General features: G+C 48.4%; 6 protein-coding genes, 1 long non-coding RNA gene, 1 other non-coding gene and 2 pseudogenes across 16 annotated transcripts; 5 read left to right on the top strand and 5 right to left on the bottom strand.

Annotated features, from left to right (window-relative positions):
* Positions 1-14122: 14122 nt before the first annotated feature.
* LOC107131588 (myeloid-associated differentiation marker-like) lies at positions 14123-14976 on the bottom strand. Its single transcript, XM_015459154.1, has 2 exons — positions 14372-14976; positions 14123-14285 (listed from the first exon to the last, which is right to left on the bottom strand). The coding sequence occupies exons 1-2, from the start codon at positions 14974-14976 to the stop codon at positions 14123-14125; spliced, it is 768 nt and encodes a 255-aa protein (XP_015314640.1).
* A 716-nt stretch (positions 14977-15692) lies between these two features.
* On the top strand, positions 15693-35306 carry LOC522763 (uncharacterized). Of its 2 annotated transcripts, NM_001102069.1 has the most exon segments (3): positions 15693-15738; positions 26451-26529; positions 30792-33084. In NM_001102069.1, a coding segment is annotated over 1 exon segment (987 nt). In that variant the 5' UTR covers positions 15693-15738; positions 26451-26529; positions 30792-30938; the 3' UTR covers positions 31926-33084.
* Positions 16962-21750, top strand: LOC781745 (myeloid-associated differentiation marker-like; annotated as a pseudogene).
* Positions 35307-48372: 13066 nt separating the features above from the next.
* Positions 48373-50431, top strand: LOC781624 (myeloid-associated differentiation marker-like; annotated as a pseudogene).
* An 11041-nt stretch (positions 50432-61472) lies between these two features.
* Positions 61473-83910, top strand: LOC616063 (myeloid-associated differentiation marker). The gene is given in 3 exon segments (XM_005221783.5): positions 61473-61866; positions 62129-76561; positions 76564-83910. Coding segments are annotated over 2 exon segments (906 nt in total). The 5' UTR covers positions 61473-61866; positions 62129-76314; the 3' UTR covers positions 77223-83910.
* LOC132342106 (myeloid-associated differentiation marker) lies at positions 61741-62733 on the top strand. Its single transcript, XM_059879420.1, has one exon. The coding sequence runs from the start codon at positions 61741-61743 to the stop codon at positions 62731-62733; it is 993 nt and encodes a 330-aa protein (XP_059735403.1).
* ISG20 (interferon stimulated exonuclease gene 20) lies at positions 71106-107300 on the bottom strand. Of its 2 annotated transcripts, none has more exons than XM_059879269.1 (4): positions 104138-107300; positions 103591-103842; positions 88557-88757; positions 71106-71191 (listed from the first exon to the last, which is right to left on the bottom strand). In XM_059879269.1, exons 2-4 carry the CDS (start codon positions 103816-103818, stop codon positions 71168-71170), a joined length of 453 nt encoding a protein of 150 aa, XP_059735252.1. In that variant the 5' UTR covers positions 103819-103842; positions 104138-107300; the 3' UTR covers positions 71106-71167. The 2 variants fall into 2 exon arrangements, with proteins under 2 accessions (XP_059735252.1, XP_002696560.1); XM_002696514.6 differs by lacking the exon at positions 71106-71191 and adding an exon at positions 87147-87361 and having other exon boundaries at positions 104138-104997.
* A 926-nt stretch (positions 107301-108226) lies between these two features.
* Positions 108227-119750, bottom strand: AEN (apoptosis enhancing nuclease). Of its 2 annotated transcripts, XM_059879268.1 has the most exons (5): positions 119701-119750; positions 118084-118190; positions 114682-115285; positions 111656-111856; positions 108227-110832 (listed from the first exon to the last, which is right to left on the bottom strand). In XM_059879268.1, the coding sequence occupies exons 2-5, from the start codon at positions 118176-118178 to the stop codon at positions 110596-110598; spliced, it is 1137 nt and encodes a 378-aa protein (XP_059735251.1). In that variant the 5' UTR covers positions 118179-118190; positions 119701-119750; the 3' UTR covers positions 108227-110595. The 2 variants fall into 2 exon arrangements, with proteins under 2 accessions (XP_059735251.1, XP_003587594.2); XM_003587546.6 differs by lacking the exon at positions 118084-118190.
* A 3689-nt stretch (positions 119751-123439) lies between these two features.
* Positions 123440-137043, bottom strand: LOC107131596 (uncharacterized). Of its 6 annotated transcripts, none has more exons than XR_009492099.1 (4): positions 132025-137043; positions 131613-131753; positions 128414-130317; positions 123440-123870 (listed from the first exon to the last, which is right to left on the bottom strand). It is a non-coding gene; the product is annotated as an uncharacterized lncRNA (long non-coding RNA). The 6 variants fall into 6 exon arrangements; XR_009492101.1 differs by lacking the exon at positions 123440-123870 and having other exon boundaries at positions 125071-130317; positions 132025-134827; positions 135155-137018; XR_009492100.1 differs by lacking the exon at positions 123440-123870 and having other exon boundaries at positions 125071-130317; positions 132025-135294; positions 135488-137018.
* On the bottom strand, positions 132924-133013 carry MIR1179 (microRNA mir-1179). The gene has a single exon (NR_030818.3). It is a non-coding gene; the product is annotated as a microRNA mir-1179 (primary transcript).
* Positions 137044-140900: the final 3857 nt, after the last annotated feature.

Genomic DNA, 140900 nt, shown 5'->3' with positions numbered 1-140900 from the left:
TCTGGTCTCCATTCAGGGTTTGGGTATGTGTAGACATGTAGCAGGAAAGGCCCTGAGTAGACCAAGAGGAACTGGAAGTAATTCTCCGTGACTGGAGGGAGGGAGGCAATGAAGCTGGAGAGGTAGAAAGGGGTGCGAACCTACAGGGCTTTGGAGGTGACATTGTGCGGTTTGAGGGAGCAAAGAAAAGCGGTTAAAGTAACTTAGTTTGACTTCAGCCCAAGCTGACTTTGAGGCAAAGAATGGAAATAGAGGAAGCAGTGAGAAGCTTATGAGGGGAGCACAGGTGAGAAGGCTGGATGGATCTGGACCAAGATCAAGTGGATGCTCTAGAGAGGAGGAAGAGTGTGTGTGTATGTGTGTGTGTGTGTGTGGTGTGGATTCACAGTATTTTGTGAAGCGCATCTGTGAAGGTGGTGCCATCAACTGAGATGGGAAAGACAAGGAAGGATCTGTGTGTGTTGGCATTAGGGGGATTCAGGAGATGGGACCAGACATGGTGAGTGTGAGGAGTCTTGAGACATCCAGAGGGAGTGATCCGGAGGCAGTTGCATATGACTCAGGGTCTCTGTAGAGATCAGCTCTGGAGGCCAGAATTGGGGAGTTATCATCATACTGCCAATTCACTTCACTCAGCTCCAAAGAATCAGAATCTCTTGGTGAGGGGTGGGTCACATCCATAGAGTGGCCTGACCTCCAACCACCTAAAATAGCAGCCTTGCCCATCCCTGCATTCCAATAACTCTCTTTTTCACCTGTTTTCCCTTTATCATAGTATTTATCACCCACTGACCTGATATTCCATTCTGAAGGAGATCAGCCTGGAATTTCTTTGGAATGAATGATGCTAAAGCTGAAACTCAAGTACTATGGCCACCTCATGCGAAGAGTTGACTCATTGGAAAAGACTCTGATGCTGGGAGGGATTGGGGGCAGGAGGAGAAGGGGCTCATAGAGGATGAGGTGGGTGGATGGCATCCCTGACTCGATGGACTTGAGTCTGAGTGAACTCCAGGAGTTGGTGATGGACAGAGAAGCCTGTCATGCTGCGATGATAATCCAGTCAGCATAGTTCTCCGCAAAGAGTTGGACACGACTGAGCGACTGAACTGAACTGAAATGACCTGATATTACACATTAGTTCTCAGATTTTCCATCTTGTGTCCTAGAGGATAAGCTCCATGAGGGGGGGAACTACTGGTTATCTTCTCTGCTCTCTGTCCAGTGTCTAGAAAACTGCTGGGCAGACACTTGGTGCACAGGCGGATTTGTCAACTGAGTGGAATCTTAAACCCATTGGATTGGATGAGGACGAGAAGGAGTGAGAGTAGGTAGCTAGGCATCAGGCCTCCTTTCTCCCAATAGAAGGGAGTGTATAGTGCACCTTCCCTTTAAGTAAAAAAAAAAAAAAAATTCTGGAGGTCACTGATTCCCAATGGGCAAGAGTCCTGAAGCAGAGATTTTGGATCCCTGGACCCCACAGATGCTCAGCCTCACACTGGCTGCCTAGAGGGCATCTTAAAGGAATTTGGGATAAGTTCCACCCCCAACCAATCTCTGGAGAATCAAAAAAGGAGCTGGTGAAGAACCCCAGGGACTTGCAAACACCTGTCTGCAGTGTTGATGAGGGGCAGCGATGTGGCCCTCCTGCCTCAGTGCAGGTCCTGCCTCTGCAGGGAGAAGAGCATGGCCACTGCAGCCTTAAGGTGATGTTAGCCTGGGATTTTTTTTTTCTTTGTTTTTGTATCTTCTGGTCAGGATGCCAAAAATTATTGGGTGACTTGTTCTTAAAGAGAAAGTTTCTTTTTAAAATTTCTTGGGCAGGTGGTTTGGGGGTTGGGGGTGGGAGTGGTTGTTGCTGCTTCCATTATCAAGGGAATTGCCTTGTTTGAGTGTGAGGTGACACGTGTGTGTGTTTCTGTGTACCTGTTGCTTTCTGCTGCTGCTTCCTGATTTTCTGGAATCAGGTAAAATAAGTAGATAATTAAAATTTTTTTCTAGATCTTTTTGTTTCCAACAGCCCCTGCTGTCAATCATCAGGAAAAGCCTTGTTGTTTTTTTTTTAATTTTATTTTATTTAACTTTACAATATTGTATTGGTTTTGCCATATATCAAAATGAATCTGTCACAGGTATACATGTGTTCCCTATCCTGAACCCTCCTCCGTCCTCCCTCCCCATACCATCCCTCTGGGTCGTCCCAGTGCACCAGCCCCAAGCATCCAGTATTGTGCATCAAACCTGGACTGGCGACTCGTTTCATACATAATATTACACATATTTCTATGCCATTGTCCCAAATCATCCCACCCTCTCCCTCTCCCACAGAGTCCAAAAGACTGTTCTATACATCAGTGTCTCTTTTGCTGTCTTGTATACAGGGTTATTGTTAGCATCTTTCTAAATTCTATATATATGCGTTAGTATACTGTATTGGTGTTTTTCTTTCTGGCTTACTTCACTCTGTATAATAGGCTCCTGTTTCATCTACCTCATTAGAACTGATTCAAATGTATTCTTTTTAATGGCTGAGTAATACTCCATTGTGTATATGTACCATTGCTTTCTTATCCATTCATCTGCTGATGGACATCTAGATTGCTTCCATGTCCTGACTATTATAAACAGTGCTGCAATGAACATTGGGGTACATGTGTCTCTTTCAATTCTGGTTTCCTCAGTGTGTATGCCCAGCAGTGTATGCCCATTGCTGGATCATAAGGCAGTTCTATTTCCAGTTTTTTAAGGAATCTCCACACTATTCTTCATAGTGGCTGTACTAGTTTGCATGCCCACCAACAGTCTAAGAGGGTTCCCTTTTCTCCACACCCGCTCCAGCATTTATTGCTTGTAGACTTTTGGATCACAGCCATTCTGACTGGCGTGAAATGGTACCTCATTGTGGTTTTGATTTGCATTTCTCTGAAAATGAGTGATGTTGAGCATCTTTTCATGTGTTTGTTAGCCATCTGTAGGTCTTCTTTGGAGAAATGTCTATTTAGTTCTTTGGCCCATTTTTTGATTGGGTCATTTATGTTTCTGGAATTGAGCTGTAGAAGTTGCTTGTATATTTTTGAGATTAGTTGTTTGTCAGTTGCTTCATTTGCTATTATTTTCTCCCATTCTGAAGGCTGTCTTTTCACCTTGCTTATAGTTTCCTTTGTTGTGCAGAAGCTTTTAAGTTTAATTAGGTCCCATTTGTTTATTTTTGCTTTTATTTCCAATATTCTGGGAGGTGGGTCATAGAGGAGCCTACTGTGATGTATGTCGGAGAGTGTTTTGCCTATGTTCTCCTCTAGGAGTTTTATAGTTTCCGGTCTTACATTTAAATCTTTAATCCATTTTGAGTTTACTTTTGTGTATGGTGTTAGAAAGTGCTCTAGTTTCATTCTTTTACAAGTGGTTGACCAGTTTTCCCAGCACCACTTGTTAAAGAGTTTGTCTTTTCTCCATTGTATATTCTTGCCTCCTTTGTCAAAGATAAGGTGTCCATATGTGCATGGATTTATCTCTGGGCTTTCTATTTTGTTCCATTGATCTATATTTCTGTCTTTGTGCCAGTACCATACTGTCTTGATGACTGTGGCTTTATAGTAGAGCCTGAAGTCAGGTAGGTTTATTCCTCCAGTTTCATTCTTCTTTCTCAAGATAGCTTTGGCTATTCAAGGTTTTTTGTGTTTCCATACAAATTGTGAAATTATTTGTTCTAGCTCTGTGAAGAATACCGTTGGTAGCTTGATAGGGATTGCATTGAATCTATAAATTGCTTTGGGTAGTATACTCATTTTCACTATATTGATTCTTCCAATCCATGAACATAGTATATTTCTCCATCTATTAGTGTCCTCTTTGATTTCTTTCACCAGTGTTTTATAGTTTTCTATAGATAGGTCTTTAGTTTCTTTAGGTAGATATATTCCTAAGTATTTTATTCTTTCTGTTGCAATGGTGAATGGAATTGTTTCCTTAATTTCTCTTTCTGTTTTCTCATTATTAGTGTATAGGAATGCAAGGGATTTCTGTGTGTTGATTTTATATCCTGCAACTTTACTATAATCATTGATTAGTTCTAGTAATGTTCTGGTGGAGTCTTTAGGGTTTTCTATGTAGAGGATCATGTCATCTGCAAACAGTGAGAGTTTTACTTCTTTTCCAAATTGGATTCCTTTTATTTCTTTTTCTGCTCTGATTGCTGTGGCCAAAACTTCCAAAACTATGTTGAATAGTAATGGTGAAAGTGGGCACCCTTGTCTTGTTCCTGACTTTAGAGGAAATGCTTTCAATTTTTCACCATTGAGGATAATGTTTGCTGTGGGTTTGTCCCACTCCAGTACTTTTGCCTAGAATATCCCATGAATGGAGGAGCCTAGTAGGCTGCAGTCCATGGGGTCGCTGGAGTCGGACACGACTAAGTGATTTCACTTTCACTTTTCACTTTTATGCATTGGAGAAGGAAATGGCAACCCACTCCAGTGTTTTTGCCTGGAGAATCCCACGAACGGGGAAGCCTGGCGGACTGCTGTCTATGTGGTCGCACAGAGTCGGACACAACTGAAGTGACTTAGCAGCAGTGGATTTGTCATATATAGCTTTTATTATGTTGAGGTATGTTCCTTCTATTCTTGCTTTCTGGAGAGTTTTTATCATAAATGGATGTTGAATTTTCTCAAAGGCTTTCTCTGCATCTATTGAGATAATTATATGGTTTTTATTTTTCAACTTGTTAATATGGTGTATTACATTGACTGATTTGTGGATATTGAAGAATCCTTACATCCCTGGGATAAAGCCCACTTGGTCATGGTGTATGATCTTTTTAATGTGTTGTTGGATTCTGATTGCTAGAATTTTGTTAAGGATTTTTGCATCTATGTTCATCAGTGATATTGGCCTGTAGTTTTCTTTTTTTGTGGGATCTTTGTCAGGTTTTGGTATTAGGGTGATGGTGGCCTCATAGAATGAGTTTGGAGGTTTACCTTCCTCTGAAATTTTCTGGAAGAGTTTGAATAGGATAGGTGTTAGCTCTTCTCTAAATTTTTGGTAGAATTCAGCTGTGAAGCCGTCTGGACCTGGGCTTTTGTTTGCTGGAAGATTTCTGATTACAGTTTCAATTTCTGTGCTTGTGATGGGTCCGTTAAGATTTTCTATTTCTTCCTGGTCCAGTTTTCGAAAGTTGTACTTTTCTAAGAATTTGTCCATTTCTTCCACGTTGTCCATTTTATTGGCATATAATTGCTGATAGTAGTTTCTTATGATTCTTTGTATTTCTGTGTTGTCTGTTGTGATCGCTCCATTTTCATTTCTAATTTTATTGATTTGATTTTTCTCCCTTTGTTTCTTGATGAGTCTGGCTAATGGTTGGTCAGTTTTATTTATCCTTTCAAAGAACCAGCTTTTGGCTTTGTTGATTTTTGCTATGGTCTCTTTTGTTTCTTTTGCATTTATTTCTGCCCTAATTTTTAACCCTGGGGTTCTTCATTTCTTCCTTTTCTAGTTGCTTTAGGTGTAGAGTTAGGTTATTTATTTGACTTTTTTCTTGTTTCTTGAGGTATGCCTGTATTGCTATGAACTTTCCCCTCAGGACTGCTTTTACAGTGTCCCACAGGTTTTGGGTTGTTGTGTTTTCATTTTCATTCGTTTCTATGCAAATTTTGATTTCTTTTTTGAATTCTTCTGTGATTTGTTGGTTATTCAGCAGCGTGTTGTTCAGCCTCCATATGTTGGAATTTTTAACAGTTTTTCTCCTGTAACTGAGATCTAATCTTACTGCATTGTGGTCAGAAAAGATGCTTGGAATGATTTCAATTTTTTTGAATTTACCAAGGCTAGATTTATGGCCCAGGATATGATCTATCCTGGAGAAGGTTCTGTGTGCGCTTGAGAAAAAGGTGAAATTCATTGTTTTGGGATGAAATGTCCTTTAGATATCAATTAGGTCTAACTGGTCTATTGTATCATTTAAAGTTTGTGTTTCCTTGTTAATTTTCTGTTTAGTTGATCTATCCATAGGTGTGAGTGGGGTATTAAAATCTCCCACTATTATTATGTTATTGTTAATTTCTCCTTTCATACTTGTTAGCATTTGTCTTACATACTATGGTGCTCCCGTGTTGGGTGCATATATATTTATAATTGTTATATCTTCTTCTTTGATTGATCCTTTGATCATTATGTAGTGACCATCTTTGTCTCTTTTCACAGCCTTTGTTTTGAAGTCTATTTTATCTGATATGTGTATTGCTACTCCTGCTTTCTTTTGGTCCCGATTTGCATGGAAAATCTTTTTCCAGCCCTTCACTTTCAGTCTGTATGTGTCCCCTGTTTTGAGGTGGGTCTCTTGTAGATAACACATGTAGGGGTCTTGTTTTTGTATCCATTCAGCCAGTCTTTGTCTTTTGGTTGGGGCATTCAACCCATTTACGTTTAAGGTAATTATTGATAAGTATGATCCCGTTGCCATTTACTTTATTGTTTTGGTTTCGAATTTATACACCCTTTTTGTGTTTACTGTCTCGAGAATATCCTTTGGTATTTGTTGGAGAGCTGGTTTGGTGGTGCTGAATTCTCTCAGCTTTTGCTTGTCTGTAAAGCTTTTGATTTCTCCTTCATATTTGAATGAGATCCTTGCTGAGTACAATAATCTGGGCTGTAGGTTATTTTCTTTCATCACTTTAAGTATGTCTTGCCATTCCCTCATGGCTTGAACAGTTTCTATTGAAAGATCAGCTGTTACCCTTATGGGAATTCCCTTGTGTGTTATTTGTTGTTTTTCCCTTGCTGCTTTTAATATTTGTTCTTTGTGTTTGATCTTTGTTAATTTGATTAATATGTGTCTTGGGGTGTTTCGCCTTGGGTTTATCCTGTTTGGGACCCTCTGGGTTTCCTGGACTTGGGTGATTATTTCCTTCCCCATTTTAGGGAAGTTTTCAACTATTATCTCCTCAAGTATTTTCTCATGGTCTTTGTTTTTGTCTTCTTCTTCTGGAACCCCTATGATTCGAATGTTGTAGCGTTTAATACTGTCCTGGAGGTCTCTGAGATTGTCCTCATTTCTTTTAATTCATTTTTCTTTTTTCCTCTCTGATTCATTTATTTCTACCATTCTATCTTCTAATTCACTAATCCTATCTTCTGCCTCTGTTATTCTATTATTTGTTGCCTCCATAGTGTTTTTAATTTCATTTATTGCATTATTCATTATATATTGACTCTCTTTTATTTCTTCTAGGTCCCTGTTAAACCTTTCTTGCATCTTCTCAATCCTTGTCTCCAGGATATTTATCTGTGATTCCATTTTGATTTCAAGATTTTGGATCAGTTTCACTATCAGTATTCGGAATTCTTTATCAGGTAGATTCCCTATCTCTTCTTCTTTTGTTTGGTTTGGTGGGCATTTATCCTGTTCCTTTATCTGCTGGGTATTCCTCTGTCTCTTCATCTTGTTTAAATTGCTGATTTTGGGGTGTCCTTTCTGTATTCTGGCAGTTTGTGGAGTTCTCTTTATTGTGGCGTTTCCTCGCTGTGTGTGGGTTTATACAGGTGGCTTGTCAAGGTTTCCTGGTTAGGGAAGCTTGTGTTGGTGTTCTGGTGGGTGGAGCTGGATTTCTTCTCTCTGGAGTGCAATGAAGTGTCCAGTAATGAGTTATGAGATGTCTATGGTTTTGGGGTGACTTTGGGCAGCCTGTATCTTGAAGCTCAGGGCTGTGTTCCTGTGTTGCTGGAGAATTTGCTTGTTATGTCTTGCCCTGGAACTTGTTGGCCCTTGTGTGGTGCTTGGTTTCAGTGTCGGTATGGAGGCGTTTGATGAACTCCTGTCAATTAATGTTCCTTGGAGTCAGGAGTTCCCTGGAGTCAGGGTTTAGATTTAAGCCCCCTGCTTCCAGTTATTGGTCTTATTTTTACAGTAGTTTCAAAACTTCTCCTTCTATAGAGCACCATTGATAAAACATCTATGTTAAAGATGAAAAGTTTCTCTACCATGAGGGTCACCCAGAGAGGTTCACAGCGTTACATGGAGAAGAGAAGAGGGAGGAGGGAGTTAGAGGTGACCCGAATGAGATGAGATGGGGTCAATAATGGAGAAAGTGGGCTAGCCAATAATCACTTCCTTATGTGCACTCCACAACTGGACCACTCAGAGATGTTCACGGAGTTATACAGGGAAGAGAAGATGGAGGAAGGAAACAGAGGTGGCCAGAAGGATAAAAGGGGGGAATGAAAAGGAGGGAGACAGATCCAGCCAGTAATCAGTCCCCAGTCAGTTGGGTAGAGTAGAGAGGGGTTAGGGAGGAGACACAGGTGACCTGGTGGAGAAAGAGGAGAGTCCAAAGCGGGAGAGAGCAGTAAAGCCAGTAATCTCGTTCCCTAGTGAAAAATGGGTACTGAAGATTGGGTTCTTAAAGGTACAAAATTGGTAACAAATACATAAAAGCAAAAATTAAAAATCTAGAGCAGAGTTTGGAATTTTAAAAATACGATGTTAAAGAAAAGAAGAAGGAAAAGAAAGAGAGAAAAAACGAACAAACAAAAACAAACAAGGTCGCAAAAACTATAAAGAAAATATAGGTACAAAATTGATAACTAATACCAAAAAGCAAAAGTTAAAAATCTAGAGTAGAGTTTGGCATTTCAAAAATACAATGTTAAAAAAAAAGAAGAAGAAAAAGAAAGAGAAAAAACAAACAAACAAACAAAAACAAACAATGTCACAAAAATTATAAAGAAAATACAGGTACAAAATTGATATCAAATATCAAGAGGATAAATTAAAAATCTAGAGTAGAGTTTGGAATTTCAGATATACAATGTTATATAAAAGAAGAAGAGAAATAAACAGAGAGAAAAAAAAGTCACAGAAATTATAAAAAAACTATAGGTACAAAATTAATAACAAATACCAAAAAGCTAAAATTAAAAATCTAGAGTAGAGTTTGGAATTTCAAAACTACAATGTTAAAGAAAAGAAGAAAAAAAAAAAAACAAGGTCAAAAAATTATAAATATATATATATGAAGTTTGCTGAAGAAAAAAAAATAGGGTCTTTTTTTTTTGCAAAGTAATAGGTTATAAAAGTGAAAATTAAAGGAATAATAGAGGACTTAAAATTTTTTTTCTGAATTTTAAAAAAAGAATGAATGAATGATCATAAAAATAGTAAAAATATATCGAAGACGTTTCTCTGGTTTTGTTGTGAGTATTGTGGGTTCAGCTCATTTTTGGCTAGTTCCTTGGTCCGACTTTTATTTCTCAAGACCTATAGGCCCCTTCCTATGTAGTCGGTAGTAACCACAGGGTTTTAATCTATTGCCTGTAGCTTCCAAGGCGGTTCCCTCTGTTATAGCTTCTTCTGTTTGCTGGACTCTTCAGTGTCTGGTTTCCGCCCTGACACAAAGGGGATGGTGGAGGACACTTTTTTTTTTTCTTTTTAGGCTCACTTGTTCAGTCGCACTGTGGGGAGGGAGGGAGGGATGCTGCAAACAAGTAACACTGGCGTGTGCTCCCAGTGCCTCAGCCACACTGGGTCTGCCCCCACTCACGGTGCATGTAGCCTCCCTGCCCACACTGCTCAGGCTTTAGGTTGCTCCACTGGGAACCATCCGTGGCCAGCCCTGGGCTGCCTGCACCTCCCAGGTCCAAGCCACTCAGGTCCAGGCACTTGGGTAGTCCTCAGAGGCACAGACTCGGTTGGGCCTGCGTTTTGTGCCCTTCCCAGGTCCGAGCAGCTCAGGTGATGAGATGTTTAGCGAGCGCCATTGCTGCAACTTATCGCCTCCCCGACGCTGGGTTATCTAGGTGTACAACCGGCGCACCTTCTCAGGGAGATGTTGACCGTCCAGACCCCCAAGAAGTTTTAGTTAGCAAAGAAGCCTGCTTACAGTTTTATAGATAATGTCTCTCTGGGGCTGCAATTGCCCGCTTCTGGCTCTGGCTGCATGTCACCAGAGGGGGAAGGTCTGCAGCCGGCTATCTCTGTTCAGTCCTTTGTTCCGTGCGTGGGTTGGTGGTGTCTTAGGTTAGGGCTGGCTTTTCGCGTGATAGATATCCCACAGTCTGGTTTGCTAGCCCAGATTATTTCGCTCAGATAGCGCTCAGGGTATTCAGGCCAGATCCTTACTCTAAGCGATGCAGCCCATGCCGCGCCTCCCTGCCCAGCCCCCGATGCTAATGGCGTGTGCAGGCATCTGCGCTGCTTCTCCGCTGGGGGAGTTATTGTAGGGCACGCAATCTGAGAGTTTTTATTGTTTATTTATTTTTTCTCCCTGTTATGTTGCCCTCTGTGCTTCCAAAGCTTGGCACAGATTCAGCAGTGAGAAGGTTTCCTGATGGTTGGAAACTTCTCTCTTTTTAAGACTCCCTTCCCGGGACGGAACTCCATCCCTCCCTCTTTTGTCTCTTTTTTTGTCTTTTATATTTTTTCCTACCTCCTTTTGAAGACTTGGGTTGCTTTTCTGGGTGCCTGATGTCCTCTGCCGGCATTCAGAAGTTGTTTTGTGGAATTTACTCGGCTTTTAAATGCTCTTTTGATGAATTTGTGGGGGAGAAAGTGTTCTCCCCATCCTACTCCTCCGCCATCTTGGCTCCTCCCTACCAGGATCTTCTTCACTTTTGGCCATAAGGGTGTTGTCATCTGCATATCTGAGGTTATTTATATTTCTCCCAGCAATCTTGATTCTAGCTTGTGTGTCATCCAGCCCAGCATTTCGCATGATCTACTCTGCAATAAAGTTAAATTAGCACGGTGACAGTATACAACCTTGATGTACTTCTTTCCTGATTTGGAAATCTTTTCCCAATTTCTCAACAGGAGGAATTGAGCAGCCATCCCATGAACCATGAGGCTTGGACAGCGAGCCCCTCAGGTGAGCCCACCCCAGACAATTCTTTTCCTGAAGCACAGAGACATTTCCATCCTCCTGGGAAGTGAGGTCCCAGGGTTGTGTTCAATTTGGTTTAGAAAAATATAAGAATCTGAGGTTCCTGCACTGAGACTTGTGGAGGTCAACGCGTACTTGCTTTTGTGGATAATATATTAGCCAATAGTCAGAGAACCTAAGAAAGAATTGGAAATTTTATTGGAACCAACCTGAGAAGTTTAACTGGGGAGACAGTCTCTCAAGAAGCTCCAAGAGCTGTTTTGAGGAGATCAGGGCTGGAGGTCAGTGTTTGTGTTACTTGGGGAAGGACATGAAACCAGCCCACGCCTTGGTAGAAGGTTGCTTCACTCAGGAAGAACAGATATCATGGTTCATGCTTTTAGAGCTTCCTAAGCATGGACATATGCAGGAAACTGACTTCATAGAAAAGTCTCCTGAAATATCCAAGTATGTGAGGGCAGGTTCTGCCAGTTTTCTCAGAGTACAAAGTGCAATCCTGACATTTTTCACGACTTCTTTCCAGAGTGGATTGCAGGTCAGTGAATTGCAGCAGCCAGTGACTTGATTTTGGAAGACCTCAGTGGTGGGCAACATTCTTTATCACACAATCTATTTGTTTCCATCTTAATTCCAATCAAGGTTTGGGAGGAATTTTCCCAGGTCAGGGGAGGATTCCATTGATGGGCCACTGGGTGTGCAATTCTTCTTCTAGTTCTGGTAACAGTAGCCAAACTCCTCTGGAACAATTGTCTCACTTGTCTGTCAGGCTCTCAGAAATGGTTCCCTCCTGTTGCTTCTTCCCATATTTCGAGTCATGGATCTTATAAAACTGTATGTAAGGTCACCTGGTCATCACCGTGTTTATCAGAGGCTCAATGACACATTTGTTAATGCGAGAAACAACACTCTTGTAAAGTGCTAGACTACGAGTAATATGGCGAGTGACATTAATAAGGTCATAGGGAGGAGTGTCATGTAAAGTCACAAGGCCTGGGTTAGAAGAACAAAAATGGATCTTTATATTGGGTCAGGTATTTCTGCCCTTCGGAAGATCTGGTTAACACGTACTGCAGATGCACACTGCACTCTTCAGGGCAGCTGCTGCTGCTGCTGCTGCTAAGTCGTTTCAGTCATGTCCGACTCTGTGACCCTATAGACGGCAGCCCACCAGGCTCCCCTATTCCCGGGGATGCTCCAGGGAGGAGGTCAAAAAAGGAAGAGATGAATTTTGTTTAAATTTTTCTTGTCTTGCCTTAAAATATGAATTCTATTTGATTGCTTCTTAAGATTTGCCTGCCACGGGAACCACGTCCTGGAGCCCTCCCCATCCACCCAACCTGCCCCCGGGTGAAGAACTCATGCTTCATCCCAGTACAGGAGCGAAGGGCAGCAGGGGGGGCCTTCCCTTGTCCCACCCCCTCCCCTGCCCACCACAGCTCTGATGCCTGACTCCTCCAGCCCTGGTGACTCCAGGATGCTGGGCTCTGGGGTTTGTGGCTGAGAAAGGAGACTAAACACAATAATGGTGGCTTCCTGGCCACCAGTTTTTATAAAGGCTGCTGGTCCCAATATACGTGTGAGCACAGACATACAGGCACATACACAGGCAAACACGCACTGGGCATGCACGCAGGCACACACCTTTAAATACAGTTCTCCGGGGTCTGGTCCTTTAAGAGCTAAGGGGACAGAAAGTCTAGTGCTGGGGACACAACTGCTAGTTGTCTTGGGCTGGGCCATGCCCCCAGGGCCCAGGGAAGGTGCGAGTGGGGAGACATTGGGAAGGGCTCCCGGAGATGGGGGCTTTCATGAGAATAAACATCTGCTCCATCCTTCCGAGCTCTGAGAAAATTTGGGGCAATTAGTGTATGTCAAGGTTGTGGGTTTTTTCTTTTATCTTTGTATTGAGGTTAAAAAAGAGCATTACAGTTGTAGGAGAAAGGGCAAGGCTTCATCTATGATTGATAGCAGGGTTGATGGTATCCAGAAATTTCAGAATATTAAGAAATCCAAGTATATTTACATTTATTTAAATCATACTATGTGTGGGTCCTGGAGAAGCAGGAGGCAGCATGAGAAAACAACTGACACATAGAAACACATGTTTGTGCAGCACAAACTCAAGCAACACAGTTTCCTCGACTGTGGCATCAGCAATACCCACCCATCCAACACCACCCATCAACAAAGTTTTGAAAAGAAACTTTCCATGCAAAAATAGAGTCAACCAGCAATTTTTGCCCTTGAGACAATAAAAATTAAGAAAAATATGACACCCAGGCTAACATCACCTTTAATGCTGGCAATGGCGATGTCCTTCTCCCTTCAGAGGCAGAACCTGCTGTTTTGATCTTTGAGGCAGGAGGCTACATCGCTGCCCCTCACCAACTCTGCAGCCAGGTGTCTTCAAGACTCTGGGGTTCATTCACCAGGTCCGACTTTGATTCCCCAGAGAGTAGTTGGGATGGGGAGGCATTCAGCCTTTGCTTCCTTTAAGATGGCCTCTGCTGGCAGTGGGTTTTCAGTAAGCTTGGAAAAATTCTGGAGCCAATGTCAGATGGGGCCCATCACCAGTTTGGGCCTAGGGACCAGGGTCTCTGCTTCAAGACTCCTCCCACTGGAAATTACTGACCTGCACAGACGTTTGTTTAACATAAAGGAGTGGTGGACAGTATACCCCATCCTCTGGGAAAAAGTGGGCCATATCCCTTGGTACTCAACCCCAACCCCAACCTCCTTCCAACACACACAAACGCACCAAATAAGGCACCGTCAGTGGCACAGACTTGCTTGGCAACGAGGCCCCTCCAGAGGCCCAGGCTGTGAACAGCTGCACAGAGGGTTGTATGATGTGGAGTCAGCAGCTTAGGAGGCAGTGGGCAGAGAAGGAAGGGGTCTCAGGTCCTGATGGATCAGAAGAAGGAAAATGGGGAGAGGTGGTCAGGACACAGGAGATGGGAAAGCCAAGGATGACCAGAAAAGGGGAAAAAAGCAGAAAGTGTAGATTAGATGAGGGCAGCAAGAGAAAGAGGCAAAATAGAATGTGAGCAAACACAAAACAGGACAAAGACAGAGCAGAAGGCGGGAAGGACCAGAAAGACAGTGAGATGCATGGGGAAGGATGTGAGGATGGAGAGGGGGGCCAGGATGAGGGCATCAGAGGATGTCAGAGCTCTATAAAGAACACCTCTCATTTAGAAAGTGCAGTCTTAGTCCCTACAATAGCCTCACAGGCCAGGTACTCAGTGTCAGCCACACAAGCAGCAGCTGGATAGGACGGCCACAGCCAGCCACTGGTCCCAGCCACACACTGAGCAGGTGCATCTGTTGCTGCAGCTCACATCACTGGACCACTGGGGCTGCCCATCCAGCTTCTTGTTGAACTGGTGGAGCTGACAGAGGACCAGAGCACTAGGGCAGAGGAACACAGAGAGCACCTTCAGTTCAGACAGGATACAGGTAGGGAACAGAGCTTTTTGTCTTTGACTCGATCAAACCCCTTCACTATGAAGTTCACAGCTCCTTCCAGGAGGAAGCATATGAAGTACACAACCATGAACGTAGGCTGGCTGATGCAGACACTGGTGGGGGCTGCTGATGAACGTGATGATGAGCCAGTCAGCATAGTTCTCTGGCCTCCTGAGCAGGCCTGGGAAGGCTGGCTTGAACCAGACCGTGCCTCCAGGCTGGATATGATGCAGAACACTTCAATGTCATAGAGTACAGCAGCCACGAAGGCGAATGCAGTGGCAGTGATGACCCTGTTTTGGGCGGAGCCTGGAGGCAAGAACTTGATGTAGGTTGCACCAAAGATGATGGTCAATGAGAAGCAGGGGATGGAGAAGTAAAAGGCGTGGGTGCGGAGAAAGGCATCCCAGGAGAAGGGGAGGCGGGACCGGAGCCCACAAAACTCCCCTATGAAGATGCTGAGGGTCATGGTGAAGCAGACGCACCAGATGAACATGCACCAGTTAATTACGTCCCGTTTCAGAGTATCCTCACTGGCCCCCAGCGAGAAGGGCACACAGGTGGAGACCAGCTGCCCAAAGTGGAGGAAAAAGCCCACAATGGGCTTGGTGCCCAGGCCTGAGGATGGGCACATGGTGATCTGGTGGTCAGGCAGATCAGCGGCACCCGTTTGTAACCTTGCTTGTTTCTCAACCAAAGACTTATGAATACTTCAACAGAGTGTGATGTTTTCTAGTTTCAGTTTTGCTTGGCCAGTTAAGCTCTGTTTCTGCCTCAATTCTTTTTTCTCTAGAAAATATACAACCACTGACCACTAGAACTAATGTGCTAATCTGAACAAAGTAAGGACCACACTCACCTTCTCAATCCAGCAAGGTGGCCCAAGGGTTAATGTGAAGTCCCCAAACTAGAAGCACAGCGCACCCCCAGCATGCAGCCTGCAGCTCTTTCCTGCTTCCCTCCTTGTATAAATCCCGGCTGAGCCTTGCCGTTCTGGGAGTTGATTCTTCTGGGCAGTAAAACACCTTCTTGCCGGCTTCCTTAAGATAAGCTACTTTTCTTAAACCCAAGACTTAGCGCTCTGTATTGGCTTCTTCAGTGACAAGCAGCTGGGCCTGACTTGGGGGACAATGTTGAGAGTCCAGGCAGGAGTCAGGTCCCCAAGTCTCCAGACCCTCCCTTTCTTCCTAGAGCAAGGAGCAGAGTGCCACTGGGAAGATAGGGTGGAGTGCCAGCTATTCCCAGGAAGATCTATATAGGTCTTTCCCAGCAGCTGCCGAACTTGCTCGTTTCAGGAACTAGCCCTGACCCTCCCCATGTCTTGCTCACAGGGTGTTTTCTCTTTCTGTTAAGAGAAGGAAACTGGCCTCTGAAGGAGCACCGAGCTCTTGACTGAGGGAGTAGAGGGGTGTGGGTCCCAGGAGCTCCCTTCCCACCTGTTTGGATGTATTCTTTGCTCTTTGAAACTCTGGGGCCAGTTGGACACTGCAGAAGTGGGAAATGGCTTGTTTGTGACTCTGTACCACTCTTTTCCCAAGGAGGAATTGCTTGTTTGTTTTAAATCTGTTCTGGGAGAGCCAGTGAAGTGGGGGGAGGGGACTTACATCCATTCCTTCTACAAGTCCACTGGCACGCATCCTGGCAGATGAGCAAAACTGGAGGTATGACCCTGTAATCAAGAAAAAAATGGTTTTCTACTTTCAATACAACCTTGCCCATGTATGTTTTCAGTTGGGAAGAGTGTTGGTCCCTGTATGGATCTCTAAATTATTCCAGTACTTTGCAGTTAGAGCTCTTTTTTCAAGATCCGGAAGTGGGAAGGAACTCCATGTGCAGGTCTTCCTGTTACTCCCTAATTAGGATTCTTCCAACAAGGGCACTATATTAAAGGCAATAAGGAAACGAAACTGTGAAAAGCCTGCCATGTTCACAGAGGAGTCTGCAGGCAAGGGAGGGAGAAGAGGGGTCAGCTTCTTAGGGAACTGATCCAGCCCCAGCTTTGTGGTTCCTATAATGCCCCAGGCAGGGGCTGTCCTGGTCTGCGCCACCCCGCTGCCCCTCCCCCAGTTCCAGTCTCCGGAAGAGGAGGGGTTCTAGTGTGTTTGCGGGGCACAGCTTGAAGAAGAAAGGGGTTCTGAAGTAGTCTCTCCCTTTAAGACCTGACAGGTCACTCAGTTTGGCCAGAGTGCATCCCTTATGGCGTGGGGCGGGGTGGCGGGGGCAGGCAGTGGCGGTGGATTTCCACTAAGACAATTCCCTGCAGGAGGTTTCAGTGCAGAAGAAAAGTCTGTGACTGTTAGACCTGCTAAACTGGAAAAAACCATCCTTCAAGTTGATCCACAAAAAATGGTGGAAACGTTCACTGGTATTTTTTCTAACCCTCCGCCCAACATGGGCTGATGCACAGATGTGGGTGATGATTGTGTTCACAGCAGAGGAGCGGTACCTTGTCCCAGACAAAGCCCGACACTCATCTCTCAGTGTTTGGCTTCTTGAGGACTGAGTAGACAAGCCTGAGTTCAGGAACACAGCTACGGGCCAAGGCGCCTCCAGAAGCTAAAAGAGACAAGGAGGGACCCTCCCCTGAGGCATCAGAGACAGAGCAGCCCTGCTGACACCATGTTTCAAAACGCTGACCTCCAGAACTGTGAGAGAATCCGTTTCTGTTGTTTTAAGCCATCAGGCTTGTGGTAATTGGCTGCAGTAGCCCTAGTAGAACAAAATGAATTTCCAGAAATGAAAAATATATTATTTGTCATATTTTTTTAAAGTTTCCAGAAAAGCTTGCCAACTTCCTGCTCTAGAGTATGGTGGTCACAGGGATCCCAGGACCCCTTGTCATATCCTGTGTCCCCCAGTGTCTGAGACTCACAGGGGAGGGTCCACTGATCTAGAGAAGGGGGGTCAGTCCAAACGCCCACAGGAGCCAGGAGGGAAGGAAGTAAGTAAAGGGGATGGAGAGGACTAGGGCCCCTGGAGAAGACCAGCTGCACCTGCTGGGGGTGGTGGAAAAGCAAGATGCCGTGTGCATGGCACGGTCTTATGTTTACAAATCAGAAAATAAGGAAGATACTCCCTACAGGCATGTGTGCATGTATGCAAACACATGTCTAAATACAGTTTCAGAGCTTGTGACATGTGTTGAAGGCTGTACTAGATGTTGAGAACACAGATGCTCCCTGGATGAAGGGGTGGATGCTTGTGTGAGCAAGCAGGAAGCCTGGCCATACCAAAGAGGGGGAAATAGGCACATGTGAGATGATCATAGCCCTGTTTATGTCGATTATACAGGAGAATACGAGAAATATAGAAAACTACACAAAGGTATAAATGGAAAAGAGTAAAGAGGCCATAGCCGATCTCACCCCCAGCTACTCCCCCAACCCCAAGGGAACACAGCCCAGTGACACCAGATCCCCTGAGGTTTCTTAAGTAGCAGGAAATCTGGATTTCCTTGTGAAATTAAAACCCTGCAGCTTCCAAACCCTTAGGGAAGAAACAACACTGATTCTACACTATGTCTTCCAGAAAATATCATGAAGAAAAACAAAACAAATCCTCGGGGCTAGCTCCAGTACAAATGGTTTGTGCCCCTAATCTGGAGCAAACCAAGCTTGCATGAGGGGGCAAGGGCCTTCTGGGTCCTCTCTGAGGTGGAGGCAGAGAACCGTGAGACCATGAATTGTCTCATGTACATACAGCTCAAAAATGAAATTTTTAAAAATTATTTTCAATTTTGAGAGACTTGGAAGATTTGAGATTGTATATAAGGATGATTCTACCTTACAACCCCAAAAGATAATGGTATGCAGCACAAGAGGCCCCAAATATTCATGGTTTGGGGCCAGACCAAACATGGCTGTGAGATTTTGGGATGAGGCAGTCTCCTGACAAGGGCGAGGGTGATGGGTGAGGAGAACCATTGTGGGGCGGCTGTGTTGTTACCCAAGAGTCTGACCATTGGTTCCAACTCCACAGATCCTGAGCCTCAGCCGTCACAGGGCCCTGAGCCTGTTCCAGGAGGCTGACTCGATCCACCACCAGCCAGACCAGCACAGCCCACGTGCACTGGGGTGACACCTGAGACAGGGGCTTCTTGGAGGTCACATGCTGCTGTCTCTGCCTCCGCCCGCCACAGCTCTTCTCCACCTGTGTGGCCTTCTCTCTGGTGGCCGACATGGGCATTTGGAGAGGGGCCACAGGTAACTGGTCCATGTCCTTCTGGTGCATCTGCTTCGCTGTGACCCTCATCATCCCCATAGTCGACTTATGTGAGCTCTCGTCCTGCTTTCCTTTCTTCTGGTGCAACACCACCCTCCTCTGTCTCTCGGCCTCCATCATCTACTCTGTCACCTTTGTCCAGTTCCTGCCTGATGGTCCTTACTGGAACTGGGCCATCACTGCCTCTACGTTCCCCTTTGTCGCATCTCTGCTACATGCCATGTAAGTAGTCTGCATACGGATCATCTATGGGTTCAAAGAGACCTCCTGCTGTGTGCTCACCATGCCAGGCCTGCTGAAGGTGCTGGAGACCTTTATGGCTGGTTTCATCTTCACCTGCATCATCAACACCTCCCTGTACCTGCATCAGCCAGCCCTGGAGTGGTGTGTGGCCGTGTAGTCCATCTGCTTCATCCCAGCAGCCCTGGCCATCCTGCTGAACCTGGGCAAATGGCAATGCAGGCTGCCCAGCCTGTATCCCATTTTTCAGCTTGTGCTCAGCCTGCTCTCCGTCCTCCTCTATGTCAGCGCTCTGGTCCTCTGGCCGCTCTACCAGTTCAATGAGGAGTCTGGTGGACAGCCCCACCAGTCCAGTGATATGGGCTGCATCAATGGGCTCAACTATGACATGTGCTTCTTGGACCAGCGACTGGCTGTGGCCATCCTGATAGCCATCAACCTGCTGGTTTACACGGCTGACCTGGTGTACTGGGCTCGCCAGGTTTCTGTAGGGACTGAGGACCAGCCCAGTGTTCCTGAACCCCCTGCTCACAGGAGGTATCCTCACCAAGCTCTGTCGGCTCCTGATGTCCTCTTCCTGGCTCTCCTCTCTCCTTGTGCACGTACTTCTCCACTCATCTCACTCTCTTTTCTGTTTCCTTCCCTTCTGCTCTGTCTCCTTTCTGTCTTGTGTGGTTGCCCACATTCTGTTTTGCTTCTTTCTCTTGCTTCTCTCATTTTTTCTACATTTTTCTACCTTTCGCCCCTTTCCTGGTCATCCTTGCTTGTCTCATTTCCTGTGTCCTGACCACCTCTCCCCATTTACCTTCTCCTGATCAGAGCAGCCTGGCATAAATCAAGCTCCCACTCAAGATCAGATTCAAAAGTAAGATAGAGAAGATTGAAAATAACCCAGGTGTTCATCTTTAGGATGCGGATTAATAAATGATGATGTAGTGCAAGAGGGAATACTCAGCAACAGTGATAAGTAAAAATCTCCAGAATACATGAAATAAAAATACTTAAGATATAAATCAACATGGAGCATACTATAGTTTATATAATAAAAATGAGGGGAAATAATATTAAATACACCTGTATGTGCTTGACTTGCATCAAGGAGCACAGGAAGGACTACCCTGAGTGCATTGGAATAGCTATGTGGTCCAGGTGGGGGAGGGGAACTGAGGAGCGAGTGGATGGAGCCACAGGTAGAAGTGAAGTTTCTCAGAATATGGCTTTTTCAGAATATTTTTATTTTGAACCAGGTAAAGATTCCCTTCTTAAAAAAATAAAATTTATGTTTGAAAAATATACCAACTGGAGAAGAAAGGTCAGGGGAGGGATAGTTGGCAGATGGTCTCCATGCTCCCTGCAGCCTTGACCTATAGGCTGCAGGAGGAGCTGAGAGATGCCCGCACAGGCCTGTCTCCAAAGCAGACAGAAGGGAGGCACCTTGGGTCCAGGGGTCTGAGGAGGGAGAGCTGTGGTCCCCAATCCCCCCTGCTGAGTGGCCAAGCCTTCCCAAGTCCTTTAGTGCACACAGTTGATGGAGAAGACCTCCCGTTGCCCAAGCCTCAGGCCCTTCCCTTGCTCCCTGCCTGGCCTGAGCTCCCTATGTCCTGGGGCAGTGGCCAGAGGCTCCTTCCTCGAAGGCCAGCCAGAACCTCCCCCAGGTGGGGTGACTCCAGCTGACATCCTCCAGACTGTGTCCTGAGCTGCATCCAGAACACAGCCCAGGACACAGATGTTTCCATTCTCTGGCCAGCTTGGAAAAATCACAGAATCAACCTTCCTAGTACACCTTTGAGAAGAAAGAAGGGACTCTGCTCTCAGGAGGCTCCAAGCACCTACCCGGGAGCCAGACATCGACTGCCAATCCGTGTGACCCTTGTCTGTGTCACTGTCTTGTGGAAAAGTCTCTAGGAAGACTGATGGGCCGAGGAGATTCAGGCCAGGTTCCAATCAGTCCCTCCCTAGGGTCTGGACCCTCTCTGTCAAGTACTGGCTGGCTTGCCAAGTGGAAGTGGTCTGGCTGGGATGGGAACTCAGCCACAGGACCTCTGGGTGGGGCACTAGAGCCAGACCAGGACACACGGGAGCCAGGAGATGAATCCTGGACCCAGAGAAGAGGGAAGGGGCTCAGCATTTACTGAGGTTCTGTTCCCTGCTGGGGCTTCCTTGGTGGCTCAGATGGTAAAGAATCTGCCTGCAAAGCAGGAGACTCATGTTTTATCCCTGGGTTGAGAAGATCTTCCGGAGAAAGAAATGGCTTCCCACTCTAGTACTGTTGCCTGGAAAATTCCATGGACAGAGGGAGCCTATGGGGGCTGCAGTCTGTGGGGTCGCAGCGTCAAACACGACTGAGCAATTAACGTTTTTTTTTTCCGCTTATGACTTGCTGAGCTTTGCAGGGAGACAGACCTGTATTCAAATCTGGACTCTGACAGGAAGTAACTGTGTAAACTTGAGCAAAAAACATAACACAGTCTCTGAGCCTCAGAATCATCATCTGTACAATGGGGATGACAGTAATAATATCCCTGAAGATGAATGAAATGGAGGTGATGTCACCGAGTCAGTCTGTTGGTGCTGAAAAACATATTGGCCACTCTGTCCCTTTCGGTCTAAGGTACAAATCAAATCCAAGCAGATTTTAAGGTTCTAAACCCACATGACTGGGTTCAAATCCCAGCTCTGACACCTAAACCTCTGTAATTGTGATCGGTTGACCTCTCTGTGTGCCTGTGAAAATGGGGACTGAGAACATAGTTCAGGGGCTGCTGGGAGGAACAAATGAATCCACAGCAAAGCTCGACCTGCAGTGAACACGACACATACGACCTCTTGTAACTGTTGTGTCCACAGCAGCCCCGCTGCAGCCCAAGTCCTCAGGGCCCCTTTCTCAGCCGACAGAACCTGTGACCTGTCACCCGAGGTCTCTTCTGGAGCCAGGCTGGGCTGGTGATGTTTGCCCAGTTGGTATTTTCTGGGTCTCCTTCTGACCAGGATTGGAGAAGTGGTGGGGCTGGGGGAGCTTAGTTCAAGCCCATCTCCTCACCCCCCACTCCAACCAGCATCTGATTCCATAAATCCCTCAAGTGCTTGGCCCATCAGCCCAAACCACTGCCCCCAGTAACACTCCCATTGCTAGTGTGGAACCACTTCTTATGCAAAACCCTTAAAAGAAAGCCTGGTGTTCTTTCTGCTACTTCGGGCAGGAAATGCTTCTTGAATAGTCTGTTCCTGGAACTTGTCAGAGGCTGGCAGGACCCCAGAACCCTCCATCATCTCTCGGACCCCCTGCTCCTCTCTCACAGGTTTTGGCTCCCCCATTTTCTACTCCCCCGATCACATGTACTCTGATCCAGCTTTGTTCATGTGTCAACCACAATGTGCTTAAATATAGGCACATAAGGACCTCGTCTTCTAGTATCTTCAAACAAATAGGATGGCTCAGCCACCAGCCCATTAGTAGGAAGTTGTTACTTTTGTACTGAAACAAGTCTGATATGTTAAGAGTATATTATTATGGGGTATTATAAAAAGGAATACAATATCCCACGTTTACTTTCATGGAAAACACGAGGCTTCAAAGATAAACTCTAGAATATAGATCCACAAAGCAGAGGTGTCTTGTCCTTTGTTCACTGAAGTTTTCCCAGTGCTGAGAACAAGGCCTGGTATGTTGCAGGAGTTTATTGAATAAGTATTAACAGGAGCTTACGACCTCAGGCTCCTTCCTGCCTGGACCTCCTGACCGGGATACATTTCATCCTTTCTGCTTTTAGGGGAAATGTTGAAGAATCAGTGATTCCTTTGTTTTCTCTTTTAATTCTCCCAACTTTCCCATGGCCTTTTATGATGAACATCTCCAGGGAGAACAATTGAGAACCTGAACTTCCGCCCACCTCATATTTGAGGATGTCCCCATCGTGTGAATCTTGATGAGAAACTGGGCCTCACCCTCAATAAGAAACTCGAAAGGTCAGGTAAATATTTGACCTGCCGCCATGTGAAGTCTGGACACACCTAAGGAGCAGGTGATACACAGACACCAGGTCAGATCGGATTCCTATTGCTGGGGCCTGAGTAGCATCCAGAGTCTGCTGCCAGGGGCCATGGTGGCTGGACCAGCTGCCCTTGCCTGTGCCCCAGCTGCCCAGCACCCCTCTTTCCTGGTCTAAGCCTGCTCTCAGGCCCGTCTCTCCCTAATAATTCTCTAGCAGCCTTCTAGGACAGTTGTTCTCTGCCTAAGTTGCTAGAGGTGTTTTCTGCAGGATGCAAACAAGAATCTTCTCCTTTAAAAACTGGTGCTATCTGTAAAGCAATTATCCTTTAATAAAAAATAAATAAATTTTTAAAAACTGGTGCTATTATCTCCATTTTCTGGATGAGGAAACTGAGGCTCAGAGTGACGTTGACTGAACACAAGACTACTATGTTCCAGGCTGAGTTCTGGTCTCCATTCAGGGTTGGGGTGTGTGTAGACATGTAGCAGGAAAGGCCTTGAGATGACCAAGAGGAACTGGAAGTAATTCTCAGTGACTGGAGGGAGGGAGGTGATGAAGCTAGAGAGGTAGAAAGGGGTGCAAACATACAGGGCTTTGCAGGTGATGTTGTGCGGTTTGAGGGAGCAAAGAAAAGCGGTCAAAGGTAACTTAGTTTGAGTTCAGCCCAGGCCGACTTTGAGGGAAAGAATGGAAATAGAGGAAGCAGTGAGAAGCTCATGAGGGGGCACAGGTGAGAGGGCTGGATGGATCTGGACCAAGATCAAGTGGATGCTCTAGAGAGGAGGAAGAGTGTGTGTGTGTGTGTGTGTGTGTGTGTGTGTGTGTGTGTATTCAAAGTATTTTGTGAAGCACATCTGTGAAGGTGGTGCCGTCAACTGAGATGGGAAAGACAAGGAAGGATCTGTGTGTGTTGGCGCTAGGGGGGTTCAGGAGATGGGAGCAGACATGGCGAGTGTGAGGCGTCCTGAGACATCCAGAGGGAGAGATCCGGAGGCAGTTGCATATGATTCAGGGTCTCTGTAGAGATCAGTCTGGAGGCCAGAATTGGGGAGTTATCATCATACAGCCAATTCACTTCACTCAGCTCCAATGAATCAGAATCTCATGGTGAGGGGTGGGTCACATCCATAGAGTGGCCTGACCTCCAACCACCTAAAATAGCAGCCTCGCCCATCCCTGCATTCCAATAACTCTCTTTTTCACCTGTTTTCCCTTTATCATAGTATTTATCACCCACTGACCTGATATTCCATTCTGAAGGAGATCAGCCTTGGGATTTCTTTGGAAGGAATGATGCTAAAGCTGAAACTCCAGTACTTTGACCACCTCATGCAAAGAGTTGACTCATTGGAAAAGACTCTGATGATGGGAAGGATTAGGGGCAGGAGGAGAAGGGGACGACAGAGGATGAGATGGCTGGATGGCATCACTGACTCGATGCACGTGAGTCTGAGTGAACTCCAGGAGTTGGTGATGGACAGAGTGGCCTGGCGTGCTGTGATTCATGGAGTCACAAAGAGTTGGACATGACTGAGTGACTGAACTGAACTGAACTGACCTGATATTACACTTTGGTTCTCAGATTTTCCATCTTGTGTTCTAGAGGATAAGCTCCATGAGGGAGGAACTACTAGTTATCTTCTCTGCTCTCTGTCCAGTGTCTAGAAAACTGCCGGGCACACACTTGGTGCACAGGCATATTTGTCAACTGAGTGGAATCTTAAAGCCATCGGACTGGATGAGGACGAGAAGGAGTGAGGGTGGGTAGCTAGGCATCGGGCCTCTTTTTCCCGATAGAAGGGAGTTTATAGTACATCTCCCCTTTAAATAAAAAAAAAAAATTCTGAAGGTCACTGATTCCCAATGGGCAAGAGTTCTGAAGCAGAGAATTTGTATCCTGGGTCCCACCTGATGCTCAGCCTCACACTGGCTGCCTAGAGGGCATGTTAAAGGAATTTGGGATAACTTCCACCCCCAACCAATCTCTGGAGAATCAAAAAGGAGCTGGTGAAGAACCCCAGGGACTTGAGGACACAACTACGAACGTAGGGCTGGCTGATGCTGATACTGGTGGGAGCTGCTGATGAAGGCGATGATGAGCCACTCAGCATAACTCTCTGGCCTCTTGAGCAGGCCTGGGAAGGCTGGCTTGAACCAGACCATGCCTCCAGGCTGGATATGATCCAGAACGCTTCAATGGCGTAGAGTACAGCAGCCACTAAGGCAAATGCAGTGGCACTGATGACCCAGTTTCGGGTGGAGCCTGGAGGCAAGAACTTGATGTAGGTGGCACCGAAGATGATGGTCATTGAGAGGCAGGAGATGGAGAAGTAAAAGGCGTGGTTGCAGAGAAAGCTGTCCCAGGAGAAGGGAGCCCACAAACTCTCCTATGAAGATGGTGAGGGTCTCGGTAAACCAGAGGCACCATGAACATGCACCAGTTAATTACGCCCCCCTCAGTGGCCCCCAGCGAGAAGATCACACTGGTGGAGAGCAGCTGCCCCAAGTGGAGGAAGAAGTCCACGATGGGCTTGGGTGCCCAGGCCTGAGGTCGGGCACATGGTGATCATGGTGGTCAGGCAGGTCAGCAGCACCAGTTTGTAACCTTGCTTGTTTCTCAACCAAAGGCTTATGAATAGTTAAACAGAGTTCATTGTTTTCTAGTTTCAGTTTTGCTTTGCCCGTTAAGCTCTGTTTCTGCCTCAATTCTTTTTTCTCTAGAAAATAAACAATCACTGACCCATGGAACTGATGTGCTGATCTGAACAAAGCAAGAACCACATGTTCTCAGCCCAGAAAGGCTCCTGGTGGATACTGTAAAGTCCCCCAAAATAGAAGCACAGCGCACGCCCAGCATGCCGCCTACAGCCATTTCCTGCTTCCCTCCTCGTATAAATCCCGGCTGAGCCTTGCAGTGCTGGGAGTTGATTCTTCTGGGCAGTAAAACACCTTCTTGCCGGCTTCCTTAAGATAAAGCTACTTTGCTTAAACCCAAGACTTAGCTCTCTGTATTGGCTTCTTCAGCGACAAGCAGCTGGGCCTGACTTGGGGGACAGTGTTGAGCGTCCAGGCAGGAGTCAGGCCCCCAAGTCTCCAACCCCTCCCTTTCTTCCTAGAACAAGGTGCAAAGTGCCACTGGGAAGATAGGGTGGAGTGCCAGCTAGTCCCAGGAAGATCTATAGGTCTTTTCCAGCAGCTGCTGAACTTGCTAGTTTCAGGAACTAGCCCTGCCCCTCCCCAGGCCTTGCTCACAGGGTGCTTTCTCTTTCTGTTAAGAGAAGGAAACTGGCCTCTGAAGGAGCACCGAGCTCTTGACTGAGTGAGTAGAGGGGTGTGGGTCCCAGGAGCCCCCTTCCCACCTGTTCGTGTGTATTCTTTGCTGTTTGGAACTTTGGGGCCAGTTGGACACTGCAGAAGTGGGAAATGGCTTGTTTGTGACTCTGTACCACTCTCTTCCCAAGGAAGAATTGCTTGTTTGTTTTAAATCTGTTCTGGATGAGCCAGTGAAGTGGGGGGAAGGGACCTACATCCATCCCTTTTACAAGTCCACTGGCACGCATCTTGGCAGATGGGCAAAACTGGAGATATGACCCTGTAATCAAGAAAAAAATGGGTTTTCTACTTTCAATACAAGCTGGTCCATGTATGTTTTCAGTTGTAAAGAACATTGGTTCCTGCATGGATCTCTAAATAATTCCAATATTTTGCAGTTAGAGCTCTTATTTCAAGACCTGGAAGTAGGAGGGAACTCCATACCCACGTCTTCCTGTCACACCTAATTAGTATTCTTCCAAGAAGGACAATTAATTAAAGGCAAAAAGGAAACTAAACTGTGAAAAGCCTGCCCCCTTATAGAGGTGTCTGCAGGCAAGGGAGGGAGAAGAGGGGGTCAGCTTTCTAGGGAACTGAATCCAGCCCCAGCTCTGTGGTTCCAGTCCTGATGCCTGAGGCCAGGGCATCTGCGCCCACCTCCCCCTAACTCCAGTCCCTGGAAGGAGGAGGGGTTCTAGTGTGTTGGTGGGACACAGCCTTAGATCACCACAGTGTGAGGAAGAAAGGAGGTCTGAAGCAGTCTCTCCTTTTAAGACGGGTCAGATCACTTGATTTGGCCAGAGTGTGTCCCCTGGGGTGGGGGTGGGGTGGGGGCATGCCAAGGGTGGATTTCCACTGAGACGATTCCCTGCAGGAGCTTTCAGTGCAGGAGAAGAGTCAGGGGCTGTTATTGGACATACAATCTTTTTCTCACCTCAGACCTACTAAACTGGAAAAAACCAAATCCTCCAAGTTGATCCACAAAAAAAGGTAGAAATGTTTATTAGTATTTTTTTCAAACCACCGTCCAACATGGGCTGATGCACAGACGTGAGCGATGATTGTGTTCACAGTGGAGGAGCGGCACCTCGTCCCAAGCAAAGCCCAGCACTCATCTCTCGGTATTTGGCTTCTTGAGGGATGACCGGACAAGCCAGAGTTTAGTAACATGGGACAAGCTGAAGGGCCTCCAGAAGCTAAAAGACGCAAAGCGGGACCCTCCCCTGGGGCATCAGAGACAGCAGCCCTGCTGACACCTTGTTTCAAAACGCTGACCTCCAGAACTGTGAGAGAATATGTGTCTGCTGTTTTAAGCCGCCAGGCTTGTGATAATTTGTTGCAGATCTAGGAAACCAGATTTAATTTCCAGAAATGAAAAATATATTCTTTGTCATATTTTTTAAAAAATTTCTCAGAAAAACTTGCTGACCTCCTGCACCAGAGCATGGTGATCACTTGGATCCCAGGATCCCTTGTCCCATCCTATGTCCCGTGTCTGAGACTCACAGGGGAGGGTCCACTGATGCCCAAGGAGCCAGGAGGGAAGGAAATAAGGGGATGGAGAGCACTAGGATCCCTGGAGAGGACCAGCTGCACCTGTCTGGGGCGGTGCAAAAGCAAGATGCTCTGGGAAGACATGGTCTCATGTTGACAAAACAGGAAAAAGATACAGATATTCCCTACAAACATGTATGCATGTATGTACACACATGTCTACACGTGATTTCACTGCATTTGAAATGTATTGAAGGCTGAGGTTGAGGACATGGATGCTCCCTGGATGGAGGGGTGGACACTTCTGTGAGCAGGCAGGAAGCGTGGCCATGCCGAAGACGGGAAACCAATCACAGGAGAGATGATCATAGTCCTGCTTTATGTCAGTTATACATGAGAATGAGAGAAATATAGAAAATACTAAACAGAGATGAGGATGGAAAACAATATAAAGAAAAGAGGCTAGCAGCTGCTTATCTCCAGCAACATCACTGCCACGGGAACCAAACCAGGTGACACTGTATTTCCTGAGGCTTGAAAAGGAGCTGTAATCCGAATTGTCACGTGAAATTAAAACAATGTGCAGCCACCAAACACTCAGGGAAGAAATAGTAATGCTAGTGATACCACATATTTTTTCATGAAAACACTGTGATGGAAAACTGAACACATCAAGAGTTCACCTGCAGTGCAAACTGGTTTGCAGCCCCTGATCTGCAGCAAATCAAGCTGCATGTGCTGATGTCCAGAGCCAGGGCCTTCCGGGTCCTCTGTGAGGGGGGTAGGGAGGTAGCTGGCACAGATTGAGGGTTCCATGTGACAGGCCTTCTGATGAACCCGTCACATGCTGTTATTCATTTAATTGACACAAAGTAGGTATAGAGACATTGAACAGAAGGGGAAACTGAGGTTCTATTGAGTAGCTTGCCATGATCATCCAGCTATGAAGGCTCTACTCCTTGTCACTCTGAGTGTCCATCCCATCTCACCCTTCTCTGCCCTTCTCGCACCTCCTCGTTCCTTCCTCTGTTCTGGCCATGACCTTCCCAGCTCACTGTTTTCCAGTCCACATGCCTGGCTGCCTGGCAGGCAGGGCTCAGCCACATCGGCTGTGCTCTGACGGGGGCACCACATCCAGGCTCACAGATTAGAGTGGAGGAGGGGCTGCTGGGAGACTCAGATAAACTTCCACTTCCTGCTTTCCAGGGCACAGGCCTGACCCAGGGTCACGCGGTTGGAATCCCCATGCTTCCTCTTCTCCATATCCTCTCTCTGATGCATTCAATGGATTCAAAACATTCAAGTTGTCTCTTATCTTAGGTGGAATTTCAGGGTGACTTCAAGTAATTAAACTGGGATCAAACTGGGGTACAGAGAGCATGACACTCCCTCCCTCCCTCACCCCAGTAACCCTTCCCCACCCTGGCAGTGCCCACTAGGAGGCCAGCAGGCTCCAGGGCTCCCCTGCAATGGGGCTCAAGGAGATTTGTGAGTCCAGGGAGGTTCTCAGCTTTGCTCTCTATTTCTCTTTCCAGCCTCAGCTTGTCCCAGGGTTTATTATCAGCAAAGGCAACAAGGCCCCTGATGGCAGGAAGCTGGCTGGGGCTCAGGCTGCTCTCCCTTCAGCCCTGGGGACCTCTCAGCAAATAATCCCTTGGAAACAGGGCGGCTGTCCCTGTGGAGGGGGCGGGCTGGGAGAGGCCTCACTCCCCCCACACACGGGACCCAGGAGGAGGCCCTGTGTGAGCAGGACTGCAGCCCTGGCTGGAGGGACTGTCTTGGGTGGTGACCTGGGCAATTCCGTGGTCTCCAGGGTCCCTGCCACTCTGGCCACGTGTCCCTGTCACAGCCCTGAAACCCCTTCAGGCCCCTGTTCTCCTCTCTCAGTTCCAGCCCAGGACCCTCCTCCATGGGAAGGTTGGCTCCATGCCTGCATCCCTTCTGGGTCAGAAGACCCCTACTGGGCTGCCTCAGGGGCTCTGGGACCCTGGGATCCCCCCAGTCATCTCCACTCTGCCCCCTCACCCCCACCCCAGCCCGGGCGCATCCTCAGGGCTGGCCTCTCCCAGGGGTCCTGCAGGGGCCTCCTCTCTTAGCTCCTGCCCTTAAAAGGATTAGATTTGCACGTGGATTGGTGCTTTGGAGCTTAAAAAGCTGGCATTTTAACATTTCGTTCCTTGGTTCCTCCATGACGCTCCACCTTGGAATCATGCTAGGTTGGGGTCCCCTGACCCAATGCAAAAGAGTCACATGTGAAGGCAAAATTGGGCAGGGGAGTCACAATAGTCCCTACTTCCCATTTCATCCTGTCCCCACGGCCTTGCTCTCACCCCATGGCTCCTCCCTGTTCACTTCTGAAGCTGCCCTCCTCCGGGTGGGGCTGTGTCCCCTCACATGGCAGCTTCTTCTAGTGATGGCTGCAGGGAGGAGAGGGCTGGATTCATGTATTTTCAGGTTGCTGTGGAAGGAGGCTGTGGCCCTGAAGGTGTGTTCTAGGCTTTGGTCCTGGGCTCCACCTAAGGGGATTTCTGCCATGTGTGCTGTAGAGCAAAGAGTTCATGCCCACGGCTTTGGTATATTTATCTGGGGTTCCAACTTCATGGTCATGCCACCTTAGGGAAGGACTTAATTCCCCTACCTTAGTTTTCTCATCTGTAAAATGGGGTTAGTCAAAAGGACACTCCACAGTCCCTTTTCTGAAACCCTTGGGTCAGATATTCTCTAGAATTCAGGATTTTCAGCTCCATACAGGTGACATAGTACGTCTACTCTACATGACATCACACCCCACTGGGGTCTGAAAGCACCTTGTAATCATACACATTAGTGTTTCGGGAACTGAACTTTTGAACAGTCACATTAAGTAAAATAAAAAAAGATCATAATTTGTCTCAAGTTTCTTTGGGTCGAATTTTGTTACCAATTTTTTAAATATTCATTTTCAATTTTGAGAGACTTGAAGGGTTGGGATTAAAGATAAGGACCATCCATCTCTGTGTCTCCATAAATAATGGCCAGCTTAGGGAGATCCACAATGTTCATGGTTTGAGGCTAGACCACAACCAGCTGGGAGCTTTGGGATAAGACAAGTCTCCTGACAAGGCCAAGGGTGATGGGTGGGGAGAACCATTCTGGAGCAGCTGTGCTGTTTGTTACCTGAGTGTCTGAGCCATTGGTTCCAACTCCACAGGTCCTGAGCTTCAGCCTTCACAGGGCCCTGAGCCTTTTCCAGGCATCTGACACAATCCACCTCTGGAACTGGATCTTTCTCTGGTGGGTCCTCAGGGAAGACCACTGCTGTACTGGTGACCGTGACCTGCCTGACCATCACAGCACCATGCCCACCCGGTGGATACACCCAGGCAGTGACTCCATCCTCTGTGTGTTCTGGTTCCTCCGCCTGCCACAGCTCTTCTCCACCTGCGTGGCCTTCTCGCTTGTGGCCGACATGGGCACTCTGAGAGGCGCCATAGGTAACTGGTCCATGTCCTTCTGGTGCGTCTGTTTCGCCATGACCCTCATCATCTCCATAGTCGACTTACGCAATCTCTATTATGATTTTCCTTTCTACTGGCATAACATCTGTGTCACCTATGCCTGCTACGCTGCCCTCATCTGCCTCTCGGCCTCCATCATCTACTCCATCACCTACGTCCAGTTCCTGCCTGATCATCCTTACCGGGACCAGGCAATCGCCGCCACTGCTTTCTCCTGCATCGCATCTGTGCTGTATGTCATAGAAGTGGCCGGGATGAGGGCCTGGTATGATCTTGAGGAGATCTTCTTTTATGAGCACACCATGTCAGCCCTGCTGAAGGTGCTGGAGACCTTCGTGGCCGGTGTCATCTTTGCCTTCCTCAGCAACACCTCCCTGTACCTGCACCAGCCGGCCCTGGAGTGGTGTGTGGCCGTGTACTCCATCTGCTTCATCCTGGCAGCTGTGGTCCTCCTGCTAAACCTGGGTGAATGGGAATATATGCAGCCCAGGCCCTTCTCCATTTTCCAGCTTTTGCTCACCCTGCTCTCCGTCCTCCTCTACGTCAGCTCTATGGTCCTCTGGCCACTCTACCAGTTCAGCGAGGAGTTCGGCGGAATGCCCCAGCGGTTCATGGACATGAGCTGCGTTGATGAGCTCTCCTACAACGTGTGCGACTGGGACCAGTGCCTGGCTGTGGCCATCCTGACAGCCATCAACCTACTGATGTACATGGTCGACCTGGTGTACTGGGCCCGCCAGGTTTCCATAGGGACTAAGGATGTCTCCAGTGCTCCTGATTCTGTCTGGTCCTATCCGGTGTCTTCACAGAGTGAAGATATCCTATGATGTCCTCTTCTTGGCTCCCTCTCTCCCTCCTCACATCCTTCCCCATTCATCTCACTCTCTTTATGTTTCCTTCCCTCCTTCTGCTGTGTCTCCTTCTTGTTTTGTTGCCCACATCCTGTTTTGCCTCTTTCCTTTGCTCCTCTCATCTTTTCTATATTTTCTGGTTTTCGCCCCTCTTGCATTCATCCTTGGCTTTCTCATCTCCTATGTCCTGACCACCTCTCCCCATTTTGCTTCTTCTGATCCATCACGACCTGAGACTCCTTCCTTCTCTGCCCACTGCCCCCTCCCACCTCCTAAGGTGCTGACTCCACAGCACACAGCCCTCCGTGCAGCTGTTCACACCCTGAGCCTCTGGAGGGGCCTCATTGCCGAAGCATGTCTGTCCCCCGGCAGTGCCTTAATGGTGTGGTTGGGAGAGTTTAGGGGATGTGGGCAGATAGGAAGGGATTGGGATTTTTTTCTCCCAGTGGAGCAACTGTACAGTGCACCTCCCCTCTAAGTTAAAAAAAGATCTCTGAAGGTCAATAATTTCTAGTGGGTGAGATTCTTGCATGAGATATTCTGGATTCCTGGGCCCCACTTCGTGCTCAGTCCTCCAAGAGATTGGCTCCAGAATTTTTGCAGGCTCACTAAACATCCATTTCTTAAAGGGCATTTTAGAGGAAGCCAGGGGTAAAGGCCTCCATCCCAACTACTCTCTGGGGTATCAAAAAAAAAAAGAGCTGGTGAGGAACCCCAGAGTCTTGAAGACACCTGTCTGCAGTGTTTGTGAGGGGCAGCGATGTGGTCCCCCTGACTCAGTGATCAAAACAGCAGATCCTGCCTCTGCAGGGAGAAGAGCATGGATGCTGCCAACCCTAACACTGTAGTTTGTCTGGGTGTTTTGTTTTGTTTTGTTTTCCATTTTCTTCTTCTGGTCTGGAGGCCAAAAATTACTGAGTGACTCTGTTCTTCAAGAGAAAGTTTCAAATTTTCTTGGGCAGGTGGTTTGTAGAGGGTGGGTTTGCTGCTTCCATTGTCAAAGGAACTGTATTGTTTGAATGTGAGGGGACATATACGTGTGTTTTTCTATGTCCGTTGCTTTTTGATGTTGCTTCCTGCTTCTCTGGGACTCAGGCATAATTTGAACTATATAAATGTGCACAATTTAAAAAGATTTTCTGGAGCTACTTATTCCTATCAGCACTGCTGACAATCATAGAGAATGGCTTTTTCTATTCTCCCACATTCATAATAACCTTTTCAACCTCAATATAAACATGAAAGAAAAGAAAGAAAGCAAAACAAAACAAAATCCACATACTCTACTTGCCGCAAATTTGCCTAGAGCTCAAAGGAGTCCCAATCAATTCCCACCCTCACCCAAACATAGGTCTCTGGGAGCCCCTCCCACTGGCTCCCCACCCAGGCCTGGACTAGAGCCTGGGAGTGTGGCCCAGCCTGTGACACTAGATGTTGGGCCCCACCCCAGTGCCCAGTATCCTGTCCCCTAGTTCTTAAAGGGGCCGTGACAGCATCTGGATGCCTCGCTATAAAGGTGTGTGCTTGTGTGCATGCTCAGTGCACTGTGTGTACATGTGTATGCACCCTTGTGCTCCCCTGCATTGAGATCAGCAGGCCTTTACAGTAACTGGTGGCTGTGAAGGTCCCACAAGTCTCCTGTTGTCAATTACAAAGCCTCAGAGCCCAGCATCCTGGCGTCACCAGGACCAGAGGGGCTGGCAAGCAGAGCTGCGGGGGAGGGGAGGGGAAGGACCCCCTCTGCTGCCCCTCACTCCTGAGTGGGATGAAGCGTGTGATCTTCACCCATTGGTAGGGGGCTACAGGGGGAGGGCTCCCAGAAGTTCATCCTAATGCAGGCAAATCTTAAGAGGGAATGAAATAAAATTTTTATTTTAAGGCAAGAGAAGAAAAATTTGCAAATAAAATGTTTCTCTGCCCATTTGGGCCTCTTCTTTCCTTGCTAGTGTGCATTGTGCATGAATCTGACCTCCTTAAGAGCAGAAATATCTGCTCCACCATAGAGATCAATTTTTCTAGCCCAAGCCATGGAACTTCTTAGAAGATAACACTGCTTACTTACTTACGACCTTACTGGGGTCACTAGATGTATTGCTTGTGTTCTGCCCATTTTACAAGATTCTTGTTTCTTGAGTCAATGATGAAAAAAATTAGATAACTAGGCTACTTGAACCTGCCTGCAATGCAGGAGACCGTGGTTCAATTCCTATGGCAGGAAGATCCCCTGGAGAAGGGATAGGCTATCCACTGCTGTACTCTTGGGCTTCCCTGGTGGCTCAGTCAGTAAAGAATCGGCCTGCAATGTGGGAGACCTGGGTTCGATCTCTGGGTTGGGAAGATCCCCTGGAGGAGGGCATGGCAACCCACTCCAGGATTCTTGCCTGGAGAATCCCCATGGACAGAGGAGCCTGGAGGGCTGCAGTCCATGAGGTCTCAAAGAGTTGGACACAACTGAGTGACTGAGCATACATAAGCACTGGCTACTTGAAATGAAATATATAGTTCTCTAAGATCCATGATTGTAGTAGTGTGATTCTAGACATGAGAAGAAGCAACAAGTGGAAACCATCTCCTGGAACTGAGAGACTTGTAAGACTTGTAAGACAGGTGGTCCAGCCGTCTTTTAGCTACTGTTGCCAGGACAGAGTGAGTAATAGCATGTGAGTGGCCTATCAGTGAAATCCCCATCTGACCTGGGAACGAGCATTCCTAGCACCCTGGGACAAATTGGTGAAAAGTGTCTCCTAAACCTTGGCTGAAATTAAGACAGAAATAAAGGGAATTGTGTAATAAAGAATGTTGCCGACCACCCAGTTCTACAAGAATCAAGCCAGGACTTCCTTGGTGGTCCAGTGCCTAAGACTGCACTCCCAATGCAGGGGCCTCAGGTTTGATCCCCGGTTGGGCAACTAGATCCCACATACTGCAATTAGGACCCAGCCTAGCCACATCCATAAATAAAATATATGCTTTTGAAAAAGAGAAACAAGTCATTAGCCACTGCAGTCGCTGATCTACAATCCACCCTGGAAGGAATTCAGGGTGAAAATCAGGATAAAGTACTTCTCTGGGACAAGTGTGAGAACCAGACCTCAAATAGTTAGATATTTTCAGGAAAACTTTTTTATGAGCCCAGTTTTTTGCATCTTCCCATATTCAGAAAAGCACTAAAACCATTACCCAAGACATCTGGTCCTCATGAAGAGCGGTAACCTATACCAAGCTGTGGGTCTCCAAATCACATACATCCTGCCCTCCTTCTTACTTCTCCAGACAGGTCTCAGAGCTTCCTGAGAGACTGTCTCCCCAGTTACACTTCTCAGATTGGCTCCAATAAAACTTCTATTTCTTTCTTAAGTTGACTATTGATTAATTTTTCATTGACAAACACATTGATACACCCAAGTTTTTGTGCAGGAGTATCATATTCTTATATTTCCTGAATCAAATGGAACACAGCCCTGGGACCTCACTTCCCAGGAGAATGGAAATGTCTCTGTGCTTTAGTAAAAGAATCACCCAGGGTGGGCCCACCTGAGGGGCTCACTGTCCAAGCCTCATGGTTCATGAAGGCGGCTGCTCCATCCCCCCTGCTGGGGGGTTAAGGGTCATTTGTCACAATTCCAAGGCGGTCCAGTCCCCTCACTGTGGATCTCAAAAGAGAGTAGAAAGGTCCTCTGCTTAGTCCAACCCTCTTGTCATAGAGGAGGAGCAGATGGACCTCAGGGAGGGGCAGGACGTGTCCAGAGTCACCCTGCGTGTGGCAGAGTCAGAGTCAGGACCAGGTGCCCTGTCCCCACGCCAGCTGTCCATCCATGGCCCCACGCTGCTTGTGACAAACATGGCTGCAGCATGCTCCAGGCTGGGATTCTGCCCCGTCCACCCTCATTCTGCATAAACCTGCCCCGTCCCCCTGAGGAGGGCACTCACTGCTGCTGAGTCAGTTTCCTCATCTGCTAGATGGGGGAGGGGTGCCAGAGACCCTGGTCCTTCCCAACGCCGCCTTTCCCTGATCTTTTCTGCTGGGAGTACAAAGGGACTGATCTGAAATAGTAGAAGAGGAAATGGAAACCCAGACTGAGAAAGAGGTAGATTGGGGTCCACAGTCACATGTGGTCCTGCCTCCAGTCAAGTGGCCCCAGAGCCCTGGTCTGGTCTCCCTGGAGATGAACCATGAGTTGGATGGAGAGCAGAGCCCAAGAGATCTGGTTTCTGGTTTCAGTTCTGCCACAGGATAACTCATGAGCATGGATGAGTCTCATCACTGATCTGAGCTCCAGTTTCCCGTTTATAAAATAGTAAAATGAGGCTAAAATGATGGTTTTTAAGCTATGTCCTCTGGAGACCTTGGTTTCTAGTGAGATGGTGGGGTTGCAAGTAGGGTGTTGGCCCACCCCGCATTTTCTCGAACCAGAGCAATCTGGCTTGAATCAGACTCCCACTCAAGATCTCATTTGAAAATAAGATTGGAAAGATTGGAAGTGATTCATATGTTCATCTTTAGGATGGTGGTTAATAAACTATTGTGTAGACAGAAGAAGGAATACTAAACAGTATGAAAAAATGAGGATGCTCTCAAATAATGATAAGGATATTTCCTTCTTATATACAGTATATTTCCTCCAGTATATACAGAGTAAAAACAGTAAGATATATAGTATGCTATTTTAAAATGTATAATAGGGAGAGAAATACAAATAAAAATAAAGATATCTATATAATTGGTTTGCTTCAAGAAACACAGAAAGGACCCCCATGAGTTCAGTGGAGCAGATGCCTGGTCTTAATCAGGAAGAGGAACGGAAGAGAGAGTAGATGGAGCCACAGGTAGAAGTGAGGTTTCTCAATATATGGCTTTTAAAAGAATATTTTTATTTTGAACCATGTAAATATATTACCTTTTCAAGAAAATAAAATTTAAGTTTGAAAACTATACCAACTGGAGAAGAAGGGTCAGGGGAGGGATAGTTGGCAAATGGTTTCCATGTTCCCTTCAACTTTGATGGACAGTCTGGGGGAGGAGCTGAGAGATGCCCACACAAGCCTGTCTCCAAAGGCAGAGGGAAGGGAGGTGCCTTGGGTCCAGGGGCTGGAGAGGGGGAGCTGTGGCCCCCAAGCCCACCTGCTATGACCAGGACTCCCCCAGCCCTTTAGCACACACAGTTGATGGAGAAGCCCCATGGTGCCCAAGCCTCAGGCCCTACCCTTGCTCCCTGCCTGGCCTGGGCTCTCTGTCTCCCGAGGCAGTAGCCAGAGGCTCCCTCCTCAGCCGGCCAGCCAGAGCCTCCTCCAGGCAGCGTGACTCCAGCTGATGCCCCCACTCCCCAAGACTGGCCTGAGCCACATCCAGATCAGAGCCCGGGGCACAGATGTTCCCATTCTCTGGCTCTGCAGCAGCTTCTTGGAATAATCATGGAGCTAGCCTTCCCTAATTTACCTTTGAGTGGAGAGAAGAGGATTTCTTCTCTCCGGGGCATCAGGCACCTGGTTATCTGCCCTGGGAACCAGTGCAGGATGCCAGTCCTGGTCCTTGTCTGTGTGTTTGTCTCCTGTCTCAAGGTGGGTGTAGGGAGGCAGATGAGCTGAGAAGGCAGGGTCTAAGGTCTCCACGCTCTCTCTGGCATTTTCTGGCTGCCTCGTCAACAGGAAGTGGTCTGGCTGAGATGAGGGCACTGCTGCAGGACCTCTGCTTGGGGCACTGCAGTTAGACCAGGACAGACAGGAGCCCGGAGATTATTCCGGGACCCAAGAGAAGAGGGAAGGGGCTCAGCCGTTCCTGAGGTTCTAGTACCTGCTGAGTTTTGCAGGAAGCCAGACTTGAACTCCAGGCTCTGACGTGGAGCAACTGTGTAACCTTGAGCAAAAGATATAATGTAGTTTTGGGGCCTCAGTTCAACATCTATAAAATGGGGATGACAATAAATATATCTCTGAAGATGAAATAGAAATAAGTCACCTAGTCAGAGTGTTGTTGCTGCAGAAATGGCTACTCCATTCCTCCTGGGTCTAAGGTACAATGCCAAATCCAGGGAGAGTTTAAGATCTTGAACCAAGTATCTAGGCTCAAATCCCAGCTCTGCCACTTCCTATCTGTGTGATCTTGGCCAGTTGACCTTTCTGTGCCTGTGAAAATGGGGACACAGAGTGCATAGTTCAGGGGCTGCTGGGAGGAACAAATGAATCCACAGCAGAGCTTGATCTGCAGTGAGCACAACATGTGTGACCTCTTGTAACTGTTGTGTCCACCACAGCCTTGCTGCAGCCCAAGTCCTCAGGGCCCCTTTCTCAGCCGACAGAACCTGTGAGCTGTAATCTGAGATCTCTTTTGGAGCCAGGCTGGGCTGGTGAGATTCTTTTCTGAATCTGCTTCTGACCAGGGGTTGGGAGGTGATGACAGGAGCTCTGTTCAGGCCCATCTGTTCAACCTCCACTCCAACCAGCATCTGTTTCCATAAATCCCTCCAGTGCTTTGTCTGGAAGAAGAGTGAGCTTCCTCAGGCAACAAAGTTCTCAGAAACCATCCATCTGGGCAGCTCACAGAGTGGGGCTCCCTCTGGGCATCCTCCCCTCCCTACATTGACCCTGACAAACCTTAGGACAAATGACACCCTCTCAGCACTACAGCCAAGGGAAGGCACTCCCCTGGTCCCAGCTGCAGCCCACCTGACCCTCGGGCTCCCAGCTGCCCACTGCTGCCTGAAGCACGCCATCCCTCAGGTCACCAGGTGACTGCAGTGGTCCATGTCCCTGCTGAGCCAGGGCCAGCTGCCCATCAGCCCAGACCACTGCCCCCAGTAACACTCTCGTTGCTAGGCTGGGGCCACTCCTTATGCTAATCTCTAAGAAGAAAGAGCTTGTGTTTCTTTCTGGTGCTTCAGGCGGAAGGAGGGATTCCAGAATATTCTGTTCCTGGACCTTGCAGAGGCTGGCAGAGACCCAGATCCCTCTACCATCTCAACCTCTGCCCCCCACCACAGGACCCTGGCACCCATGCTTTCTCCTCTTCCCGCTCCACAAACTTGTTTGAAGCTTTGTTCTTGGTGTCAAAAAGTTGCTCCTTACAGGCATGTAAGGAAACAGGGTTCTGTGTCATCAAGCAAATAGGGGGACAGAGTCCCCAGTCCATTTGTAGGAAGCTGTTATTTTTTTGCTGAAACAGGCCTGATATGTTATGTGTATAATATTATGACCTATTGTAAAATAGAATGCAAAACTCTACATTCAGCTTCAAGTTAACTCTGAGGCTTCAAACATAAACACTACAATATAGATGCACCAGGAAGAGCATTTACCTCTTTCACTCATGACTATATTCCCAGCACTGGACTGGGCTGACACAGCAGTATTTGTTGAATGAATATGACTTTATAATATAGGCTTATGAATATTACCTCACAGCCTCACGATCCAGGTTGAACCTCCTGACCAGGTTACATTCTGTCTTTAGTGGAAATGTTACAGAATCACTAGGTTTTGTGTTATCTCATTTAATCTCCTAACAACATCACGGTCATGTATAATGGACATCTCCATGAAGGAGAATCACTGAGAATGTGAACTCTCCACTATATTAGAGGATGTCCCCGCCATGTGAGTTTTGGGGAAACACTGGGCCTGAACCTCAATAAGAAAGATAAAAGGGCAGGTAAATAATAATTAACCTGACACACCTGGGCTTGGACACACACCTAAGGAGCAGGTGACAAACAGACACAGATCAGATCATTTCCTTCTGCGGGGCCTGCAATAGCATCCAGTGTGTGCTTCCAATGGCCATGGTGCCTGGACCAGCTCCCTTGGCTGTGCACTGGCTGCCTAGCTCCTGCCTTCCTGGTCTGAGCCTATTTCTGAGCCTGGTCCCACCCTAATAATTCTCTAAGCTACCCAGCAGCTCTCTAGTACAGTTGTTCTCTGCTGAAGTTGCCAGAGATGTTCTCGCAGGTCTGATCAAGAGCCCATCATGTCCAAAAGCAGGTGTTAATTATCTCTATTTTCTGGATGATGAAACTGAGGCTTAGAGTATCATTGACTGAGCACAGGACTGCCATGTTCCAGGCTGAGCTCTGGTCTCAGTTCAGGGTTGGGGGATGTGTAGACATGTCAATGGAAAGGCCCTGAGATGACCAAGAGGAATTAGAAGTTCTCAGTGACTGGAGGGAGGGAGGCAAAGAGGCGAGAGAGGTAGAAAGAGGTGTGAGCTTGCAGGGCTTTCAAGGTGATATTTTGGAATGTGTGTTTCACCTGAGGGAGCCAAGAGAAGCCTGAAAACTTTTCTTAGTTAAGTTCAGTCCAAAGCAGACATTGAGGTAAAGAATGGAAACAGTCATTAGCAGGAAGCTTATGGCAGGAGAGCAAGTGAGGATGGATGGACCTGGACCAGGTGGTGACTCAAGATGAAGAGAGGATGGATTCACACGTATTTTGTAAAGAGCATCTGTGAAGCTGCTGCCATTGACTGAATGAGAAAGATGTGAAAGGATCAGTGTGTTTTGGGGGTGGGAGTTTCAAGAAGTGGGATTGGACATGTTGAGTGTGAGGTGCCATGCATGATTCAGAGGGAGAACTCGGGAGGTAGCTGGAGCATTCAGGAGGTAACTCTACTCTAGTACTCAGTAGAGATTAGCTCTGGAGGCAGGAATTGCAGAGTTGTCATCATTCTGCCTATTTACTTCATTCAGCATCTTCTTAAATGTCACATCCATGGAGCAGTCTTATCTACTCCCCACATTCCAAAAAGTGCCTCTTCACCTCTTTTCCCCTTGTCATTATATTTATTACCAGATAACATGCTATTATATATTTGTTTGCATATTAGTCATCTAGATAAGTAGGATTCGTGAGGGAAGAAACTATTGGTTCCATTCTCTGCTCTCTGTCCAGTGCCTAGAACACTTAAAGCCATCTGACTGGATAAGGACTAGAAGATACACAGAGAAGAGGTGGTCGAGGCTGGAGTCCTGAGGACCTGAGACCCTCAGACAATGGAAGAGGAGGAGGAGGGAGAAAAGGACGGATGGGAGGCTGAGGAGCAGGGGGACCATCACTCCAGAGAATCGTTCTTGGTGAATTGTGGGCAGAGAGCCATTTCTTAATAAACTTCCTCCCTCTAGAAGCACACGAGCCGGGCCTCAGGTGCAGGTGGAGGAACAGCACGTGTATCTGGAGGGGCCTCAAGGAAACGAGGAGGCAGGAGCCCAGGCCGCCTCCCTTGAGCTCCGGCTGGTTCCCTCTTTCTTAGCCTCCCTTCCCAGAGCACACTCAGTGGGTGGTGCCCAGAGGGAGGGGCGAGGCGCTGGGAGCACCTGGGACGGAGCCTAAGATGCTAAGAGAGCAGAAGAGAGAGGTGAGGTTACAGCTGTCCCTGGGGCATCAAGTGTCAGTAATCATGGCCCCTCCCCTCATCAAGACCAGTTGAATGTTTGCTCTCAAATATTTCATAAATCTGCCCCTGCCCTCCACCCCTGAAGTGTCTTTGCTCAAGGCCCATCATCCCATATGTGGGCTCTACAATCAGCCTCCAAACTGGCCGTCCAGCTTCTTGGCCAACCTCCATCCCATTTTCCTCCTACAGCCAGAGTGTCAATTCCAAGTGGGCCTCTGATGGATCAGCCCCTCCTTAGAGAATGTCAGCAAGGCCTCATCACTTACAGATAAGATCCTACTTGTGTCTCTGGTGTCCAGGTCCATCTACACTGAGCCCTGTCTGCTGCTCCTGCAACACCTCCCTTCCTCCCACCTCACCTGTTGTGCTCACGTGAGACCCAGGAGCTGCCCACATCAGATTACTTCCCAGAAGTGTCACTCTGGAAGCAATCGGAGATGGAGTTGTTGGAATCAAGGAAGACCTCCTGGAGGAGGTGATTAAAAGTCAAGTCTTAAAGGACATATAAAAAGGTTAACAAAGCAGAGAAGTGAGGAAGAGTTTTCAGTTATATGATTTGCTCAAGGATCTCATGAAGTTTCAATGGCAGATTGGATGTGACTGCTGCTTGTGTGTGGGAGGAGGGAGAAGAGAGAATTGACCCTGGCCAACTGGAGGCTGGTCTATATGCCCACTTGGGTCAGGAATAAGGTTTGGGGTGGCAGAAAGTAACGAGTTGGAGCTGAGACACTTCCCTAAAGACACGACCACATTCTTCACAACCTCAGAGGTAGAGTAGACAAGGAAAACCATGCCCTTCAGCAAGAGGAAAGGTCAAGGCTAATACCCACCTTGACAGGAGTTTTGGATTTTTTTTTAAGTCTCCACAAGAGAAGCAAAATCTAAGTCTTCATTTCTGGTGAAATGGGCCCAAATATACATGACCTCTGAGGTCAAACAATGCCAACCTGGAAATTAACACAATTGGCACCCAGCAGGTGTTTGGCCTGGAGGGTCCTGAGCAGAAGCAAATGCAGTTATTCTGGGTGAAGCTTCCAACAAAGGTGTCAGGACCCTCCCAGAAAAGCGAGTCCTGTAAAAGGGGGCTCACAGTTTAATGACAAAGTACATGAGGGATCAACCTGCTGTGAGTCCCAGGAACTCCAGTGAATACACACCGATATGAAATACTCAGCAAACCAATACACTTTGAGAAACAAATACACTAATGATAAACACATTAGAAAAAGACACCGTGAAAAAAAAGACAGGAAGATAGGAAAGAGAACTGTAATGAGTTGAAGAGGGTCCTCCTGAAACTCATGTCTACTCAGAACCTCAGATCGCGGCCTTATATAGAAGCATGGTGATGCAAACATACTTAACTAAAGATTTGGGGATGGAAATCATCCTGGATGGAGGGTGGGACCACAGTCCAGTGACTGGTGTCTTTATGAGAGAAAGGACGCAGAGATTTACACACACAGAGTTGAGAGAAGATGAGCACATGAAAACAGAGATGGAGTTAAGGGGGGGTGCAATATAAGGGATCTCCAGAAGCTAAAGGAGGCAAGGACGGATCCTCTTGGAGCATCACAGGCAGCACAGCCCTGCTGACACCTTGATTTCAGACTTCTGACCTTCAGAACTGTGAGAAAATAAATCTCTCTTGTATTAAACCACCAAGCTCATGGTAACCTTATGCAACAGCCCTAAGAAATAAAAATAAATAAAGAATTGGAAAATATAGTCTCTCATTATTTTTATAAATTACCAGAAAAGCTAGCTGACCTACTCTAGAGCATGGTAGTCACATGGATCCCAGGTCCCCTTGTTATTTCCTGTGTTCCCCAGCATCTGAGACTCACAGGGGAGGGTCCACTGATCTAGAGAAGGGGAGTCAGTCCAAACGCCCACAGGAGCCAGGGGGGAAGGAAACAAGTAAAGGGGATGGAGAGGACTAGGGCCCCTGGAGAGGACTAGGGCCCTTGGAGAGGACCAGCTGCACCTGTCAGGGGTGGTGGAAAAGAAGGAGGCTCTGTTCATGACATACTTTCACGTGTATAAAATGGGAAAAAAAAACGCAGATATGCCCTACAAACATGTGCATTTATGTACACACATGTCTACATATTTCAGAACATATGAATTGTGTTGAAGATTGTACATGAGGTTGAGGACACAGATGCTCCCTGGATGGAGGGGTGGACGTTCCTGTGAGCAGGCAGGAAGCCTGGTCATGCCCAAGAGAAGAAATCAGGACATGTGAGATGATCATAGACTTGCTTTATGTCAATTACACAGGAGAATAAGAGAAATATAGAAAACTACACGAAGATATGAATGGAAAACAATATAGAGAGCATAGCCACATCAGCTCCAGCGCCCCCCACCCAGCCCCTCAAGGACACACAGCCCGGTGACACCAGACCTCCTGAGGCTTCCAAAGGAGCTGGGAGTCTGAATTTTCATGCGAAATTAAAACACTGCCGCTTCCAAATCCTTAGGGAAAGAAATAGTGATTCTATATCATTTCTTCATAAAAACACTGTGCTGGAAACTGAACACATCAAGAGTCCACCTGCAGTGCAAGCTGGTTTGCAGCCCCTGATCTGCAGCAAATCAAGCTGCATGTGCTGATGTCCAGAGGGGGCCAGGGCCTTCCGGGTCCTCTGTGAGGGGGGCGGGGAGGGGAACAGGTAGGGGACATGGATTGAGAATGCCCTGTCAGAGACCCTCTGAGGAGTCCTTCATGTGCTTCTATTCATTTAATTGACACATAGTAGGTTATAAGCCCAGTGCACAGATGGGGAACCTGAGGCTCTGATGAGTAAATGGACAGGATCATCCAGTTATGAGATGTCTTATCCTTGTCACTCTGGTGTCCATCTTCCCTCTTCCTTCCCTGTCCTTCCAGCACCTCCTCCTTCCTTCCTTTGTCCCGGCCATGACCTTCCTGGCTCCTTGTCTTCCAGTCCACACGCCTGGCTGCTGGGCAGGCAGGGCTCAGCCATATCCAGGCTGTGATCTCTCTGGGGCACCATGTCCAGGCTCACAGATTAGAGTGGAGGAGGGGCTGCTGGGAGACTCGGGCAAACCTCTTGCTTTCCAGGTGGGGGAACTGAGGCCCAGAGAGGGCACAGGCCTGACCCAGGGTCACACGAAGGAATCTCATCCTCTCCTTCCCCAAACCCTCCCTCTGTGCCATTAAATGGATCCAAAGAGATGGGAATACCAAACCACCTGACCTGCCTCTTAAGAAACCTATATGCAGGTCAGGAAGCAACAGTTAGAACTGGACATGGAACAACAGACTGGTTCCAAATAGGAAAAGGAGTATGTCAAGGCTGTATATTGTCACCCTGCTTATTTAACTTATATGCAGAGTACATCATGAGAAATGCTGGGCTAGAAGAAGCACAAGCTGGAATCAAGATTGCCGGGAGAAATATCAATAACCTCAGATATGCAGATGACACCACCCTTATGGCAGAAAGTGAAGAGGAACTCAAAAGCCTCTTGATGAAAGTGAAAGAGGAGAGTGAAAAAGTTGGCTTAAAGCTCAACATTCAGAAAACGAAGATCATGGCATCTGGTCCCATCACTTCATGGGAAATAGATGGGGAAACAGTGGAAACAGTGTCAGACTTTATTTTTGGGGCTCCAAAATCACTGCAGATGGTGATTGCAGCCATGAAATTAAAAGACGCTTACTCCTTGGAAGGAAAGTTATGACCAACCTAGACAGCATATTCAAAAGCAGAGACATTACTTTGCCAACAAAGGTTCGTCTAGTCAATGCTATGGTATTTCCGGTGGTCATGTATGGATGTGAGAGTTGGACTGTGAAGAAATCTGAGAGCCAAAGAATTGATGCTTTTGAACTGTGGTATTGGAGAAGACTCTTGAGAGTCCCTTGGACTGCAAGGAGATCCAGCCAGTCTATCCTAAAGGAGATCAGTCCTGGGTGTTCTTTGGAAGGACTGATGCTAAAGCTGAAACTCTAGTACTTTGGCCACCTCATGTGAAGAGTTGACTCATTGGAAAAGACTCTGATGCTGGGAGGGATTGGGGGCAGGAGGAGAAGGGGACGACAGAGGATGAGATGGCTGGATGGCATCACCCACTCGATGGACATGAGTTTGAGTGAACTCAGGGAGTTGGTGATGGACAGGGAGGCCTGGCGTGCTGCGATTCATGGGGTTGCAAAGAGTAGGACATGACTGAGCTACTGAACGTAACTTAAAGTTGTCTTTTAGCCTTAGATGTAAATTGCAGGGTCATTTTGTTGAGGTAAGTTGGGAACAGCTTCAGGGACAGATACCCCCATCAGCCCTCATGCCAGTACCCCTCCCCACCCCTGGCATGCCCACTGGGAGGCCAGCAGGCTCCAGCGCTGCCCTGCAATTGGGGCTCAGGGAGCTTTGTGAGTCCAGGGAGGTTCTCAGGTTTGCTCTGTGTTTCTCTTTCCAGCCTCAGCTTGTCCCAGGGTTTATTATCAGCAAAGGTGACAAGGCCCCTGATGGCAGGAAGCTGGCTGGGGCTCAGGCTTCTGGCCCTTCCACCCTGGGGGCCTCTCAGCAAATAGTCCCTTGGAAACAGGGCAGCTGTCCCTGCAGAGGGGGCGGGCTGGGAGAGGCCTCACTCTCCCAACACACTGGACCCTGGAGGAGCCCCTGTGTGAGGAGGACTGCAGTCTTGGCTGGCGGGACTGTCTTAGGCAGGTGACCTGGGCAATTCCGTAGTCTCCAGGGTCCCTGCCACTCTGGCCACATGTCCCTGTCACAACCCTGAAATCCCTTCAGGCCCCTGTTCTCCTGTCTCAGTTCCAGCCCAGGCCCCTCCTCCATGGGAGGGTTGGCTCCATGCCTGCATCCCTTCTGGGTCAGAAGACCCCTACTGGGCTGCCTCAGGGCCACTGGGACCCTGGAATCCGCACTCGTTCCCCCACTCCAGTCATCCCCAGTCTGTCACCCAGCCCCTACTCCAGTCCTGGTTGCCTTCTCAGGGCTATCCCCTCCTAGGGGTCCGGCAGGTGCCTCCTCTTTTAGCTCCTGCCCTTAAAAGGGGGCCAGTCATCGGTCCATCCCCACCCCCTCCCTGGGATGCCCTGAAAGACTTCACATCAGAATCAGACACAGCATCCTTGTTCATTTCCAATCCCTTCTTCCCAGCTTGGAAGCTGCTAACCAGTCTCCCAGGCCAGGAGAATCCTCACTCAGGTAGGACTACCTCTAGATATTTCCAGACTCGCATCTGGATGGCAATTTTGGAGCTTAAAAGCTAAACATTATGTTAATTTATTCTGTGGTTCCTCCGGGACACTCCACCTTGGAGTCATGTTGGGTTGGAGTCTCCCTGCCCCAGTGAGGAAGAGTCACATGGGAAGGCAAAATGCGGGGGAGGGGATTCAGAACAGTTCCTATTTTCCATGTCATCTTGTCCCCATGGCCTTGCTCTCACCCCATGGCTCCTCCCTGTTAATCTCTGAAGCTGCCCTCCTCCGGGTGGAGCTGTGTCCTCTCAAATGGCAGCTCCTTCCAGTGATGGCTCCTGGGAGGACAGGCCAGGACACGTGTCTCCAGGTTGCTGTGGAAGGAGGCCATGGCCCTGAAGGTATGTCCTGGGTCTCAGAGCCCCGAGCTTTGGTCCTGGGCTCCCACTCTGGCTGACCTGCTGAACTGTAGAGCAAACACTCAAACCTACAGCTTTGGCATTTTCATCTGGATTTCCCACTCCTATGTAAGGGGCAACCTCAGGGAAATACTAAACCACCCAGCTTCAGTTTTCTCATCTGTAAAATGTGGTTAGCAGTACAATCCAATATCCCATTTCTGAAACCTTTGGGTCTGCTCCAGAATTCAGAATTTTTCAGCTTTAGAATTCAGAATTTTTCAGCTCCCGATAGTGACATGGTGCATCTACTCTGAGATATCACACTCACTGGGGTCTGAAAGCACCTTGTAATCAGATACAGGAGTGTTTCTGCAACTGAACTTTGGAACATAAATTGTCTCATGTTTGTTCAGGTCAAAACTTGTTACCAAATGAGTTTTTTCAAAATTCTTTTTTCAACAAACACATGAAAAGATGCTCAACATCACTCATTATCAGAGAAATGCAAATCAAAACCGCTATGAGGTACCATTTCATACCAGTCAGAATGGCTGCGATCCAAAAGTCTACAAGCAATAAATGCTGGAGAGGGTGTGGAGAAAAGGGAACCCTCTTACACTGTTGGTGGAAATGCAAACTAGTACAGCCACTATGGAGAACTGTGTGGAGATTCCTTAAAAAACTGGAAATAGAACTGCCTTATGATCCAGCAATCCCACTGCTGGGCATACACACTGAGGAAACCAGAAGGGAAAGAGACACGTGTACCCCAATGTTCATTGCAGCACTGTTTATAATAGCCAGGACATGGAAGCAACCTAGATGTCCATCAGCAGATGAATGGATAAGAAGGCTGTGGCATGTATACACAATGGAGTATTACTCAGCCATTAAAAAGAATACATTTGAATCAGTTCTAATGAGGTGGATGAAACTGGAGCCTATTATACAGAGTGAAGTAAGCCAGAAAGAAAAACACCAATACAGTATACTAATGCATATATATGGAATTTAGAAAGATGGTAACAATAACTCTATGTACGAGACAGCAAAAGAGACACTGATGTATAGATCAGTCTTATGGACTCTGTGGGAGAGGGAGAGGGTGGGAAGATTTGGGAGAATGGCATTGAAACATGTATAATATCATGTATGAAGCGAGTCGCCAGTCCAGGTTCAATGCACAATACTGGATGCTTGGGGCTGGTGCACTGGGAGGACCCAGAGGGAGGGTATAGGGAGGGAGGAGGGTTCAGGATGGGGAACACAGGTATATATAATGGTGGGTTCATTTCGATATTTGGCAAAACTAATACAATATTGTAAAGTTTAAAAATAAAATAAAATTTAAAAAAAAAAATTCTTTTTTCAATTTTCATAGCCTTGAAGGGTTGGGATTGCAGATAAGGACCAGCCTAACTTCTGTCTCCATAGATAAAGGTACACAGATCAGAGAGATAAAATATTCATGGTTTGAGGCCAGACCAAACATGGCTATAAGATTTGGGATAAGACAAGTCTCCTGACAAGGCCAAGGCTGATGGGTGGGGAGAAACATTCTGGAGCGGCTGTGCTGTCACCCGAGTGTCTGAGCCATTGGTTCCAACTCCGCAGATCCTGAGCCTCAGCCCTCACAGGGCCCTGAGCCTTTTCCAGGCGTCTTGACTCCAGAGCTGGATCTTTTTCTGGTGGGTGTCAGCAAAGACCACTGCCGTATCGATGACCTAGGCCTGAACAACCATTAGGACCTCCACAGGATCGTCCTCAGGCCTGGGCTCTCTGACCATCATCATGGGCTACTTTCTCCGCCTGCTGCAGCTGCTCTCCACCTGCGTGGCCTTCTCCCTGGTGGCTGGTGCAAGCACTTTGCAGGTGGCTGCAGGTAACTGGTCCATATTTGTCTGGTGCTTCTGCTTCATCGTGACCCTCATCATCCTCATAGTCGAGTTGTGTGGACTTCAGTCTTGCCTCCACCTCTCCTGGGATGGCTTTCTCATCACCAGCGCCTCCTGTGCCACCTTCTTATGTCTCTCAGGCTCCATCGTCTTTGCCACTGCCTGTATCCAGTTGCTGCCTCACAGCCCCTTCGGTGACCACGCCATTGTGGTCACTGCCTTTTCCAGCCTTGCATCTGTGGCTTATGCCACTGAAGTGGTCTGGACCTGTGCCCAGTCTGGAGAGTTCTCCTGCTCACCTTGCCAGCCCTGCTTCACAGGCTGGAGATCTTCGTGGCCTGTGTCATCTTCGCCTTCATCAGCAGCCCCCACCTGTACGTGCACCAGCCGGCCCTGGAGTGGTGCGTGGCTGTGTATTGCATCTGCTTCCTCCTGTCAGCCGTGACCCTCCTGCTGAACTGGTACAACTGGGACAACAGGCTGCCCGTCCCCGTCCCCCTTGTGCATTTGGGGCTGACCCTGCTCTCCGCCCTCCTCTATGCCTCCGCTGTGGTCCTCTGGCCACTCTACCAGTTCAACAGGGAGTTCGGCGGACAGCCCCAGAGGTCCAGGGACGTGAGCTGCCGTGATAAGCTCAGCTCCTACGTGTGCACCTGGGACCAGCGACTGGCTGTGGCCGTCCTGACTGCCGTCAATCTGCTGGTTTACGTGGTGGACCTGGTGGACTTGGCCCGCCGCTGTTTTTATCAGCTTCTGAGGCTCTGCACCAGGCCCCCCGGTTCCCTCTTATTGTCAGTGGAGGCATCTTCACCAAGCTCAGTCGTTCTCTGATGTCCTCTTCCTGGCTCCCTCTCTCCCTTCTCACATCCTTTCCCATTCATCTTGCTCTTTCCTGTTCCCTTCCCTCCTTCTTCTCTGTCTCCCTTCTGTCTTGTGTGCTTGCCCATAATTCTGTTTTGTCTCTTTCTTGTGTTGTTCCATCTTTTCTACATTTTCTGCTTTTTGGCCCTTTTCTGTTCTTCCTTGGTTTTCTCGTCTCCTGTGTCCTGACCACCTCTCCCCATTTTCCTTCTTCTGATCCATCAGGACCTGAGACTCCTTCCTCCTCTGCCCTCCCACCTCCTAAGGTGCTGACTCCACAGCACACAGCCCTCTGTGCAGCTGTTCACACCCTGGGCCTCTGGAGGCTCTGGTTGTCTGTCACCCTGGCTGTGTCTTAGTTGGTACAGATGTGTGGAGTGGGGTGAGTGTGGGTAGCTAGGAATTGGACCCCGTTTTTCCCAGTGGAGGGAGTTGTAGAGTATTATTGTTGTTCAGTGTCTCAATTGTACCCGACTCTTTGCGACCCCATGGCCTGCAGCACACCATGCTTCCCTGTCCTTCACCATCTCCTGGAGCTTGCTCAAATGCATGTCCATTAAGTCAGTGATGCCATCTAACCATCTCATCCCCTGTCACCCCCTTCTCCTGCCTCCAATCTTCCCCATCATCAGGGTCTATTCTAATGAGTCAGCTTGTTTTTAAGTTAAAACACAATCTCTGGAGGTCAATAATTCCCAGTGGGTGGGAGTCTTGAAGCAGAGTCCTTGGGTCCCTGGGCCCCATCTGGTGCTCAGCCCCACCGGAGATTGGCTCCAGAGTTTTTGCAGGTTCACTAAACACCCACTGCCTAGAGGGCTTCTTAGAGGAAGTTGTGATGATTTCCATCCCAATAACTTTCTGGACATCGAAGTAGGAGCTGGCAGAGAACCCCAGGGTCTTGAAGACACCTGTCTGCAGTGTTGGTGAGGGGCAGCGATGTGGCCCTCCTGCCCCAGTGATCAAAACTGCAGGTCCTGCCTCTGCAGGGAGAAGAGCATGGCCCCTGCAGCCTTATGTGATGCTAGCCTCAGATTATTTTTTTCTTTCTTTGTCTATCTTCTGGTCAGGACGCCAAAAATTATTGGGTAACTTGTTCTTAAAGAGAAAGTTTCTTTTCAGAATTTCTTAGGCAGGTGGTTTGGGGGTGGGGTGGGTGTGGTTGCTGCTGCTTCCATTGCCAAAGGAATTGCATTGTTTGAGTGTGAGGTGACACGTGTGTGTGTTTCTGTGTACCTGTTGCTTTCTGCTGCTGCTTCCTGAGTTTCTGGAATCAGGTAAAATAAATATATAATTAAAAATTTTTTTCTAGATCGTTTTGTTTCCTTCAGCCCCTGCTGTCAATCATCGAGAAAAGCCTTGTACTTTTTCTCACACACATAATGTACTTTATAATCTCAGTATAAAGATAAAGAGCATCGTCCATGGCTCAGCAGTAAAGAATCCATGGGCAATGCAGGAGACAATGCAAGAGATGCCAGTTTGATCCTTGGGTAAGGTAGATCCCCTGGAGAGGGTATGGCCACCCACTCCAGTACACTTGCCTGGAGAATCCCATGGACAGCAGAGCCAGGTGGGCTACAGTCCATGGGATCACTAAGAGTTGGACATGACCGAAGCCACTTAACATGCATATAAAGATGAGAAGGAAAAAAGCAAAGAAACAAAAAGCCCAAAACAAAATCCACATATTCTAATACCCAAATTGACCTAGAACTCAAAAGAGCCCTAGTCAGTTTTCACCCTCACCCAAATCTATGTTTTTGAGAATCACTCCCACTGACTCTCCACCTCCATCTGGGCCAGAGCCTGGGGATGTGGCCCAGCCTGTGAGGCAAGAGGTTGGGCCCCACCCCAATGTCCACATTCTGCCCCCTACCTCTTAAAGGGGCCATGACAGCACCTCAAGGCCTCTCTTTAAAGATGTGTACTGGTGTGGATGTTCAGTGCACCTGTGCGTGTACATGTGTGTGTGCTCATGTCAGTCAGTCAGTTCAGTCGCTCAGTCGTGTCCGACTCTTTGTGACCCCATGAATCACAGCACGCCAGGCCTCCCTGTCCATCACCAACTCCTGGAGTTTACCAAACTCATTTCCATTGAGTCGGTGATGCCATCTAACCATCTCATCCTCTGTCGTCCCCTTCTCTTCCTGCCTTCAATCTTTCCCAGCATCAGGGTCTTTTCAAATGAGTCAGCTCTTCACATCAGGTGGCCAAAATATTGGAGTTTCAGCTTCTACATCAGTCCTTCCAATGAACACCCAAGACTGATTTCCTTTAGGATGGACTGGTTAGATCTCTTCACAGTTCAAGGGACTCTCAAGAGTCTTCTCCAACAGCACAGTTCAAAAGCATCAATTCTTCGGCGCTCATCTTTCCTTATAGTCCAATTCGCACATTCATACATGACCACTGGAAAAACCATAGCCTTGACTAGACAGACCTTTGTTGACAAAGTAATGTCTCTGCTTTTTAATATGAGGTCTAGGTTGGTCATAATTTCCTTCCAAGGAGCAAGCATCTTTTAATATCATGGCTGCAATCACCATCTGCAGTGATTTTGGAGCCCCAAAAAATAAAGTCAGCCACTCTTTCCACTATTTCCCCATCTATTTGCCATGAAGTGATGGGACCAGATGCCATGATCTTAGTTTTCTGAATGTTGAGCTTTAAGCCAATTTTTTCACTCTCCTCTTTCACTTTCATCAAGAGGCTCTTTAAGTTCTTCTTCACTTTCTGCCATAAGGGTAGTGTCATCTGCATATCTGAGGTTATTGCTATTTCTCCCAGCAATCTTGATTTCATCTTGCTTCCTCCAGCCCAGCGTTTCTCATGACATACTCTGCATAAAAGTTCACATGCCGCCCTGCGATGACACCAACAGCCCTATATAGTAACTGGTGATGAGAAATGCACCACAAGCCTTCTTCTCCTATTCGCAGCTACAAAGTCTCAACCCCAGCATCCTAGCGTCACCAGACCCAGAGGGGCCAGACAAGCAGAGCTGCGGGGGAGGGGAGGGGCCCCACTGCTGCCCCTCACTCCTGTACTGGGGTAAAGCGTGTGATCCTCACCCAGGGGCTGGATGGATGGAAGGGAAGGACTTCCAGGAGGTGGTCCCTGTGGCAGGTAAATCTTAAGCAACAATGAAATAAAATTCCTACTTTAAGACAAGACAAGAAAAATTTAAATTGAACATTTTTGGTCTGTCTGTTTCAGATTCTTCTCTAGTGTGCATATTTCATCTGCATTGTGCCTTAACCAGACCTCTTCAAGGGAAGAAATACCCATTTCACCACAAGGGTGACATTTTCTAGAGGAAGCCATGTAACTCCTTAGAAGATAGCACTGCTAACTTACTTAGGACCTGATCACTGTCTCTAACTGTATTACTTGTGCTGTGCTTGTTTTAAAGATTCATGCCTTATTTCTTGTATTAACAAATGTGTGATAATGTGATGAAAAAATAATGGTGACTCGGCCTCTTGAAATGATTCATATAGTATATATAGTTTTTTAAGATCCAGGATTGTAATGCAGTGACTATTCCCATATGGCTCAGTGGTAACGAACCTGCCTGCTAATGCAGGAGACTAAGGTTTGATTCCTAGGTCTGGAAAATGCCCTGGAGAACGAAATGGCAACGTACTCCAGTATTCTTGCCTGGAAAACCCTAAGGACTGAGGAATCTGGCGGGCTACAGTCCATTGGTCTCAAAGATCAGAGATGACTTAGCATCTAAAACACAACAACAGCTACAGATACGGGAATAAGCAACAGGAAGGAACCATCTGCTCAGGACTTGGACCCAGACCACGTCTTTTCTGGGAGCCTTTTTTGTCGTCATTCAGTCCAATGACTTTAAGATTCCACTCATCAATAAATATTCTTGTTCCCCAAGTGTGTGTGCCAGGCCCTATTCTAGACTCTGGATAGAGAGCAGAGAACAGAACCAAGGGTTCCGGCCTCATGGAGCTTGCACTCTAGTACAGGAGACGTGCACATCAATACATAACATCAGTCAGTGGGCTATTAATGCCACGATAAAGGGAACACAGGTAAGAAGGGTTATTGGAGTGCCTGTTGGCGGCGGGGGGCAAGGGTGCTCCATGGATGTGACGTTTAAGAAGAAACTGAAAGAAGAGTGTAGGCTGAGGGAGGACAGCTCCCCAGTTCTATCTCCGGAGCCAATCTCTACTGGGATCCAGAGTCATATACACCTGCCTCCTGATCTCCCCTCCGGATGTCTCCGGACACGTCACACTTAGTATGTCCAGTCCCACCTCTTCAATCCCCCACTCCCATAACACGCTGATCCTTCCTCATGTTTCCATCACAGTCAATGGCACCACCTTCGCAGATGCTCTTCACAATATGCTCCTGAACCCACCCACTCTTCTTCATCTCTAGACCACCTGGTCCAGATCCATCCATCCCCTCACCTGTATTCCTGCCATAAGCTTCTAGATGCTTCCTCTATTTCCATCCTTTCTCTCAAAGACTGGTTTGGAGTAAAGTCAAAGTACGATACTCTGAAGATTTCTGTTTGCTCCCTTAGGATGGAACACAGACTCCACAACATCACCCACCTGCAAAGCCCTGCAAGATCTGACCCCTTTCTTCCTCTCCAGCCTCCTCCTCTGCCTCCAGCCACTGACAACGGTTTCCAGTTCTCTTGGTCATCTCAGAGCCTTTCACCTTATATGTCTACACACCACCCCCCAACCCTCAACTGAGACCTGAGTTCAGCCAGACTCACAGCAGTCCTATGCTCAGTCTATGCTACTCTAAGTCTCAGTTTGCTAATCCAGAAAATGGAGACAATAGCTCCTGCTTTTAGTCATAAAGGCTGTTAACTGCACCCTCCAGAGACATCTCTGGCAACACAAGAAGAGAACAACTGTATTAGAAGGATACTGGATAGCTTGCAGAACTGCTAGAGAGGGACCAGCCTGAGAACAGGCTCAGACCAGAAATGAGGGTTCTGGACAGCCAGCTCACAGCCAAGGGCACTTGGTCCAGGCCCCATGGCCACTGGAAGCACACTGGATGCTCTGCAGGTCCTGCAGAAGGAATTCTGGTCTGTCTTTGTTTCCGTGTATACCTGTTTTTGTGTGTCCAGGCCCCAGTTGTGGGGAGGTCCAATACTTATCTGGCCTTTCTTTCTTGAGGCTTCCCTGATGACTCAGACAGTAAAGCATCTGCCTGCAATGTGGGAGACCTGGGTTCGATCCCTGGATGAGGAAGACTCTGGAGAAGGAAATGGCAACCCACTCTAGTATCCTTGCCTGGAAATCCCCATGGACGCTGGAGCCTGGTATGCTACAGTCCATGGGGTCACAAAGAGTTGGCCACGACTGAGCGACTGCACTTTCCTTTCCTTCCTTTTCTTTCTTATTGAGGGTCAGGCCCAGTCTCTCCCCAGGTTGCACACATTATGGAATTGTCCTCAAATATGGTGATGAGGTCAGATCCTCAGTGATTTCCCTCCTTGGAGATATCCATCACAGAAGGTCAAGTGTTGTTAGGAGGATTAAATGGGACAAAACATGACTCAGAGATTCTCAAATATTCCCCCAAAAGGCAGAAGGGATGGAATGCATCCCAGTTGGTAGGTCCAGGCTATAGTCTGAGCTGTAAGCACTTGTTGTATTCATTTCAGAAACATTTGCCATGGGCCAACAGGGCAGGTATTGAAAAAAAGTTAAGAGAGGTGTCACACACAGCACACACTGCAGGCTAACCACTGTTCTGGATGTTTTGTTCCTCCCAGCAGCCCTTGAACTATGCACTCAGTGTCCCCATTATCACAGACACACAGTGGGTAACTAGACCAAGATCACACAAGTAGGAAGTGGCAGAGCTGGGATTTGAACCCAGTCATGTGGGTGCAGGATCTTGTACTCGGATTGTCATTAATTTGTACCTTGTATTCCAGAAAGATAAAACAGCCAATATTTTTTAGCACCACAGTCCAAGCACCTTCCTTGGTGGCTCACATGGTAAAGCATCCATGCAATGTGGGAGACCTGGGTTCGATCCCTGGGTCGGAAAGATCCCCTGAAGGAGGGCATGACAATCTGCTTCAGTATTCTTGCCTGGAAAATCCCCTTGGACAGAGGAGCCTGGAGGGATACAGTCCAAGGGGTCGCACGGAGACGGACACGACTGAGCGACAAAACACACCACCAATCTGACTAGGTGACTTATTATCTCTATTTCATTTCATTTTCAGGGATATTATTATTGTCATCCCCATTTAAGAGATGATGAAAGTGAGGCTCAGAGAGCATGTTATGTTTTTTCCTCAAGGTCACACAGTTACTCTCTGAGAGAGCCTGCGTTCAATACAGATCTGTCTCCCGCAAAGCTCAGCAAGAACCTCGGGAAATGCTGAGCCCATTCCCTCTTCTCTCAGATCCAGGTATAACCTCCTGGCTCCTGTCTGTCCTGCTCTGGCTGCAGTACCTCATTCAGAGGTCCTACAGCAGCACCCCTGTCTCAGCCAGACTACCTATTTCCTGTTGAAAAGGGAAGTAGCCAGCAGAAAAGTCCGGAGACAGCAGGGAGAAACTTCACAGGGGTTGATTAAAGCCCCCTTGTTTCTCCTCAGCTCCCCTGCCTCCCAGCAGGCACTTTTAGACAGGAGCCAACCACACAGACAAGGGCCGCATGATCGGCCGTCTGCACAGGCACCCAGGGCAGATAACCAGGTGCCTGAGACACAGGAGGGAACGTCCCCAACTCTCCCCACTCAGAGGAAGACTGAGGAGGCTGATTCTGTGATTTTTCCAAGAAGCTGCTCCAGGACCAGAGAACGGGAACATCTGTGCCCCAGGCTGTATTCTGGATGTGGCTCAGGCCATAGTCTGGGGGCGTCAGCTGGAGTCACCCTGTGCAGAGGAGGCTCTGGTTGGCTGAGGAGGGAGCCTCTGGCCGCTGCCCGGGAGACAAGAAGCCCAGGCCAGACAGGGAGCAAGAGAAGGGCCTGAGGCTTGGGTACTGGGAAGTCTTCTCCATCAGCTGCGTGTGTTGGAGGCCTGGGGGAGGCCGTGGTCACCAAGTAAGTGGGTTTCGGGTCCCCAGCTCCCCCTCCCAAGACCTCTGGACTCAAGTCACCTCCCTTTTCTCTGCCTTTGGAGACAGGCCTGTGTGGGCATCTCTCAGCTCCTCCCCCAGCCTGTCTGCTTTGGAGTCAGAGCAGATGTGACTGTGAATCCAGTCACAGACCCCCGATCTGCCTCTCTTCACTCTGGGCTTCTGTTTTATCTTCCCCTGCTTATGGTCAGCCCTCTATATGCCCAGCAGGAAGGAATTTGCTTTTCCTAAAGGAAACACAAGCTCCCTAAATAAGGCAAGAGCATTCTGGCTGCTGAGCTGGACTCTGAAAAAATGGAAAGTCAAGAATGTGCGGGAGCAAGGAAGTCTGGGAGACCTCAGACTGTGGGGGTGCCTGGAAGCAGTTTGTGTTTTTGACAAGAATCACTGGAGAGTTGGACCCCTGGAAAGTGATTAAGGAAACTCATGTTATGAAAGAGAAGCATGTTCCCCACCAGGCAGAGGTCATGGGGAAGGAGGGTGTGTTTAGTCAGGAAGGATGTGACCAATAAACAGGACCCAGCAGCCGAGAGGAAACAAGCAGAGAGGGTGGAGAAGGTGGACAGAGGGGAGGGAGCCGGCTCCATCTCCACGTCTGAGTCTCCAGGACTGGCAAGTCCAGGGGCCCCGGGAAGAAGGGGCTGGGAGGGACCAGGGTCTCTGGCACCCCTCCCCCATCTAGCAGATGAGGAAACTGACTCAGCAGCAGTGAGTGACCTCCTCGGGGGGACGGGGCAGGTTTGTGCAGGACCTGCGTGGACGGGGCAGAATCCCAGCCTGGAGGATGCTGCTGCCACATTTGTCACAAGCAGCGTGGGGCCGTGGACAGACAGCTGGCCTGGGGACAGGACACTTGGTCCTGACTCTGACTCTGCCACACACAGGGTGACTCTGGACAAGTGCTGCCATCCCTGGGGCCCAGCTGCTCCTTTTCTATGAAGAGAAGACTAAGTGTATCTCACTCAGTCATGTCTGACACTTTGCGACCCCATGGACTGCAGCCCACCAGGCTCCTCTGTCCGTGGGATTTCCCAGGCAAGAATACTGGAGTGGGTTGACAACACGTCTCCAGGGGATCTTGCCAACTCAGAGATCAAACCCAGGTCGACCTGCATTGCAGGAGGATTCTTTCCCATCTGAGCCACCAGGGAATACCCTAAGACTAGAGGGTTGGACTAAATACAGGATCATTACACTTTCTTTTCAGGGCCACAGTGAGGGAACTGGAGCAGCCTTGGAATTGTGACAAATGTCCCTTAACCTCTCAACAGGAGGATTTGACCAGCTTCCCCCATGAACCACGAGGCTTGGACAGCAAGCTCCTCAGGTGAGCCCACCCTGAACAATTCTTTTACTGAAGCACAGAGACATTTCCATTCTCCTGGGAAGTGAGGTCCCAGGGTTGTGTTCAATTTGATTTAGAAAAATATAAGAATATGAGGTTTCTGCACTGAGACTTGCGGAGGTCAACGCATACTTGCTTTGTGGATAAAAAATTAGCCAATAATCAGACAATCTAAGAAAGAATTGGAATTTTATTGGAACCAACCTGAGAAGTTTAACTGGAAGATAGTCTCTCAAGAAGCTCCAAGAGCTGTTTTGAGGAGATCAGGGTTGGAGGTCAATGTTTATGTCATTTGGGGAAGGCCATGAAACCAGCCCACGCCTTGGAAGAAGGTTGCTTCACTCAGGAAGAACAGATATCACAGTTCATGCTTTTAGTGCTTCCTAAGCTTGGATATATGCAGGAAACTGGGTTCATAGAAAAGTCTCCTGAAAATATCCAAGTATGTGAGGGCAGGTTCTGCCAGTTTTCTCAGAGTACAAAGTACAATCCTGACCTTTTTCACGACTTCTTTCCAGAGTGGATTGCAGGTCAGTGAATTGCAGCAGCCAGTGACTTAATTTTGGAAGACCTCAGTGGTGGGCAACATTCTTTATCACACAATCTATTTGTTCCATCTTAATTCCAATCAAGGTTTGGGAGGAATTTTCCCAGGTCAGGGGAGGATTCCATTGATGGGCCATTGGGTGTGCAATTTTTCCTCTAGTTCTGGTAACAGTAGCCAAACTCCTCTGGAACAATTGTCTCACTTGTCTGTCCAGCTCTCAGAAACGGTTCCCTCCTGTTGCTTCTTCCCATATTTTGAGTCATGGATCTTATAAAACTGTATGTAAGGTCACCTGGTCATCACCATGTTTATCAGAGGCTCAATGACACATTTGTTAATGCGAGAAACAACTCTCTTGTGAAGTGCTAGACAAGAGTAATATGGCGAGTGACATTAATAAGGTCATAGGGAGGAGTGTCATGTAAAGTCACAAGGCTGGGGTTAGAAGAACAAAAATGGATCTTTGTATTGGGTCAGGTATTTCTGCCCTTCGGAAGGTCTGGTTAACACGTACTGCAGATGCACACTGCACACTTCAGGGCAGGGAGGAGGTCAAAACAGGCAGAGACGAATTTTGTTTAAATTTTCCTTGTCTTGCCTTGCCTTAAAATATGAATTTTATTTCATTGCTTCTTAGGATTTGCCTGCCATAGGAACCATGTCCTGGAGCCCTCCCCATCTACCCCACCCGCCCCCGGGGGGAAGTACTAATGCTTCATCCCAGTACAGGAGTGAGGGGCAGCAGTGGGTTGCTTTCCCCTATCCCCCTTACTGCCCCCACCACAGCTCTGATGCCTGACTCCTCCAGTCCTGGTGACTCCAGGCTCTGGGGTTTGTGGCTGAGAACAGGAGACTAAGCACAATATTGGTGGCTTCCTGGCCACCAGTTATTATAAAGGCTGCTGGTCCAAATGCACCTGTGAGCACAGACATGCAGGCACATACACAGGCAAACGCGTGCTGGCTGTGCACGCAGGGACACACCTTTAAATACAGTCATCCGGGGTCTGGTCCTTTAAGAGCTAAGGGGACAGAAAGTCTAGTGTTGGGGACACAACTGCTAGTTGTCTTGGGCTGGGCCATGCCCCCAGGGCCCGGGGAAGGTGCGAGTGGGGAGACATTGGGAAGGGCTCACGGAGATGGGGGCTTTCATCAGAATAAAAATCTGCTCCATCCTTCCCAGCTCTGAGAAAATTTGGGGCAATTAGCATATGTCAGGTTTGTGGGGTTTTTTTTATCTTTGTATTGAGGTTAAAAAGAGCATTAAATTGTAGGAGAAAGGGCAAGGCTTCATCTATGATTGATAGCAGGGTTGATGGTATCCAGAAATTCCAGACAATTAAAAAATCCATGTATTTTACATCTATTTAGATCATATTATGTGTGGGTCCTGGAGAAGCAGGAAGCGGCATCAGAAAACAGCTGACACATAGAAACACATGTCTGTGCAGCACAAACTCAAGCAATTCAGTTTCCTCAACTGTGGCATCAGCAAACCCACCCATCCAACACCACTCATCAACAAAACTTTGAAAAGAAACTTTGCATGCAAAAATATAGTCACCCAGTAATTTTTGTCCTTAAGACAATAAAAATTGAAGAAAAATAAAACACGCAGGCTAACATCACCTTTAACGCTGCCAGTGGCGATGCCCTTCTCCCTGCAGAGGCAAGACCTGCTGTTTTGATCACTGAGGCGGGAGGGCCACATTGCTGCCCCTCACCAACACTGCAGACAGCTGTCTTCAAGACTCTGGGGTTCTTCACAGTCCATTGTTTATTCCCCAGAGAGTGGTTCAGATCGAAAACACAGGCCGAGGCCACCCCAGATCAATAGCATTAATGTAGTGCCCTTGTTGGAAGAACCTTTATTACAGAGTAACAGGAAAGCTGCCCATGGCATTTCCTCCCACTTACCAAATGTTAACAAATCAGTTCTAACTGCAAAAGAGTGGAGGAATTGAGAGACCCATTCAGGGGGTACACAGTTCTTTAGACTAGAAAACATACATGGGTTAGGACGTATGAAAATTTAAAACTCATTTTTCTTCTTGGTTACAGAGTCATACTCTAGTTTTGCCAATTGGCCAAGATGCGTCCCAGTGGACTTCTAGAAGGGATAGATATGGCCCCCTCGTTTCACTTTGCTTGCTCCCCCAGGACATATTTCAAATAAACAAATTCTTCTTCAAGAAGAGGCACACACAGGGTCATAAACAAGCCACATGCCACTCCTGTGGTGTCCAAACTGACCATAAAGTTCCAAAGGGCAAATGCTTTGCCCAAACAGGAGGGGATGGGGGGCTCCCGGGGCACACACCCTCTACTCACTCAGTCAAGAGCTCAGCTGCTCCTTCAGAGGCCAGTTTGCTTCTCTCAACAGAAAGTGAAAGCAGGCTGTGAGCAAGGAGTGGGGAGGGACAGAGGAAATTCTGGAAACTAACAAATTCAGCAGCTGCTGGCTTAACCCTGTAGATCCTCCCCAGCCTTCCAGCTGCACTCCTCTCCTCGTCACAGAAGGAGTTGGAAGGGCTGGAGCACCAGGGACCTGACTCCTGCCTGGATGCCCAACACTGTCCCCCAGCTCAGGCTCAGGCTGCTCTTCACTGAAGAAGCCAATACAGAGAGACAAGCACTGGATAGAAGAAAGGTAGCTTTACATTAAGGAAGCCAGCCACAAGGGGAGAAGGCGGATCACTGTGCAAGAGAACCAACTCCCAGCACTGCAAGGCTCAGCCCCCATTTATACAAGGAGGGGGGCAGGAAACGGATGTGAGCTACACCCTGAGGGTATTGGAGACTTGACATTAACCACCGGGAGCCTTGCTGGGGACTGAGAACGTGAGTACGGTCCTTACTTTGTTAAGATAAGTGCATCTGTTCTAAAGATCAGTGGTTGTATACTTCTGAAAAATCAAGGACAGAGGGAGAGCTGAACCGGCCCAGTGAAAGAGGAAACAGAACATCCAACTCCGGAGCCGTGTTTAACTCTTCACAAGACTTTGGGTGGAAAGCAAGCAAGGTTACACACAACACCGCAGCCCGTGACCTGCCTGACCATCAGGAGCACTATGAGCTCGTCCTCAGGCTGGAGCCTCTTCCTCTGCTCATCCACATGCCTGACCCTCTCCCTCCGCGTGGGGCAGCTGCTCTCCACCCTCCTGCCCATCTTGCTGACCAGTCAGGACACTCTGAAGGTGGGTGTAATCAACTGGTGCCTGTTCATCTGGTGCATCTGCTTAAGCCTCACCTTACTCGGCTTCATACTGGAGTTGTGCAGTCTCTTCGGACTGCCATTATGTAACATCCAGTCCCTCCTCCGCTTGTCTGATAAGTTCCAGTACCACCTCCGCTTGTCTTGGGATGGCGTTCTTCACGCCTTTTGCTCTTACTTCGCCGTCGTCTGCCTCTCAGCTGCAGTCATCTTCGGCCCTACCTACATCCAGGTCTTTCCTCCAGGCCCCGCCCGGAATCGCGCCATCACCGCCACCGCCTTCTCCTGCGTGGCTGCTCTGCTTTATGCCATCGAAGTGGCCTGGGTCTGTCGACGACCCGGTGGAATGTACTGCTTTTGGCCAACCTTCCCAGGTGTGCTCAGGAGGCTGGAGAACTATGTGGCCAACATCATCTTCGCCTTCGTCTGCAACACTGACCTGTACCTGCACCAGCCAGCCCTGGAGTGGTGTGTGGCCGTGTACGCCATCTGCTTCATCCTGGGGGTCGTGAACTTCCTTATGAATGGGTGTGACTGTGACAATGACAAAAAGCTTCCCCTCCGCTTCCCCTGGTTGCTGCGGGTGCAGACTGTGCTCTCTGTCCTCCTCTACGTCACGGCACTGATTCTCTGGCCCCTCTACCAGTTCCACGAGAAGTGGGGGGGGCAGCCCCAGCGGTCCAGCGATATGAGCTGCGGTGATCATCTCAACGTCTTTGTCTGCATCTGGGACCAACGACTGGCTGTAGCCATCCTGACAGGCATCAACCTGCTGGTTTATGTGGCTGACACGGTGTATTTAGTCCAAGAAGCTTTTGTAGGTGGCTCAGAGGGTAGAGAATCTGCCTGAAATGTGGCAGACTAGAGTTTGCTCCCTTAGTCATCAAGGTCCCTGTGAGAAGGAAATGGCAACCCACTCCAGCTTTTTGCCTAGGAAATCCAACGGACAAAGGAGTCTAGCAGGCTCCAGTCCATGGGCTCGCAAACAGTCAGGCACAACTAAGCGACTAACACCTTCACTTTAACACAAGGCTGGCCCGGGGACACTTAATTCTCTTCACTGCAGTTTCTCCACCAATTTCTGACATCCCCTAACACCCGCTTCCTGGCTTCCTCTCTCCTCTCACATCGTTCCCCATCATCTCATGCTCTTTTCTCTTTCCTTCCCCTCCCAGCCCTGCCAGTGCCCCTGGGCTTGTCGGTCCTGGAGATTCAGACGTGGAAATGGCAGCTGGCTCCCTCCCCTCTGTCCACCTTCTCTGCTTGTTTCCTTTTGGCTGCTGGGTCCTGTTTATTAGTCACACCCTCCTGATTATGAAACAGACTGGGACCTGAGATCCTTTGCTGCAATGCTTGTACATGGACACATGTCTCCTCCAGCAACAAAATGCAAAGAAATTTGTGCTTGTGCACTTGGGGCCAACTCCAGACAAAGATACAAAGAGACCAAAAAAGAAAAAAGAAAAACCCAAGGGCCACTTGTGAAGAGCCTGCAAAAAGAAGCACTTGGGAGAAAAGCAGGGTTTTGAGCATGCCCCCTGCACACACCACCACCCAAGGGGTGGGCAAACCACCTCTGCCACCCCTCCATCCTGACCCCTGGACACACCCCTACCCTCACCGCATATCAGGAGCAAGCTTTCCCCACCTTCTCTGCCTCATGGAGCGAGCAAAGGAATCTGTTACTTGTTCTCACTTCCCCCTGTTTCTACAGGGCCTCCAATAAAGTCTTGCCTGAATTTCTTGTCTGGCCTCTAGTCAGTCTCCATTGATTGAAGGGGCCAAGAATCCTGGTTGGTATATATTTTGTGGCGCCCAATGTGGGGCGTATGTCCCCTTCTGGGGAGAAGATTTGGCACCTCGTAGACCACTGAAAGCAGCTTCCCTGTGGGTGACAAGTGGCCATCTGACCCTCCTGTTTCAACATCACTGAGTTTGGTAAGTTTGTCCCTGGCCCTGGGGGCCTTCAGTTCCCTCATTCAGGCAACTCTCTCCCCCTCCCCTTTCCCTTTCCCTCTTTTGAGATCTCTCTACTTTTCTCTCTGCTGGCTCCCATCTCTGTCCTGTGGATATCAGGCAGCTACAGCTGCCTCAGCTCCATTCAGTCATAAGACCCGCTCCCTCCAGCCAGCAACCGCTCACCTTGACAGGTGATTAAGAGAAAGTGGGAGAGGCTCACCGCACACCATGCAGACGGTGCTCCATCGGCTCTGCCTGACCGGAGACTGCTCAGAGAGAGAGAGAGGTTAGCCCCTCACGCATGTCGTGGCTGGAAGTCTGATCATCTCACTCTTCTCCCCTTTATTTTCCTGCTGAGGCAGGAGAGAGATAGGCATTTATGACTGGTCTCCAGTTTTCTTAAGGACGAGAACAAGTTGAACTTCAGGCTGGACACTTACAACCGGCCTCCTGTTTGCATTTCCTGAGACAGACGTTAGGTGGGCTCCAGGCTGGCATTTACCATCAGCCTCCTGTTTGCTTTCCGAAATGGGAGTAACAACAGAAACAGAGTAAGCAGCTTTGTCTCCGGTGGACACCTGAAGGTAATAGTCACAGCAGGACCAGAGAGGGGCTAAACCTTGTTCGAGTAAAGGATCAAGAGATTTTCCCCCTCTTTGGAGCTAGAGAGACACTACACACGTGCAGAAAGGTTCCTTGGGGGCCAAAAGTCAGGGGACGGTGCCAGGCCATAAAGAGCCTTGCTTCTCCCAGAAGCCCTCTTGGTTGAGAATTGTGTGCACACCTAGGGGCAAGGTTCTGAGACAAATCAGCCAGGGGTCAAAGCAGGATGTCTGGCCAGAGGGAAGACAAAGACCTGCCTTACAGAACTGATTGAACTGCCTCTTTCCTGTGCTCCTCTTCTCTAGGGGGCACGCCGACACCCTTTCTCTCCGAGCGTTCATCTCTGCCTTGCTTCTGTCTTAGTTAAACTAACAGTTTCTCAGTGTCCTCTTCCACTTCTTGCTCTTCGGTGTCTCCGATAATAAACTTTGTACCTGCATTTAAGATTTTTGCTTCTATGAGAAGTGCATTTTTCACTCCGGGCAAGAGCCAGGGGAAAATAGCTTTTAGCCTCTAGCCCTTGCTGGTCTGGAGGCTAGGATTCCTGGCTTTCATCCAGGCTGTGTGTGTGTGTGTGTTCAGTTGCTGACATGTCCAACTCTTTGTGACCCCATGGATTGTAGCCGCCAGGCTCCTCTGTCCATGAGATTTTCCAGGCAAGAATACTGGAGTGGGTTGCCATTTTCTACTTCAGGGGAACTTCCAGGGGATCGAACCAGTGTTGCTTTCATCTCCTGCATTGGCAGGTGGATTCTTAACCACTGGGAAGCCAGGCTACTCAGGTTCAATTCCTGGGCAGGGAATTAAGATCTCACTTCACACCACTTCTCACTGCTGCCTCACTGAGATCAGAATTGTGTGACAGGCTGACTGTGAAGTTCCTGAGGATAGTCCAGCTGGACAGCTTAGGAGTTTAAGAAGAGGCTAGTGAATCATGAGGCTTCCCAGGTGATGCTAGTGCTAAAAAACCTGCCTGCCAATGCAGGTAGACGTAAGAGACGCAGGTTCAATCCCTGGGTAGGAAAGATGCCCTGGAGGAGGGCATGGCAATCCACTGCAGTATCCTTGCCTGGAGAATCCGATGGACAGAGGAGCCTGGTGGGCTACCGTCCGTAGGGTTGCACAGAGTCAGACACGACTTAACTGACTTAGCACGCACGCATGCAGTGTCATCTCCTAAAGGAATAATTGAAGTTACCGACATGAGTACAATTTCCCATAAAGACTAGGCAGAGTGAGAAGCAGAGATGGTTGAGAAGGGAGAACTGAGAAAACACTGGTATTTAAGCAGCAGGCAGAAGAGGAATCTGCCAAGAAGTAGGCAGGATCAAGAGGAAAAGATCAAGAGGCTCCTGTCATTCAAATAATAATAGAGAAGAGAGTGTCAGGAGGATGTGGTCAATATGGTTACATGCTGTGGAGGTTAGCAGAGTTCATGTGGGATCAGCACTGAAAAGTGTTCATTGGATGTGAGTATTTGAAAATCTTTGAGAGCCTCAGGACAGAAGCCAGTGCATTTGAGACTGAGAATGAGAAGGAAAGACTGTAAATACAGGTTTCTCCTGGGGCAGCTAGTGTCTGTGAGGGGAAGGAGAGATAGGGTCATAGTGGACATGAGGGAACGGTCAAGGGAACTTACATGATAAGCTTGCAGAAGGACATTTACTATAGGTTAACTTCAACCCAATGGAACATCCAAATACTGATCCAATGTCCAAAGGGGAAAATATTTTTTAAAGCCCAAAACATGACAAAACATGAATCATAGGGACAGTGGATGAAATCTGCTAGTAAATAAAGAATATGTTATTGAATAGTGTGAACATTCAACTCTTCTCAAGGCAAAACAGGAGATGAGAAAGAAGACAGTAAAAGTTATTACTGTGGCGAGACCCATGGCTACCACCTCAGAGTCACCCTTCTTGTTTCCTTCATAAACCCAGTTCTGAGCAGAGCACACTGATATTCCCAGATATTGTCACTGCTGTATGTATGTCCCTCACAGTTCTTCCAGTTCTTGTTTTATCCACATTGTTCAATATATTAATAGCAGCCAGTAGATATGTTTGGCTACTTCACTTTTAATTAATTAAAATTAAGCAGAATTAAAAATTCAGCCCCTCAGTCCTACCAGCCACATTTCAGTACCTATTCCCACATGTTGTTAGCAGTTTCTTTATGGGACTGGAGGAGGAAATGGCAACCCACTCCAGTGTTCTTGCCTGAAAAATTCCATGGAGAGAGACCTGGAGGGATACAGTCCAAAGGGTCGCAAAGAGTCAGACACAACTGAGCGACTGAAGATGCACTGTGCTGGACAGGGCAGGTGTTGGACTCTTCCATCATTGTGGAACGTTCTCCTGGGCTGCCCTGCTGCATACATTTTGAGGCTATGTTGTCAGATTCATATATGTTTGTGTTTGTCATATCTTCTCCATCTATCTTCATTTTGTCAATATTCATAACATATTTCCTTATCCCATATGATGTTTGTGATCTTCAATTCTATTTGTCAAAATTTAAATTTGTAACCCAGGCTTTAGCTGATTTCAGATCGGATCAGATCAGTCGCTAGGTCATGTCCAACTCTTTGCGACCCCATGAATCCCAGCATGCCAGGCCTCCCTGTCCATCACCAACTCCCAGAGTTCACTCAGACTGACGTCCATCGAGTCAGTGATGTCATCCAGCCATCTCATCCTCTGTCACCCCTTTCTCCTCCTGCCCCCAATCCCTCCCAGCATCAGAGTCTTTTCCAATGAGTCAACTCTTCGCATGAGGTGGCCAAAGTACTGGAATTTCAGCTTTAGCGTCATTCCTTCCAAAGAGATCCCAGGGCTGATCTCCTTCAGAATGGACTGGTTGGATCTTCTTGCAGTCCAAGGGACTCTCAAGAGTCTTCTCCAACACCACAGTTCAAAAGCATCAATTCTTTGGCGCTCAGCCTTCTTCACAGTCCAACTCTCACATCCATACATGACCACAGGAAAAACCATAGCCTTGACTAGACAGACCTTTGTTGGCAAAGTAATGTCTCTGCTTTTGAACATGCTATCTAGGTTGGTCATAACTTTCCTTCCAAGGAGTAAGCATCTTTTAATTTCATGGCTGCAGTCACCATCTGCAGTGATTTTGGAGCCCAGAAAAATAAAGTCTGACACTGTTTCCACTGTTTCCCCATCTATTTCCCATGAAGCGATGGGAACGGATGCCATGATCTTCGTTTTCTGAATGTTGAGCTTTAAGCCAACTTTTTCACTCTCCACTTTCACTTTCATCAAGAGGCTTTTTAGTTCCTCCTCACTTTCTGCCATAAGGGTGGTGTCATCTGCATATCTGAGGTTATTGATATTTCTCCCGGCAATCTTGATTCCAGCTTGTGTTTCTTCCAGCCCAGAGTTTCTCATGATGTACTCTGCATATAAGTTAAATAAACAGGGTGACAATATACAGCCTTGACAAACTCCTTTTCCTATTTGGAACCAGCCTGTTGTTGCATGTTCAGTTCTATCTGTTGCTTCCTGACCTGCATACAAATTTCTCAAGAGGCAGATCAGGTGGTCTGGGATTCCCCTCTCTTTCAGAATTTTCCAGTTTACTGTGATCCACACAGTCAAAGGCTTTGGCATAGTCAATAAAGCAGAAATAGATGCTTTTCTGGAACTCTCTTGCTTTTTCCATGATCCAGCGGATGTTGGCAATTTGATCTCTGGTTCCTCTGCCTTTTCGAAAACCAGCTTGAACATCAGGAAGTTCATGCTTCACATATTGCTGAAGCCTGGCTTGGAGAATTTTGAGCATTACTTTACTAGCGTGTGAGATGAGTGCAATTGTGCGGTAGTTTGAGCATTCTTTGGCATTGCCTTTCTTTGGGTTTGGAATGAAAACTGACCTTTTCCAGTCCTGTGGCCACTGCTGAGTTTTCCAAATTTGCTGGCATATTGAGTGCAGCACTTTCACAGCATCATCTTTCAGGATTTGAAATAGCTCAACTGGAATTCCATCACCTCCACTAGCTTTGTTCGTAGTGATGCTTTCTAAGGCCAACTTGACTTCACATTCCAGAATGTCTGGCTCTAGGTCAGTGATCACACCATCGTGATTATCTGGGTCATGAAGATCTTTTTTGTAGAGTTCTTCTGTGTATTCTTGCCATCTCTTCTTAATATCTTCTGCTTCTCTTAGGTCCATATCATTTCTGTCCTTTATCGAGCCCATCTTTGCATGAAATGTTCCTTTGGTATCTCTGATTTTCTTGAAGAGATCTCTAGTCTTTCCCATTCTGCTGTTTTCCTCTATTTCTTTGCATTGATCACTGAAGAAGGCTTTCTTATCTCTTCTTGCTATTCTTTCGAACTCTGCATTCAGATGTTTCTATCTTTCCTTTTCTCCTTTGCCTTTCGCTTCTCTTCTTTTCACAGCTATTTGTAAGGCCTCCCCAGACAGCCATTTTGCTTTTTTGCATTTCTTTTCCATGGGGGTGGTCTTTATCCCTGTCTCCTGTACAATGTCACGAACCTCATTCCATAGTTCATCGGGCACTCTATCAGATCTAGGCCCTTAAATCTATTTCTCACTTCCACTGTATAATCATAAGGGATTTGATTTAGGTCATACCTGAATGGTCTAGTGGTTTTCCCTACTTTCTTCAATTTAAGTCTGAATTTGGCAATAAGGAGTTCATGGTCTGAGCCACAGTCGGCTCCTGGTCTTGTTTTTGCTGACTGTATAGAGCTTCTCCATCTTTGGCTGCAAAGAATATAATCAATCTGATTTTGGTGTTGACCATCTGGTGATGTCCATGTATAGAGTCTTCTCTTGTATTGTTGGAAGAGGGTGTTTGTTATGACCAGTGCATTTTCTTGGCAAAACTCTATTAGTCTTTGCCCTGCTTCATTCCGTATTCCAAGGCCAAATTTGCCTGTTACTCCAGGTGTTTCTTGACTTCCTACTTTTGCATTCCAGTCCCCTATAATGAAAAGGACATCTTTTTGGGGTGTTAGTTCTAAAAGGTCTTGTAGGTCTTCATAGAACCATTCACCTTCAGCTTCTTCAGCGTTACTGGTTGGGGCATGGACTTGGATTACTGTGATATTGAATGGTTTGCCTTGGAAACGAACAGAGATCATTCTGTCGTTTTTGAGATTGCATCCAGGTACTGCATTTCGGACTCTTTTGTTGACCATGATGGCCACTCCATTTCTTCTGAGGGATTCCTGCCCGCAGTAGTAGATATAATGGTCATCTGAGTTAAATTCACCCATTCCAGTCCATTTCAGTTCGCAGATTCCTAGAATGTCGACATTCACTCTTGCCATCTCTTGTTTGACCACTTCCAATTTGCCTTGATTCATGGACCTGACATTCCAGGTTAGTTGATTTACATTTACCCAAAGAATCTTCTCTACATTGCTTTATTCCCTGCCACACCTGAAATTTTCATAATCTACACAAATGTTCCAGGTTTCTGGCCAATTGAAGGGATAAGGGAATCACAGAAACTGAGGGGTTTATTCACACAAAATGGAGCCTATCAACTTTGCTGAACAAGTCCACTAAGAAATTCATGCTTGTTGATTCAAGTCAGTTTCACTTTCAGATTTATACAGTAATTTCTTTCCTGTTTTTGTTGATTACTAAATGTCCCCGTCCACTGGTGAATAGTGAGAAAATATACTGTTTCCTTAAATCCCATAAGTCCCTCTTGTAGGCTGAAAAAAAAAAATTCTCCAGAGAGATTTCCATGTCAAATTCCTGTACCTTGTGAAAGTTACTTTATTTGGGGGAAAGAACATTGCAGATCTGATTAAGATAAAAATCTTGAGCTAAGAAGCTAATCCTGGATTTCTGGGTGAGCCCTGAATGCGATAATAAGTGTCCTTATCAAAGAGATGTAGGACTCTCCCTGGTGGTCCAGTGGTTAAGGCTCTGCGTGTCCACTTCAGAAGGCGTGGGTTCAATCCCTGATAGGCGAGCTAAGATCTGGCATGCCTCAAGGTGTGGCCAATAAAGAAGGAGGTCATAGCCCAACACACACGGAGGAGACGGTGGTGTGAAAACGGAGGCAGAGATAGGAGTGATGTTGCCAGAAGCCCTGGAACACTATGGAAGACCAGCAGCTACCAGCAGCTGGAAGGACAAGGAATAGATTCTTCCTCAGGTTTTCCAGAGGAGTGTGACACTGCTGATACCTTGAGTTCAGATATCTGGCCTCCTGAACGGTGAAAGAATAACTTTCTGCTATTTTAAGCCATCGAGGTTATGGTAACTTGTTTCAGCAGCCCTAGGAGACTACAGTAAGTCCCCTACATATAAATGAATTTTGTTCTGAGAGCACATTTGTAAGTCCAATTTTTTCGTGAGTCCAGCAAAGTTAGCCTAGGTACCCAACTAACACAGTCGGCTATATAGTACTGTACGGTAACAGGTTTATAATACTTGCCACATAATCATACATAAAAACCAAACATAAAAACAAACATTTTAAATCTTACAGTACAGTATCTTGAAAAGTACTGTAAAACTTGAAAAGTTCAGTAAGACGGCTGGTATTAGAGAGGCTGGCATCGACTGAACAGTCAAGTACCAGCTACATCTTCGCTGTGTTTACACTTGCTTCTGGACATCCGGGACTTGAAATAAAGATAATGTACTACCGTACCTTGGGTTTCCCTGGGGGCTCAGCAACAAAGAATCCACCTGCCATGCTGGAGACTCAGATTCTATCCCTGGGTCGGGCAAATCCCCTGGAGGAGGAAATGGCAACCCACTTCAGTATTCTTGCCTGGGAAATCCCATGGACAGAGGAGTCTGGCAGGCTACGGTCCCTGGGGTAGCCAGAGTCTGACATGACTTAGCCACTAAACCACCAGCAACTCCACTACTGCACCCTGCGCAGTACTATACGGTAAAGTACACAAAAGCACAGGCCCTTGGAGAGGATGCAAGCACGTGACGCTGTACACCAGACAATGAATGAACTTTCGTAAACGTGCGTTCGTATCTTTGAGTTCACAACATAAAGCTTCATATGTAGGGGGCTTCCTATAGTATATTCCCATAACTCTCCTATCTTCTGCTGAAACCCAGAACTACAGCTGTATTCCTGCAGCGGGGTTTGTAATTTCTCAACTTCTCCCAACTATAATTCAAAATATCTCTGTATCTCCACCTTTTCTAAATCCTCTTCTTTTGACGTGGTCGTAACTGTTCCTCCTTCTGTCCATGATTGACTTCTGTATTTTTATGCTTTGCCCTGTCTCCTACACTCCACAACCCTGGACTTTCAGTTACCCTCTCTGAACAGCATCACTTACTGATGCTGCTTAATAATAACCATAAAATATTTTAGATATTCAGAAGCATATAAATAATATATCACTTGTGTACCTGTCACTTTACAAAGGTGAAGCTCCCTGTGTCTCTCTTTCCAGTCCAATTTACCTATCTGCCGCATTGCACTTTAAGTTCTTCTAAAAATAACACCCAAACAATTTTTTTAAGTAAATAATGTACCAAAGCTTATAATAGAAAACCATTGTTCCCCAGGCCAAATCCCCCCGTCCTTAACAATTGCTACCCAATGTAGCCACTTTCAGTTCACTTAGTTCTCTTTTATGGTTGTCACTGCTATATTTCAATACAGCATGCTTATATTGGTGCTTGTTTCTTTTCTTCTTTGGAATATTTTTTACTGACTCCTTCCTATGAAATGTAAAGATAAGAGGTAAGGACTTCCCTTGTGGTCCAGGGACTAAGACGCCCACACACCCAACACATGGGCCCAGGTTCAATCCCTGGGCAGGAAACTAGATCCCACACGCTGCAACTAAAATTCTCAGGCTGCAATTAAAATCTCCTGGAGATGCAGTAGAGCTCCATGGCTGCCCTGGCATCTTCCACCGAGTTGTGTCCCAGGACGCTGTACCACACACACGGCACAGAGAGGGGACTGGGGACTGAATCCAGGCACCAGGTGACCTGGGCCTTCCCTGCCCACACCCTGACGTCCAGGGCTGAAGTGGGTCAGGGGTGAGTCTCCCGGGCCCCTGACACCCTGGACTCAGCAGGTGTCTGGAGCAGGCCAGGCTTCACCCATGAGCCTGGGGCCCAGGCAGGGCCAGGCACAGAATCCAGGTCCTGAGGCCACGTTTGCCCTCCAGGGGCTCCCATCTGCTGCGGGGGGGTGGGACACTGCAGGCTTGGCCTCAGACCCAGAGGGGCTGGAGCAGTTCTCACAGGGACCCCAGGGGCCGGGGAACAGGGACAGAGATGTTTCTAGAGTACTCCTTGCTCAACACGTTGAGAACAGGGCTCTTCAGTGAGTCTAGGAGCTGACATTCTGTCTGGGTCCCTGGTGCCCCAAGCCCTACAGAGGGGCCCAAACTCAGCACCATCCACCACCTCCTGCACATTCCTGCTCCCCAGACAAGCTGCCCCCCAATCCTCAGGCTGGGCCCCAGGTCTCCCCTCCCCGGCTCCCTTCTTATGTCCTTTTCCAATAAGACACACCCTTCACCCTCCACTCACACCTGGTGTCCTGCCTGCTCTCCATCCTCCATCTCTGCTCCAGACACCTGCCCTCCCTCTGTGGACACACCCCGCAGATGTGCTGATGGTCAGTTCGTGGCCCTACCTCCCTTCAACCAAGAGTTTCTTAAGGACCTGCCTGGCATTGCTCACCTGGATCCTCAGCTTCTGGTCCAGCCTGGCCCCGAGCAGGTGCTTCACAAACATCCACTGAGCTGGAAGCCCCATGTGTGGCCACAGCTCCCAGTGTCCAGCCCACCTCCCGGGGCCCCTCCATTCTGGTGAGCTCCCCGCACCCAACACATGCCTGCCACTTCTGTGGGGTGGTGGAAAAGGGGGCTGCTGTTGGGCCTGTGGGTTTGAGTTCAAGGTCCTTCTCTCATTTTTTTGAAATGTTTCTCATTGGGTATCTACCACTTTCCTATCTGAAGGGAAATTTCAGAGGCTTTTTTCTAAGTGACTGCTACTCCTGTGGGTACATCTCAACAATGGCTTTCTACTGAGGTCCATATAGTTAAAGCTATGGTTTTTCCAGTAGTTATGTATGGCTGTGAGAGTTGGCCCATAAGAAGGTTGAGTGCCAAAGAATCGATGCTTTTAAATTGCAGTGCTGGAGAAGACCCTTGAGAATCCCTTGGACAGAGAAGTGTGACCAGTCAATTCTAAAGAAAATCAACCCTGAATATTCATTGGAAGGACTGATGTTGAGGCTGAAGCTCCAACATGTTGGCCACCTGATGTGAAGAACTGACTCACTGGAAAAGACTCTGAAAGATTGACGGCAGGAGGAGGAGGAGACAGAGGTTGAGATGGTTGGATGGCATCACTGACTCAATGAACATGAGTTAGAGCAAGCTCTGGGAGTGGAGAAGGACAGGGAGGCCTGGTGTGCTGCAGTTCATGGGGTTGGGAAGAGTTGGATATAACTGAGCGACTGAACAACAACAACTCAAAGGCATCTGCCATCTGCCTCTGGGGAGGCTGAGTCCTGTGCTGCTGCAGCTGCTGACCTTTGACACTCCCTGGTGAAGGACAGGAAAGCCTGACATGCTGCAGTCCATGGGGTCGCAAAGAGTTGGACACGACTTAGCAACTGAACAATAACAATGACCTGCAATCCCACTCCTGGGCATATATGCAGAGCTGACTCATTGGAAAAGACCCTGATGCTGGGAAAGATTTAAAGCAGGAGGAGAAGGGGACCACAGAGGATGAGATTTGGGTGGTCCCACCAACTAGATGGACATGAGTTGGAGCAAGCTCTGGGAGTTGGTGATGGACAGAGAAGCCTGGCGTGCTGCAGTCCATGGGGTCGCAAAGAGTCAGACACGACTGAATGACTGAACTGAATATTCACTGCAGCACTGTTTACAGTAGCCAAGATATGGACGCAGCCTAAGGTGTCCCTGTCACAGCCCTGAAACCCCTTCAGGCCCCTGTTCTCCTCTCTCAGTTCCAGTCCAGGCCCCTCCTCCGTGGGAAGGTTGGCTCCATGCCTGCATCCCTTCTGGGTCAGAAGACCCCTACTGGGCTGCCTCAGGGCCCCTGGGAACCTGGGATCCCCCCAGTAACCTCCACTCTGCTCCCCGCCCCCACCCCAGTCCCGGGTGCATTCTCAGGGCTGTCTCCTCCCAGGGGTCCTGCAGGGGCCTCCTCTTTCAGCTCCTGCCCTTAAAAGGGGATGATCAACCGTCCATCCCCACCCCGTCCCTGAGATGCCCTGAAAGGCTCCACGTCAGCCTCAGACACAGCGTCCTTGTTCATTTCCAATCCTTTCTTCCCTGGAAGCTGCTGACCAGTCTCCCAGGCCAGGAAAATCCTCACTCAGGTAGGACTTCTCCTAGATCTTTCCAGACTCCCACCTGGATGGCAGCTTTGGAGCCCAACACTATGTTAATCTATTCCGTGCTTCCTCAATGTGGCCCCACCTTGGAGTCAGGCTGGATTGGGGTTTCCCCTCAATGGGGAAGAGTCACATGTGAAGGCAAAAATGGGTGGAGGGGCTTCACAACAGTCCCTACTTCTCATGTCTCCACGGCCTTGCTCTCACCCCAGGGCTCCTCCCTGCGCACCCTTGAAGCTGCCCTCCTCTGGCGGGGGCTGTGTCCCCTCACACAGCAGCTCCTTCTAGGGATGCTGCAGGGAGGACAGGCCAGGACACATGTGTCTTCAGGTGCTGTGGAAGGGGGCCGTGGCCCTGAAGGCATGTCCTGCATCCTAGAGCCCAGAGCTTTGGTCCTGGGCTCCCATCCACGGGCCCTGATGTGTGGGCTGAAGTGCAAAGTGTTCAAACTCACAGCTTTGGCATTTCCATATGGGGTTCCCACTTCCAGTCTTTTGACCTTAGGGAAGGCACTTGATTCACCAAGCCTTAGTTTTCTCATCTGTAAAATGGAGTTAGCAGCACAATCCACAGTCCCTTTTCTGAAACCCTTGAGGTCAGATACTCTTTAGAATTCGGAATTTTTCAACTTCAGACAGGTGACATGGTACATCTACTCTCTATGACATTAGACCCCTCTAGGGTCTGAAAGCACCTTGTAATCAGACACATTAGTGTTTCTACAACTGAACTGTTGAATAGTCGCAAGTGAAATAACAAAGATCATAACTTGTCTCATGTGTCTTCTGGTCAGATTTTGTTAAAAAACAATTTTTCAAGTATTTGTTTTCAATTTTGAAATACTGAAGGTTGGGATTTTTAAATATTTCTTTTCAGTTTTGAAATATTGAGGGTTGAGATTTGAAGGTTGGGATTAAAGACAAGGACCATACTACCCTGTGTCTCCATAGAATACGGCACACACAGCCCAGAGAGAGACAAAAGGTTCATGTTTGAGGCCAGACCCAGCCCAGCTGGGAGGTTTGGGATAAGACAAGCCTCCTGATGAGGTCAAGGGTGATGGGCGGGGAGAATCATCCTGGAGCGGCTGTGGTCACGGCAGTGGTTTAGTCACTCAGTCGTGTCCAACTCCTGAGATCCTATGGACTGCTGCCTGCCAGGCTCCCCTGTCCATGGGATTTCCCAGGAAGGAATACTGGACTGGGTTGCCATTTCATTCTCCTGGGGATCTTTCTGACCCAGAGATCAAACCTGCATCTCCTGTGTCCCCTGCGCTGGCAGGTGGATGCTTTACCACTGAGCCACCCGGCTGTTACCCGAGTGTCTGGGCCACTGGCCGGAACTCCACAGATCCAGAGCCTCAGCCATCACAGGACCGTGAATCTTTTCCAGGCGTCTGACTTTTTCCACCTCCAGAGCTGAACCTTTCTCTGATGAGTCCTCAGTGAAGACCACTGCTGTACTGGTGACTGTGACCTGCCTGACCATCACAACACCATGTCCACACAGTGGACATCCCCAGACCCGGACGTCATGGCCATGATGTACCTCTGCCTCCGCCTGCTGCAGCTGTTCTCCATGTGTGTGGCCATCTCCCTGGTGGCCAGCAGGGCCACTGAGCAGGGAGCCGCAGGAAACTGGTCCATGTCCATCTGGTGCTTCTGTTTCACCATGACCCTCACGGTATTCATTGTTGAGTGCTATGGGTTCCATTCCCACTTTCCGTTTTTCTGGTTCAACTTCCCGTGGCCTATGCCTGCTACACCACCCTCCTCTGCCTCTCAGCCTCCATCATCTACTCCATCATCTATGTCCACTTTCTGCCTGATGGTCCTTACCAGGACTGGGTCATCGCCGCCTCTGCCTTCTCCTGTGTCACATCAGTGCTGTGTGCCATAGATGTGGCCTGCACGTGGGTTGCCTATGGGTTCAAGGAGATCCCCTGCTGTGTGCTCACCGTGCCAGGCCTGCTGAAGGTGCTGGAGACCTTCGTGGCGTATGTCGTCTTTGCCTGCATCATCAACACCTCCCTGTACCTGCACCAGCCGGCCTGAGAGTGGTGTGTGGCCGTGTACTCCATCTGCTTCATCCCAGCAGCCCTGGCCATCCTGCTGAACCTGGATGAATGGGAATACAGGCTGCCCAGACCGTATCCCATTTTCCAGCTAGTGCTCACCCTGCTCTCCATCCTCCTCTATGTCAGTGCCCTGGTCCTCTGGCTGCTTTACCAGTTCAGCGAGGAGCTCGGCGGGCAGCCCCAGAGGCCCAATGATGGGAACTGCAGGGACGAGCTCACCTACGACATGTGCGCCCAAGACCAGTGCCTGGCTGTGGCCGTCCTGACAGCCTCCAACCTGCTGGTTTACATGGCCAACCTGGGGTACTGGGCCCGCCAGGTTCTGTAGGGACTGAGGACCAGCCCAGGGACTCCTGATCCTCTGCTCACAAAGGTATCCTCACCGAGCTCTGGTGTTCTCTGATGCCCTCTTCCTGGCTCCTCTCTCCCTCCTCACATCCTTCCCCATGCACCTCACTGTCTTTTCTGTTTCCTTCCCTCCTTCTGCTCTGTCTCTTTCCTGCTAAGTGTGGTTGCCCAAGTCCTGTTTTGCTTCTTTCTCTTGCTTCTTTCATCTTTTCTACATTTTCTGCTTTTTGCCCCTTTTCTGGTCATCCTTGGTTTTCTCATCTCCTGTGTCCTGACCACCTCTCCCCATCTTCCTTCTTCTGATCCACAGTCTTCCTTCTCTGCCCACCGCCCCCTCCCATCTCCTAAGGTGCTGACTCCACAGCACACAGTCCTCTGTGTGATTCGGCCCCCACCTCCCATGGGAGGAGAGTATACAGGGCACCTGCCCTTTAACTTAAACTAAAATCTCTGGAGGTCTATAATTTTCAATGGCAGGAGTCTTGAAGCAGAGACCCTGGTCCCTGGGCCCCACCTGGTGCTCCAGGTGGGGTGCTCCAGCCCCACCTGAGATTGGCTCCAGAATTTTTGCAGGCTCACTAAACACCCGCTGCCTAGAGGCCATCTTAGAGGAAGCCAGGGGTAGATACTGTCCATCCCAGCTACTCTCTGGGGAATCAAAGTAGGAGTTGGTGAAGCAACACAAAAACTTTAAGACAGCTGTCTGCAGTGTTGGTGAGGGGCAGCGACGTGGCCCTCCTGCCTCAGTGATCAAAACACAGGTCCTGCCTCTGAGGGGAGAAGAGCATGGCCACTGCAACCTCAAGGCGTGTTAGCCTGGGACTTTTTTTCTTTTCTTTTTTTCCTATCTTCTGATCAGGAGGGCAAAAATTACTGGGTGACTCTGTTCTTAAAGGGGAAATTTCTCTTTAAGTTCTCTTGGGCAGGTTTCTTTGTAAAGGGTGGGGGTTGCTGCTTCCATTGTCAAAGAAACTGCATGGCTTGAGTGTGAGGGGCACACACATGTGAGTTTCTGTGTGCTGACCGCTTCCTGCTGCAACTTCTTGATTCTCTGGGACTCAGACACAATGTGATCTATAAAATACATATAATTTAAAATTTTTTCTGGAGCTTCTGGTGCTGTCAATTGTAGATAAAACCCTCTTCCTTTCTCCATTTACAATATCCTTTTTAACCTCAACATAAAAATGAAAGAAAATATAAACCCCCCAAAACAAAATCTGCTCTAATTGCCCAGATTTGCCTAGAGCTCAGAACAGTCCTAGTCAGTTTCTACCCTCACCCAAACTTGGAGTCAGCCCCTCCCACTGACTCCCACCCACCCCTGAACCAGAGCCTATGGGTGTGAGCCAGCCTGTGACACAAGATGTTGGGCCCCACCCGAACAGGGACTCGAGAATCGGAGCGCAACAACGGCCACTGCCCGTCAGGAGTGAGGTGTGCAACGAGGAATTCCTAATTATTTGAAGTAAGGGGCAGGGAGTTTTATTGTCGAGAGTAATAAATCATGGGACAAGGCAGTAGCCACCAGTTATTTGTACATATGTTGAAAACTTTGTTAAAAGGCAGGGGAATTCATGTAAATAAGTTACAGCTAGAGAAGTTTTTACTTTTTGTAGAAGTTTGTCCTTGGTTCCCAGAGGAAGGAACAGTTAGTCCGGAAACTTGGAAGAAAGTAGGAAAACAATTGCAGACATATTATTCCTTACATGGTCCCAATCGTGTCCCTGTGGATGCTTTTTCTTTGTGGACTCTCCTAAGAGACTGTCTGGATCCTGAACATGAGGGACATAAGATTCAAACGGCCCTCCGGGATTCCACAGAACCCGAAGTTGCAGAGCCTTCCACCCCTCCGCCTGAGCCGCTTTATGCCGTGCCTGAGGGAACAGCTTGTAAGGCTGGAAGGAATGATGATGTGTTAAGCTCTGATGAACAGGAAGAGTTAAATGAACAAGCGGCTCAGTACCATAGAGAGGATATGCCTTGGGAGATGATGGTTAGCATGCAACCCTCCTCAGGAAAAGGGGAATAGCATTCAGGGCTTTCTGAAGAACAGCTGGAGAATTTAATTCAGAAAATTGTTATAGCAGTAAAAAAGGATGCACAGGGAGACTCCCACTCCAGCCAGCCTGCGCCTCCAGCATATCCTCCCTCGGTTCTTGCTGGACTTGATCCACCTCCGCCTTTCGTAGAACCACAAGAGCTTATATCTATCCCTGCTTCTTTGCCCGGTGAAAACATAAAAACTAGAAGTGAGAAATTATTATCTCCTCTTCAACAAGCGATTAAGCGAGCTAATGATGAAGGAGAACATATTCCCGGGTTTTCAGGAATCTATCCAGGATTTGAAAATGCTCAACAGCAGAGGTATTATGAACCACTACCCTTTAAGCGTTAAAAATGGCTTGTGCACAATACGGTCCGACTGCGCCGTTTACTCAGGCTATTATAGAGGCTTTAGGAAATCAAAATTTGCCACCTAATGATTGGAAACAGGTTGCTCGGGCTTGTCTATCTGGAGGAGATTATTTACTATGGAAATCTGAGTTTGCTGAGCAGTGTGGGATCACAGCCAATATCAATCGGCGACAGGGACTGAACACCACTTATGAAATGATGGTGGGAGAGGGGGATTATCGAGGCACTAATAATCAACTTAATTATTTGCCTGGAGCCTACCCTCAGATTAGTGCTGCGGCTCTACGAGCATGGAAAAAATTTCCAAATTCTGATAAAAAGACCGAAGATTTATCTAAAATTCGCCAGGGGCCAGATGAACCATATCAGGATTTTGTTGCCCGCCTGCTTGAGGCAATTAGTAAAATGATAGGGGATGAGCAGGCGGGAATGGTGTTGGCTAAACAGCTTGCTTATGAGAATGCCAATTCGGCTTGTCAAGCTGCCCTGAGACCTTACAGGAAAAAGGGAGGCTTATCCGATTATGTACGGATTTGTGCCGATATTGGCCCTTCGTACGTTCAAGGCATAACTTTGGCCGCGGCATTACAAGGAAAGACAGTCAAAGAAGTACTGTATCAGCAACAAAAGCGGGATAAAACTAGTGGTCAGCCTCGAGTCCTTGGCCCTCTGTGGGAGAGCGCACGTGGGCCCCTGGCCTCGCGCCCGCACAGCCTGGCTAAAACTCAACAGAACTGGCTGTTTCAGTTTAGCGACAACTGGGTTATTGCTTTAGCTGGCTTTAGTGGACGGCTTGATAATCATTATCCCTCGGATAAAATTTTGCAATTTGCTCACTATCACCAATTTCTCTTCCCAAAAACCGTTGTTTCTCAGCCCCTTGCCAATGCCCTAACTGTATTTACTGATGGCTCTTCTAATGGAATAGCTAGTTTGATTATACAGGACAATACTGCCACCTGGCGTACTAATTATAAGTCTGCTCAAGAAGTAGAACTATTTGCTGTTTTTCAGGCTCTATTACACATCTCTGCTCCATTTAATTTATATTCCGACAGTCAATATATCATAAGAGCCTTAAACACTATTGAGACTGTTCCATTTATTGGTACCCTGAATTCTACTATCCAAATTCTTTTTCGTGATATACAACATTTAATTTCCTCCAGAGTTAATAAATGCTATTTCGGTCATATTTGTGCTCACTCTGGACTTCCTGGACCTTTAGCACGAGGCAATGCTTTGGCTGACGAAGCTACACGTATGATATTTCCTTCCTTGGAACAAATGGCAAAAACTTCCCACAGCTTACACCATCAAAACAGCAATAGCTTAAGACTTCAATTTGGCATTACTCGAGATGCTGCCAGACAGATTGTTAAGCAATGTCAAACATGTCCTCAATTTTTTAGCGTCCCCCATTATGGAGTTAATCCCCGAGGATTGTTGCCAAACGACATATGGCAAATGGATATTACCCATATTTCTGAATTTGGTAAACAAAAATTTGTTCATGTTACTATTGACACCTTCTCTGGCTTTTTACATGCCTCTCTACAATCCAGAGAAGCTAGCAAACATTGTATAGCTCATTGCATTAAATGTTTTGCTGTTATGGGAACCCCTAAGACCATAAAAACAGACAATGGTCCAGGATACACTGGAAAAAATTTTCAACTATTTTGTATGCAATTGTCTATCTCACATAAAACGGGTATCCCTTATAATCCTCAAGGTCAAGGAATCATTGAACGGGCACATCAAACTCTCAAACATCAATTGCAAAAACTAAAGAAGGGGGAATTGTATCTCAATACCCCCTCCAACTCTCTAAACCATGCTTTATTTGTTCTAAATTTTTTACAATTGGATATACGTGGCCGTTCAGCAGCACAGCGATTTTGGAACTTTGATGCGCACACAATAAGACCTAAAGTCTTTTGGAAAGACCCACTTGTAGGAAAATGGTATGGACCAGATCCTATAATAATTTGGGGACGAGGGCATGTTTGTGTTTTCCCACAGGATGCTGAAGCGCCACGCTGGCTGCCGGAAAGGTTGGTACGCACGGCGGAGACGATCTCTAGTAAACCAGATGAGGAGATTGAAGATTCAAGAGCATGATGAATTACCATCTCGGCAACAACTCCAGGCATTGATGCGAGAGGCACAGAATCGCGTTGTTATGCAGGGTGATCCGATATCACCTTTAAGCTTCCTGATAACCTTATTAATTATCTTAAATGAGATTAATACTGCACATTCTGAAGAATATTCAAGTGCTTACTGGGCTTATTTTCCCGACCCTCCCCTTCTCCAACCGGTGGGTTGGGAGGGTCGGTCCATTCCCATATACACTAATGATACTGTGGCTTTGGGTGGTTTTTCAGATAAACGTATTATTCCTAATCAAGTTAATTTCTCTTATCATGGAGTGTTTGATCGTTACCTATTTGTCTGTCTAGATATTTTAATTCAATAGGATGCCTTTTTGTTGGGGAGTCAGGACATGCTGATTATGACAATGGTTGGAGCCTATATATTGCTGGAGTAACGAAAGAATCTGGAATTCCTCAATGTCGTAATGGAACTGGTCCTTTAGATATCCCTTTCTGCGACTTTGGAAGAAGGGGAAGAGTCACTGCTGCACCATGGAAGCTGTGTCAAGATGGAACTGCTACGGTTTATAACATATTTGGGACAAATAAATCATTGTGGGACTGGTCTCCAGATTCGAACAGAAACCCTGGAGCACAAGATAATAGAAAGTTTGCATCCCATATTTGGAATTTGGGCGGCTCTAAAGTGTTCCAAACAGAAATCTGAAAACTAGCTGCCGCCCTTGGATGTGAGGGTTCCTACCTTCAGGTGGGATCAAAAGTGAGACACGGTTATTTATGGAATCTCACCATGAGGTACCCTCGAGCATGTGTACCTCACCCTTATGTTTTATTAGTAGGATCTATAAATATACAACTTGGGTCACGAAATTATAATGTAACTTGTAACAATTGTACTTTGACTAACTGCATCAGGGGAATTACTAATCAAACTAGGGTTCTAGTCTTAAGACAGCCTGCTTTTGTTATGATTCCTGTAAAGATTAATGCGTCTTGGTATGATGAAAAAGGACTTGAGCTTTGGAGAGAAGTAGAGGGTGCTTTAATGTGTTATTGCAGGGGAATAGGGTTAATAATTCTGGGATTTATAGCTTTGGTAACCCTTATCGCCTCCTCGATTACTGCAGCCCTGTCCCTGGCACAATCAGTGCAAACTGCAACTTTTGTTGATAATCTGGCACAAAATGTATCTGTTACCCTGGGGACTCAAGAAGATATTGACAAAAAGCTAGAGGACTGATTGAATGCCCTTTATGATGTTGTAAAATGTTTAGGTGAAGAGGTTCAAAGTATAAAGTTGAGATTATGGGTACAATGTCATGCCGATTTTCGATGGATCTGTGTTACCCCCCAAAAATATAATGGTAGTATAACTGCTTGGGATAAGGTGAAAGCTCATTTAGAAGGTATTTGGCATAATGAAAATATTTCCTTAGATTTACTGTATCTACATCAAGAAATAATGAATATTGAGAATGCACCTAGACCTGATTTGGATGTTGCAAAAAGAGCTGAGTCTTTTGTTAAAGAACTTTTTCGACATGTACCTACCATCAATAGTATTTGGTACTTGGGAGCAGCCATAGGAGGACTATTCTTAATAATTTTAACTGTTTTATTTCTTGCACCTTGTTTAATTAAAAAGCTGATTGATGATCTATGGATGATAAAGGCTTCCATCTATGGAAATTGTCTGCAGTTAAAGGAACATAAGCATGCGCCTATAGAAAAAGAAAGGGGGAGATGCGGGGAGCTGCCCATGAGAACGGGGTCCTTTATCTAAAGGATACAGCTCTGGGAGCTGCCTCAGTCCTTGAGAGTTTGCTTGCAAACATAGCTCTCTGTCCCGCCACCCCAGAGATTAGGCGATTATTTACTGCAGACACCTGGAGTTCTGGACAAACTTCTCACGCACAGGGAAATGTTATCTGGTGTAAGAAATAATAACAGGGTGCTATTCCCATGCTCTCAAGATTTCTTGTGATTTTTGTAAGATGTATAGGTCAACCAAGAAAAAAATCTTAACTGTCTTGTTTTTCTCTTGCTCTCCTGTATAAATATAAGATGCTGAATAAAGTCGTGGTCAGACCGTTTCCCTTTGTGGAGACGTGTCTGAACCTCTTGACCCCATCTTTGCTGTAGTATTCTTTCTCAGCCGCGTCGTGCACATTCTCGGGACCTGATTGACTTTGCCGGCTGGCTCCGGCAAGACAGGAGAGGGAATACTATACAGCTGGAAAAATATAAGGATGCTCTCAAATAATGATCATAAATATCTCCAGGATATGCTAAATAAAAGGAGTAAGATACAAATCTACGTGCAGTATGCTATTTCCTATGTAATAAAAAAGGAAAAAATAAAAATAAATACAATTGTATTTGCTTGATTTGTATTAAGAAGCTTGAGAAGGACTCTGGAGAGTTTAGTGGAGCAGTGGTCCTGGAGGGGTAGGGGAGATGAGGTAGAGTGGATAAAGCCACAGGTAAACCCAGGTTTCTCAGTGTGTGGCTTTTTAAGAATATCTTTATTTTGAAACATGTCAATATATTATATTTTTAAAAAAACAAAGCTGAAGTTTGAAAAAATGTACCAAGTGGAGAAGGGGAAGGATGCTTGGCAGATGGTCTCCATGTTCTCTGCAGCCTTGATGGACAGACTAGGGGAGGAGCTGAGAGATGCCCACACAGGCCTGTCTCCAAAGGCAGAGGGAAGGGAGGCAACTTGGGTCCAGGGATCTGGGGCAGTGAGGGGCGCTGTGGCCTCCAAGCCAAGCCAAGGCCTTGGTGACCAGGGCCTTCCCCAGCCCTTCAGCACACACATTTGATGGAGAAGCCCCCAGTGCCCAAGCCTCAGGCCCTTCCCTTGCTCTCTGCCTGGCCTGGGCTCCCTGTCTCCCGAGGCAGCAGCCAGAGGCTCCCTCCTCAGCCGGCTAGCCAGTCAAACCTGGGATGGGACTTGTGCTGCCGCAGAAGGAGAAGGGATTTGATTTGCCAGTTCCCTACATGACTAGAAATTTGCAAGCGTCTTTTCCTCTAATAGTATTCAAGTCTTAGACCTATCACTTAATCCCTGTATGACTTGGCCAAGTTATTCAACCTCCCTGTACCTCAACTTCCTCATCACGAAGTGAGCAGAATAACAGCCCATACTACACACAAGATCACACATGTGGAGCACCTAGAATGGTGCCTGGTGCCCCAAGAGCCCTGATAGATGCCGGCCACTGTCACTTGGTCCTGGTGCTGTGCTGGGCTGTGTGACTGGCATCGCTCAGGGAAGGAGGGGAGCTCGAGGAGGAGGATGCTGAGGTCAGACATGAGATGTCTTATTCCAGCATTTGGTAAGAATGGATTCATCCCGCCTTCCTTCCTTCCATCATTCCATCCATCTCCTCACTCACTGGCAGACACCAGGGCCTGCGGCAAGCTCTGGGGATAATGAGATCACAGTGGAGCAGCCCTGACCTCAAGGATCTCACAGGAGAGTGAGGAGGAGGAGAGAGAAATCCAGCCAGCACGACCACAGGCGTGTGGGGACCCAGGCAGGTCAGGGGTCCAGAGGGCCCTCAGGAGCGGCTCTTCCTTTACTAGGACCAGCGGTGACAGTGCTGTTCATGGGTCCCCCTCCCCCAGCCCGATGCCGGGCACCCTGTCTATGGGGTCTCAGTCCCCTTCTCAGCCCTTTGATGGACGAGACCCTCATCTCACAGAGGGAGACACGGAGCCAGGTGGGCTGACTGAAGCTGGGGTCTCTCTAGAGCATCAGCCTGTCCTTCCTCATGACTGGGCTTTGTCCACTGAGAGCTGGCTGTGCAGGAGGCAGGGGCCAGGGGTGGGGGCGGGGCCACAGCACATGCTGTCCTCTGGGGTCTTGACCCTCACCTCGGGTCCACCTAGGAGGTAAGCCCCCCAACCCAGCTCTTTCCTCCCCTGGGGCATCCAAGCCCCAGAGCCGGAAGCAGGACGTCAGGTTAGAGATTTCCTTTGGGAAAGCTTTTCCTCTGGAAATCCTGGCTCCTCCTCTTTCCAGGAAGCCTGAAGCCCTGGAAGGACTCGGGCTGGTAGTCACGGAGCCTGGGGGTCACCTTCCAGGCCAGGCAGCACCACTGCCCCGGTTGCCCTGAGCCTCAGCTCAGGAGCTGATGAGGGCATCTAGAGGGTCCCTGGAGCCGCCCTCCATCCATGTTAAAGACCCAGTCCCTCACACAGCCTGCCAGAGGGTCCCTCAGGCTGGTTCTACCTACAAGTCAGTAAAATGGTTCAAGGGCTCCATCTAGTGGCCACTCACAGGCAGACAAGCAGCTGCACCCAACAGGTTCCAAAGTTCATTAACGATCAGCAGAGGTCTGGACTCCAAAACGCAGGAGACAAGGTAGGGGAGAATCCAGACAGATCAAACTCAACTTCCCCCTCGCCTTCCCTAGCCAGGCTTTCAGAGGCCAGTGGCACAAACGGGAGGCTGCCATTGTAAAACAGACTGAGTGTAAAGCCCCGGAGTTTGGAGTCAGATGGGCCTGGATTTGAATCCCTTGGGTTTAACCTCACCTGGAGCCCCTCATCCCTGCAGTGGGCTACTGAGGACACATTCAACACATTTACTCTCTGCATGAACAGGCAGCCAAGAGACTTGGAGGGGGTGAAGCTGGACCAGTGACCACAGTCCCCCTGGTGGTACTCAGCCCTTAGGCCAGTGGCTCATCCTTGGCTGTACAGCACAGTCGCCTGATGTGGGAAGCGCCTCAAAGCATGGTCCCTGGATCAGCACAAGACATCAAGGGGGTACTTGTTGGGAATGCAGATTCCTGGGTTTCCCCCACCCAGCCCTGCTGAATCAGAAACTCTGGGATGGGGCCCAGCAGCCCCCATGTGATGCTCAAGTACCAGGGTGATGAAAAGGTACTTTATGTGACTTGAATGTCTTACACATCAGAATCACCTCTGGAGGTCAAAATACTAACAGGTGCCTACCCCCCCACCCCACCCCCACCCCCCACATCCAGGGATTCTGGTTCAGTGAAGCTGAAGAGGAACCCAGTCAGGGATTAAAATAACGACTCTGCAGATGATTCTACTGCATAACGTTGGACCTGGGTGTTATGCTCAGGAAACAGTTCCCCCTTCTGGGTATAAATGCAGCTAGAAAGGCAGGTGGAGGTAATTAATTGTGTTGTCACAAGGACTTCTTCGCAGACTCGCAGATTCAAGACGTTAAGGAAACTGACACTCCTTGACATTGACACCTCTTAAGTGATGGGAACACTTGAGCCTCCATCCCAGTTCATGTTGGCTGCCCTCTCAAGTGCTGGGTGGGATCCACCAATGCCCAGTTCAGAGAGAAGAAAGAAAAAGAAGAGGATCCAAGGGAGTAGAGAAAATATAGAGCTATTTTACTGCTAAAAATGCATTTTACAAAAGCAACAAAGTTTTTGTTCTGAAGAGACAAAAGGCCTCTAGTCCTTGGGGAGGGGGCTGGACTCCACCAGGCATGCAGCCCTCACTGCTCTCGAATTCTCCTGGAGATGCGGTAGAGCTCCATGGCTGCCCTGGCGTCTTCCACCGAGTTATGTCCCAGCACGCTGTCCTGCAGACACAGGACAGAGAGGGGCTGGGGGCTGAATCCAGGCACTATGGGACCTGGGCCTTCCCTGCTCACAGCCTGAGTCCAGGGCTGAAGTGGGTCAGGGTGAGTCTCCATAGCCCCTGATACACAGACTCAGATGGTGGCTGGAGCAGGCCTGGCTTCAAGCAGTTCTCACAGGAGCCCAGGGCCCGGGGAACATGGACACAGATGTTTCCAGAGTGCTCCTTGCTCAGCACATTGAGAACAGGGCTCTTCAGCGAGTCCAGGAGCTGACACTCTGTCCTGGATCCCTGGTGCCACAAGCCCTGCAGAGGGGCCCAAACTCACGCCCATCCCCTGCCTCCTGCACATTTCTGCTCCCCAGACAAGCTGCCCCCCATCCCTCAGACTGGGGCTCAGGCTCTCCCCTCCCCAGGCCCCCCTCTCCTGCCTCCTCCACTAAGACATATCCTTCACCCTCCACTCAGACTTGGTATCCTGCCTGACCCCGTCCTCCATCCCTGCTCAGGATGCCTGCCCTCTCTGCTCAGATGTGTTGATAGACAGGTCATGGGCCTCCCTCCCTTCAACCAAGAGTTTCTCAAGGACCAGAGGGATCTTCCTCACCCAGGTCCTCAGCCTCTGGTCCAGCCTGGACCCGAGCAGGTGCTTCTTAAACATCCGCTGAGCCCAAGTGGCCGCAGTTCCTAGTGTCCAGCCAGCCTCCCTGGGCCCTGGTGAGCTCCCAGCATGCCTGCCCCTGCCTGGGGCTCGGAGTTAGGGCCCCGAGAGCAGTATCAGCCGCGGCCTGATGGGCGCTGTGTGTAAACAATGCGGCTCCCTGGGCACACCCGAGGTCTGCGCTATACACTGTTTCCTGAGGTGGGCTGGAGGGTGAAGCCTCAGTTACCCACAGGGAAACTGGCCTGACTGAAAACAAACTAAATCACTTTGATGGGCTGCCTTCCCTTTCCTGGCCCTCGGCCTCACCCTACAGGCTTCCCAGGTCAGCTCTCAGATGGACGCGGTGCCCGCCCTCCTTCTGGGGAAAGCCCATGTCTCTCAGAGCACACAGCCTCTCAGGACTACGTGGGGGAGTTGGGGTGAGCAGAACATCTCTGGGGCTGCATATGTGCTGTGGAGGCACTGGGGGACTTTAGAGTCCTGCAGGGAAGGCCAGCCCCCCACCCCCGCCAGGTAACAGGGTGGCCCTCACCTGGATGCGCCGCCCGAGGAGGCGCTGGCTCAGCACCCGCAGGGAGACCCGCCGGCAGTACTGCAGGCCAGCCTCGCGCCACAACCGCCGGTCGGCAGCCGTGTCATAGATGGCGTAGTCGCTCATGTTCTCCTTCAGCGCCTTGAAGTCGTGCTTCAGGTCGTGGCCCACCACCAGCTTGCCCTTCAGCACCTGCAGGATCTGGCCAGGAAGACAAGGGCCCCACACGTCACCCAGGGCCCTTCCAGGTGGGTCTGGGGCAACTCGGTGCCATCAAGGGGGCGGGCCTGGAGCAGCCCCTCCTGGACTTGCTGTGTGAGCATGAGCAAACCACCATCCCTCTCTGGGCTTGGGACATATCTATCAGGGAGAAAAAGAGGCTGGAGCAGGCCCTTCATCACCTTCAACTGTTTAGTTCTGCCCGAAGGCCTATCCCAGCTTCTTTGGTGGTTGCCTTGGGGGTTTCCCTGGTGGTTCAGACGGTAAAGAATCTGCCTGCTAATGTAAGAGATGGGGTTCGATCCCTGGGTTGGGAAGATCCCCTGGAGAAGAGAATGACAACCCACTCTACTGTTCTTGCCTGGAGAATCCCATGGACGGAGGAGCCTGGAAGGCTACAGTCTGTGGGGTCACAGAGAGTGGTACACAACTGAGCGACTAATAGTTTACTTTGAATAATAGCAATGCCAATGGTCCCATGAGCCAGGCACTCACTGATATTCATCACATACATTATGTTATTTAATCCTTTCAACAATCCTCCTGTGGCAGGTGGAATAATAACCTCCCAGAGATGCCCACTTCCTAATCCCCAGGACCTGTAAACATGTTACATGGCAAAGGGAAATTAAAGCTGCAAATGAACTTCAGGTTGTTAATCAGATGACCTTAAAAGAGGGGGAGTTTCTGAGACTTCTCTGGTAGTACAGTGGTTAAGAATTCAACTGCCAAATGCAGGGGACACGGGTTTGATCCCTAGTCCAGGTACTAAGAGAAAGCCCACATGCAGCAACAAAGACCCAGAGCAACCAAAAATAAAGGTAGGGAGAGTTTTGGGATGATTCAGAGGGGCCCAGCATAATCAATCCCAAGGTCCTTTTATGTGAAGGTCAGAGAGATCTGACTTGAGAACTTGACAGTCTGCCGCTGGCTGTGGAAGTGGAGGAAGGGGCCGAGAGTCAGGAACACAAGAAGCTAGGAGCTGGGAAAGACAAGGAAATGAATCCTTCACCAGGCCTCCTCTGGGGTTTCCCTGGTGGCTCACAGGGTAAAGAATCTACCCACAATGCAGGAGACCCGGGTTCGAGCCCTTGGTCAGCAAGATCCCCTGGAGAAGAGAATGGCTACCCACTCCAGTATCCTTGCCAGGAGAATTCCATGGACAGAGGAGCCTGGTGGGCTACAGTCTATGGGATCACAAAGAGTCAGACGTGACTGAGCAACTAACACACATCGGAGGCTCCAGAAATGAATACAGCCCTGTGGACACTTCAGTCTCAGAAGAATGACACCCCCATTGGGTTTCTGAACCACAGAACTGTAAGATTATAAATTTGCATTATTTTAAACCACCAGTCTATGGTTTTGTTATAGCAGCTGTAGAAAACCAGTACAGCTATGAGGGAGGGCTGTGTTTAACTGAATTTTGCAGTTGAAAAACACTGAACTATCAAGAAGTGGAGTAATTTACTCAAGGTGATTCTGATGATTTTTAAATGTTTGCAGATTCCTTGACACTCCTCTCAGAACAGACAGAGCCTAGGACTTCCTTGGTAGACTAGCGATTAAGAATCTGCCTGCCAATGCAGCGGACATGGGTTCGATCCCTGGTCTGGGAAGATCCCACATGCTGCAGAGCAGCTAAGCCAAGGCGCCCCAGCTGCTGAAGCCTGAGTGTAGAGCCCGTGCTCTGCAACAAGGGAAGCTGCAACAATGAGAATCCTGGGCACCACAACTGGAGAGCAGCCCCTGCTCATCACAACTAGAGCAAGCCCACTCGGGAGGCAGGAATGAAGAAGATCCAGCTCAGCCAAAAATAAGTCACATTTTTAAAAGAAAAGAAAACATGCCATCTGGTTCCCTTCACCTTGAATATGAGCCAGGCTGTGTGATGTCTCACCTCCCGATGGAGCCAGTGTCCCAGGATCCCTGAGTCTTCCTGAAACCACCATGCTGCAGAGACCACCCTGAGTTACAGAGTTGTGCCCAAGGAGCCCCAGCCACACGACAGGTGGGTGAGTGACCCATCCCGTGATTCCAACCCCGGGCCTGCCAGGTGCCTCAGCCGATCAGCTGTCCCTGTCCGAGCCCTGCCCAGATTGCAGATGTGTGGGTGCCATAAATATTGACATTGTTTGGAGCACTTGGTTTTGGGGTGACTTGGTAAGCATCATTTGATAGTCACACAGTTAGTTCGTGGCAGGGCCAGCCCTCAAAGCCAGCAGGCATGGCTCCAGTGCCTGCTGGTCATACTATGTTATATGGAAGAGCCTCCCGCTCCCAGCCTCTGCCAGCCCCCCAGGCAAGCTGCAGGGGGCGACCCAGAGAGTGCCCCAGCCCGGTGCCCTGCCCGTGTGCCCAGGCCACCCCTAGCTTCTGTTCTCACCTCCTTTCCCACGGTGGCCAAATGGACAGCCTCAGTCACTGGCCACACAGAGGGGTCACCTTTCCTTCTCTTGGCTGCCCTTGGGGAGGACGGAGTTGGGAGGGTGCTTGGGGAAAGCTGTTCCAGGTGCCGTCTGGGCAGCAGCTCATAGCCATCCAAGGCCCACCTTGGACAGCTCTTCAGCAGCCTTCGTCTCTTCCTCTGTGCCCAGGAAGGAATCTCTAGGTGGCTAACACCCTCCCGTGTCCTGCTTCTGCTTCTAGCTTCTTCCCCAGACATCAAGTGGGACCTTTGACTTGCTCCCCCTTGTGGCCACTTTGCAGAACAGAAGCCAAGTCTCCCAGAAGTGACTTCCTGGTGGTCCAGTGAAGAATCCACCTTGCAATGCAGGGGAAGTGGGTTCGATCCCTGGTTGGGGAGCTAAAATCTCAAACACTATGGAGCAAATAAGCCAGCATGTGTCAACTAGAGCGACCATGCACTGCAAGGATAAATCCTGGATGATGCAACAAAAATCCCGCATGCTGTGACTAAGACGATGCAGGCAAATAAGTAAATTTTTTTAAAAAGTGAGGGGACCTGTCCACAGTCACAGCACTGGAGACAGGGTGGGTCCATCCTACCATCAGCCCCTCCATTACTGAGGTTTGGTTGGGAATGGTGGCTCAGGCGGTAAAGAGTCTGCCTGCAATGCAGGAGACCTGGGTTTGATCCTTGGGTTGGGAAGATCCCCTGGAGAAGGGAATGGCAACCCGCTCCAGTATTCTTGCCTGGGAGAATCCCCTGGATAAAGGAAACAATCCATGCGATCACACAGAGTCGGACACAACTGAGCAACTAACACTTCCTCCAGACAGACTCCTGCCCAACCTAGGGACTGGAGAACAAGCCCCGGGAATGAAGCTGGGACACTCCTGAGAGACACCAGTGCTTGTCACACTTGGGCTTAGGGATCAGCTAGTCAACCTCACCAAAATCTGGATTCGACTGCGGGATTCTGCCTTTCTAACAGGTGGTGCGGATGCTGGAGGTCTGGGGGCTCCCTGAGCGATGAGGGCACATGACCTCTGAGCAGAGGCTGGGGGAGAACCCTACGTGTGAAGAAAAGGGCTCAGGCAGCATGCAGGGGAGGGCTCGAGGCCCAGGGCCAGAGGGTATGGCCGTGCTGGGCGGCTGGGGATCACATACCTTTCCTTGCTGACGTCTTTTATGTTTCTGAACAGTGGGGCCTGTTTTCTTGTCTAGGAGATGACTCAGCTCTAGTTCACACAAGCCCTGAGGGGGCTGTGACATCCCAGAGTCAACCGCAGTAGCCGGTCCCAGGCTAAGAGGGCCAAGTCATCATGGGATGGATTCCCGGGAAATTCATCACTTCCCAAGCCCAGGGTCCCCACAGTGGGTGGGGGGTCGGGCATGGTTACATTCAAGACCATGAGACTCATCATGAGACAAATAAAATAAGATGAAGAGGATAAGAAGTAGAAGGATGAAGAAGCAGGAAAAGGAGGAGATCTGACTCTTCAGCAGAGAGATGTCAACTCTTCAGGACAAAGATTCTGGGACTTGCTGTGTGGTCTCAGGGAGGTCAAGGACCATCTCTGGGTTTCAGTTTTCCTCTTTGTAAAGGGAGAGCCTGGAGAGGTGAGCTCCACGGACTTTTTGAGGCAAGGCAGAGAGGGAAATCCAGGGTGGTGTGGAGGTGCCAGCTGGCAGGGCCTCCGGGCTATGTGACCTGCTGGCTGCCGACCTGCCCTCAATCAGTGTCGTGAGGCAAATGTGTCCAATACACTGGTTTGCGGCTCAAGTTCCTGGGAAGAACTGGAGGGGGTGGGGGAAGGGACAGTCATCCATCCGTTCTCATTGCCTGGCACTGGGTCAGGTACTTTCCTCACCTCATCATGAGGCCTCACAGCAAGAGTGTTCTTAATGTCATTTTATAGTGGAGGGGGCTGAGGATCAGAGAGGGTAAGAGGCTTGCCCAGGTCACACAGCGGGTGTGTTGACTACTGAGATGCCATGTCCAGACCTGCCTGAACCTGTCACTATTATTACAGTTGTTATTATTACCATCTATTGAGAATCTGGGATTGTATTATCATTATTAATTTCAGAGTTGAAATTAATAATGTCTAGGGAATAGAATAGATATATGAATGGCTAGGGCTTCCTAGCCCCAGGTGGCTCAGTGGTAAAGAATCTGCAAGGAGACCCAAGAGATGCATGTTCCATCCTTGGGTTGGGAAGGCCCCCTGGATGAGGAAATGGCAACCCATGCCACTATTCTTGCTTGGAAAATTCCATAGACAGAGGTGCCTGGAGGGCTATGGTCTATAAGGTCACAAAAAGCCAGACATGACTGAGCGACTGAGTGCACATACACACATACGTATGGCTGAGGCCCTTCACCGTTCACCTGAAACTTTGTTTGTTAATTGTTAATGTTAAAATGTTAATGTCAAAACATTGTTTGTTAATTGCCTATGTGCGTGCTCAGTCGTGTCTGACTCTTTGTGACCCTATGGACTGTAGCCTGCCAGGCACTTCAGTCCATGGGATTATCCAGGCAAGAGTACTGAAGTGCGTTGCCATGCCCTCTTCCAGGAGATCTTCCCTACCTAGGGATCAAACCCAGGTCTCCTGCATTACAGGCAGATTCTTCACCAACTGAGCCACTGGGGAAGCCCCATTAACTGGCTATACCCCAATACAAAATCTGTGAAAACTTCTGAAAGAGATGGGAATACCAGACCACCTGACCTGCCTCTTGAGAAATCTGTATGCAGGTCAGGAAGCAACAGTTAGAACTGGACATGGAACAAAGGACTGGTTCCAAATAGAAAAAGAAGTACATCAAGGCTGTATATTGTCACCCTGTTTATTTAACTTATACGCAGAGTACATCATGAGAAACACTGGGCTGGATGAAGCACAAGCTGGAATCAAGATTAATGAGAGAAATATCAATAACCTCAGATATGCAGATGACACCACCCTTATGGTAGAAAGTGAAGAGGAACTAAAAAGCCTCTTGATAAAAGTGAAAGAAGAGAGTGAAAAAATTGGCTTAAAGCTCAACATTCAGAAAACTAAGATCATGGCATCCAGTCCCATCACTTCATGGCAAATAGATGGGGAAACAGTGGAAACAATGGCAGACTTTAATTTGGGAGGCTCCAAAGTCACTGCAGATGGTGACTTGCAGCCATGAAATTAAAAGACGCTTACTCCTTGAAAGTTATGACCAACCTAGACAGCATATTCAAAAGCAGAGACATTACTTTGCCAACAAAGGTCTGTCTAGTCAAGGCTATGGTTTTTCCAGCAGTCATGTATGGATGTGAGAGCTGGACTACAAAGAAAGCTGAATGCAGAAGAACTGATGCTTTTGAATTGTGGTGTTGGAGAAGACTCTTGAGAGTCCCTTGGACTGCAAGGAGATCCAACCAGTCCATCCTAAAGGAGATCAATCCTGAGTGTTCATTGGTAGGACTGATGTTGAAGCTGAAACTCCAATACTTTGGCCACTTGATACGAAGAGCTGACTCATTTGAAAAGACTCTGATGCTGGGAAAGACTGAAGGCAGAAGAAGGGGACAACAGAGGATGAGATGGATGGCATGACTGACTCAATGGGCATGAGTTTGGGTAAACTCCGGGAGTTGGTGATAGACAGGGAGGCCTGGAGTGCTGCAGTTCATGGGGTCGCAAAGAGATGGACACGACTGAGCGACTGAACTGAACAATGCAAAATAAAAACTTAAAAAAAAAACAACAACAGTGTTGTAATAACCCTAAATAAAATATTATATAACCGAAAAAAATTAATGAATAATTTCCACTGCTGAATCCATGACAGCCCTCAGTAAAGATTTCTGATTCCAGAATACGGGCCCTATGAGGCGGGGATTGTCATAGCATCTTACCCACAGGTACAGGGGCTGCCGGGTGGTGTGTACCATGTCACTCATTAGGGGAATGACAGGCCCAGGTGCAGGAATCTGCCCACATCCTCTTTCCACTGTGTTTCCCCTCTAGTCCAAGTATTTCCCAGATGGGCCTGATCAAAAAATCACTGGGGGCCCTTGTTAAAAGACCAGAGGGCGGGGCCCTACTCCAGCCCGGCTGAAGCATCGTCACCAGGAAGGGGCATTAGCAAATGTTCCAGGGTATTCCTCCCATCTGCCTAGTTTGGAAATGCCAGCTCTGATGTCTGTCCAGCCCCTCAGAGCCTGCTGCTCCCATCATGCATCCGTCTTTCCATCTGTCCATGCGTTCATGCCTGGGTGCCAGGAGAGGTGATTATAAGGCACTCTGAAGAATGCTGCCCTTGTGGAGGTCCCCTACTGTCATCGTCAGGAGTGGCCCTGGACCCCTTCTTTCGTCCTGTCCCCTGCCAGGCTCTCCGGGTGTCCTGGCCCCTAGCTTGTGTCTGCTTCTCACAAGGCTGCTTAACCCGTGGAAAACCTGGATGACAAAGTTGTCCTCCTTCACCTGGCTGAGCCCCAGAAAGACATGCCAGGTGTCGGGACCCCAACAGGGTCCTTGACCCAGGCAAGGGCTATGTCACTGGTACAGCTGAAACCACTCGCTGCTCACAAGCCACCGTGGCTCCCTTTCTGTTTGCCACCTAAACTACGATGACTCACAAGGTTCAGTTTCTCTATGTGCGAACTAACAGCATCATTCTCATTCTCCAATCCCAGTCTTGGGGTGGATGCTACTCACTATACCAGGTTAACATTAGAAGAGTATTTATTTACAAAAGTATGTTACGGACTTTCCCTGGTGGTGCAGTAGATAAGAATCTGCCTGCCGATGCAGGGACACAGGTTCAATCCTTGCTCCAGGAAGATCCTACATGCCATGGAGCATCTAAGCCCACGCGCCACATACTGAGCCCACGTGCCTAGAGCTGCGCTCCACAATGAAAGAAGCCACTGCAGTGAGAAGCCCACACACGCAATGAAGACGCAGTGCAACCAAAAATAAAACAAATAGAAAACTTAGGGTTTTTTTAAAGTGAGTTACAAGTTACTGACCATCATCATTAGATTAAAATATGAATTAAAAGAGTGTTGAGGGCCTCCCTGCTGGTCCAGTGGCTAAGAATCTGCCTTCCAGTGCAGGGGACGTGATTCCATCCCTGGTTGGGCAGCTAAGATTCCACGTGCTGAGGGCCAACCGAGCCTGCGAGCCACAGCCAGAGAGACATCCATGCACCACAATGAAGAGTCCATGTGTCTCGACTCAGAGCCAAGGCAGCCAAATAAATAAATATTTTTTTAAAAAAGAGCATTGACCTGTCAGGTGAGAGCTCTGAATCTGGGCACCGAGCTGTAGCCCAGCCTGCTGTGTGTCCTTAGCAAGTCAGTGCCCCTCTCTGGACCTCGGTCTCCTCACAGGTTCCCTCCTGTGCTGACAGCCTGGTTTATGGGGCTCTCTGTAGACCAGGGTTCTCAACCTTGGAACTACGAACATTTGGGGCCCGATACTTCTTTGGTGTGAGTCTGTGTTCTGTGCATTGTAGGATGTCTAGCACCATCTCTAGCCTCAAGCCATTGGATATCAGTGACAGCCTTCCCCGCCTCACTTACGACAATCAGAAATGCCTTCAGATGTTGCTAAAAATGTCCCCTTGGGGGCAGAATCACAGTGCACTGAGAACTACTGCGTTAGATGACAGTCAGACCTACAGGTGTCAGAAGATAACAAGGCAATTACCTCGCATTATAAAAGCAGTGTCAGAACTTCCCTGGTGGTTCAGTAGTTAAGAGTCTCCCTTCCAATGCAGGGGACATGGGTTCGATCCCTGGCCAGGGAACTAAGCTCCCACATGCTGTGAGGCTACCAAGCCCATGTGCCACAATCACTGAACCCAGACACCTCCACTACAGACCCCGAATGCTCTAGAGCCTGTGTGCCCCTACAAAAAAATACCACATGTGACAGCAAAGATCCTGAGTGCAGCAACTATGACCCAACACAGCCAAATCAATAAATATTTAAGATAAATAAATAAAAGCAATATGATACCATTACAAAAAATAAAAAAGAGAACAGGGTGAGGGAAGTCCACTCAAAGCTTCAGTGCCTTGTGGCCACAATGCTCCTGGGTGTACCAGGTGGGCTAGCAGGCTTAGTGGCTCCTCGGAGCCCGCCTGGCTTCTACGACCTGGTCGATGGCTCACAGCTAGTCTGGTCCACTCGCCATTCCCATGGGAGGAAGAGACAGGTTGGTGAGCCACCTTTGGAAAATGCCCTGCAAGAAACCTCGACTCACCTGAGAGGTGTCACCTGGCCTTGTGGGTCTGATAAATGGCTAATAGACTTCTGCCCTTTGGTGAGTCCCCCTGTACATCTCGGGTTAAATGAGCCTGGCCTTTGGGATTAAAATACTGAGGATGACAAGTGGGGTCAATGTGTCTCGATGTCTTAGTTCATGAAAACAAACGACGGGGGCTTCTCTGGTGACTCGGTGGCGAAGAACCTGCCTACTAGTGCAGGGGAGACAGGTTCGATCCCTGATCCGGGAAGATCTCACAGGCAGCGGAGCAACTAAGCCCGTTCACCACATCTATTGAGATTGTGCTCTGGAGTCCGGGAGCTGCTACTACGGAAGCCGTCTCACCCTAGAGCCCACCCCGTGTGCTGCAACTAAAGAATAACCCCGCTCGCTGCAACTGGAGAAAAACCCTTGCAACAGTGAATATCCAGCACAGTCAAAAATAAATAAATAAAAATTTAAATATATATATATATATATATATCTTAAAACAAAAAGAAAATGATGGCAGTTGCCTCACCCCTCAGCTTCCCTCTCATGCTGCCCTGACACTGTGTGTACACCAGGCACAGAGAAGACTCTTGAGAGTCCCCTGGACAGCAAGGAGATCAACCCGTCAATTCTAAAGGAAATCAACCCTGAATACTCACTGGAAGGACTGATGCTGAAGCTGAAGCTCCAATACTTTGGCCACCTGATGCAAACAGACAACTCATTGGAAAAGACCCTGATGCTGGAAAAGATTGAAGGTAGAAGGAGAAGAGGGCAACAGAGGATGAGATGGTTGGATGCTATCACCGATTCAGTGGACATGAACTTGGGCAAACTCCTGGAGATAGTGAGGGACAGGGAAGCCTGGTGTCCTGCAGTCCATGGGGTCACAAAGAGTCGAACAGGACTTGATGACTGAAAAACACCACCAGGCTCTTAGCATTCACAGTTAAGTGAATTCACAGGATTCACACACTGATCACAGGATTGGAACATCGCAGAGTAAGTCCTGGGGACAGAATTTGAGTCTCTGCTCCTCCCCTTCCTTGGACAGTCTGCTCAGCCTTGTGCCTTAGTGTGCTCATCTGTAAAATGGAGTGATGAGACTACCTTCCAGACTGTGGTGGGGAGTAAAGGTAGTGGTGTGCTGAAAGCACTTAGAACAGGGCCTGGACATCTTGCTGGATACACCTGTGCTACTTTGTCACATCACCCCTATGTCACAGAGAGGTTTAGCAACAAGCCGGAGGACATGGGGCAATCAGGAGGCAGAGCTGGGACTGGACCCATGTCCAGCCAAGTCTGAAGAGAGTGTGCTTGCTCCCTGCCCCCTGCATGTATTACTGCATCTTGACAGCAAAGGCCAACATGAGGGCAGAGGCAGTTCTGGTCCACGCAGCTGCCAGGACTCCTGTGCATGCTAAGTCACTTCAGTTGTGTCCAACTCTTTGTGACCCCATGGACTGTAGCCCACCAGGCAAGAATACTGGAGTGGGGTGCCGCGCCCTCCTCCAGGGAATCTTCCTCCCTCTTCAGTCCGCCAGGGACTGAACCTGTGTCTCTTAGGTCTCCTGCATTGGCAAGCGGGTTCTTTACCACTAGTGCCACCTGGTAAGCCCCAGGACTCCTGTACTATTATGAAAATCGGTTCAACTCCAGCCCCACAAACATTCTCAGGGCACCTGTTATGTTCAAAGCACAGTCTCCAACCTGGGGTAGATAAAATACCCTGCAGGAGCTGCAGAGCTAGGCAGGCCCATGCGCGTGGGTAGGCAAGCTCTAAAGTGTGCCGTCTCTGGGACTTCCTGGCGGTCCAGGGGTTAGGACTCTGCACGTCTACTGCAGGGGGCATGGGTTTGATCCCTGGTCAGGGAACTGAGATTCTGCATGCCAAGTGTGTGGGCTAGAGCAAGGAGGGTGAGTGGGGGGTGAGTGAGTGGATGGAGTGGGGGTGGGGAGGGTGAGGAGTGAGGAAGAGCCTCACACAGGACACCCCTGGCCTGAGCCTGCCAGGACGGCAGGGGAAGGAATGGGGAATGGGAGGGGCACGGGATGGGGCTGAAGCACTGGGGGGTGATGGCTGAGCTGAGAGAGATGCCAGAAAAGGTAAGTAGATGGGGTTTGAGGGACTATGGACGTTGGGTTAAGGGGACTCTAGGCAACAGGCAGCCTTTGCAGGTATTTGAACCAGGGGGTGGGGATGAGAGTGGGGACTGTGATCTGAGCCAGGCCTGGGGAAGTTTCTCTGACAGCCGGATGGGAGAGATGAGCAGGGAGCTTACCCTGTGCAGAAAATGAGGACCAGAATCTAAGCCCGCAGTTCTCAGGGGAAGTTGGAGAGAGGACTGGATGTAAAATTTGAGTTTCTGCCCTGCCCTCTCCAGGGGCACATGGAGTGACAGTCAACCCTGAACCAGGCACTGTGCTTAGAGCTACAGACCACATCACCACACCCAGCGTTCACAAGGCCAGGGAGGACGCATTAGCCCTCCTTCACTGATGAGACAACAGAGGCTCAGAAAGCTTCAGTAACTTGCCAAATGTCACACCAACCATCAGTGACAGAGCAGGAAATGTGAACCACAAGGTGGTTCCCGAGAGCTGCCCTGCCTTTGGATTCCCGCCTCCCTCCTTGTACGGCTGTGAGTGTGTGTGTGTGTGTGAGTGTATGTGCTCAGTTGTGTCCAACTCTTTGCGACCCCATGGACTATAGCCCCCAGGCTCCTCTGTCCTTGGGATTTTCCAGGCAAGAATACTGGAGAGGGTAGCCGTTTCCTTCTCCAGGGGATCTTCCCAACTCAGGGATTGAACCTGTGTCTGTTGCGTCTCCTGCATTGGCGGGTGGATTCCTTACCACTGGAGACACCTGGGAAGCCCTCTTGAATGGCTATTAAGCGCCTACTCTGGGCAGCACCCCATGTCACACACCAGAAGGGCCTGGCATCATCTCCAGCTGAGAAACAAAAGCATTTCAGCACCAAGTGTGGATGAGGACCAAGGTGTCCTAACTCCCAGGCTGGTGCCTGAGGGCGTCCAGGGAATTGCATTTCTCTGTGGCCTCCTCTCCCCTGCTCTGGACTCTTCTGCCCTTTCTTCCACCTTGGGGTAGGGAGGGATGGGGAAGGAGGAGAAGAGATGCCATGCCACCCACCTGACTGCTCAGTGCGGATCTGAGTGTGGGCAGCTCCACGCAGGGTCCCTTGGCCTCCCATCGGCACCTGAACAGCCGCACCTCCCTTCGTGTTGCCCTCCCCTTCTTGTTCTCTGTCCTAACATTTCCTTCTTGCCCAATCTCCAGATGCTGCCGATGACTAAGATCCTTGCGACAGCTCCTCAGTCTCTCTGATTCCTCTCTATTGTCATCTCCTTCCTCACTCCCATCCAGTCTCCCCAGCACCCCAGTTCAGGTTTTATTGACAGTGGTTTTGATCCTGCTATGCTCTTGCTCAAGAACCTTCAGTGGCTCCCTATGGCACACTGAGCTGCAAGCACTGAATCCTCCCACTCCTTTGGCAAACAGTACCAGCCTCGCCAAGCCTTTCTAGAACCCCCTGACATACTGTGGCCCCTCCTCTGGGCTCCGTAGTATCCTGTTAGCAACTCTAGAACAGTGGTGTCCAATAGAAAGAAACATACCATGAGCCACGTGTGTAATTTTAAATCATCAACAGCCATATTTTAAAAGTTAAAAGAAATAGGTTAAATTACTTTCAATATGTTTTATTTAACCTAACATACCAAAATATCATCAAACATATAATCCATGTTAATTATTGAGGCATTTTATGGTTCTTTTTAAAATTCAGGTCTTTGTAATCCAGTGCGTATTTTATATTTACATCTTAGTTCAGACCAGCCACTTTCCAGGTGCTCACTAGTCACAGGTGGTGCTCTATTGGACACACAAGTCTAGAGGTTTTAAGCCTTCTACATTCTATTTATCTGAACTTGTAAGAGATACTCAGTGATATGGGTTGAATATGTTCCCCCTCAAATCCACTTGTTGAAACCCCAGCCCCGACCATCTCAATGGGGTCACGGCAGATGTTATTTTTACGATGTCATAATGGAGTATGTTGGTTCCGTAACACAGGGGTGCCCAACTACCAGTGCATTGCCCGTTAGGAACCAGATCCCACAGCAGGAGGTGAGAGGAGGTGTGAGCGAAGCCTCCCCTGTATTTACAGCCGCTCTCCATCACTCACATCACCACCTGAGCTCTGCCTCCTCTCAGATCAGTGGTAGCATTAGATTCTCAGAGGAGCTCAAACCCTACTGAGCTTGAATCATCCTGAAACCATCCCCCCAGCCCCATGGAAACATTGTGTTCCATGAAACCAGTCCCGGATGCCAGAAAGGTTGGGGACCACTGCCCTAGCAAATATGACAGGTGTCCTTATAAAAGGGAAATCTGGGTACAGAGCCCTGCATGGAAGGAGAATGCCGTGTGAACACGAAGACGGAGATTGGGGTGACATTTCTCCAGACCAAGGACCATCAAAGATGGCCAGCAGGATAAGAATCTGCCTGCCAACGCAGGGGATGTGGGTTTGATCCCTGGTCGGGGAAGATTCCACACGGCACAGAGCAACTAAGCCACAGCTATTGAGCCCGTAACTACCAAGCCAGCATGCTGCAGCTACTGGAGCCTGTGCACCTGGAGCCTGTGCTCCAAGCCAGCGAGAAGCCTGTGCTCCGCAACGAAGACCCAGTGCAGCCCCAAATAAATGAACAGACAGATGGCCAGCAAACCGTCAGCGGCCAAGACAGAGACACAGGTCAGGTCTGCCCCCCTCAGGAGCCTTCTGACACCTTGACCGGGGACTTCTAGCCTCTAGAACTGTGAGAACAGACATTTCTCTTGTCTAAACCACTTTGCAGTACTTTGTTTCAGCAGCCCTAGCAAACCAACATTTAGTTCAAGAGACTCAGTTTCCTCATCTGTAATATGGGAACAAGGGAAGAATCGTAACAAGTAGCAGGTTTATTCTGTTCTCTGTGTGGTTTTTTTTTTTTTGGCCATGCCACACAGCATGTGGGATCTTTGTTCCTTGACCAGGAATCAAACCTGCACCCCCTACACTGGAAGTGCAGGGTCTTAACCACCAGACCACCAGGGAAGTCCCTAGTTAATGGGTTTTTAATACTTCGATAGGCGCTCTTTCCAAGCCCTTTCTCAATCCTCACAATAATCCTGTGAGATTGCTACTGTTCTCACTCCCATCGGGGAAACGGGATACAGAGAGTTCAAGGAACCTGCACAAGGTCACTTAGCAGGTAAGGGGCAAAGCCAGGATTCAAACCTGGCCCTCTTGGCCCTGACCTAACAGCTCCAGAGGACGCTCCTGGCAGGCTGCTTTGTGAGGCATGATTGAGCTCCCAGATGGAACTCGGGGAGCATCCAGTGAGTAGCCAGTGCTCAGAAAACAGTGGCTATTGTTCTGGCCTCGTCTCTGGCACAGGGAGCCGCACGCATGAGCAGTACATGGGACTAAAGTGAACCCTGGGCCTTTGTGTTCTTCGTGAACTTCCCCAAATTGAGCTCACCTTCCCAGAAATGACTAAACCCTGGTGCCACTTCTGGCGGGGTTGAGTTTCCTTTTCACTGAGTGATTCAGAGAAACAGAAAGTAAACTAGAGGCGTTGCAAGCTGGAGGACAAGAGGACTGGGAGACTTTGGCACGCCCCACCCACCTGGAAGGATGGATGGCCTGTGGGGGTCTGGGTGTGAGCTCTCCCGGGGGCTCAGGGAGGGGCCCCCTGCCAGTGAGGGCCTCCAAGACCCATCCATCCCCCATTTCCCAGAGGCAGCCGGTGTAGGGGAGAGAATGGGGAATCTAGCCCCCAAATCAGTGTGCAGGGAACATCAGGCAGGACTGTGTCCCCATCATGAGACCAGCAAGGTGGACCAGATGCCGTGAAGGCTGCTCCCAGAGGCAAGCCTAAGGGTGTCTGATGTCTGATCTTTGGGGATGCGATGGCCACACCAATGGGTTTCTCATGCCCTGGTGCAGGGGTGGCGGGGAGTCGGACATGGCTGGAATTACGGGTCACAGATCAGCACCCAGGGGAAGCGCCAGAGGAGCGTGTATGTGTTGGGGCGCGCGCGTGTGTGTGTGTGTGTGGGCCTGGCTGGCATCCGGCCCTTCGCTTACCTCCAGCCTGGCCACGGCAAACGGAGTGGCCCCCTCCATGTTCCGAGCTGTGATTCCGCTGACCGGGGTCCTATAGTCAGTGATGTCACCCTCGGGCCGGATGAACTTGTCGTACAACACGGAGCCGTGGTAGTCCACAAGGCTGCAGCGAGCCAAGCCACTCTCCCGGAAGGGCCCCAGCCCCACCATCTCACAGTCCATGGCCACCACGTCCGCGCTCCTTGCCATGCTCCACCAGGACCCTCAGGTGTGCTGGACAGGGGGCGGCAGGACAGCCATCATTTGAAAGGCCGGCCGAGGTGCCAGGCGTCCTCAGCCACCTCCAGGCAGCCTACACCCTCTGCCCTGCCCTTCGTCACAACCACCACCTGGCACAGAGAGAAGCTGGCTGCTTGCCACCCCAACCGGCCTCTTCACCTGGCGATCCCACGGCCTCTCCCGGTCCTGCCAGGCAGCCTCAGGACCAAGATGCCCCCCTCCCACCACCACCCCTGGCCACTGCCCCGGAGAAATGTCTGGAAGCCCCCATCCTGTCCCCCACTCTCACCTGCCTGCCTCTCTGATGCCCCTTTCTCAGCTACTGCAGTTGCTCTTAGCAGTGACTCATCTCTGACTTCAAGCCGGGAATCTGACCCTGTTTCAGTTTCTGGTTTGTTATCAAGTGAAGTCAGGGGTGGAGGCCGGGCACGTGGGCTGGGCTGCCTCGTCTCCTAGGGCTGCCGGCCTGTCGGGAGCTCAGTAGCTTGAGTCAGGACTGATGAAGCTGGCTGACTCAGGACTGACGAGGCTGACACATCCGTGTCTGGGTGTCCTATCTGTCTTTGCCCCTGCCCCTCCACCTAATCCCTCAAGCCCACCCCTCCTCAGGTGACGCGGCTGATGTGAAATGTTGTAGATTGCAACATCTGTCTCTTGTTTCTCACCCTCTGCTCAGAGAATAAACATCCCCGAGACTGGAGCCCGCAGACAGTCCCACAACTTCCGGAGCCGCCACCAAATCTGACGTTCTGTGAGGTCTTTCTCGAGGGCAGGGAGAACTGGCTCTTGGGACACTGAGGTTACTCACTGGGACACAAGGGGGACTGGCCCCAACCGCTGACCCAGCAGAGGCAAGGAGGCAGTGAGGGAGCCCTAGAGACTCCACCAGCTTAGGGGTGTCTCAGAAACGGTCATGTCTGCCTTTGAAGGGCTCTGCCTCCGGCTATGCTGACACTGTTTGAGGACAAGGAGAAGCAGGCTTGGGGGGAGTCCCCACCAGCCTGGCTGTATTACCTAGGGACTATAAGCCTGGTGTGCTGCAGTCTATGGGGTTGCAAAGATTTGGACACGACTGAGCAACTGAATTGAACTGAACTGATGCTCTGAGAAATGGAGTATCTCCTGCCATATCCGTAGACAAGGATGTCACCATCATCAGCAGGATAGCCCTCCAGTGTGAGCTGGTGAACCCTAAGGGCACTCAGGAAGGTAAGAGTACCTGCAATCCAACAGTCATCAGACTGTAGCCACTCTCCGTATGGTGAGCCCAAGGGAGCTAAGGATGTGAAAAGAACACAGGATACTGGCCTGGGATAGCTGAGATGCATATGAAAGGCATGACTCCAGTGAGCCCAGATTCTTGCACCTTCCCATGCATAGAAAAACACTAAATTCCTTAAGTTGGGATATCTGTGCATGCATTCAAGCTATGTCACACTGTTTGCATCCCTATGGACCACAGCCGGCCAGGCTCCTCTGTCCATGGGATTCTCTAGGCAAGAAGACTGGACTGGGTTGCCGTGCCCTTCTCCAGGGGATCTTCCCAACCCAGGGATCGAAGCCACGCCTCTTACGGCTACCTGCATTGGCAGGCGGGTTCTTTACCACTAGCACCACCTGGGAAGCCCTTGGGATATCTGGTTTTCTTTAATTAACAATAATCTTTTGATGTTCAGACTACCCAAAACTTTTGCAGAACTTTTGTTACAAAAGTTAAAAACTTCCCTTTTGTTTTTTTTTTTGCAAAACTTTGTTTCAAAACCTCTGTATAACCTGGTTCCTCCCCTCACCTCCTTGAAGCAGTTCTCCCAGGGTCACTTCAGATGCCGCCTCCCTGGCCTGAAATGAAAGTCACTCAGTTGTGTCCAACTCTTTGCAACCCCATGGACTATACGGTCTATGGAATTCTCTAGACCAGAATACTGGAGTGGGTAGCCTTTCCCTTCTAAATGGGATCTTCCCAATCCAGGGATTGAACTCAGGTCACCTGCATTGCCGACAGATTCTTTATCAGCTGAGCCACAAGGGAAGCCCAAGAATACTGGAGTGGGTAGAAGTCCTAAAAATCCCACTGAATAAAACGTTAACTCTCAACTTTTAGATTGTGAATATTTTTTTAAGTCGACAGCTCTCCCAGGCTAGAACTCTGACCCTTTAGAACAATGTCTAGTACATAAGGAGCACTCAGTATCTATTGAATAAGAGAGTTACAGCTGGGGCAAAAATAAAATCAGCTTTAATGAGGAAATTGTCTGTAGGTACTGGGGTGAGTTGATCACCCCCCTCTTACTTCCTACCCCAGATCCAGATGGAACAAGATTTGAGCTGTCAAATCTGCCACCAAACTGTCACAAAGATTTGTGGCTTGGAAAGGAATTTCCCCAGGTTCTTAATGTATTCACCATGAGACATCCAGCTTCATTTAACAGACCTCAAAAAGAAAACCGGATACTGAAATATGTGTGAAGGGTATGGCATTGTTGCTGTGTGTTGTTCTTGGTTCAAATTTGAGTTAGAGGTTTTGGTTCCCATTCTGAATGAGCAACTTTTCCTTGAATTCAGACTGTCTGGGGATTTCTTGTTCCTCAAATGCATAAAGGATTATTACCCTGATTTACGAGAAGATGCAAAATTCTTGCTACTTGAACATACATTGAAAAAGTTAACTCCCTAAAGAAGGCTGAGCCCTGAAGAATAGATACTTTCGAATTGTGGTGCTGGAGAAGACTCCTGAGAGTCCCTTGGATAGCAAGGAGATCAAACCAGTTAATCCTGAAAGAAATCAACCCTGAATATTCTTTGGAGGGACTGATGCTAAAGCTCCAATACTTTGGCCATCTGATGCAAAGAGACAACTCATTGGAAAAGATCCTGATGCTGGGAAAGACTCAAGGCAAAATGAGAAGGGGGTGGCAGAGGATGAGTTGGTTGGATAGCATCACCAATTCAATGGACATGAACTTGAGCAACCTCTAAGTGATGATGGACAGGGAAGGCTGGCGTGCTGCAGTCCATGGGGTCGCAAAGAGTCGAACAGGACTGAGCGACTGAATAACAACCGTGTGCTGAGGACACAGGAACTGCTAACAGCCTAGGGGAGGAATGCCTGACTCCAGCCAGGCGATGGGCTGCAGGGTTCCTAGTGGTGCTGCTTCCCAGGTTTAACTAGTGTCACTCAGACCAAGTCCCCAGGCGCCAGCAGGAAAGTGAGTCACTCCTGGCAAACCTCTCCACCTTAGCTGACCCATACCCTGCCACAGCTGGCCCATTGGTAGGTCACATCCCTCTCCCTACAGGCAACCTGCCCTTTGAAATCCAGCGGTCACAAACCCCTAAAATATGTATGTGAATTCCAAAATTACATACCACAGATGGAACCACCTCAGTCGGATATAGCAATTCCATGTGGTTCAACTTAAAACACACCAAACTGTACTAGTGGAATACATTTTTAAATACACAAAAAGAATGAATTAAAAATAAACTATATACCAATAAACATGTGAAAAAGATGTTCAACATTAAATCAGGGGAGTGCAAATCAAAACGAGTAACCACCTCACACCTGTCAAAATGGTTATTACCAAAAAGATGACAATAACATATATTGGTGAGGATGTGGAGAAATTGGGACACTCGTGTAGCCATTGGGAATGTAAAATGGTGCAGTCACTGTGTAAAACAATGTAAGATCCCTTAAAAAATTAAACGCAGAACTACCATGAGCCAGCAATCCCATTTTTCTGGGTGTATATCCAGAAGAATCGCAAGCAGAGTCCTGGAGAGACACAGTAGCATTATTAACAATAAAAATGCTGGTCCGTGGATGGATGGATGAATAAACGATGGCATGGACATCCAAATGAATGTTACTCAGCCTGAAAATGGAAGGAAATGGTGACACATCCTACAACCTCAGAGATGAACTCTGGGGACATTTTGTTAAGTGAAGTAAGCCAGACACGAAAAGGCAAATACTGTAGGATTTAACTTATCATTTTTCAGTCATGTTCCACTCTTTGCAACCCCACGGACTGCAGCACACCAAGTTTCCCTGTGCTTCACTATCTCCTGGAGTTTGTTCAAACTCGTCCATTGAGTCAGATTTCACTTATATGAGGTACCTAATCAAACACACAAAATCAAAGTGGAATGGGAGTGGCCAGGAGCTGAAAGGAGGAGGGTCTGAGGGGTTATTGTTTAATGAGCATAGAATCTCAGTTTTGTAAGATAATAACAGTTCTGGAGATGAGTTGCATAGTGGGTGTTTAACACTATTAACTCTACACTTAAAAATGGTTAAGATGGTAAATTTTAAGCTGTGTATTTTATATTTAAAACTAAAAAAAAAAAAAAAGATAAAAAGTGAGTACATAGCTTCAAAGAGAAACAAGTTTAATAAACTTGTACTCTATACGTGATAGGGCACTTACATAAAAAAATAAACTACATACATTCTGTAGCTCTAAGATTTTCTGGCCACATTCCAAAGCACCATCTTGAAAGCCACCCACCTCAAAGGCCAAAGCGCCCAGCAAGACTCGGTGCCCTGGGGTCCCACAGCCCTTCAGCAAGTCCCTTCCCACCTCGGCTGGAGGATTCAAAGAAAAGGCCATTTCACCCACTTTTGCAGTTGGGTTTTATTCCAGAACGGTTGTACAAAGCTGATTTTAAACCCAGTACACCTCCACATGTGAACAGCTCCATCCCTCAGCCCAAAGCCCAAAGCCCTTAAGCAGCTGCTCAGCTGTGAGTGTGGCATCAGCTAGGCTTTTCAGGAGCCTAGAACAAAGTCTTGGAAGCCGATCAGCAGCTGGTCAGTGACTCAGCCAGCTCCCAGAACAGTCTGCGGCCCTGCGTTTGCTGTTTCGTTTTCAGGAGTGTCTCTCACTCTCTGGCCCTGCTGCTTTGCTGACTGATACCAAATCCGTGCAGCACAGGGAGCGTGAGGGCCCACAACCTCTGAGCTGTGCTTGGTGGCCCGTGCCCCACCTACTGGAATAGCCACAAGAACAAGTCCTGTCTGGGCAAAAAATGCACAACGTGAGAGATGCGAGTTGTTTTATTTGGGTGCAAAATGAGGACTGCAGCCCAGGAGCCAGCATTTCAGAGCTCTGATCTGAGCAGGCGAGGAGTGGAGTCAGGTTATATAGGAGTTTTGAAACAAAGGGCAAGTGGTCCCAAACATCAAAATACGATGCTAGTTAAAACCAGAAATCTCGAATTAAGGAGTTTAGTGCTTTTCTATGTATGGGAAGATGCAAGAGTCTGGGCTCAAGCTGAAATCATTCCTTTGACTTGCACCTCAGCTCTCTGGGGCTGGTATCCTGTGTTTCACATCCTGAGTTTTCTCAGGGCTCTCCTGTAGGGAGTGGCTAGTCTGATGACTGCTAGCTGGCAGGTATTCTTTTCAGCCCTGAGTTTCTTCCGGGTTCATCAGTTCACTGTTTAAGGGCTGCAATCTGCAGTTGTTGATGACTGTGACTTCCTTTGTTTACTGATAAGGCTGGAAATATTTCATTTCTGGGGTCAAAGCCCTCAAATGGCCCCAGGGTGTGTTCAGGTGTTACTTGGAAGAACCTAACACTAATCCTTAAAAAAAACACAGCTCACAGAGCCTAACAATCCTGTGAGGTAGGTGGTACCCTTATCCCCATTTTACAGATGAGGGATCAGACTTGAGTGAAGTCACACACTTACCTAGGTCTCAAAGCTATTAAGTGGCGAGCTAAGATGGGGCTCAGAGTTTCTGTGTGACTTGAGCTCTCAGGTACCCCAATACCACAAAACTGGTCCTTTAGGGAAAAAGGACAGAGGGGTGGGGGATGAATCCTGACAGAGAACATTTTTAGTAATTTAGAGAAAACCCACCCACTCACCCAACCACAAGTGGCTGGGGGCACCCACCCAAGTGTGAGCACAACTACACAGCTGCTAATGCCCAGTCTAACCCTGGCAGACCTGCCCTCTGCACCCCTAGAGACCTGTGGTCTTGCTCTCAATAAATAAAGATCCCAGTGGGCAATTCTGCAGAGGGGTCCCAGAATTTAAACTGCTCTACTGTTTCTCAGACTTCTGCTTGAGGGACTAGCGCTGGGTGGGCAGGAGGAATACCTGCCTTGGGTCAAGATACATATGCCAGCCTCCACCCAGAGCTTATCTGCCTTCCCTCCTCCCAGAAGAGCACCTGGTGACTCCTCCCCGCAAGCAGGTGAGGACCCAGCTCCCCATGGTCTGAGGTCTCTGCTGTTCCATTGCTGCCAGAGTTCTAGTTCAGAAAGGGACAAAATGGCCTTGGAGTGGCCTTAACTGTATAGCCTCAGGGCATACTTATTCTCTAGAAAGTGACTCTGGAGGAAGAGGTAGCTGGTGACAACAGGGAAGAATACTTTGCCCCAGGTCACTGGGTGGAGATAAGGGAACTCTGGAATACTGACACCCCCACCCAGCACCCCCAAGGAGGCTGATCCCTTTAGAGCACAGCATGAGGGTGGGGGTGGCTTGATGCCATCCGTTGGTGCATTCCCTACTTCTGCTGGGTTCTAGCCCACCTGCCATTTTCACGGCGTCTATAAAGTGCCATTTGCAAAACCACAGGAGTTGGGGGAGGAAGGGCTGACAACAGCCCTAGAGAGGGGAGGGCTATGCTGTGGGCAGGTGGTCCCAACTCTTCAGACCCTGGGGGCAGCCAGGCATCCTGCCCCAGGCGCTCTCCTGTCCCCGTTCCCCAGGGGAGCTTCTCCTCCCTCACTCCCTTCTGCCCGGCGCTGCCCCCGGGTCTCCGCTGGTGCCCTGGGCCGGGTCCGCCGGCCAGTACTGGTCCTCCATGTACTGCTCCATGTCTGTGCTGCTGTCGGGCTCTCTGTCCTCAGGCGGCGCCCGGAGGCTGCTGGCCACCTGCTGCTCCCACTGCACCTCCACCAGCCGGTAGAGCTCCATGGCTGTCACGGCGTCTTCTACTGACGAGTGCCCGTGCTGGCCCACCTGCGGACGAGAGCCCACGTGTCACTGCCCGCGGTCCTGGGGGGAAGTTAGGCGACCCGGGCTCTGGGTCAGGGCCCAGGGACGTGTACTCTCAGAACACGGGTGCACAGCCTTGTGAGAAGGACATGGGACCCAGTCACAAAGAAAAGCGCTGGAATGCCAGCGGTATCACAAACCATCTCTTTCGCCTATCTCCTTAAATATAAAAACTAGTTTAAAAATCCCTGATTCTGGGCTTCCCGGGTGGCTCAGTGGTAAAGAATCTGCATGCCAATGCAGGAGACATGGGTTCATTCCCTAGTCCGGGAAGATCTCATAGGCCATGGGCTTCGCTCACACCCTGCAACAAGAGAAATCACTGCATTGAGAAGCCCGAGCACCGCAACCAGAGAGCAGCCTCCACTTGTCGCAACTGGAGAAGGTTCGCAGGCAGCAACAAAGATCTACTCGACGCAGTCATATGGAAAAAATAAATACATTAAACCCAATTCAAAGGCTTGCGGAGCAGATGGAATAATGAATGTGAAACACAGGAGGACCAAGACTGACAGGTACCCCTGACCACTCCTGGTTGGAGGAGATGGAATTCTACACGTGAACGAGAGGACAGAAGCAGGAACTGGGTGGGAGATGGATCTAAAGAGAGCAGCCTGGGAGCAGGTGGCTTCCAGTCACAACTTACTGAAGAGGAGGGTGGAGAGAAAATGCCCAGGGTTCTGTGTACACCTGGGAGTCCCAGGACCAGGCTGGGGAAGTGGCAGGCCCCGCACTGCCTGCCCATGGCCCCTGGCTCCCCGCTCCACTCCCCTCCGGCCCCACACACCTGGATCTTCTTGTGCAGCAGCTGCAGGGCCAGGTCCTTAAGAGAGACACGATTCCGGACGTGGAGCCCTGGCTGGCTGAGGAGGCTGGGGACGGAGGTGGTATCCCGGGTCTGGCCCCGAGGGTGGATGTACTTGAGGGCCTGGAAATCGTTGTGCAGGGCGTGGCCCACCACCACCTTGCCCTTCAAGAGCTTGAGGATCTGTGAACAGAGGAGGAGTCAGGAAGGGCCACATCTCAGTGGTCCAGGGACCCCTGTGGGGGGAGGCAGCGTAGATAGGGGTGACCATGGGCCCCACAGTTAATCAGGCTGCTCAAAGTTTGAATGCAGACCCTTGACTCATTACTCACTATCACCAGGGGCCTGTTTAAGCTTCCCCCACACCTGCAAAATGGGAAAGCTGGCAACCACATTGGTGGGGTGGCTGTGAGCACTAAGGAGCTCTTAGATGGGTAGGTTATCCCAGACAAGCATATTTCCTCCTGGCCCAGCCTCTTCTCAGCCTGGAAGACTTAGCCACCCCCGACCCTCTCCCACCTACTTCTGCCCCCAACTTCCACCAGCCCCTCTCACATCAGGGCTCAGCTTTAAACATCAGGAGTCTGCCCCGGCTGCCACCAGGACCCCTGCTGCTCTCTCCTCTGGGGGATTAACCATGTTGTCTAAGTACCTGTTCAGCTCCGCATGGCCTGTTCAGCTGCCCCTCAATGTAAGCTCATTGTAAAATGCAGGGACATGTGTGCCTAGACTAGTGGTGCCCAGTGACAGCTCAGCTCACAGGAGGGAGTCCGGGGAGACGTGCCAGGTGAAGCCAAAGAACTGTGCCAGGCACTGGAGACACGCAACCAAGGACAGCTCTTTCAGCACTAACGCAGCAGTCCCTGTCTTCTGGATTCTGTCCCTTTGCCCCTCTGCCGTCCAGGACTCCCACCTCTCACCCTCGGAACCTGCTCTCTGGCTCAGCTCAGACCATCTGCACAGGGTGAGGCTCTCTTTCCTGACTTCCAGGGGAAGCCACATCCAGGGCCACGGGCCTGCAAACCCCTGGAGCCCTCTTCCCTGGGCTCGCATCTCCTTATCACCCACTGCCAGCCTCCTACAGCCACCTCTGCTGGCGACACATGATTTATCACTAAACTCAGCTTTCATAGCACATGGATAAGGCACACTTAGACTTCAGTGGTAGGGATAGGCCACCACCCCACACACATACACACAAGCCACACGGTGGGAAGGGACTCAGCACACCCCATTCATACTGGCTCAGAGTGTGAGCCGATCCAGCGTGGGCCTGCTTTTGGCAGGCCAAGAGACGTCCCTAGGAGCTGGGGGTCACCACCCGTCTGCCTTCCTGCTGCCTCTATTCCTAATCAGCTCACCTGAAATATCCTTTTAAGAGAAATGCTTACACTGTATCTGCTGTGAAAAAGGAAGACACAAGATGACTTGTATCAGTATTCCCTAAATGTACCTCATCCCAAGAACAAATCAGAAATGTTAAGTATAGCTTTGCTACAATGCTTGGTTTAAAAATGCAGAATGGTCCAACCTGGTTGATGGGACTTGAGAGTAATGCAAATTTTGCCCTTGATAAACATTGAGTGAATGCAGAAACCATACTCAGTTTAGCAGAGCCACAGGGAAATCACAAAGTGCCCACACCTCAGAAGTCTACCAGCCAGCTTAGCTCACCTGCATGCTTCCCACACCTGGCTTCCCACTTCCTAACTTCAGGTAACACCCTTAACCGCTCCACCACAGCACAAGCCACCATCCTCTCGACAGCTACTTCCCTGAGTGCTCCAGGTCTTATCAAGGCAAGTTCAGTTCAGTCGCTAAGTCGTGTCTGGGTCTTTTCAAGGCAAGTTCAGTTCAGTTCAGTTGCCAAGTCAGGTCCGACTCTTGGCGACCCCAGGGACTGCAGCACATTAGGATCCCCTGTCCTTCACTATCTTCCGGAGTTTGCTCACAAAGCACCATATGTAAATTTACACTTTCCTTAACCACTGAACCTGTGCAAAACTGTGCTTCCACTGTTATTAGGCTTCTATCTTTTTATCTGGGGGGTCATTGATAAAGCTTAAGTGTTGTGTCTCTAACCCCATTTTCCCCATCAGCTCTAGGGTATTTATCATACAGGTTTGTACAGCACGATGGTTTTTAGAAACACACATCAATTCCCTCCCAAGACCTAGAGACTTGCAGGATCCTCTACGGAGAGGATCTGGGACAAGAATCCAAAATTGTTAATAAGGATTTAGGTATATTTCCTATGCTCAAGGATGTTTGGGAGTTCCTGGCACGTTAGTGTGGTCCCAACCACAAATTAATTTTCCTCAAAGCAATGAGTCCGTTGGACAGCAAGGAGATCAAACCAGTCAATCCTAAATCAACCCTGAATATTCACTGGAAGGACTGATGCTGAAGCTGAAGCTCCAATACTTTGGCCACCTGATGGGAAGAGCTGACTCACTGGAAAAAATCCTGCTGCTGGGAAAGATGGAAGGCAGGAGAAGGGGACGACAGAGGATGAGATGGCTGGATGGCATCACCGACTCAACGGACATGAGTTTGAGCAAACTCCAGGAGGTGGTGAAGGACAGGGAAGTCTGGCATGCTGCAGTCCATGGGGCCACAAAGAGTGGGAATATGACTTACTGACTGAACAACAACAAAGCAATTAAAAACTAACATAAAAAAATACCAAAATATTAACACCTGAAGGTGACAATGCTATGGACCTTATACATTTTATGCAGACACGTAGTACTTTTATAACAGAAGAAGAAAATGTGGAGTATAAGCTGTTTCCCATCTTGTGGGAAAGGCACAGCCTTTCCACACACACCACCACGTGGGACGGCCAGCAATCGCTCCATGCAGGTAAGGCAGGATTTCTACTCACCCTTTCCTATGGAGAGGAAACCCATTGTTTGAAGAAGCTTAGTAAGGTTCCCAAGGTCTCTCTGCTTCCAGTGGCTACACGTTAACTCAGACCTGGGCTAAGCCCCCCGCCCTGCCCTCACCTCTTTCTGGGCCACTTGGAAGGGGGTGGCTTTGCGCATGTGCTGCCGGGTGATGCCGCTCCAGCGCGTGCGGTAGTCCACGATGGGCATCTCAGGCCGGATGTACTTGTCGTAGAGGACCTCGCCGTGGTAGCTCACCACGGAGCAGCGGGCCAGCTCACTCACGCGCCCTCGGGGTCCTGTGCCCACCATCTCGCAGTCGATGGCCACGCATTTGCTGGGCAAGGGGCCGGCAGAGTCCCTGGGAGCTGGCTTTCTGCTGCACCCAGCACCTCCAGGTTCAGCCCGCGGACGCTGCCTGGCACTGCTGGTGGCTTCTGTGCCTGGCGGGGCCCCGGGCAACGTAGGCAGAGGGGAGGGTCCTGGCTCCCAGAGTGGGCTCAGCAGTCCCTGCTCCTGCAGCAAGGCCTTCCGGGCCATGAAGCGCTGGTGCTGTCGGCTCTTCCTCTTGTGCTTCCTCCGAAGCACATCCTTGGCATTCGGGCTGGCCAGGGAAGGGCTCGGGCACTGCACTGACTCAGAAGCTTCCTGGGGTACCATCCCCATCTGTGCACCGCTCAGGGCCAGGGAGACCTGGGAGGTGATCTGCCAACAGGGCAGCAGCCTGGGAGAGAAACAGGGCAGAGGGGCGGGGTGAGGAGCAAGCCCGGCCAGCCCTGCCCCCCACACCCCTTCCCTCCAGCCAGTGTGCAACTGCTGTACAGCGTGCAAGATACCAGACAAAGCCAAGGACCTGTTTTAATGATAACTGCACTCACAGAGTCAATATCACCTGCAAAATCACTGTCTTAAGTACTTTACATGGAATCACTCAATCTTTCCCACAACTCAAAAAGGTATTATTATCCCCGTATTGTAGGTGCAAAAAGTGAGGCATCAAGGCTTAGTAATTCATCCAATTAATAAACAAAGGCTGATGTGAACCCAGAACCCAGGCTTTCAAATTCTACACCATAGCCTACCTCCAACATTGTTAGCTTAAACTAAAAATTATGAAAAACTTTTAGAGAGGTTTAAGAGAAAATAAACAAAATGAGAAAATAAAGATTACAGAGGTGTTACATATATACGAAATCCCATTTTGGATAAACAAATAAAAGCTTTATGCAATGTAAAGGTAGAACCTTTTCTACCCACAGTAGAACTTAGAGAAACTATTTCACAGGAAGCCCACAACAGTTGTATTTTTGGTATGTGTTAACCAAAATGACATATGACTTTCTAATTCACTCGTCATAACACTGTCTACAAACATTTAACATAGTTGGACTCGTAGTTTAATCATGGAGGTCTAGAGGCATAGGTGAGCTGGTAAACCAGCTCAAATCGAAAATGGAGAAACAGAAAAAAGCCCTGAGGCACAGTGCTGCGGACTTCCGTGGGACCTCCTCCAAGCTCTCCCTGCCTGAACACTGGGCTGACAGGAGATCCTGTCACACACCATGGTCACAGGAAATAGCTGTTTGTTCACGTGGGTTTACAAACCCCATGCAGTAAGACCGGCATCTTCCCAATAGTCAAGGATGTAGCCTGGGAAGCCTCATCTCATTTGCTGTGCTAAGTCAGCTGGTAGATTTTGAATAGACCAGAAAACCAGCGCTTTGAAGCAGTCAAGCAGGGACTAACTCAGCTCAGAATAAGTACCTAACCAATTCAGGTTCTTTGCATGTAAACCCACCCTTCCCTTGTGAAGAGGAAATGGTAAAATCCATGTGTATTTTTTTTAATTATTATTATTTTAAAAGTTACTGGAGTATAACTGATTTACAGTGTTATTAATTTCAGCTGTATAACAAAGTGATCAGTTATACACACACACACACACACACACACACATTCCTTTTCATGTGCTTTTTCATTAAGATTTATCACAGGATATTGAATATAGTTTCCTGTGCTATACAGGGGGCTTCCCCAGTGGGTCAGTGATTACAAAAAAAAATCCACCTGCAATGCAGGAGGCGAGGGTTCTATCCCTTGGTCGTGAATATCCCCTGGAGGAGGGCATGGGAACCCACTCCAGTATTATTGCCAGGAAAATCCCATGGACAGAGGAACCTGGCGTGCTGTAGTCCATGGGGTCACAAAGAGTTGGACATGACTGAGCATCTGAGCAGCAGCAGCAGCGCTATACTTGTTTATCCATCCTATATGTAATAATCTGCATTTGCTAATCCCAAACTCCCAATCCTTCCCTCCCCCACCCCATTATTTCAGTCTCTTGGTTCATTAATCCGTCTTTCATCTAGACTATATGCTTTGATGTAGCCTTTGAAATCTTTACAGGTGACCAATTTTAGTTGCAACTATATTCATGAAAATGCTATTTCCTAGTACATCTGATTAAAATTGAGCTGCTCATTCTTAACTCCTGAATCAACTATTCTTCATAGCATCAAAGGGATTTTCTGTGGAGTCAGCAGTGTCATATCCTAGGCTTTCCACTGGTTAGTATATATTTGTATTGTGGCCAAATCCCCATTACGCTACATATTTACATTTATTATATGTATACATTATAAACTCCCTGCATACACCCACACACACACATAAATATATGAAAGGACCCACGACTGTCATCAGGCCAGGTATTTAAAAAGCAGACACGCTAAGTTAGAGAAGGCCTGGCAGTGGAGGAGACACTTTGAAGGGTTTCAGAAAGGTCCACGAGTCAGCCCAGGAAGGGAAGGGCACGCAGACAGAAAAAAACATGGACACGAAGTCCAAGAGGCAAGACAGATTCATGGTGGGAAAGCAAGGATTTGGGTGCAGCAACTGGAAAGAAAGGAGGTAGGAGCGAGGAGACCGGGAAAGTAAGAGAGAACTGTCCCTGGAGAAAAGTCAAAGTTGGGGCTTCATCCAAAGGTGGGTGGGAACCATCAATCTCCAGAGTTTTAGGGAGAGGGGGACAGGATCACAACTGCCTTAAAGGAAGAGACATGGAAAAAGAACATAGGAATCTGCGCAAGGGCAGCAGAGATTAAGAGAAATGGGAGGAGAGATGAACTACCTACCATTCAGTGATGCCTGGACCAGAGGGGAGTTTCCGTGACCCATCCTCCCTCTGCTTCCTGACCCCTTACCCCAAGAACTCTTCTCCTTTTTAAACGGGCTCTCAACTATAATCAACTTCTTCATATTCACAAGTCACCTACTGAGGCTGACAGATACAGAACCTCAACTTGCCTTGGCCCAGTAATGGGGAGAATGAGGTCTAAGAAGACAGAGACCCACTAATAACTGCCTTCTGTAGGGGAGGAGGGACCTTGTCCTTCTCTGAGATGACTAAGGACCCTGCAATGTCAGGAGCCGAGGCCCAGACTAGGGTCGATGGCCTCCCTAAACCTGTTGACAAAGTTTCAAAGAAGCCAGAAATTGGTGGCATGGTGGTAAAGAATTCACCTGCCAATGCAGGAGACGCAGGATCCCTGGGTCGGGAAGATCTCCTGGAGAAGGAAACGGCAACCCACTCCGTATTCTTGCCTGGGAAATCCCATGGACAGAGGAGCCTGGAGGTCCGTGGGGTCGCAGAGTAGCATGGAGGAGGGGGAAAAAAAAGTCTCAGGGGCTCTTTGTTCCAAGAAATGAAAGCAGTCCTCTTCTACATGTCCTGACTTAGCTGACACATCAGAACCAACAATTAATCATCAAGGGCACATAGTCCTCTTCTTGGGCTCAGTGAAGCTAGGGAGAAGCTTCGCTCAAACAACAAATGTTTCAGTGAAGCAAACAACTCTCTCTCCCACCCAGAACCAACATCTGAATCAGCAGCCACCAGGCCTTTGGACAAAGGAACTGCAAAGTCAGAATCGCCAGTGGCCTCAAGGCCACCAACTTGCTGGCCATCAGGAAGATGGGCAGTTCTAGACCCTGCTCTGGCACTAAAGAGCTGGATGAACAGGACCAACAGGACCGCTCCCACCTAGGTCCACTGTCTCCTAACTCAGGGGTCCCCAACCTCTGGGCCACAGACCGGTACCTCCTGTCAGATCAGCAACACCATTAGATTAGAAAGAACCATAAGGCACTTGAATCATCCAGAAACCATCCGCCCTGCCTTCCCAGTCCATGGGAAAATCTGTCTTCCAAACCTGTCCCTGGTGCCAAAAAAAAGTTGGGGATGGCTGACCTAACATAAAACTAGGGTTTATTAAACCCAGCGTCAACTAGGTTGCTGCTGCTGCTGCTAAGTCGCTTCAGTCGTGTCCGACTCTGCGCGACCCCAAGACGGCAGCCCACCAGGCTCCCCCGTCCCTGGGATTCTCCAGGCAAGAACACTGGAGTGGGTGGCCATTTCCTTCTCCAATGCGTGAAAGTGAAGCCACTCAGTCATGTCCTACTCTTAGCGACCCCATGGACTGCAGCCCACCAGGCTCCCCCATCCCTGGGATTCTCCAGGCCACCCACCTCCAAAAAGCAGCTCATTATCAAAAACAATCAAGACGTCTGTTTAAAAAGTCTGATTTCCAGGCCTACCCCCACACCTTAACTGCCATTTGGGGAAAAGGGCCCTCGAATCTGTATTTCAGACTGCGCGGCCCCGCCCCCCGCAACAGGACACTAATAATCGCGGGAATTTGAGAAAAGCCGGCTCGATGAGATCCCCTGTGCCGCTGAAAAGTTAAAATGAGACAAGAAAGTCCGAGGAGAGCCTGCTCAGTCTCCCCCGGCCGCCGGCGTTCCCGGGGAGTGACTTGCGGGCGGCCGGGCCTCACCAGGGAGGGACTGAGGCATTGGTCACTCAGGGGTCGCGGCTGCCCGGCCAACGCCCACCAGGCCCGGGCCCACTGCCCAGCGCCGCCCACTCAGACCCGAGACCCTAGAGCAGGGCGCGATGCGGGCCAAGAGGCGCCCCGGGCCGGGCCTGCACTCCCGCGGCCCCGGGAGCGGAGCCGGCCCGGCCAGGAGTCCCCGGCCACAAGTTGGGGGCGGACACCTCTCGCGGGGCCCCTCCGCGGCCTGGACATGTCGCGCCAGCCAGCCCCACCCCGAGATCCCCGGCAGGGTCCCCGAGCTCACCTGAAAGCCCCGCGAGTCTCCTCACGCCAGCACGTGGCGTCCAGGGAGCCGGCAGCCGCTACACGCCCGGGCAAGCCCCGCCGCGGCCGCCCGCCTATTGGCTAGCTGGACGGCAGCTCCCGCCTAAGGCCTCTTCTGATTGGTCGGAAGCCTAGCTCGCTGCCGGTTGGCAATGGGAGCATAAGGGGCGGGGACTCCCAGAGGGGCGTGGTTTGTGCCCAGGCGGGCCCCGCCCGCGGAACTTTTTAAAGCCGACTGGAGGGGACTGTGGCCTTTTTTCTCGCCAGGGTCCGCTCCCACCTAGGTCCCCAGGCTCCAATTCATCCCCTTCCCTGGGTGAGGATGTGGACTCTTATGAGTTCCGTGCCACTAAAGGCAGAATGACTTACTGTGTACACACCCACATTTGAAGAAGGTGGCCCCTACCTCCTCCGGTGCTGAGGAGACCCGGTGAAATAATAATATACCTGATAAGCACTAAAGAAAGATTTTTTTAAATTAGGATTGCTTCTTCGGCGCTACTTTTTTCACTGATCCTTTTGCAGTACTTTATTCATAAGTAGTAAGTTCCTACCATGGGCTCCGCAATGGGATACATAGAATAAGCTCAGTTGGTGGAGATTCTAGTTGCTCACAGTTCGGCACAGTAACAGAGGTTAACAGCTAACTTACTGCAACGTGAATAATAAAAACAATAATAAAGAGCTTGCATTTATTATTGAGCATTAACAATATGCCAGGCAATACACCCATTTAGTCTAATGAACTCTTTGAGATACTATTTCTGTTTCACAATTAAGGAGATTGACATTTAAAGAAATTAAGGAAAAACAGCTCGAATCCAAACCAAGACCCTTACCTAAGAAGTCAGATTCCTTCTAGCTCCATTTTGCAAGCATCAGTGCCATCGCAAGGTAACCAGAGGCTCAGGGGTACCTGGGCCTATTTCTGATCAGAATACAGATTTAAGGGAAGCAGGACAAAGGATAAGGCCGCTAGAGAGATAAGCATTCCTACTCAGATTCCTGACAGTTTGGGGGAGCTGAAAGAGTTTCAGCCAGAGCTGGTTCACCAGCAGATTTACTTTTGAGGGAGCTCACTCTGGCTGCAGTATGAGAGGAATGGACCATGCCTGGAGAAAGAGGAGTGGGAGCAGGGTGACTGTGGACTCTAAGGCAGGATAAGATCCTAATGGCCAGAGTGGTGCATGTGTGTGTGCCTGCTCAGTTGTGTTTGACTCTTTGCAACCCCATAGACTGTAACCCACCAGCTCCTCTGTCTACGGGGTTTCCCAGGCAAGAATACTGGAGTGGGTTGCCATTTCCTTCTCCAGAGATCTTCGTGACACAGGGATCAAACCTGCATCTCTGTGTCTCCTGCCTTGGCAGGCAGATTCTTTACCACTGCACCATGTGAGAAGACCAGCCAGAGTGCTAGGTAAGGAGGATGAAGAGCTTGGGACAGATTCCTGAGCTCCCTAGGAGGCAACATTGAGAGGACAGACAGAGAAGGGAAGGAATGCAGAGCAGCTGTTTTCAGACAAGGTGACTTTGTCAGAGGCAACTCTGGGGACAGGAAGGGTTTTAATAGAGTCAGTTACCAGATCCTTGACTCCCATGGGACTAGACCTGAGAATGGAACTGGAGTCTTTAGAGTACAGCTTCCCTCTCCCCTTGTATAACCAGCTGTCTCCCACTTTACAAAGGAAAGTCACAGACACACACCCAGTCTAAACTTTGCTCTGCAACATTACCCTAGGAAATAAAGGAGTCTCCCAATTCTGAATATGAATTGGGTTTCCCAGGTGGCTCAGCAGTAAGGAATCATCTGCCAAGCAGAAGATATGGGTTCTATCCCTGGGTCAGAAAGATCCCCTGGAGAAAGAAATGGCAACCCACTTCAGTATTCTTGCTGGGAAATCTTATAGACAGAGGAACCTGGTAGGCTACATGGGGTCACAAGAGAGCTGGACACGACTTAGCGACTGAACAGCAACAATAACAGTGGGTTATTATCCAGGACTGGCAAGAAACCCTTCTACAAGTCTATTGGTTTCTGATTCTTTGCTTTCGCTATGATCCAAGGAGGATTTAATCATGTTTTCAGCTAATAGGTCATTAAAAATATTGTTTTGAGGCTGGATAATGACCAGGAATCAAAAGAATTGAGAGACATTGCTAGGAAAACTTCCTTCCACTTCTGTCTTTTATCTGAACAATGTTTATTAGTGCTTATATCCATAAAAACAAACTGGAAGGCCCAACTCTTTCTCATTCTCGCAAAAAGTATATTCATCCCTGGATTTATAAACTTAATGGAAAAAATAACTGGTTCAATCCATCTCCTAAAGGGACACATTTCCAATGGCATTTCTGGTGAAAATTTACTTTTTATGTTTAAAGATTATTTTTGGACAATGAAATGCTGTGTTTTATCATTTGCTGACTTGCAATACAAATAATGCAACAATATCTCAATCCGGAAGGAAAAAATATAACACTTAGACCCCTATGGGTCACAAGACAGAAAAAAGAATCACGCTTGGAAACTTTATGGGTCACAAGACATTTTTCTAGTGTTAACAAGTTCAAATGGATGTACATAATTTTGCGGCATTAAAATGAGATCAGGTTCTCCAGAAATTATTACCAAACATGAAAATAGATGATGCTAGGATAAAACGCCATAGCAGAAGGTGAATGGAAATATAAATTGAAGAAGAACAAAGAATGTTGCATATAAATTAAAAAAACAAATCCAGATTAAGTAAGGAGAAACTATTTGAAAGGATTAGTAGGGTGGATGATTGGGAGGAGAGATTTACTGCAATCGAGAAAATGCTCTGCTAATTCTTAAGAGTTAGGCAAAAAGAGTTTCCTTTTATAGGGAGGAGAAAACAGGGCCAGAAAGAATACATTGTGGAAGCAAGAGTGACCAGATCCTTTTATATCAGTAGATATTAGATTTGGAGATTATTTTATCCTGCTGCTGCTGCTGCTGCTAAGTCGCTTCAGTTGTGTCTGACTCTGTGCAACCCCATAGACGGCAGTCCACCAGGCTCCCCTGTTCCTGGGATTCTCAAGGTAAGAACTGGAGTGGGTTGCCATTTCCTTCTCCAATGCATGAAAGTGAAAAGTGTAAGTGAAGTCGCTCAGTTGTGTCTGACTCTTAGTGACCCCATGGACTGCAGCCTACAAGGCTCTTCTGTCCATGGGATTTTCCAGGCAAGAGTACTGGAGTGGGGTGCCATTGTCTTCTCTGTTTCACCCTGAGGCCAGCTTATTCTCTGGAGGGGTCCAGAGGGATAATAAACTGGCTCTGGGTGGGCCAAAGTTCAAGGGACCTGAGGGAAGAAAAGAAGCTTAACCAATGTTTGGTTATAAGCATTTTATTCCAATTGATCCATAGGTCCAACAGTTTAGTTAATCACCAAAGAGGCAAAGAATAGGAATTTGGAGCGGCGGTGCCAGGACTCAATCCAGGAGTCTTACCACAGTCATATGGGGCACCGTATTTCTTTGCAGTAACTATTTTCTGGAACACAAAAGGATAGGGGAAATTTCTTCACCATTGATGTTTTCTAGGTGCACAGGGCTCAGATAAAATTTAACATTGTCAATAAGAGTTTTTTCCATGTATTTAAAAAAATGGTTAATGTTGGTATCAAACTACTATGATATATATAGCAGTTTGAAACAAATCTTAAAAAATTTTTAAAGACTTTTTTTAAGACTTTTTTACATAGATCATTTGAAAATTCTTATTAAATTTGTTACAATATTGCTTATGTTGTTTATGTTCTGGTTTTTTGGCCACTAGGCATGTGGGATTTTAGCTCCCCAGCCAGGGATCAGACCCAAACCTCCTGCACGGGTAGACTAGGTCTTAACCACTGGACCTCCAGGGAAGTCCCCGCTGCTCAGTCTCTCAGTCACATCCAACTCTTTGGGACCCCGCGGAAGCATGCCAGGCTTCCCTGTCTTCCACAATCCCTTGGAGTTTGCTCAAACTCATATCCATTGAGTTGGTGATGCTGTCCACCCATCTCATCCTCTACCTCCCGCTTCTCCTTTTTGCGTTCCATCTTTCCCAGCGTCAGGGTCTTTTCCCATGAGTCAGCTCTTCACATCAGGTGGCCAAAGTATTGGAGCTTCAGTTTCAGCATCACTCCTTCCAATGAATACAGACACGTTAAAAAAAAAAAAAAAAAGATGTCAATATTTCCAATACATCTTTTGTAACTATCATGGGTTATGACAAAACATTATCCAGCAAAAAAGTTCGAAGTCCACAAGTATACAATATGGATGGCCCAATATTGGCATATCTTGTCTGTGAACTCCAAACTTTAGGGCTCTCACCCTCCCATTCTTTAAATGAAACTGCCTCCTCCTTCCACAAAGAGTGGGGCTCCTCTCTAACAGACCCCTTTGAGCTGGGCTTGATGAGGGAAAGCCCATGATCCAAGTCCTGCCCTTTCTCCCTCTACCTTGTCAATCAAGCAGCACTTGAGATGTGTGACTTGTGTTTTCCCTTACAAACCATCAAGCCACACTCTCGAAGCACCATTCTGACTTCCTTACGTGCCTATTTTTAAGACTTTTTTTTCTTTTTTTTATGTGGACCATCTTTAGAGACTTTATTGAATTTGTTACAATACTGCTTCCATTTTATGGTTTGGTTTTTTGGCTGCAAGACATTGGGGATCTCAGTTCCCCGACCAGGGATTGAACCCACACCCGCCTGCGTTGGAAGGCAAAGTCTTAATCACTGAACCACCAGGGAAATCCCTCATGCCTGTTTTGAGGACAATCTGGGACCCTATAGGGATTCCCATGTAGCTGGACCCAGTGCAGACAGGAGGGTGGGTGTCCATCCAGCCATGGTTTGCAGCAGTGGTTCTCTAAGGGTGGTCCTCAACCAGCAGCCTAGGCTTCGCCTGGAAACAGGTTGGACCCACTGACTTAGAAATTCAGGGGTGGGTGGGGCCCAGGCGGTCTGTGTTTTAACAACCTGATTGACAGCTTCCTGATGCATCCTCAAGTTTAAAATCTGATGTGTTAGAGGGTATGAAGCTGGCACAACTCTGGGAGCCGATGTAAGTATCTTACTCATTCTATTCAAGCACACTCCTCTCTACTAGCATTCTTGATCCAACAGTGACTTTGGATCTCTCTGTGGCACCTTTATATCTTCCCCTGATTTCAGAGGCACGCAGCAGTAAGTGGCAGCAAGTGGTAGCTGGAAGCAAGGTCTTTAGTTTTCCAGACTGGGAGTCCTAACCACTGGACCACAGGAGCAAGCAGTTAGGGCTAGGTCCCTAGTCTTGCTTGTCTACTCAAGAATGAATTCAGGCAAGGAGACAGAAGGTAAAGGGCAAAGTAAAAAGTTTATTGAAAAGAAAAGTACGTGTGGAAAGACACCTGGGTGACCTCGGAGAGACAGCCGCACCTTTGAAGTTTGAATCTTTTATAAGTAAGGGGACAGTTTTCTAGGTCTTTGTCTTCCCTCAGGCCAATCATCTTGCTTTGTACCACCCGCTCCACTCTGGTTAATTTGTCTCAGGACCCTCCCCTGGGGTGCACACGCACACCTTACTAAGATGGATCTCAAAGTGAGGGCTTCTGGGAGGAGCAAGACTCATTATGGCCTGGAGTTATCCTGTCTTTTGACTCCAAGGAACCTTTCTGCCCATGTGTAGTATTTCCTTTATCCTTTACTCAGAGTTTTCGCTTCTCCTTGTCCTCGCCATGATTATCCCCTGAGGTGTTTACGAGAGACAAGGACTGGCTATTTACCCTGTTTCTGTTGTTACTTCCATTTCCAAGAGCAAACAGGGAGCTGATTGTAAATTCCTCTACTGGAGCCCACCTATCTCAGGAAATGCAAAGAGGAGGCTGGCTGATTCAGAATTTCCCAACCTGAAGCCCATCTATCTCCTACCTCACCCCCAACTCCTGAGACTTTCCAGTATTTTTAGAACCGTGTCAAGTCTCACATGACAGATTTTTCATTTATATATCTATCTTTGGCAGCGCTGCGTCTCTGCTGCTGTGACGGCTTTCCTCTACTTGCAGCAAGCGGGGGCTACTCTCCAGTTGAGGTGCGCAGGCCTCTTGCTGCAGTGGCTTCCCTCGTGGGAAGCACAGGCTCTAAGGTGTTCAGGCTTCAGCAGTTGCGGCTCACGGCTCTAAAGCACAGGCTCAGTAGTGGTGGTACAGGGGCTTAGTTGTTCCATGGCATGTGGGATCTTTCAGAATCGGAGATCGAACCTCTGTCTCCTGCGTTCGCAGGCAGATTCTTTACCACTGAGCCCCCAGGGAAGCCCCACATGACTGATTTTTAATAGAAAACTGGCAAGGTTTGATCCAGGGGAATTTTATTCTCCACCGTAAGTTTTTCCATTCTAGGCTACATTTTCTTCACTTAGAAAATTCATCTGTAATTATTCCTCAGTTTTGGCTGAACATTGGAATTGCCTGCGGAGTTTTAAAAAATGTTGGCACTTGGGTGACACCCCCAAGATTCCGATATGACTAGCCCGCAATGTGAACTGAACTTTGGAGATTTTTTTTATTATTATTATTATTTTTAATTTTATTTTATTTTTAAACTTTACATAATTGTATTAGTTTTGCCAAAAGGTCACCAAGTGGTTCTAGTTTGCCCCCAAGACTGAGAATGGGCGCTAAAGCGCAAATACCTGAAGGACCCAGCAGAGGGCGCTGCCTCCCTGCTCATCCTTGGAAACGTGCGCGCTCATCGGGCTGCTAGCTACAAAAAACCCGGGTGATGCAGTTAAGATAAGGGACCCCAGATACCTGATCCTTGGATTAAGAACCATTTTGTGTTCTGAGACTCCTAGAAAGTTACCTTGAGAAGTAATAAGCTGTCTGTTTTTCTGAGTAACTTAGAGGTAAGTCAAACAACCCAAGTCTTGGTTTCTGCATTTTTAAAACGGGAAAGTGGGGGAAGGGAAAGGGAGGTGGGAAACTTGGTCTATAGTCGTTCTTTAGATATATATTGAGCCTCCTGAAGTGGGCAAAATACTGATCTGGGGGGAAGGATAAACATTTAAATGGGATCCCTGGGTTGGGAAGATCCCCTGGAGAAGGAAATGGCAACCCACTCCAGCATTCTTGCCTGGGAAATCCCATGGACAGAGGAGCCTGGTGGGTTACAGTCCATGGTGTCACAAAGAGTCAGATGCGACTTACACTTTCAACACATGGTGGATCTCATTCGTTCCTAGTTCAAGGAAGGGGACCTGTGGGTACCCTCAGATACCAGAAGAGAAAAACTATGAAACAAGAGGCCAAGAGACTACTGTTGAGTATTTACATGTGCCATTATATATTATGACACCTCTCTTGATTAATTATCATAACCTAACAAGGTGGACATGATCAGTTCCATTTTATAATTAAGACATCTGAGGCTCAGAGATGTTAAGTCACACATCTCTTTGATGCCTCAAAGTCACACAGCTACTAAGTGATGCATCCAGGATTGGAACTGGGGTGTGTCTGAATTGGAAGCCAGGCACCCCTACCCACCCCCTAGGAAGTGCCTCGCTCCCTCTACTTTGCACCTTGCCCCTAGCAACAGCAGCACTCCTGTCCATCTCTCAAATCAGGAAAGCACCCACGACCCACCCTGCCAGATGTTTGTTTCACAGAGGCAGGATCTCTCTCCCATCTGTCTCCACAGCAACCCTGGATACTGAAGACTGCCTGGGAGAGATTTGATCCCCCTCCTCTCCCGGTTCTCCACTTCTGTCCCCTTCTACCCAGTCCAGCCCCCTTTCCTCCAGTGAAGGGCACGCACCTGCTGAGTGACAACAATTTGCAGCCTTCCCAAGTGTGAATGAGATTTCTAATAGGACTGGCTGCCCACCTGCTTCAGGCAGGATTGGAATAAAGAGAATTTAAGAGGCAGGAAATGGGCATTAGGAGAGCCAGTTCAAAGGAGCTGAGACAGCGACCTCTGGATGGACGTGAAGGGCTAATTGGTTCAGAGAGGTCCAGTGCCTGGCCAAAGGTCACACAGCTGGCATGTGGCAGAGGCAAACGTGAGCTCAGCAGCGGTTGCAATTTTAGGGTTCCTTAAAGGAGTACAGCTCCCAACCCAATTTAAATTGGCAAGATGTGTTAGTATTCTTAAAAAAAAAAAAAAAAAAGACTTTCCAAGAGTCTTTTTGCCTCCCAAGGCTGCTGACCAACACTTCCCTTTTCTGACCCAAGGATCCCAGGAATGCCTCCTCCAGGGTGGAGAGGAGGCAGGGAATATACTTAGAAAGGACTTTGTTGTATTGTTCAGTTCGCTAGGTCTCGTGTCCGACTCTTTGCAACCCCATGGATGCAGCATGCCAGGCCCCTCTGTCCTTCACTACCCCCCAGAGTTAGCTCAAATTCATGTTCCACTGAGTCAGTGCTGCTATCTAACCATCTCATCCTCTGCCACCCCCTCTCCTTTTACCTTCAATCATACAAAGGACTGAGGAGGACATTTGAGTTTGCTGGCTGAAAAATTTGTCCTCATGGAGAGAATCATCACTGGAATTTGGCCACCATCCGAGGGCAAGGCAACACCTCCCCCCAGCGTCCCCCCACAGAGACATAGACAAAGGCTGGGAAATGGTTTTGATGACCACTGCTTCTGCCACAGTGGGGGACTGCTGTCCAGGCTCAGTTGGAGTCGTGAGCCTCCTCACCTCAGTTTTCCCCTGGTGATGCGTCTGGACTCAGCAGCACAGAGGCAGATTCCGGGGTTGAGAAGAAGGTCTGTCCACACAAGTCCGCCTCTCCCATCGGATAGGCAAGGCGAGGTCCAAGCGGGCCAGAGCCAGGCATGCCCTCCACCGCCAACGCAACAGCATCGCAGGCACCAAGGTCATGAGCAGGTGCCCCCTTGTGGAGGATGGAGACCCTGGCCACCCCTCGCCCCACAATACAGTCAGTTCTTGTTTCTGGAAGAGTCTGCCTGAAGCGTGCCGCCCAGAGCGGGTGCTCAGAGTAGTTTGGGAGATGTTTGCTAGGAGACAGAGAAGGCGCAAAAAGAACACAACGGAAGGACAACCGCAAAGGGTGTGCTCGGCCCCGCCCCTGCCCCGGCTGCGGTGGCCGGCACCATGCGGCAGACTGGGACTTGTTGTTGAGCGCAGGAGACAACAACAAAATCACTAGTCTTCCAGACGGGGCTGGCTGCTCCACGGCGGCAGCGCACACATGATCCATCCCGCCAGGCGTTCGGTGACGTTGGACCCGCCCCACCTCAGCCAGCCTGACCCTGCAGCCGCACCAGCTTGTGTCCAAACCCGTCCCCTCCCCCACCCCAGAATTCTCCAGAGCCTCTAATCAGTTGTGGGGAGTAGGGATTGTTTCCCTATTTTCTTTTTCTTTGGAGGGTTCCATGTTCTGTAATGAGTATACTTCCTTAATAATGATAGGGGGGTGTAATTTTTAAAGGGTAGCAGCAGGCGGCTCATCTCTCAGCCTTGCTTGGGTAATCACAAAGCTCTGTGCTATTATGGAAAAGGGAAAAACAAAGAGCTCCAGGTTATGGTGACCTGTCTCTACCAGGAACCCCCATCTCTACCCAAGTCTACAGTCAAGGCCTCGGGTGACAATGCCCTCTGTACTCAGAGAGCCACAGCTCTGAATGAAGTGGGAGTAGGGGTGCTGGGCCTCACAGACTAGAAAGGGGAGGGAAAAGGGGAAGCGGTGCAGGGAGGGGGTAGAAGGGGTTCTAGTCCTGCCCCCCTACCTCCACCCCGCCCCACCCCCCACCCCAGCTGGGCTCTGTGCTTCATTTCCTCAGGCCTGGACCCTGATGGAGGGGAGGGAAAGGGCCCCCGCCCCGCCCTTCGCTGGCCAGGCAGGCCACTAATTGTCCTGGCAGGGGATATCCGCTTCTTAATTAGCCAAAGCCACAATATCCTGGCGGCTCCAAGACCACGGCCCTAATTGTATTTCTGCAGCAGCTGAAGGATAATTACCCTTCCCTTTTGTGCTGCTTTTAATTCTTTCTCTTCTTAATTACAGGCTCTTCCTCTGTAGCCCATCCCTCCATCTCTGGGCTGGTTCTCTCCACCCGCCTGGAGTGGGGAAGGGCTGGCCCAGAGCAACTGAAGAGGAGGGGATGTGGAGGAGACCAGCAGCACCCAGCTGGGAGGCTCAGCCCCTTCCAGCAGTCAGCCTGATAGAGGGGAGAGGGGTGTCCCTCTCCAGGAGGCTAAGACTGCCCCCTCCTCCACTCCCTAGCAAGGTGCTAACTCTGCAACTCCAAGGTGCAGGGCCTTGAGGGCTCCCCATCCCAGCTAAGTCATCAAGGAAGAAAGAGGGATTTATTGCCGATAACTTCTTGTAAAAGAAAATAACTGTGTGTGTGTGTTTTAGTTGCTCAGTCGTGTCCGACTCTTTGCGACCCCATGGACTGTAGCCTGCCAGGCTCCTCTGTCCATGGAATTCTCCAGGCGAGAATACTGGAGTGGGTTGCCATTTCCTTCTCTAGGGGATCTTCCAGGTCTCCTGCATTGCAGGCAGATTCTTTACCTTCTGAGTTACCAGGATGGTTAAGACTCCAAGCTTTCACTGCAGAAGGTGCAGTTTCAGTTCCCTGGTGGAGCAAACAAGATCCTGCATGCTGAGTGCTGCAGCCAAAAAGTTTAAAAACAAAAAACCTAAGTCTCTTTGGCACTGTTGAGAGAGGACTAGTTCATCATCCTTGGTGTGCAGTTTCAGAGACAAGAGTGCTAATATCAGGGGGCAAGGCTAACCAAGGTGAAGGGTCACTGGAGGGGCCAGAGCCCTAGGTATTCCCAGGAAAAACTGGCCTTTCCCAGCAAGCTCTCAGGTAAACTTCAGATAGTAATAGATAAGCTAAAAGGTATTACATAGAGAGTTTGGAGAGACTCCTGGACACTGCCATGTCCTGCTATGCAGGACTGTCCAGTCCAGCCCATGTGAGCAAATCCTGCCTCTAAAGCCACCAAGGGACTGTCCTGCTATCAGCTCACCATGCAAGCAGGGACTATTTTGCTGATGATTATTTTCCAAAGCCTCGCAAGAGCCTGGCTCATATTAGATGAAACTGATCAGCAGTGAGGCAGAGTTCAGAGATAAGAGTATAATCATGAGGTGTGAACACAACAAATCCACTGTCATTGGCTTTTTCCTTGCAGGACCAGTGGAGATGGCCTTGAACCTGACAGCAGCCCCAGTTTTCTAAAATTTTTAAACTCTGGGCTCCGTCTGGGTTGGGGGGAAGATGCAAGAAGTGAAAGAGGCTGCTGAAGCTTCAGAGAAATGTACTTTGAAAAACTGACCTGCCCTTGAGCCCATCAACTCCCTCTCCCCACTTTTAGTTTCTTTCCTCTGAATTTAGCACCATCCCCTTAGCAACGCTTGTTTCCATGGTTTCCTCCTTGACAAAGATCCCCAAACCCCTCCTCTCTTTTTCCTTCTGACAGTAAGGGGTGATAGGGATCCTCAGGGTGGCCATTCCATGTAACCATGGAAACAATTAACTGAGCCTTCATTTATCTTTTTGTGAAGAGAGCTAGGGAATATGGGAAGAGAGGGGCGGGGGAGGGTGCAGGCTACAGCTGCCATTGTCATAAACACGAAGTTGAGGGACTTGTCCTGACACTAGCCTGTAAGATTCAGTTCAAATACTTGCTGAGTCCCTACTTTAAGTGTGACTAAGCTCCAGGGAATCAAAGGTATACATGACATAGCCCCTATTATTGAAAGGCTTAGAGTTAGGTCATTGCCCCAGTCAGACTCTGGCATAGATGGGGTCGCTAAAGGAGGTGGCTCTTGATAGCACCATCATGGTCGAGATTCTGTCCACTCCCAGGATCCCCTCCAGCCAAGAACAAGAAAAGACTGACCAATGGGGTCTGTACTTACATTAAGGTTTCTTAGGCTGTTGTCAGATGATTTCTGTCTTGGAAGAGAAGGAACTTTGACGTGCCCTTGGTGGCTCAGACGGTAAAGCGTCTGTCTACCATGCGGGAGACCCGGGTTCGAGCCCTGGATAGGGAAGATCCCCTGGAGAAGGAAATGGCAATCCACTCCAGTACTTTGCCTGGAAAATCCCATGGACAGAGGAGCCTGGTAGGCTACAGTCTGTGGGGTCACAAAGAGTTGGACACGACTGAGTGACTTCACTTCTTTTTCCTTTTTGAGAAGTGGAGACTAATGTGAGCATCCCTAAGCAAGACTGTTTGGAAGAGGGAGAAAGAAAAAAAAAAGACCTGCCCAACTCCAGCACCATGAGAGATTTGGGTAATCTCCAGTCCCAGGGATCTCTACCACCTACCTGTCACAGCCTTCCTGGAAAGTTATATCTTCTCTTACACCAAATTAGAGGGTCATTGTCTGCATCTATCCACCTTTTCGTCACTGAAAATGTAGGCCAGAAGACAGCTGTGAAGAATTAAAATAGAAAAACAAACAAATACAACTACCAGGGACATCAAAGTTGGACAGAATGAATCCAAACGCTGAGATATGCGTTCATCATAAGGAACAAAGCTCTTTCCTCTTCTAGCTTCCCAACCTCAACTCAGTTTTCACCAAATCCCTTAGGGTGAGGAAAAATTCTATACTTCTAAGGGAAATCACAAAGATCCCTGGACCATTGGTGTGCTGATACCCATAATCTGCATGGACTTGGAAGAATGATGATCGTAATATATTTTAAAATGAAAAAAATTCACAGAATAATGTGTAATTCAGGACTTCCTCATGGTCCAGTGGTTAAGAATCTGCCTGTCCAATGCAGGGAACAGGGGTTTGATCCCCAGTCCAGAAAGATTCCGCATGCTGCGGAGCAACTAAGCCCGAGCACCGCCACTACTATGCCTGAGCTCTAGAGTCCATGCTCCACAAGAGAAGCCAATGTAATGAGTAGCCTGCACATCGCAACTAGAGAGTAGCCTCTGCTCATCACAACTAGAGAAAGTCCAGGCAGCACTGAAAACCAAGCTCAACCAAAAATAAAATAAAAATTTTTTAAAAAAGAATAATATGTAATTCAGATGTGTTCGAGTAAGCTACAAGTAACTAGGTAACAAAATTCATCTTTGCAAGTCAAATGAATCTGAATTGGCCAAAGCAAATAGCACATCCTGGGTCTCAGAACTCTGAGTTCCATCCTTTACCGCTACTGGATGGTACTAAAGCAGATTCAATCATTCTGGGTACCCTGCTCACTTGGCTAGTTAGAAAAGGATAAATGGCATCCTCTGATTGGTTGACAAGGCAACATACACCAACCAATGAAAGAATGCTTCTTCCCTTCTGGCCAGTAAGATCTCAGTTCTCTTCTTGAAAGCAAAGTAGACCCTTTGTCCATAAAGAAAATGAGCAGAAAGAGAATAATAATTAAAAAAAAAACAACACTGTTGCTATGGGACTTTATTGATGTGATCAATGATAGCTGCCCCAGAGAATTCATAAAGGAAGGCACTTCTTTGGGAAGAAAAGTACAAAAAGCAGACCAGCTGTCTGGTCTGAACTAAAAAGAAGTTTCTATAGTAACGTGTGAGGGGAAAGCATTTTAATGTAAATGTCCCCAAAATTATATCTAGCCAGCCTATGGAGGTTAATTTTGGCATTCAACTTAGTCTGGAATTATAATGATCTTTTAAAAAAAATTTTACATTAGCAATGAGTGAAAGAAAAGGTGAAAAGTAAGGATATGTGTGTCTGTAATGCAGAGCAACAAAGATAAAAATGATAGTTAATACCTGGAAGAGAGATTTCCTCTATTCCTCTGTTGTCAAGTGATAGCTCAGTTTAAAACAAGGTTTTATTGTAGAAAAAGAAAGTTCATAGCTCTTAAGAAGTATTCTGAGTAAAGTAGTGCGTAGAGCTCAGGTTGTTCTGTTAACTTACTGGCAATTTCCCCTTCAGTCATCCTGAGAATGTTACATCTGCCTTTGAGAAATTATGGGTAAAGTGATTTTCTACCCAGATACTGTGAATGAATGCAGGCAGACTAGTCTGATAGGTGAAAAGCAGAATCAGTGTTTGTCAATCCAGGGAAATGAAAAAGCTCAGAAGATTTGAAGCTTTAAGTGCTTCATTTCCTAATTATGAAGGCAGAGCTAAGAGAAAGAAAATAGAATTTTGAGGAATCTGATGCTGGTGATGCAAATGGCTTTTGCAAGGGAGTCCCATTTTTCACCACTTGTGCTTTCTGTGTGGTCTGTGGGAAGAGGTGAAAAGAGAGGGGTAATCAAGAATTCACCCTCTCCAGCATGAGGGGTGTTTAGGAAGGAAGGAATCACTGCCAAACCAAGGAAAAAGCCTCTCTCTACTGGAGACACTGTTGGACAGTTTCCTCTCTCCCTCCAGTTCATGAAGAACAAATGTGTCTTTCTCATGTAAAGGGAAAAAAGCAAAGCGCACAGGGCTGGGGTGGCAGGGGATGAGCCCTTCTGTCTAAAGGATCATAGGAGAAAATAAAAGCCCCAGTAAACCCCAGAGAAAGGACAGGGTAGGATATGATTACCTTTCTGAAGGAGGTGGGAGAAAGGAAAGGAAGGACTGAGGTGGCAGAAAGGTAGCTGCTTCGCCAGGCACCTTGATTAAAAAAAAAATAATTTGCCTTCCAGGATTTACTCTTACCCCCAGGAATTTTGAGGAAGCGGTTGTTGACTCACATCCAGACCAGCGAAGGCAGGAGCACCAAAGCAGATATTTTCAAGAATAAAGGTGCTTACAGATAAATTAATAGCCAAAGACCCTCCACTCAGTGTAACCAGGGAAACAAGAGGCTGGGCTGGTTGCCTGGCAACCACACTCTAGTTGGGGGGGGGGCGGGGTCCTGTCCCCCTCTCTTCCTCCACCACCCCTGTTAGCCCTTTTGTGATAACATCTTCCCTTTGGTGGCTATTTTCCTTCTTGGCAAAATAGTCATTCACCTCCTAACACAAAGGGCACTCTGTGCTCCTTTGGCTAAACGGACCTCAACGTGCAATTTGGACAGATTTCATCTTCACTAAGTTGTTGCAGCCCTGATAAATGTGGTTTTTACCTTGACCTCCATAGCTCGATATCTCCTCCCACCATTCCACGCTTTTCTCTTCATTTACCGGCATTAAGGCCTATGGAGACTTCGGGGAGAGTGAGAGAGAAGGGGGTTTCGCAGTAGAGAGAATGTGACTTGGAACCACTGTCCCACTTGTGCCTAAGCTCACCACTTACAGGTGCGCATCTTTCCTCTTCGACAACCTGCCTGTACTTGGCACCAAGTTATTCCAAATGCTTTTAGAGGAGGGACGATAGAATGCCCTCCCAGAATTTGATACTTAAACTCCTGAAAATAGGGAAGATGAAACCCTTCCCCTCCTTTTCTTGGTGAACCCTGTCTCTCCTCCCAGCCTCCCTCGCGAGGGATCTGGGGAACTGGGCTAAGAAGCAGAGTACTGGCGGGAACCCACCCTTGGGCGAAGACCGGCAGGGCGCTGTCCACCCTCTGGTGCTGAAGCTGAAGTCTCGGACTCGCTGCGGAGGGGCTCTGGGGACCATCAGCCGACCCGTTTTAACTCCGAGGTAGGGACGTAAAGCGCAGGCGCTCCGTCTGCCGCCAGGGTAAAAGGCTAGACTAGGACTTGTCTGCACTGGATGCGCTTTTTGCAGTAGACCCGACTCCCTGCCCGGCTCAATCCCCCGCGCCTCTCCTTTTCCTTCCCCGGGTTAGCGGGATGATTTGCCACAATAACAGTGCGGCAGTTTGCAGTGGGATAATTACCCGGTGGCCTCCCAGCACTTACACCTTTTCTCTTTCGGCATTAGGCTCTCGGCGTCTGCACGAAAGGTCCCGGGGGCTCCTGGCTGTCAGATCTCGTGGCGGGCGGAGGCCGGCAAGGCGGGGAGGAGAGCCCTGGAACACCTCACCCTGACGCTTTTCTGCGTGCAACAGGTCGGCTTGAATTCGGAATCTGAAAAGCGAGGAGCGCGGGAGACCGGGCGGCGGCCACGGTGAGCTTGGGGAGGTTGTGGCCGGAGACCGCGCACTCCGGGGTCGGGGGGTGCTGCGCATCTCGGATGGGGCGCTGAACCCAGCCAAACAGACGGAAGACCGGGTTTCACGTCGCCCGGCGGAGTGGGTACGAGAACTAAACGCCCCCATTGCTCCGAGCGGGTCGAGCACCCTCTTTGGAGCGCTGGGGTGTCAGGTTTAGGAGCCGCTTCCTGCTTTCCAGGCGCCCTTACCGTCTTCCCCGCCCCGCTTCCTGAATTTGGGGGCAGCTGCAGCACCTTTGGCAGATGCCCAGGTCGGTTGTCCCCTTTTGGCCCCCCAAGGCAGCCCCAGGCTCATCCTGGGGAACCTCAGTTCCGCTCTGCAGTTCCTCCAACCCCACACCCTTGGCCCTGAGGCAGAGAACTGGACCGGGGATCCTGGTGGGGATTTTACCTGGCTTGGGTCGCCACGGCCTGGAAGAAAGGTCACTGCTCTCCACTCCTCTCTGGAAGAAATCCCCTCACCACCCCGCCGCCGGCTCCTCGCGTCTCCCCTAAAAGCTGAAGATGTGGGGGCAGGGGTGCGGGTAGGAGCGGGGAGGATTCGGGAGGGAGATGGAGCTTAAGGAAAAAACCTGTGAAGCATCCTTGAACACTTGCCTCTCTCCTAATCGGTGCTGTCCGGAGCAGTGGCCGCTCCGCCCGGGCGAGAGGCGGATCCAGAGTCCCGGCAGGGTGCCCTCGGCGCTGACACCGTCGCTGCAGCTGCGGGGGTCGGGGGAGAACGGCTGCTTTAAAGGCGAGACCGACCCACAGGTAGCCAGTCAGCGCCGAGGACGCCCATGACGTCATCCAGAAGGCGAGAGGAGAAGGGAAGTTGGGGGTGTGGTCACCGCACTTCACAGCAAAAGTCCGCTGTGGCCATGGCAACAGCTCGCGGAGGTCGCGGGCCAGCAGCTCTCTCCTTTTCTCTCTCCTGTAGAGCGACTGGGCTCCGGGATTCCAAGCCCCTGTATGGCTGAATGCTAGAGGAGGGTTCCAAGCCAACTTTTCCCCAACAGGACAGGCACTAGAGCTAGACTCGAGTCCACCTCTGTGTCCTGGCCCCGGGTGAGGGCAGGAGAAGGGCTGCCTAACCCCCAGGATACGCTGGAAGGAGGATAACGCAGAAACTTGCATTTCCACAAGGGCATCTCCTATAGCTTCACTTCCCCTAAATCGCCCGTGCCTGAGCAGATCAGACCCGGGTCACCTGACCGCACACAGAGACTACTTCTCCCTGAATTCAAAGATGCAAACACTTACTCTTTGTATCCACTCTTCGAGGATGCGCTGTGCCCGAGCCAGTACACCCAGGCAGCGCCCGCACGGAACCATCTGCCCCAATCCCCGCCTGTGTACGTGGGTAAACCGAGGCTCCGAGCTTACCTTATTGGTCCGGAAAACAGCCAAACCCACGAGAAAATAGCCACGGATCTAGGGTTCGCAAACTGGTGGCCAGGGGTCTAAATGGGGGCACAGAAGTGTTTGCTGGGCTCTCAGAATTTTAAAAAATGTGAAGTACTTGTCTTCGGGATTGAAAAGGTTCACACAGAAATCTGGGATTTCTGTCTCTTGAACAGGGGAGCTGGCATGGTGCATGCCATGAAAAAACACTGACCCTGTAGTAAGGGCTGAAATCCAGTCCAACCTAGGCCCATCTCTCCTTTTTTTATCTTTATTAAAAAAAAAAAACATAATTAATTAAATAATTTTGGCTGTGCTGGGTCTTCACTGCTGCACACAGGCTACTCTGCAGGTGCGGTGCACCGGCTTAGTTTCCCGGAGGCGTGTGGAATACTCCCAGACCGGGGATCGACTCCGTGTCCCCTGCACTGGCAAGCATCCCCTACCACTGGACCAGAAGTTCCCACCTCTTCTTTTTGTCAGTGTCACCAATGTTATCTTCTTTTTTTTTTTTTTTAACAGTAGAGAGGAAAGTGAAATATTTTTGTCTCCATCTCACCTGCTCACTTTTTAAAAAACTGATTTAGTTATTATCACTTATTATCATGAATGATTCTGTACAATTCGGTCAGTAACCATTTAGTTATCTATTACTGCCTAATAAATTATCCTCAAATTTAGCAGCTTAAAATAACAATCTATTGTTCTATGTTTCTGAGGCTCAAGGATTGGGGAGAGCCTAAGCTGGGTGGTTCTTACTCTTACCTGGTTGTAGTAAAAATGTCTCACCTGCTCACTGAATGTTACCTGTCAAGCCCTGCAGTCATTGAGTTTTCTGCCCCCCTGCTCCCCAACCCCCACCCCAGTGTCTGACAGGAACTGGTAATGGCTTCACTCAAGCTGAAATTTTTGCTTCACTATCTGCCCTGCAGGTCCAACCTTTGGCTGACACTTGGACATCTGTCAAAGAACACAGAGCAGGATATTTCCTGCTAGTAAAGCAGTCTTTTCTCCCCACCTTCCATTTTCACATTTCAATTATGCAGCTTTTGGAAACATTTAAAAAACATTTTTCATTGATCACCTAGAGATTTGTTTACATAAGACATTCTTTGCATTTCCGTATCACAGGAATAACATCTCATTAATAAAAATACAGAAAAATAGAAGAAAAAAATTTATCACTTATCCCCTAAGCAATGTTTTACTTTTCTGAAAAAAAAAATTGTGAATACAACCAACCAACTAACCTGCAGACAAATTAACAAAACCCACCACCATCAACAATAGAGCCATATAGTTGTGTCTCACATATTGGCTCTCACACAGCCACACTTACTGGGACAACCATAATGCGCATTTTGAATATATGCAACAATTGGGAGGGCAATTATCTTTTCTCTCCCTTAGCAGTAGAATCCCCCCTAAGGAGAAAGAAGTTTTTATTTATATGTACTTATTATCCAGGCAATTCTAGCTGAAAGCAAAGGTAACTTTGTACTAGGTCAACTCCCAGTCTTGCCCAATATGGATTACTTCTAGCTTATTCAGGAAAATGAGGGCTGGAATAGATTCTGCATCACTGTTTTGGTGGGAAACTGTTAGGTTTCTGGTTAGTACATGGAGTCCTCCAGCATCTCATCATTTGGCCTGATTTTGTTCCTTCACCCAGCATATTTTTCTTAGAGCCATTCTCTTTGTGAATTTTAGAACTCTAGGCTGTCGAAGTATTGAGAGTAACAATATTAATGTTCCATTGTCTTTCTAAACCACTTGAGAGTTCACCAACCATTTCACATGGTGTATCTCTGCTGATTCTAGAACCTTCTTGTTTTTTAATTAAATTTATTAATTTTAATTGAAGGATAATTGCTTTACAATATCATGTTGGTCTCTGCCATACATCAACACAAATCAGTCATAGGTATACATATGTCCTCTCCCTCTTGAACCCTCTTCCCACCTCCGACCCCTTCCTATCCCTCTGCGTGGTTACAGACACCTGGTCTGAGTTCCTGAGGCATACAGTAAATGCCTGTTGGCTATCTGTTTTACATATGGTAGTGTAGATGTAGAAACCACTTGTTTTATGGATGAAGAAACAGAGGTCAAACCACTTAATTCACCCTGAGTTATCAGTACTCTTTTTGCTGGACAGACCCAATTGTCTCCCTTATATGAATCATCAAAATTATTTATTCAGCAGCTGAGAGGATTAAACAGACAATGTACAAAAGTGGAAAAACAATGAATATACCAACAGTTGGGAATTTTTTTCCTGCTTTATCTAAAGTAGAAATGTGAATTATAACTATGGGATACCATTTTCCACATATGATGTTAACAAAAAATAAAGATGTCTACTTCCCAATGCTGGAGACAGTATGGTAAAATGAGCACTAATAACTTTTGGAGATTTTAAGTCGGTTGAATTCATGGGAAGGTAATCTCGCAAGTTGTATCAAGATCCATAAACATATTGACTCCCTTTGGGTCAGGAATTTTTCTGTGAATCTATTCTAATAAAATAATCTTAACTACAAGAAAATCTAAATGCATAAAATTGTCCATTATAGCATTATGTAATTTTTTTTAAATGGAAGGAACATAGATATCCAACAATGGGAGACTGGCAATTGTCTACTGAATGGATAGAATGTTTTACCAATTCTAAAAACCTATGCTAATGTTGAAACATAAGCAAAGAAAATGCTCATGATATAATTTTAAGGAGGGAAGTAAGTAGAATGTAAATTGCCTTTACAGTTGTGATTAAACTCATGGCTTCCTGAATTCAGAAAATATAAGACAGAGTACATCAAAGTGTGGTAAAATTTCTGCTAAAGTGAAGAGATTGTAGGTGGCTTTAAAATTTGTTTTCTTTTATCACTTTTTCCAAATTACCTGAAGTGTGACTATGTCATTTGTATAATTAGAATGTAATATGATACAAATATAGGAATAGATGACATTTCTTTGGGATCTATTACTTGTCTAGCACTGTTCCAGGTGGGCCTAGTTGGGACAAGTGTGGAGACTGGGTCTCAGACTCTGTAGGTTACTTCAGAGTTTGCCCAGGGTATTCAGTGACCACAAGAGGGTTTGACCTTATCATTCAAGTGCTGATACTGGACATTTGGTTGTTAGTAGACTCAGATGCATCATCAGCCCAGCTGATTGGCCTCATCCTCCTTCCCAGTAAGCTTGGTTCTGCTCCTAGTGTCTACTTCTTGACTATGCATTCTTCTGAACCGGAAGTAATAATGATGATGATAATTACATTTTCCTTACATTTTTAATAGTACTTCACATTTTTTAGTGCTCTCACATTATGTAAAATATATTTTACATAAATTTGTAACAGCTATTAATAAAAAACAAACTTAAATATTGCAATATTTAATTATCACAATAACCCTCTTAGATTAGGTATTCTGTTCTCTAGTTTTGTTGAACCTGTGTTTAAGAAACTTGCCAGGAACCACACAGCTGATTAGTGATGGCTCCATCCACAATTTGACTTTTAGACATTCCCTCTTCATAGGAAATAAACATCTTCGTGATGGATAAAAATTCTTCTTTAGAGTACATTTTAACTGAAGGACAGATTGGAAGCTTAACTGACTTGAGTTCCATCATCTCTAGCCAAATAAAGATAACCTTGGGTACTGATAGTTTCCTCAATGTCCTTATCCGTTTATTCCTTGGAATTTGCAAACCTTAGTGTGTATGTGTGTGTGTGTGTGTGTGTTTATCTGTGTCTGTGTTGGTCGCTCA

This window comes from Bos taurus, chromosome 21, assembly GCF_002263795.3.
Source record: "Bos taurus isolate L1 Dominette 01449 registration number 42190680 breed Hereford chromosome 21, ARS-UCD2.0, whole genome shotgun sequence".
Classification (NCBI taxonomy): domain Eukaryota; kingdom Metazoa; phylum Chordata; class Mammalia; order Artiodactyla; family Bovidae; genus Bos; species Bos taurus.
The sequence above is the reverse complement of the archived record's forward strand: the minus strand, read 5'-3'. Positions and strand labels throughout refer to the sequence as shown.

Bases quoted from the DNA above. Each gene is read 5' to 3' on its own strand.
- LOC522763 (XM_005221730.5), top strand. From the start codon at position 30,939: ATGCCCACCCGGTGGATACACCCAGGCAGTGACTCCATCCTCTGTGTG.
- LOC132342106 (XM_059879420.1), top strand. From the start codon at position 61,741: ATGAGCTCGTCCTCAGGCTGGAGCCTCTTCCTCTGCTCATCCACATGC.
- AEN (XM_059879268.1), bottom strand. From the start codon at position 118,178: ATGGGATTTCCCAGGCAAGAATACGGAGTGGGTTGCCGTTTCCTTCTC. The intron at 115,286-118,083 runs GTGAATTCTTTA...TTTCTCTCCCAG, and splicing joins TGCGTCTCCTGCATTGGCAG to GCTGCTGCCCTGTTGGCAGA. The intron at 110,833-111,655 runs GTGTGTGGGGCC...TCTCGTCCGCAG, and splicing joins TGCTGCACAAGAAGATCCAG to GTGGGCCAGCACGGGCACTC.
- LOC107131588 (XM_015459154.1), bottom strand. From the start codon at position 14,976: ATGTGCCCATCCTCAGGCCTGGGCACCAAGCCCATTGTGGGCTTTTTC. The intron at 14,286-14,371 runs GTTTGATCGAGT...CCTCTGCCCTAG, and splicing joins GTGAACTTCATAGTGAAGGG to TGCTCTGGTCCTCTGTCAGC.
- ISG20 (XM_002696514.6), bottom strand. From the start codon at position 103,818: ATGGCAAGGAGCGCGGACGTGGTGGCCATGGACTGTGAGATGGTGGGG. The intron at 88,758-103,590 runs GTAAGCGAAGGG...CTTCCTGGCCAG, and splicing joins TTGCCGTGGCCAGGCTGGAG to ATCCTGCAGGTGCTGAAGGG. The intron at 87,362-88,556 runs GTGAGGGCCACC...CTGTGTCTGCAG, and splicing joins TCCTCGGGCGGCGCATCCAG to GACAGCGTGCTGGGACATAA.